The 142122-nt window shown below is 42.9% G+C and overlaps 7 protein-coding genes across 11 annotated transcripts in view; 4 read left to right on the top strand and 3 right to left on the bottom strand.

The window, feature by feature from the left end:
* fam135a (family with sequence similarity 135 member A) overlaps nucleotides 1-15260 on the top strand; it is a 19099-nt gene extending 3839 nt beyond the window's left edge. The window contains exons 3-21 of the mRNA XM_041947337.1: nucleotide 1; nucleotides 873-1012; nucleotides 1735-1805; nucleotides 1923-2096; nucleotides 2330-2456; nucleotides 3393-3546; nucleotides 4093-4170; nucleotides 4586-4635; nucleotides 5873-6031; nucleotides 6181-6254; nucleotides 6412-6566; nucleotides 6699-8652; nucleotides 8773-8933; nucleotides 9018-9109; nucleotides 9231-9328; nucleotides 9632-9783; nucleotides 9946-10056; nucleotides 10154-10267; nucleotides 14084-15260. The exon at nucleotide 1 is cut by the window's left edge and continues 79 nt beyond it. Coding sequence (XP_041803271.1) covers nucleotide 1; nucleotides 873-1012; nucleotides 1735-1805; nucleotides 1923-2096; nucleotides 2330-2456; nucleotides 3393-3546; nucleotides 4093-4170; nucleotides 4586-4635; nucleotides 5873-6031; nucleotides 6181-6254; nucleotides 6412-6566; nucleotides 6699-8652; nucleotides 8773-8933; nucleotides 9018-9109; nucleotides 9231-9328; nucleotides 9632-9783; nucleotides 9946-10056; nucleotides 10154-10267; nucleotides 14084-14289 — 4071 coding nt within the window. The 3' untranslated portion in view covers nucleotides 14290-15260. The remainder of the gene's footprint in view (nucleotides 2-872; nucleotides 1013-1734; nucleotides 1806-1922; nucleotides 2097-2329; nucleotides 2457-3392; nucleotides 3547-4092; nucleotides 4171-4585; nucleotides 4636-5872; nucleotides 6032-6180; nucleotides 6255-6411; nucleotides 6567-6698; nucleotides 8653-8772; nucleotides 8934-9017; nucleotides 9110-9230; nucleotides 9329-9631; nucleotides 9784-9945; nucleotides 10057-10153; nucleotides 10268-14083) is intronic.
* A 1402-nt stretch (nucleotides 15261-16662) lies between these two features.
* zgc:172136 (uncharacterized protein LOC566376 homolog) lies at nucleotides 16663-27201 on the top strand. 2 transcript variants are annotated; one of them, XM_041947388.1, is made up of 14 exons: nucleotides 16663-16828; nucleotides 19869-20059; nucleotides 20164-20254; nucleotides 21607-21686; nucleotides 21910-21986; nucleotides 22132-22327; nucleotides 22464-22619; nucleotides 23134-23199; nucleotides 23677-23745; nucleotides 23854-24028; nucleotides 24395-24679; nucleotides 25108-25248; nucleotides 25670-25740; nucleotides 25836-27201. In XM_041947388.1, the coding sequence occupies exons 2-14, from the start codon at nucleotides 19982-19984 to the stop codon at nucleotides 26124-26126; spliced, it is 1776 nt and encodes a 591-aa protein (XP_041803322.1). In that variant the 5' UTR covers nucleotides 16663-16828; nucleotides 19869-19981; the 3' UTR covers nucleotides 26127-27201. The 2 variants fall into 2 exon arrangements, with proteins under 2 accessions (XP_041803322.1, XP_041803323.1); XM_041947389.1 differs by lacking the exons at nucleotides 16663-16828; nucleotides 19869-20059 and having other exon boundaries at nucleotides 21910-21973.
* Nucleotides 27202-27460: 259 nt separating this feature from the next.
* Nucleotides 27461-39595, top strand: tarbp1 (TAR (HIV-1) RNA binding protein 1). Its single transcript, XM_041948078.1, is given in 30 exon segments — nucleotides 27461-28402; nucleotides 28495-28592; nucleotides 28694-28763; nucleotides 29249-29403; nucleotides 29498-29550; nucleotides 29657-29754; nucleotides 29847-29982; nucleotides 30067-30163; nucleotides 30703-30792; nucleotides 30902-31031; nucleotides 31127-31393; nucleotides 31767-31864; nucleotides 31963-32121; nucleotides 32214-32440; nucleotides 32528-32771; nucleotides 32920-33108; nucleotides 33218-33417; nucleotides 33498-33569; nucleotides 33682-33802; nucleotides 34272-34382; nucleotides 34463-34612; nucleotides 34707-34793; nucleotides 34890-35095; nucleotides 35189-35270; nucleotides 35373-35544; nucleotides 35646-35831; nucleotides 36456-36580; nucleotides 37262-37398; nucleotides 39381-39537; nucleotides 39539-39595. Coding segments are annotated over 30 exon segments (4899 nt in total). The 5' UTR covers nucleotides 27461-27477.
* A 7302-nt stretch (nucleotides 39596-46897) lies between these two features.
* On the bottom strand, nucleotides 46898-92262 carry slc35f3b (solute carrier family 35 member F3b). 2 transcript variants are annotated; one of them, XM_041947905.1, is made up of 8 exons: nucleotides 92162-92262; nucleotides 91019-91233; nucleotides 55349-55691; nucleotides 51235-51454; nucleotides 48341-48466; nucleotides 47674-47866; nucleotides 47435-47524; nucleotides 46898-47139 (listed from the first exon to the last, which is right to left on the bottom strand). In XM_041947905.1, the coding sequence occupies exons 1-8, from the start codon at nucleotides 92260-92262 to the stop codon at nucleotides 46898-46900; spliced, it is 1530 nt and encodes a 509-aa protein (XP_041803839.1). The 2 variants fall into 2 exon arrangements, with proteins under 2 accessions (XP_041803839.1, XP_041803840.1); XM_041947906.1 differs by lacking the exons at nucleotides 91019-91233; nucleotides 92162-92262 and adding an exon at nucleotides 65673-65748.
* An 8168-nt stretch (nucleotides 92263-100430) lies between these two features.
* On the bottom strand, nucleotides 100431-108645 carry kcnk1b (potassium channel, subfamily K, member 1b). Its single transcript, XM_041948166.1, has 3 exons — nucleotides 108134-108645; nucleotides 105908-106303; nucleotides 100431-103577 (listed from the first exon to the last, which is right to left on the bottom strand). Exons 1-3 carry the CDS (start codon nucleotides 108486-108488, stop codon nucleotides 103321-103323), a joined length of 1008 nt encoding a protein of 335 aa, XP_041804100.1. The 5' UTR covers nucleotides 108489-108645; the 3' UTR covers nucleotides 100431-103320.
* A 2704-nt stretch (nucleotides 108646-111349) lies between these two features.
* map3k4 (mitogen-activated protein kinase kinase kinase 4) lies at nucleotides 111350-130621 on the top strand. Of its 3 annotated transcripts, none has more exons than XM_041947031.1 (27): nucleotides 111350-111545; nucleotides 117020-117210; nucleotides 117327-118744; nucleotides 120521-120781; nucleotides 121148-121300; nucleotides 121462-121619; nucleotides 121842-121958; nucleotides 122053-122152; nucleotides 122307-122390; nucleotides 122488-122757; nucleotides 122854-123003; nucleotides 123354-123515; nucleotides 123769-123902; nucleotides 124829-124907; nucleotides 125021-125099; nucleotides 125722-125815; nucleotides 126098-126220; nucleotides 127670-127770; nucleotides 127866-127946; nucleotides 128057-128248; nucleotides 128339-128409; nucleotides 128507-128623; nucleotides 128711-128870; nucleotides 128987-129109; nucleotides 129516-129622; nucleotides 129820-129999; nucleotides 130212-130621. In XM_041947031.1, exons 1-27 carry the CDS (start codon nucleotides 111514-111516, stop codon nucleotides 130230-130232), a joined length of 4758 nt encoding a protein of 1585 aa, XP_041802965.1. In that variant the 5' UTR covers nucleotides 111350-111513; the 3' UTR covers nucleotides 130233-130621. The 3 variants fall into 3 exon arrangements, with proteins under 3 accessions (XP_041802965.1, XP_041802967.1, XP_041802966.1); XM_041947032.1 differs by lacking the exon at nucleotides 111350-111545 and adding an exon at nucleotides 111690-111827; XM_041947033.1 differs by lacking the exon at nucleotides 126098-126220.
* A 2379-nt stretch (nucleotides 130622-133000) lies between these two features.
* On the bottom strand, nucleotides 133001-137357 carry agpat4 (1-acylglycerol-3-phosphate O-acyltransferase 4 (lysophosphatidic acid acyltransferase, delta)). The gene is made up of 9 exons (XM_041947526.1): nucleotides 137007-137357; nucleotides 136114-136295; nucleotides 135782-135951; nucleotides 135531-135692; nucleotides 135253-135406; nucleotides 135014-135116; nucleotides 134845-134920; nucleotides 134156-134354; nucleotides 133001-133497 (listed from the first exon to the last, which is right to left on the bottom strand). The coding sequence occupies exons 2-9, from the start codon at nucleotides 136289-136291 to the stop codon at nucleotides 133406-133408; spliced, it is 1134 nt and encodes a 377-aa protein (XP_041803460.1). The 5' UTR covers nucleotides 136292-136295; nucleotides 137007-137357; the 3' UTR covers nucleotides 133001-133405.
* Nucleotides 137358-142122: the final 4765 nt, after the last annotated feature.

The following is a 142122-nucleotide window of genomic DNA, read 5'->3' as shown; positions in this document are numbered from 1 at the left end:
GGTGAATACATTTTTGAAGATGTGTATCATATAAACAGTTTTTTTCCTGCACATGTTTGTATCTACATGCAACACTACGCTTTTCAGTACTTGGTACCATTTTTGGTTCCGGTTGGTCAAACCTTAAGCCCCCTTCCCCTCAATTCTCCAATTGTAGCCATTAAAGTAATCTTTTTCTAATTAGGGCCTGGTTGCTTCCCTGTGAATGCAGGTAGCACTAATTAAATCATAGTAATACTTGAGATAGACTGGCATGTCTTTTTGAATTCCATGTAAGCTCTCGGAGATTGGCATTGTTTCAGGGAAAATAGTTGCTGCTGTTGTGGCAGATTTGGTTTACTTATTGTTGTGCTGGCAGCCAGCTCACATGCCACTTCTTGTTCTTTGTATTTCTCCCAGGCTTTATGCCTGTGCCTCACCCCCTTGCTTGGAGACCTACAGTGCTCCTTTCACATGAAGCACTCAGTTCTTTGTGTCATCAATAAACAGGATTGTGAAGGGAGTGTATAGTTACAGTGCTTAAATGTTTTCTTTTCAATTTTTATGACTTTGTGAACCTTGTTTAATAGTGTAAATGGGAAACAGCTACACTTTCATCTTCAAGACAGATATAATAAGATATACTTTGTCAGATAATTCTTGGCCAGGTTGCAAGAATTTCATTAACTGTGGGTTGGCTCATGTACAATTTTATTTAGATTTGGATCTGAAAAATATATCTTTGAACTGTCAGCCATGTGTAACAACATCTAACATACCAGTGGTCCTGTGCCTGGTCGTAGCACCAGATCACGTGTTTCTAAAGGTCGGCTATAATCACTTTCTTGTTATCTGTCATAAACAGACTGTTAATCATGGTGGTGTTTGTCTAGGCTCTGATCTGGCGTTTCCTGCTTCGGTCCAAGATGATGTCATTTGCAGCAAAACTTTCCAAATCCTATACAAGAATGAAGAGGTTGTGGTCAACGATGTCCTACTCTTCAAAGTGATGATGCTGCTGGATGAGAAGAAGGTGAGTTTAAGAAACAGAGGTGTTTTTGCTAGGGATGTGTTGTTTGCCCGTGGGCCCAGTCCAAAATATTTAGTATTATGTATTTGCCCGTCTTTCATTTTTCCATATGAAGCCACTTCTCTCTGCCCACTTGAGTTTGTTTAACAGTTGAATATAGCCGACATCATGGGTTGTTTGCAGAAGTTTTCTGTAGTGTTTTCTCTTCTGTCCTATAGTGTTTAGTGTAAAATCAATAGAGAAAGAAATTGGTGTGGACCTTTTTGTTGCAGAAATATTGAACACAATTTGGAAGTTCAGATGCTGTCTTCAACCAAGCACACAAGAAGTACGATGCACCTGCAAAATATAACTGAAACAGAGATAAAGTGATTTTTTTTTTATGAACCCAAGGCAGCGCAGCTGTCATGAATAATATCCTCATCGAAATTCTTTCTACTTGCCGCTTCTTCGTTTGCCCGCTTGAGAAGCCTAGTGTTATGAATGAGGAGGTTCGACTATTCTGAAAGGGTGAATTGGAGTGTTTTTGACAGCTGGTGCGTCCTCAGGGCCACGGAATACAACAACCAAAGGCTTCAAAATGTATCAGGTTGATTAGAGCTGATCCATCAAATAAAAGACACCTTGATTGCTGTAATACAGGTCTTGCAGATCAACTTGGGATATCACTTGATTTTACACAGCCTCTAAATTTGACTGTCTTCACTGTTTTCCAATATCATCAGGTGGAAGAGTCCCTCAATGACATGGATTTCCAGCTCTTCTTGGATTTATATTTCACAGATGGTGATTACACGTAGGTGTTGCAACATTTTAGCAGCTAGTCATGTTTGCAAATTTGATATGTGCATCTCCTGTACAAACAAGGCAATCATAGGGTCCTTTGTATCTTCGTTTTTTTTAATTTCCACAGGCCAGAGGATCCAAGCTCACTACAGAATATCAGTGGCCGCACACTTCGTTTGCACTTTAGCCTTCAGCGAGGCATCCACCAACATGTCAATGTCATGTTCGACTACTTCCACCTGTCTGTCATCTCTGTAGCCATCCATGCCTCCCTTGTGGCGCTACATCAGCCCCTTATCAGGTCAGACTGCTACCTAACCCAAGAACATGGACACGCACAGAAGAGGGCCATTTCTTGCACTGAATGTACAATAAAAGTTAACATTACAGTTGAAGTAAACAACATAGCTGGTGAATTTTAACTTGACATTCATGTCCAGCAGCAATTGAGAAGTAGTGCAAACCTGATTAGAAGTGTCCCATTAAATCCTTGTGGTGAATAGCTGAGTTTGATTTCACTCTCTGTGTGCTTAGTTTGCCTCGACCAGTGAAAACCACATGGCTTAACCGCAACGCTCCAGCACAGAGCAAAGACTCAGTCATCCCACCTCTGGAGAATGTGGTGTTCGGCAACAGTTACGTCAAGCAAGTATCACCAGATGTAAGTGAACCCTCTTTATAGCTAGGGCAATGTCTAATTTTTGAAAGATGCCACCATAGTATCATCATTTAACAAGTTCTGCTGTATTACAGAGGGTACTTATTAAGTACAAAATAAATGACCTAATAGTGACTCCATATATACTAGACTTTGGCTGTCTTCCTTTTGTGAGAGAGAAATAAAACTGAAAGGATAAAAAGAGCCGGGCATATCTACTGTTTAAGCAAGGCTGGACACGGCTGTGGACTGTGGATTTGACAGTTGCACACCTCAGGTAGAATGGTGTGTTCCATTCATTGCATTTGAAGCACGGGGAGATACTTCAGGCTGTTGGCAGGTAGAGCAGAGGAAGAGGAAACTCAGACCACTGTCACATTTGGCCGGGAGTAATCAGCCTCTCCTGACAGAAAGGTGGCCATCCAGGCTGAACAGAGGCAGTGCCCCTCATCCTGCCTTGGATGCATCACTAATGGGCAGTATGGAATAACAACCCGTCGACTATTTGTTTTTACTACAGGGATCTGTGCAGCAACTGCTTTGAAGCATTTTTATGCAGACATTGCACACAGAATAAAAAGGGCTGTAGTGGTCACTCTAATACCAGAGTAGTGAGACACACAGTGTGCAGGCGCATACATTTTTCAACCACTTCCTCCTTTTATGTCTTTTTTTTTTTTTTTTTAAATATACCTGATGTTGATACACTACAAAAAAATAATTTTGTTCTAAATTCTGTGTGTGACCACTGACTATGTAGATTTAATACAGAACATGTCATTAAAAAAATCTAAATTTAAATTTGCAAACCTAAACGGATATTTGGTTAGTGGCTACAAATCATGTTTACAACTACTTATAATGTTCAGAACAGCAGAAATAATGTTTACAGAATGAAATCATCTAATGCCTCTGCTCTGCATCCCTTGTGATCCTCAGGGCAGGACATTCCTGGTATCTGACCACTGTCTGCAGCATGCCTTCAGTCTGCACCATAGCCTTTGCTCCAGTCTCCTCCTAGCCTACCAGGGCCTCTTTGGCTACTTCACCTCTATTACGAAGGACCTGCCCTCCTCCCATCGTATGGAACTAGGTATACTGCACTGTGTCTTCACATCAACTTGGGTTGCAATGAAATTGTAAATCCCAGACTTAAAATATGGCTTTGCACACATCTTTTTTGACTCACAAGCACTGACAAAGAAGCAAATATTCTCAAAGTTATACAATACTCTTATTCTTTTTTTTGCTTTTGATGGATGTTCATTGTTTCGTCTTTTCAGCAGTGGTGTTTTGTTGCATATTGCAAGTTTGTTGTGTTCTCATTTCATTTCAACTGATCCCTGCACCATAACATAATTTATCCTTTAAACAGACTACACAACCGGCAACTCACTAAGTTAATTTAGGGATCTAGCTGTGGTTAACTCATCACTGCACTGACAAAATCTTAATTGCATTCAGTTGATAAGTTTGTTAACCAGTAGACTAAAGCCAGATTGTAACAACTCCCAAACACAACTCATCGTTGTAACTATGGGTCACCAAACCTTATCCACACACGTGGACAGATACTAATCCATCCCAGAGCACCAAATAATAAAAAGGTTAAATATACCTATATGTGCAATCTTACTAGCCAAGCCCAGCATGCAAGTCCTATATGAGAGAGTACTCAGAAGACCCTATCCCAGAAGTCAAAGGCACGTCTACATAGGTATGTCCTGACCCTTACAGTACCTCAAATCAGCCTGCCTCTCTATCCACTTTCCTCTTCACTCCAGTTTCCTTCTCGTAGAAACCATCGTCTTCTCTATGTCCCACTTTCCAGAGACAATACACTTCCTGCTGTCATGTCATTTTTCCACTCTTGTATATACTGTATGCTCAGTCTTTCTTTCCACCTTTTTAACTAGGCCTTGGCCAAAGAGTGTTGTAACACAATGGTTCTGTTGAATTTGTATTAAATAAATTGAATTTGACTGTCTCTGGTCATAAAAATAAGTTATTTCTGACAGCACTTCTGTATTCAGCCTGTATTCACAGTTCTTCTTAAAACCTTCTGTATTATTAAATTATTAAAAAAAGTTATGAAAGTGAATCTTAGTAACACTGTTCTTCTGCCTCCTCAGAACAACTCGACTTAGAGGCTCGTCTGGCTGAGTTGTGTGAACAAGTCAAGGTAAGTTAAGTGCTGCAATTTTCTGTCCTGCAGAAGGCAATGATGCAAAACATTATAGAAGGTGACAAGCCCAGTGCATCATCAAATTGGTGCTTAGTTTATGTGCACGAAAGGATAGCTGGAAATCTGGCAGAGGGCCTTATTGAAGTTGTTGGAAAAGTGAAAAAACGTATGCAATCATCTTTCACTTTATAAATAATGAAAATATTAGTGAGAATGGCCCATATGCATCCTAGCCAATCAGTAATCTTTGTTTGATTTTGGACTGTTTGTTTTAGTAGGTAATGCTGAACATGGGCTGGAAGCAAATGGTACCATACATACAAACTGTGTCTGTTGCACAGACGTATGCTGTTATATGTTGTATGCTGCATACATAGAGGAAGCAAAACATTATTAGGCAGACTGGGCTCGCAGTCCTCTAATGCCAGAAGGGAATGAAGTTTGCATTGTATGTTTGTTTTTATTCCATCAAGGCATTATTGAAGTATTGTTGGATATTGAAGCAGTATTTTGATTACTAAGCAATATTGAATGGCACAGAAAGCTTAAGTGGAGTCAGTGGTGAGAGTCCTTTGTAGTTGCCAGGCCACTCAAGGTTTTTCAGCAAATTGTAGAGAAGAGATAAATCTGAATTTGTTAGCAGACTGGCAACCATCCTGATATTGCTTCACAATTGGTAAAATTGGAGTTGAAAAACTTGTCTCTAAAAGCATTTTGTGTAGGTGAGATAACCTGTCTTTAGTGGTTAGATCCTTGAGTCCTGGTAGGTTGGCACTCTTTAGATCAGGAGTGATAGAGAACGTTTTGAAGAGCTGTGGAATGCTAGGAATTTATGCAGATGATTGTGGCACATGAAGTAGATCAAGTGCCTTTTCCATGTTTCAGGGCCATTGCACCTTCCAAATATTACATATTACGTATCCAATAACAATGGTTTAGACACACACAGGAAAGGAAATAGATTAACTCTGTTGTAGAGACTTCATATGGAATTCAAGCAGCTTTATATGAAACAGGTTTCTCTGACCATTTTGGCCTAATAAGAATTGCTGAACAATAATATGTGCCAAATCAATCAGTTGACTATCAATAAACGATCTGTTTTACAGTATTTCACTTCTTGTAAAGCAGAATCCTCTTGTATAAAACTTCATTCCATTGTTCTTATGCTGATGTTAGGGAAATATTCTCACTTGAGCCCTCTGGTGGGTGACTTGTGTCTTTGTACTTTTAGCATAAAGCAGAGTCTCCTGATGAGTTGGCAGAACTGGTAAATATGAACCTGGCTCAGCTCTGCTCTCTGCTCATGGCACTCTGGGGACAATTCCTAGAGGTGGTGTCCCTGCAGGAGCATGTCGCTGCCCTACTAGCTATGGAGCATCATACACTAAGAGTGAGTCCCAACTTCTTAAATCATCTACAAATTTAATTGTCTGACTGGTTATTTTTGAATGACGATAATCCTTTTTTTGATCTCCAAAACTTTACTCAACCCTCTAAACAATACTGATGTTGGCTGTATATAATGTGGTCGTATAACAGGTAAGGCGGTTTGCTGAGGCTTTCTTTTGTCTCGAACATCCAAGGCAGTCTGCACTGGCCTATCAGGAACTACAGTAAGTTGCAGTGGCATGTTTGTCTTGATTGTGAAATATAGTGTTGCTGTTGCCAAGCCTGTGCCAGTACATACTTGTCTGAAATACTAAAGTATGGAAACCCTGACTCTTTTTTTTTTTTTCTCTGTCTGACTCTTACTGTCTCCCCCGCAATCAGTGCTCACAGTCACCAGCAGATGACTAATGCTATCAAAAGCTCCAGCTATTTCCTCTCTTTGCCTCCACTTCCAGTGGAATGTGCAGACCTGGATGGTGATGTTAGCTCCCTGCCAATCATCTTTGAGGATAGATACCTGGATTCAATCACTGAAGGTGAGTAACACATTATTGCTGCTCAGCTATACATACAGTCAGTAGGCTCAGTGACTTATTTTTTCAACTGAACATGTTTTTATTTGTTTATTTATTTATTTTATTTATGTTGCCCCTGGTTTGATTCTGAAGATCGAGATGGACCCTGGCTGGGCATGCACAATACAAGGACTGGCTCAGTTTCCAGCAAAGCAGACAAGGCTAACTCCAAGGACTGCAGTGCAGCAGCTAGCCCCATACCCGAGTCTCGGTGTGCCCCTATGGACAACACCTGGCCAGACAGCTATGATCCACCGCCTAAGTCCAAAGGCAAGTCAGTCAAGCTCAAGAAAAATTCAAAGACTGAGAACTCCAAGAAGCTGATAAGACAGGGCTCCAAGGACTCTGTAGTTCTGGTGGGCTATAAGAACCTTAAAGCTCCTTATGGAGACACCAGCACAAAGTACAAGGAAGGGGAAGCTCCCCTAAACCAAGATGAGGAACGTGATACCTTGCAGGGGGGCTCAAGTAGTTATTTAAGGACTAATGCCAATTCTGTTTTTGACTCTGGTGCCACATCAGCACATTTTGGAAGTGGTGCTGTTGATTCCGTTGCAGATGACGATACAACTGCTGCTGGTTGTCAAAAAGGTTTTTTCAAAATTCCTACAGACTTGGACGCACAGAATAAGCCTCAGGCAGGTACTGGGGCTATTGCTACATGCAACCAACCACTTTACAAAGATGAGCAAGTTGACCACAGTGGCCAAAAGCTGCCACAGTGGTCTTCTGGGCTGAAGCAGATTGAGGTGAAACCAAGTAACAAGGACCCATATAAAGGGGACAAAGTAACGGTTCTTCTACCATGTCGGACTGATGCAACTCTAAGCAGTAATATTCCTGAGATCACCCAGACAGATCCCTGTGACTCAAAACAAAAGTCTGTGGTGGACTCTGTGTTTGAAAGACCAGGTAAAGAGGCAGCACAGCGGAGCCAGTCCTGTCTGGTCTCAGTACAGATAAAGAGTGATTGTATCAGGCTGCCAGATGGAGCAGCCCCCAGTGCCTCGTCTCGCCTCTCAGACTCGGGCATTGAAAGTGAGCCCAGCTCCTTTGCCACTCAGCTTGTTCCAGGACCACACACTTGTGCAGGGTTAGGCATTGCTGATTCAGGTGTGGGTGCCCCACAGCCTGACAGGCCCCTCCTGAGTCCTGCACCACGGCCTGTTCAGCATAGCTTGGTGCAAAAACCCAGTGGGGCAGCAGAGATTCTATACCCAGAAAATACCAGTGCTGTCAGTGGAGTCCAGTCCTCCCTCACTTCCATCAACTCCTTGCCTTCAGATGATGAGGGCGAAGGTTCCTCCAGGGGCTCCAGTGGAGCAGAAGTCCGAGGCAGGAAGTCCAGTGTCTTAGTGCAGGAGCAGAGTGTCGTCTTTTCTGGGGACATCACTAACAGACCTGCCATTGATGTGGCCTGCACCTCTGACACTGCTGCCGCGGATTCCCAACTTATAAACCCTGATTTGGAAGCACACCCCAAAGTATCAGGTATTTCTGAATTTGGACTAGAGGGAGCAGGTGGTTCTGGGACTGTTAAAGAATCCCGTAGTGAACCCCATACTGCCTGCCCCTCCAGTAACTCTGCCACCAGTAGCACTGACCTGGTAAAACGTGGGATGGTGGAGAACTACTTTGGCTCATGCTCTAGCACGGATGTGTCTGAGATCAGCCCTGTAGAAACATCTGCTATCACACTGGGAATCCAGACCGGACCACAGGTTGAGGAGGATGAGGACGAGACTGAGCATGAGATGATCGAGAACGGTTACTACGAGGAAGGCGATGGCTATGCTTTTTTGAACGGTGTTGCTGATGAGGAGCAAAGTGCAGTTGGTGATGCAGCGGTTCAAGAGACAAGTCTTCTGTTTGAACAACTTGGCATTGGCTACCTCCATGAAACAAAGGATTTATCAAAAGCTCCTATCTGCTCCAACCTAGCCTCCAGCAGTGTTGGCCATAGCTTGGGAAGACCACCCTGTCCCTCCATGTCTCTTTCCTCTAGCCTGCAGTGGTATGAATGTGCACCCACACCACAGATGAAAGCGTGAGTCATCTTGCACAGTTTTTCTCATATCCCACTTACTTTTGTAATTTATGTAGATATTTGTCCTGTCTCGCACATTATGAATTCATATTCATCAACTATGTATTCATAATTATGCAGGTTCATTAAGGCCAAGGAAGAAATGAAACAGCTAAGGCTGCCTGGCTTCTTATATAGTGAGGTACCTGAGCTGGCATCCACTGTGCCCTACTTCAGCTTGGAGGAAGATGAAAGCTGTGAAGAAGGCATCCATCTCATAGTCTGCGTCCATGGTCTGGATGGTAGGAAACCTTATCTTCCAGAATAAATTTGCTCCTTTAGAGTCTTTTTTTTGTATTAAATAAAACCACACTGATATCTTTTAGGTAACAGTGCAGACCTGAGACTGGTTAAGACTTACCTCGAGCTTGGACTGCCTGGTGCTCGTATTGACTTCCTAATGTCTGAGAGGAACCAGGTGAGTGGATAAGCACACAGACACTAATCAGTAGTCACTGTTAATGAGCTGTAACACAACTAAGTGAATCAAACACACCAAAACATCTTTTCTTTTCCTTTGATACTCTTTCCATCCACAGAATGACACTTTTGCTGACTTTGAGTCGATGACAGACCGATTGCTGGACGAAATAGTCCAGTACATTCAGATATACAACCTCACAGTGTCAAAAATAAGGTAAAATGGTCTTTTCTTCACAAAAAAGCCACTTGATGCCGTTGCACTCAGCTCTTCACTCCAGTTTATGTGTTCTCAAAGGTCATGGTAGATAAATATGGAAAAAGAAAAGTAAAAAAAAAACAAAAACATGTTATGTTAGCATGTTAGGTAGTTCCATTTTTCAGTTCCATTTTCACCTTATCACTCAGATGACTGAGGCGAAACATCCTGCTATTAAATATCATTTTGCACTGTACAAGTGTAATAGAGGTGCATATAAATATGGTATCTTTATGCTCTCTAAGTATTCTTCATTTGCAGCTTTGTAGGTCATTCCTTGGGGAACCTCATCGTTCGCTCAGTGCTAACGAGGCCTAGGTTTAAATGTTACCTGAGCAGGCTGCACACCTTCCTGTCTCTCTCTGGACCTCACCTGGGCACATTGTATAACAGCTCTGCTCTGGTCAACACAGGCAAGTCTCAAAACATTTTGCTGATAAATAGCCCTTCTTATCATTTTCAGATATTTCACAACGCTCCTTCAGTCAGCTAATTGGTAGTTGCTATGTTTTTGGTCTCTCTACTCTGTCATTGTGGTGAAGCCTGTTGAATAACTGTCAGCCTTTTGTTCTTAGGCCTTTGGTTCATGCAGAAGTGGAAAAAGTCAGGATCACTCCTGCAGCTGACATGCCGTGATCACTCTGATCCTCGCCAAACTTTCCTCTACAAGCTCAGCAAGAAATCTGGTTAGCTTTGCTGTTTGTTTTTCACTAAAGACATTTTAGGCTGTGTATGTGCAATATGAGCTGTAGACATAACTTTTGCATTGATCTGCTTTTGAAGGCCTGCAATTTTTCAAGAATGTGGTGCTGGTGGGGTCACTGCAGGATCGCTATGTCCCCTATCATTCTGCTCGAATAGAAATGTGCAAAACTGCATTAAAGGACAAACAAACAGGTGAGTTGGAGCACGTTCTTTAGTGGCCACACAGCTGTAATGACTTGCCAGGACAAGATGTGTTTGGTAAATACAGGTGTTCAAAACTGGAAAGCAAGCGAGCAGAACAAGCCCAGTCCTATGTGATCTGACATACCAAGCAACAGTTTTAATGCAGTTCTCCTTAATTACTTGCAAACTCCAGTGCAATCCATATTGCTGATATAATACAACTGTACTGCAAATGCGTTATGAATGCTCATATGCTCATGACATGTTAGACAACATTTTACCAGGCAAAAAATGTTTAAAATGGGGGTTTTTTTTCAGCAATCAGTTCAAACTGCACACAAAATAGCCAGGAGAGCTGTATTCACGCCACCTGGCACTGTACAGCTGTTCTGGAAAGTAATCACAGAATTTTGATCTGTCTTCCCGGGTAGCCACATCCCATTATGCCATTCACTCTGTTTACTCAGACAGTTCAACAATCAACATGAACAATTCAAACAGTAGCTCTCTTATTGTTGGCCTCATTATCACCAAGAAAACTATCCTCATGAACTGGAGATCAAGGAACACCAAACACATCGCAGACTGGAAAAACTTAATGAAGTTAACTTGACACCGGTTTAAACATTTCGCTCAGTGTACATGGTGGGAAAAAAAAAACACATGACACTCAATGAGGACAAAAAGACAGAAAACACAAAAGATAAGTTAAGAAGTGCAAAAATCTAAAACTAAACAATATATACAACGAATGATGAGGCAATTAAGAATATATACAATGAATTTTAAGTGTAGAGCTTTATGTGGCAGGGGCAGTGAGTGATGAATGTACATGTTTAAAACTGCATTATTGGACGAAAAATGGTCAGTCAGTAGATGTTTTCAGTGGACATGAAGGGTATGATAAATTGTAATCTGAAAAGTAGCTGTAGCTAAAGCTGTCAGGCAAATGTAGTGGAGCAAAAGGTACAATATTTGCAGTACATTACAAATGGTGGTCTTCCATTTTTTTTTCCCTGTATATCTTTAAGCATAGAGGCAGATACATGCATTTATACATACATATACATACATTTATTTTTAATTGTTCAGTTATTTGTTTATTTTTGATTATTAATTCATTTGATTTTGAGTGAGGCCTAATTGATTGTTGTGTTTTGTATTGTGGGAGGAAACCTGAACCCACACAGCACACACACTGAAACAAATTGGAGGTCTGTCTGTGTGCTGTCCTTAAAGGGAAATTGATTAGAGGTTGGGAAGGGGGGAGAGGGAGGAGGTTTGGACGGGGGGTGAGGGGTGGAGAGAGGGAGGGGTGATGGAGATGGCGGGGAGGGTGGAGGGAGGGCGGAGAGGTGACGGGGGAGGAAGAGGGAGCTGCAGTTATCTGACCTGAGCCAAACAACCAGCAGCCTCCTCCACCCTGTTGTCAGTCACACAACTCTGCCACCAGCTCAAAGAAGCCTTATTTGTCTTCTCCTCCATTTTCTTCTTCTTCTCCTACTTTTCCTTCTTCTTCTCCTCCTTCTTGTCTCCTTCACTTTTGTTGTTCCCCTACGTTTTCTGTCCAGTCTTGAAGAACCTGAAGCGACCCTTCTTCTTATCCTCCTTTAGGCAGCGGTCTTCTCATCCTCCATCTGTTTGAGTTTGGTCCTCAAGCCTTGTTGTTTTTTGGCCAGCTCCTCTCTAAACTCCTCCTGCACAATGTTGGACGTGGTCTGCCAAGCTTCATCGCTCTGGAGAAATTCAGCCCTGGCTCTCTGGAGGTCGTTCATGGGCTGTTTCAAGTAGGGAGAGAGACTCTCCTCCTCGTCCTGTTGTTCTGTTTCCATGATTTCCTTCTTGTCCTTTTGCTTTTTGGACGCCTTTTCCTGTCCAGTCTTGTCCCACTTGATTCGAAAGAAGGGCCTCTTCTTCGTGTATGCTTTCAGACAGAGCTCCTCCAGTTGCTTCTTTTTTTCTTCCAGTTCTTTGTCTCTGGCTCCCCAGCTCCGTTCTTTCTCTGTCAGTCCTTTCTTCTCTTCTTCCAGCTCTTTGACTCTTGTCTCCCAGCTCTGTTCTTTCTTGGCCAGCTCCTCTCTGAAGTCCTCCTGCAGATCATTATATTTGGTCTGCCGAGCTTGGTCGCTCTGGAGAAGTTCAGCTTTGTTGCTGGACAGGTTGTCCAGGATTTCCTCCTCTCTCTCGTAGAGCTGATGCTCCACCCGGTTAACTGTCATCTTCAGTTCATTCTGAAGCGCGACACTCTTGTTGTTCTGCAGCTTCATCCTGAAGAGCTCAGTGCTTTGGACTTGGGCGTTCTCTGTCTTGTGTCTCATGTCTTGGATTTGAGACTTTTCTTGAGGGAGGAGATCTTAGACTCAAACTCTGTGATGATCTTGTGGATCTTCTCTTGTTCATCTTTGAACTCCCTCTCCCTGACCTCTAGAAGCTCTTCCAGTCTGCCTACTTCCAGGTTTAGGTTGTGCACCCAGTGGCAAAACTCCTCTCTTTCTTCATGCCATTCATTCATTGCCCTCCTATAGTGAATCACATCACTATTCAGATAGCAGTTTGCAAACTGATGACATTCAAGTTGATCCAGCAGACGGTGGAATTCTGTGACAGGTACTAGACGGTCCTTAAGATCAAGTTGGCCCCTCTTGGCTTGACTGCTTCTTTGGGCCACTGCGCTGTCTGTAGTAGACTGCACTTGTCTGTAGTCGACTACTGTACTTGAATAATACAAACACTTAACTTTAAATGCCTAAAGCATGTTTATTTAACCAAACAAATTGAAAATAAATAGCTCCAGAAGGGCATGGAGTTCCTAGACTCAGAAGCATCTCTTATAAAGTTGAATAAAAACTTGAATGAATAGCTACCTGAAATGTCTCCACAGTTAATAAAGTAACATTTAAATATAACTGAAATGACTTTTCTTTGTTTTAAGTTTAAACACAACAAAAGTACATGGCGTTAACAAGCTCAGCAGCAACTCTTGTAAAGTTCAATAAAAACTTCTATAATCGCTCCCAGAATTTTATACACAGTAAATAAAGTAAAATGATAACTGTAACGTAACGTTAGTAGTAGTTGTGAGATGTGGAGCACTGGGATGTTTATTACAATTTCGGGAGAGTTTTCTGCATTTACCTTCGACTCATGTGTGTGCTCTCTGGAGCTTCTCCACACGAGAAAACTTCTCGTGGAGGTACTACCAGCTAGCAAAGCTGCCGCTCGTGTGGGAAAACTTCTTGTATGGAAAAGCTCTGGGGAGCTCCCTCTCCGCCGTGTGTGAGGACAGCTTCCGCTTCAGTTTGGCTCTGCCACTTACGCATACTGTGCTTGCTTAACCTTACTTAATCAGATGGCGCCGTGGGCCAACAATGCTGGAGACAGAAGTGGCAGGAGAGAGAGAGGGGCGGCTGCATCTGAGCCGAAATAACCAAATTTTTAATTGAGTTCTTGTTATCGGCCCATTGGATTAAAAAAAGGGCGATAACGATATACGTCAAAACTCCAAATATCGGCGCCAATAATTGGCCCTGCCGATAATCAGTCGATCTCTAATTTGCACAGTGACTCTTGTCCGTCCTTTTTATTAATTTTGTTTCTTCTTTCTTACTTTACATTCCCTCCTCCTTAGTTTGTTCTTTCTTTACTTCTTCTCCCTCTTTAACTGATTTATAAAAAACGTACATAAAGCAATGTAGACTGAATTGGGATTGGCTAATAGATTTTACTATTTGCATTGTTGGCCTTGTACAATTCTGCACATAGGGGCTTACATCAAATGACCCAACTCTTGCCCCGTTCACCCTTTTTCACTCCTGTCTATTCCAGGTCCTGTATATGCTGAGATGATTGAGAACCTGCTGCTGCCAGTACTTCAGAACAAAGACTGTAATCTAGTGCGATATGATGTCATTCATGCCCTTCCCAACACAGCCAACTCCCTTATTGGCCGGGCCGCCCACATTGCCGTCCTTGATTCTGAGATCTTCCTGGAGAAGTTCTTCCTTGTTGCAGGCCTCAAGTTCTTTCAGTAGAACAGTGGCAGAATCAAACACATGGCTGGACTTGAGGAATGTGGAGCTAATACCTCACTGCATCTAAACCTTATTCTGATTGTGGTATCTGGATTTGCTCTTAGTTTTTAAATACCTACATGTATACTCACTTTTCAAGGACGCGTACGAACAAAAACACAATTTCTTTCATTTCATGTTGTTCATATTGGAATCACGGTGGATATGCTGCCATTTTTATTTTTCTACTGCCATTTTTAAAACATTGTTTTGTTTTGTTTTTTTGTGTTTCTGAAATGTTTTCCTCCATCATATGCTATATTTTCAGTGTTATTTATGTGTTATGTTTTGACTTTTAAATCTATTTCTCCAAGTTATTAAATTCATTTTAGATGCTGAACTGGAAATGTAGCTGCTACAAAAATGAAATGGCTGTTTTGGTGAGCTGGCCCAAGTCAAGTCTGCACATACTGTTCTCACCATTGCTAATGTTTTTCCACCAATTTTAAGAGACACTGCATTGATTTGCACCACAACTACATTTTACAGGCTTTTGTACTGAAAATGGTCATTTGTACAAGTTACTTTTTTATCAACAATTTTCCATCATTTTTAAAGGCAAAGATTGCATTTGAAATAGGATTGTTGCTCAGAATTTGCAGCCTTTGCTTTGGTCTTAATACTTTATGCTGTTCCTTGCCATTGGAGCACTCTGCACAACATTTACCCAACCTGGTGTTGGGAGAATTAAGCTTTGCCTACAACATAACATTTTATTACAGGGGTTTTAAGCAATTGTCATGATTCAGCAAAAGCACATGTTGGTAATATGTTTTATTGAAAGTATTTGGTTGGTATCATTTGGTGATTATTTACGTGTTTGAACTGGAAAGTATTGGTTGGAATTAAAAAAACGTTTCTTGGAAAATTGTTTATATCATCATACTCTACCATTAAATATGCATATTATGAATTTGGTTGTAAGACTTGTCTTTCATACTAGAGTTCATTCATCATCTGGAGAGTTGTGTCACCCCTGATCTCAGAGGGGCTCGGTACAAAAGTTCAAAAGTGATTTCAAATTACCTACCCATGCAATCTCAGCTGACTAATATGATTGAAAGTGGGGTTCCTCCAGTTTGTAAAGAAAAGTATGTCTCATCTTAATGATCTGAAAACGTTTAGCTGCCTTTGTTACAACAAATTTTAAGATTAAGTCCAATTTTGATTTACATTGTTATCAAGCTCTTCACTTGGCAGGTGATTATTCTGATATTCAGAGTGTTTTAGATCTTTTTGCAATGGATTAAATAGCTCTGCAGATGGCAGTGTTATCACAGAAAGATGAGTGCCGTGTTAAATACCTGCAGTAAATGTGGGAATTTTTGTGCAGTGTTTTGCTTACGTCCTGGTAAAGAGTAAAAATGTTGATTTGATTGAGTCTGAAGTGCCATAATTATCAGTAATGCATACAAAACTGAGATAACTTGAATCACTCAGTATAATTCTACATACCGTAGTCCTGTACATAATCAGAAATGTTGATTGTAGGTTTAACTTGTCATTGGCAATAATTTCCTGTATATTTTACGCCCCTTACTCAAAGGGAGTTTGACAGCAAAATCCCCAATATTGTGTCCTGGCAATGCAATGGTTTCTGGAAACGGACATCATTTCACTGATAGACAAAGATATGGAGGGTATAAGGTAGTGATGGCAAAGACAGTGAACGTTCAGGGACACAGGATTTTTTTCCTCCACAAGATAATGGAAGATGAACCACTTTCCCTTAGTCTTTACTTAAATAGTAAGACCAAAGAAATACAGCTTATATATACATAATTAAATAAATAAACAATTAAGTGAATAAGAAATGTATTTGTAATTATCTTTATTCCAACATGAAAACAATGAAAATACAGGTGGCTTAATCGGTTCCCATCCGATGAGACGCATTCACCATTTGAAAACAGACTATATTGGAAACAGAAAAGGTCTCTGATTCCGGGCCGACATACTGGTCAAAATACAAGACACACTAAGTAAGTACTAATTAATTTTCCGGGGAAATCGTCGTGCTATTCACGGTTAACAGCAGGTTCCCAAACGCTCTTATCACTGTGTTTGGACCTCTAATTAGCACGAGATCGCTGTACCAACACAAAACCCGGGGGGACATATCTGTTTAGAACCGCTTTGAAATATGATGATATTTCACGTCTTACACGCAAAAATAGATTTTTTTTTTTTTTTATCTGGAGATGATACACGTGAGATAAAAAAAGCAAATAAGTATGAACAGAAAGTGAAAGCGGCAGTTACATTTCGAACAAGAATTCAACCACAACGGTGTACCCCTACAACTGTCCGTAAAATGGTACGGCTCAATCGTTCGGGCTGGTTGAAGAAGTTACAACACGCGATGGGGAGAGGGATAAACGGCAGTACTCGTTGCGCCTGTCATGTCATTATACGGATAAAAAGACGTTTGTTTGCCTGAATAACCTCCGAGAAGACCAGTGATTGAAATTTGAGCTCCTTCGCCTCGTAAAACGTGATGGTAAGTAACTTACTGCTTCGTAGCTAGCCGAATAAGTAGCCAGAGTGTAGTGATGCACTTGTTGCGGAAGGTTGTAACTAAGTTAATGTCTCCATCCCATCCAACCAAACACACTTCCCTTAGGGGTATGTTAGCGTTACTATGATTGAGAATAACTGTTTAATTAAGCGTTGAAACGCCTGTTTACAAATGAAAACATCTGCTGCTTTATTTCTGAGTTTAGGTATCTCACTGGTGAACATGTATTAATTAACAAACAGGCTACACTGAAACTTTGACAGAACTAGCGGCTAATTTACTATCTTAACGTGAGAACGTTATGTTAAATGGCGTTATCGTCCAAATATCATAAGTAACGTATCAGGAAAGAGAGTATATTCACTATATTGTTGCCTGTAGTTTTTCTGTACTCCAGAGCCAAAGTTGTTATTCTCTAAATGAATCACTGTACCCTGATATAAATTGGCCTGCCAGGGCTCAGAATTAACCATAAGAAATGCACTAACGTTACTCCCCCAAAACGAAAAAGCTGGCTCACCCTATTGTTTGTAATTGTCTGATTGCTAATAGTGTTTCCCTGTCAATTCAGATGCCCCCTCTTTTTATTCCTTTATAGTTTTAGCTGGCATTAAGGACCCCTGACACCGTGCAGAGGGGATGTTGTTTTTCCAACAGGCAGCAGTGTGCTCAGAGGTAGGGATTATGACAGCCTTGCAGGGGAATTAAGACGTACAGATGGCTGCTCTCATGTGATGCCAGGTTTCTCCCTGGTCAGCAACAAGGGGGATGTCTCAGGATGTCAGCCAACACTTTTTGGGCTGATAGTAAACTTGTTTTGAAGATGTGATGCAGTTTGATTATATACCTGTCTGCACTGGTTTTATCTCAATCATTAACTCAGTACGTCACCAGCTGCCTTTTATATTTCAGGCATATTTTTATGTAAAATGACAGCATTGATAACCACCACTGCTTATTCTTTCAAGTATTTGTGTGTTCTGATTTTGTTTTTGCCATTTGATCTCTCATCTTGGCTCTTAAGTAAATGTATATTGCATGTAAGGAAAGTATGGTAAAAGTCCTAAACATAAACAAATCAAGCATTGCATTGCAAGCATAGTTCAGATGTCTGACAAGGCTTATACTTATTTCTTTAACAAAAGTATTTTGGGTATTCAAATGTACTGTATGAAACAGTTTTCACAGTCAAACAAATGCAGAAACAAGCAAAAAAACACCCACAAGAACCATCCAAATTCCTGTACAAACATTTTTTTCCTCTTTAGAAATCTGTCTCTATTTTCAGCCTTACTACTTCACACATAAGTTGCTCAATAAATTGCTTACAGATGTCTGCAACCTCTTCTCCCAATATTGCAGTAATCAAAAAAGCTCAATAAAGTGTACTATTACTTAGTTTTCAACAAAAATTCCGTTGGATGCTTCAGTGTGTAGTTTTATGAATACTGAATGAATACATATACATCTGTCATTAAGCCTGTTATATAAATGCAGAAGTATTTTATTTTAAGCTGTATAGCTGGCATTACAGTATATTGACAAACCACAGTATAGAGCTACAACACTCTCATGGAAGGCATAAATTATATCTAAGAAGTCAAAGCAAGAAAAAGCATATGGAGACTAAAAATAATGATTTAAGACTTATTTATGTAAATAGATTTTGGTTTGTTGAGTTATTACGCCATTTGCTACATAGTCAGTGTAAATGTAGAGTATAGATTGTCTCTGTCTCTGTCTTAGACAAGTCAAATGTTCAAGCTACTGGAATTACAGGTTTTTTGCACTGACTGTTTGCGCTGACACACAGATGTGAGTAAGGCTGTGTTTGAACATGTCCATAAATCATATTTGGTAAGACAAATGTTTTGCCCTGTGTGCCAAGCACATTCACTTTTGTAGTTCCCAAAACTTGTTTTGTACGCTGGCAACACCTTTTATAATGTTTTATTTCCTGATTTGTCTCAACACAGAAGCCTGTTGCGTCCAGTGCTTTTAAACATATGTCAACAACTTTTTTCCATAATGTGAATGCTAAACTCCTGAAGAGTTAGGTGTAAAAAGCCACAAGTGTGGTGCGTAGAAACAGAAGTTTGCGCAAGGATCCCTTACCATGCTGGTTTGTTTTTCTGCCTTATTCTTGAGGGAGATTTGTTTTTCGTTCAGTTTTTTTTAGTGGTTATCGTCCTGAGCGGGATTTAAGGGGATCAGAGTCGGCGTGCGGCAGTAATTAACCTGATTAATTGATTTTGAGACGTTAATCAGATGAGCCTCGTACCAGTTGGGGCTCCGGGTCAGCATAGTGGGGCAAGCTTCAGGTTAGCCTAGTTGCCAGTAGACTGTCCACATCCACCGTGGCTATTTGTTTTGGTATTGTAAGAATCTGCAATAATACAATTCCATTATATAATTATGTGTTGCTGTAATTGCAGGTGGAATAGAAAATGTATGCACCGGGATTGTCTGATTGGTTGTTTCCAGTTAACGACTATTCTTAGGATTAGATTATGATAAAATCTTTGAATTTGCCCAACTATTTACCTGTTTTTCAGTTACACGCTATTGTAGTGTTTGCTGATGATCCAGGTCAGGATGCTTTTCAAGGTAGACAAACTTAATTTGTAATTTATTTCAGTCTTTTTTTGGATTATCCCTCGGAAAATAATGGTGATGCTAAAACATTTGGCCTGTAAACCCTCAGAGGGGGCAAACCATGTTGAGTTAATCTTTTTTTGTGGGATAATGGGAGACATACATGTACGTCTTATGTCTGAGTCTGGCAGTTTTTTGACTGATTGGCAGTATGCTAATATCAGTGCAGAAGGTTATTTGTCACACAGCAGAACCTAGGACATTTAGGTTGTCTTATTTGTTGAATTTCTTGCAATTTGGTGTCTGACCTCAAGCATGAGTTGATAATCTGTTTTAAATTCCATTCTGCTGTCTTCATATTGAACTGTTGGATCATGTTTTCAGTTTCTTATCCCTTATTTCAGTCTGATGTCATCCATCTTTTTAGATGCAATATGGACGAGCTGCCCTGGAACAGATAAAAAGTGAAGGATAGAGGAAGCAAGAGAAGACTGACACCTTTTGACAGAAAGTACTTATCAGAGGCATACACAAGACATCATGTCCACCTCGATAAAGCAAGAGAGAAGCATTTGTGTTCTCCTCCCCAACAAAGACCAGCTGGACATCACTGTCGGGGTAGGTGTTTCGTATGTCTCTATCCATCGTCCGGTGATTATCACCAAGAGGTGAATGTGAATGTAAATTGAATATTGACTTCTTTGTCTTTTCACCTGCTCCAGCCAAAGTCCACAGGGCAGGATGTTTTTAATCATGTGACGGAGCTTCTTGGACTGAAAGAGCTGCACTTCTTTGGCCTCACAGTGGTGAAGGGTGAGTCCGCTCCTCACTGACCCCTCAGCCTCTCAACACCAGAGCACACAGCATTATTGTCAGAAGACTGAAAAATGTGATCGCGGGATAGTACGTTTTGTTGATCAGTACATGCCCATACATTACCTGTAGCACATTTCAGCTGTTTGTTAATGAAAGCATCATGTTTGGATCATGAAGAAGATTTCCTGCAGGGCTTTGCAGTGCCACTCTTTTGGTGGCACTTGTTTATGTAACATTGTAGAAAATGTTTTATGCCAAAAGGCACCAAACTAAAATAGTTGAAAAAAAAAATCATTCTGCCCTTCCAGTCTGCATAACTAAATGGTGTAATCTACTTTAGCCGGTGAGCAAAGTTCTGAACTTTCTGTTTCCTTGCGTTCCTGGCCTCTTTCTTTGTACAAATACGTTGAAATGCCTCAGTAATCTTGTGTGGCTCACCACTTGAACAAGCAGCCTTTTGTTTTTGTGGTGTTGGTTCAGCGATCACTTAGGCCTGGATTCCTGCAATATTAACTTCATTAAGCCTGGAATGCACCCTTGCATTCCTCCTCTTCACCAAGGGGTGGGATGGATTGATGATGGGAAGAAGAGGGTGGGAGTGTATGAAAAAGAGGTAGGGGGACTCGTCATGATGACACATGCCGTCTTACTCAACCCTTGCTCAAAGGCCTCAGTGAAGGATGAGAGGTGAAGGAGTTGGAATGAGTCAGAGTGGGAAAGAGACGGGCTGAAAGGAGAGATGGATGGTTAAAGGAATAAGTTGTGAAACAGCTTTGCAAGATTTGGCTTCACAAAGTTGAACAAAAGAGATAAGGTGGATCAAATAGAAAATGCCCATGTCATGACTCATCGGAGCAGACTGGGAGTGATACAATATCCTCATTCTCAGCACAGCTTGCAAACAGCTTTTCAGCCCCTCTACTGAAATAAACTTGTATTATGCTTTTTAAAAAACAGCCCTGATTTTGTACTGAAAAAGATGTCAAATTTGTTTTTGATCAAACAGCGATAATGTTGCTAAAGGGTTGCAGCATAGATAAATGACAAAATATCAAGATAAATGCTGTGTTAAATGTATCTTCCCATCTCTTGACACGTTTACAGATGGTTAAAACCAAGAAAGCCCCAGTAGCGTTTGTTCTGTGCTACCACTGCAATTAGAAAATGTATTGACATTAGCATTTTTGTCATTAGCTTCCGAGTAGCCTCATTCACAAACGGAAGAACAAGAGCTTTTTTCTTTGACCCTAATGAAGCCCATTGTTGGTCAAATTTTCCGCTTGGTTGCATTATTGTTTGTTTGCTTGCTAACTGTCTGCTTGTTTCCTGATTGTCTTTCTCCATCCCAGACAATGAGCACATATTTTTAGACATGGAGGAGAAAGTGACTAAGTACTTTCCTAAGGAATGGAAGCAAGATTCAGGAAAGGTAAGGCAGCCTGTTCAGTAAATTAATTAATTCAATAAATTGGTAGCAAATTCTGACGAGGTGAATAAGGAACATTTTGTTGTGACCCACTCCAAACTATTGCATGTGTCAGTTAATTGGGAGACACAGGTCAGTGGCCTACATGCCACAACTTTTCATTTAGCATGACAAAAAGATGCTAACACACATGGAGCTTTTCTAACATGCTTGTTTCTTCATACAGGGACTACAGAAGAGGCCGCTGCCTTCAATGCTCTGCCTCAAAGTCCAGTACTACATAGAAAACGGTAGACTAATTTGGTATGTCCTTCTGTATATGTTCCATATGCATCTTCATCAGCACTGGACGTGTTTGCATCCATCTTTGCCCTCCTTTCTGACATCTTTTTGGGTCCCTCCCTCTCACCCCCAACTTTTTTTTGTCTTCCTTTTCCTGTGGTACCAGTGAACGAAGGGCACGGCATCTTTACTATTCTGACTTGCGGGAACGGGTGCTCCGCTCTGAATGTCGTCAGCAGGAGGAGGTGTACTTCCAGCTGGCAGGTTATGCCTTGCAGGCTGACCTTGGTGATCACCCGCTGCCAAGGGAGGATATGGAAATCATGCCCTACTTTGAACCCAAACAGTACTTTCCCCCTTGGGTAGGTGAAAGGGTGTGGCAGCAGCATTTAAGAAGAATCTGACTTGATGTTAAGTTTAAAGGCTTAGCACATTTGATTTTAATGTTTTGAATTTTGCTGTGCTCTTATACATGTTTGTCCTGTCTTCCTTCTGTAGATTGTAGCTAAGCGTGGAGTAAACTATCTCCTCTGCCATGGGCCTAAGGTGCATCAGGAGCTGTGGGGCATGTCTTCACGTGACGCCATCCTGCTCTTCATCAGGGAGTCGTGTCGACTGGAGGATGTGCCCGTCACGTTTTACAGACTCCAAAAGGTCATAAGTCAATTTAGTATTTCACTGTTATAAATTGAAAGGAGTTGCTTGAATTAAGATTTTGTAGCACACATCATGCTGCAGTGTGTGTTTATTTGCTTGATTGTTTTACGTCATTAAAATAAGAAATTATGGTTATTTAGGCTGGTGAGTAATGTAATTTGTTTTCAGATCATTTTTAATCTACAGCCTTCCTTCTGACTGAAATACTGTCTTTCCCAACTCAGATATAATCAATTTGGCTTCATTTGAGCATTGCTGGACAAATGACTATGGGGCAGTTATGTAACCCATCCATCTATTCCAGTTTATTGTCCTCCCCAATACAAAATCACTCATCTACTAAGTGATATTTTGAAGGCCGGCCCATCCATTGCGTAATGTGCTCCCACATTTAATTTGTTGTTAGCAGCAGAGTTTCCTAGTGAACTAGGAGAGGGGCTCAACTGTGGAGTCGCTATCTTATCTGAACCACTCAGATGCCTCTCTGACATCTCATCATTCATTTGCCCAGGACAAAAAGGAAGAAAGAGGAACGGCATTGCTTGGTCTGACCCTGCGAGGAATGCAGGTTTATCAGGTGCGTGCATGTGTGAGTGTGTTATTAATGCACAGTAAATACGTCAACACATACGTCCATGAGGGTGAAGCTGCATTTGCTCAAAGATTGAGTCTTTGTATCTGTAGTGCTGGAAAACCTCGTGTGTGAGGAATGTGTGGGATTGCGACCAACAGCAGTGTATCAGGAGATAGGAGCTGTCTGCCATGCCCGTCAGTTGTTTGATCTGTCCATCAGGGGCCATCTGGGGGGATTAGGGCTCCAGGCCTGGCTGATTAAAGAGCCAACAGACCATGAGATACCTCGAGAAGCCCTTGGCCTCTTCGCCAAGTCCAGATGGCTCGTGCAAACAAAAAGACAATTGATTATTGATCACTAATTTAGAAGTATAACCAAGTAGATTACACATCCTGAAATCTGTGATGCTTTTTGGAACACAAAAACTCCCAAACATTTGAGCTCTTTTATGTGTGTGGGGGGTTTTTTTTGTATTCACAGGAGGTGAACAACATGCGCCAGCTGCTGTACGACTTCCCCTGGTCAAATGTGGGACGTCTCACCTTCCTGGTATGCACTTTGCTCATTTCCATTCTCTGTTAAGATCAGATGGAATGGTTGTAATTATTTAACGCGTGTTAGCTATGTACTCTACATTTAATATGCTGTCCTACTCAGGGTAAGAAATTTGAGATCCAGCCAGATGGCTTGCCATCAGCCAGGAAGCTGGTATACTACACTGGGTCGTCGTTCCGCTCTCGCCACCTCCTCCTGCACCTGAGCAGCAGCCATCGCATCTACCTCAGCCTCCAGCCTGCCCTCAAACACCTACGCCAGCTGGAGGAGAGCGAAGGTAGGGGAGGGAAAAGTTAATACAAGAACAAGATTAGGATCAGTGATAAATACAGTTTGGCTGAGGGCCATTTGTACTCACACACTTAATAAAATCAACGTAATTATTGGTCCTCGTTTGAAAAATCAGCAAATAAAGTATTCTAAATGAATGAATAAACTGTGAGAATAAAGAGTTTTCATTGATAAGCAACTCTTTATGGATTTCTAATATTATGTCCAGCATTTTAAGAGGAAGTGCTAACAGCACTTTTGTAAAATTACCATCAACTTCTGGCAGTTTCCTGCTATCCTTGTAACATCTTAACAAACACAGCTGACCTCAGTTTCTTTACATGGTTTTTGCTCTTTTTTGCTCTTTCTACAGAGAAAAAGCGCTATAGAGAGTCATATATCAGTGATGACCTGGACTTGGACCCCCCAGGCAGTGAGAGCAGCCCTGGTCTGTCCCGACACTCCACCAGCAGCTCTGGCATTGAAGCTGACGCCCGACAACACAGCATATCCACAGAGATGGCCTCAATGGAGGAGGAAGGTCAACGGCGAGCAGAGAAGTGTTTCAGCTCAGCAGCCAGCCGTGGCAGCTCCTGTACCTCTGGGTGTGAAGCAGGCAGTAAGGCGCGAATGGAAGATGAGGGGTGGCAAGAGGAAGGTGAGAGAATTTTTATCCTGAAACGTTTGTACATTTGGGAAATTTTATCTGCCTCTCTGCATAGTTTGTGGAATAAACTGATGCTGTGTTTGTTGAATGAAACTGACAGTTGGTAAACATGAAAGCAGCTGTGTGCCATGCTGATCTTGTATTTACCCTTTGCAGTTTTCAGTTCCATACAGCTGGGATAAGGGCACTGTTTCACTCAGCGCTTCCTCAAGCTATACACTATGCAGAACATGTTGCTCAGTAAATTGCATTTGATGTCATTATTCCACATGTTGTGTAACTCATATTCTTTGTATCTGTGTGAAAACTCCTTTTGTTGTTTGTTCCATTGTGCTCTTAAATGCATATACGGCCACAGCAAATTAGATTAATTATTCTTTCAGATTTTTAATAATCAGATTTGTACTTTTTTTTTCTAGAGATCAAGACCGGTGTTGGAAGTCCAAAGGAGGTTCTCGTGGATGATCCTGATGAAATGTTTCAGCTGGCTGATCTTCTTGAAGGAGTGTCAGTTGATTGTGCAGAGCTCCCTTCAGAGACTCACTCACCAGGTTCACCAGGTATAAATAATTTGATTGTGACATACAGGATATTGTGTAAACATTATTTTATTTGTTCTTATCCCTCCAGTGAAAACAAAATTTTTTTTTTGCATTCTCAGACTTTTTTTTTTCCTCTCAAGATTCAAGATTTTCTTTATTGTCACTGAGCATAACATGTCAATGAAATTTGCATTGCAACCCCCATGTTAGAAACAATAAGAAAGATAATAAAATAAAGATACTAGAATAAAATAAACTAACATGCAGATAAAAATATACCAGAAATGAAAATATACTAAGACAATAAGAATATACCAAAACAATAAAATATACTAAGAGCAGCTGAAATATGCTAAAATGTATATACTGAGTGCAAATGGCTAACCATTTAGTTAAGCGTGTGTGTACTTAAATGCAACATTTCAATCAATCTCTACAGAAAGCAAAGCGTGTCCCCCGGACAGTGATGAAGATCTTGAGAAATTCCGTAACAAGGATATGTTAAAACAGGTTTGTCACCTGTCTTCTGCCTTCTTAGCCCTTGCCTTTGCTCCCTTGTTGCATTTGTTTTTACCTTTTATGTTTAACTACTGTCTCTATTCTAGATGCTGAATTCCAGAGCACAGGTTTGCGTGGATCGGCACAGCCACAGTTTAGATGATGTACGTCTGTTGCCACCTCTGGCACCCCTGGGGACGACACTACCACCCGATTCCTCCCACAGCTATACCTTTGGGCTTCCAGATGCCTCAACAAACACAAAGACCCCAGCTGATCACAGTCATTGCCCCCTTTTACCCTGCCAAGCCAAACCTTCCTTTTATGGCCGCCGGTCTACCAACTGCCTCTCCCTGGACATGTTAGGTGATGAACAGTTCCTGGAATTCATACTTTGAGCATGTCAGGTGCTGATGTCCACAAACTGTCTGTTCTTTCCCTTTATTTACAGTGCAACTTAACTCTTAGGTTGCCAACACATGAATGTCTCGGTGTTTTCTGTGTGGTGATGATCACAATGAGGGATAAGTATGCTTCACATTGCAGAGAGGCATTATTGAAAATGACAGGACCCCTCATTCCTGTTAGAAATATTGTGGATTAAATAACAGAAATCCAATTCTGCAACATTTCAATCAGTGAACAGACCATATTTATTAATGTTGTACATTGTGTACATACTACTTGCACTATTTTATTACATTTCAGCCTCTCTGAGCAAAAACATTTCTAATGAATTTTATTGTCTTTTGTAAAGTTCACACTGTTAAACATTTTCTGAAATGTCTGAATGTTGATCAAATTTGACAGTAACAGATATTTTGAAATTTTAAGGCCATGTGCCGCATTCATAAGATGGCACTTGCTTTCCTTACCATTAGCATGTTTGCTATTGTTTTATTCAGGAGAATCTCTAGAAGCCATGGTGCTAATGTTTGTGCTCCTGTATTCTATTGTCCTCTTTTTTTTTTTAATCATATTTTATAGTATACTCTATTTTTATATAGTGTGCTCTGTCATGGTTTTTCTGTTAGTCTGCCACAGCAATGTAGCTGCCTAAGTGGAAAATTGAACCTCTTTACAGCTGGTAATTAATTCATCCAAAGCTTCCTCATTCTATACTGTCCTCCTGCTGTCGTAATTACAACAGAAAAGTATTATTTGTAAAGCACTATTTCTGTAACCAGCAAGTGTATAATGAACCTGCAGTATTTTTGTATTATGTAACCCTCAAACAAAGAGCCTTTCTGTTGGGTTTTTCTCAGATGTTATTTTCACTGATTTGTAAGTGATAATTGGTGTGCAAAAGAGCAAATGTCTTTAGCCAGTATGGACTCACTTGGAAAGATTGTCAGTCATTAAACACAGACAGACTTTCTCTTAATGCCAATAATGCATGAAAAACTTCACAATACTGAACAATTCATTTTTATCTAAAGCAATGTTTTTTATGATAGTGAAAATAAATTCTTATTGCCACTAAATAAAACCAGGTGTTCTTACTTTTTGTACTGTTTCACCAATATAATGTCAAGTTTCTGTGTACATTTGATATCCACTCAATAGGTATATTTTTGTCAACTTGCACAAAGCACGGGTACACTTCCACCTCTCGCGAGAGTTTGTGATTACGTTTGCGGAAGTTTACATACCGTTCGGAACAACGTGTTGCTCATGGCAGCCGTGAGTAAAGCCGGTGTCGGAGCATCTTTAGCTCGCTTGTTCCCAGCAGCGTAGCAGCTCTCTACAATGTATTCGGTTTTAGTTAACGCGGTGTTGTCCAGCTCTCCTGACTATGGCCTTCTGTTTGAGTCTCTGTCCTGGACGAGTGACTCGTGGCCAGGGACGGAGCGGGTGGAGGCGCTGACAGTTTTTATCGAAGGACTCAGACCACTTATGGCCGACTCGGACACGACTACGTTTTCAGATGCGACCAGAAGATCTATTAAAGATAAAATCGAGTCGGTGATCTGGACCCAGTGTCTGCCTCTCCTCTCCAGAATATCAGCAGAAGCCGGTGAAGGTATGCGATGCAGGGAGAGTACAGCTGCTCTCTCCCGGCTTGTGAGCGTCTGTGTCCCGCTGTGTGACGAGGCTGTACCGGGGCGGGTAGCTCTGTCTGTTCTGCCCTCGCTCCAGCTGTCGGAGGAGGAAGAGGTGCCCGGGCCGGGACGACTCAGCGTGGAGGTTGCCAGTGAAGTCGTGGCTGCTCTCATACCTTCTCTATCAGCGGATGAACAGCTCACTCTCACCACCCTGACATCTGCCTTGTCCTGCATCAAAACACTCCCAGATCCACTTGTCTCCAAAATCACAGTCAGGCTCCTCTTGGCCCTCCTGAACTGCTGCAGCGATGTGAGGTTAGGGAGCAGCCTCAAGCTGATCCTGGATGATCTGTGCAGCTGGCACACCACTGACCGCACACCTGTGGTTACAGAGCGGGCACTGCTGTGTTTGACCGCCATGTCAGACCACCTGCTGAAACCTCACAGTCCCCCCTCTTCCTCGTCCTCTTCCTGCGAGCCTCGCCTGTCTCTCCAGTTCTGGAGGATAGTTCAGGATGGACTGACGCACAGAGACAGCGTGTCACGTAAAAGGGCGTTGTACCTGCTGAAAAAGTGCGTGGCCCTGTCAGAGGAGGAGGGGGTGGACTGTCCTGCCTGTCCATCAGAAGGTAAAAATGCCCAGGCTTACTGACACTGTACAAACTCTCCACCCACTGGTGTTGCATTGTCTGTTTTCTTACTGTTCTTGAAATTGTTGCAGATGAGATCTTGTTCAGATGGGCCCCTCACAGGAGCAAGTTGCTTAGAGAGTTCTGGGAGGATTACGCACTGGTGATGGAGACCCTCGAGGAAAACCAGGTAGAAAATCCCACATCATGACTGTTGTTTCGCTGTCAGTTCACAGGTGGCCGTCATGATACACAGCTATGTAATGTGGCTCGTCTCTTTTTCCTCCACAGGTCCATGTCGTCCGGCCAGTTCTAAACAGAATAGACACATTGATCCAAACAACAGTGAATGATAGTCAAGGTAACACTAGCATTGGGCAAAGTAAGGAGTCGCTGTCATGTCTTTTATATGAATGTTTGACAGATTTAATTCTTTCCTGCCTCTTTTCATCAAATTAGGTTTTTATTTGTGACATTTCTGGCTCTGTTTTGGTGTAGGTTGGCCGTAGGTGTTATTAAAGCTTTGACATTTGGATAGGTTACATAAGAATACGTCCATCCCATTAGTGCTCTGTGAATCAAAAGGACTAAACTGATCATATTAACTTTTCATCAAATATTCACTATTTCATCACCGCGCTTTTGCTTGTCTTATTGCATCCACTTGTAAGGAGACTTTTCAGTTAAATAACAAAAAAAGTAAATCAGGTGATTAGTTATCCAAAATATCTGTTTTCAATTGCAAACTTCACTTGAAAATACAATAAAGATGCAAAAGTAAGTGAGTAGAAACAGTGTTGTGGTAGTTTGTGCCCGTTCTCTTTGTCAGTTCTGTCTGTGTTGCAGCTTCAGGTCAAGGCCTCTTCCACCCCTCCTGGCTGCTGTGTGTGTACCAGCGGATGTTCCACAGTGAGAATAAATCCCTGATGAGAGAGGGAGTGTGTCATCTGCTCGAGCTGCAGGTCCTGCAGCAGTCAGACTTTGCTGTGGCCTTTTCTCAGGTACACGCTCAGAAGCGATGTGTTCAGCACCTTTATGCTTATGTGTGGATAATTGGTGCCTTAAAGTTTCCTCCTCCATTGCTTTGCTCCTCAGTTCATCGTTGGCCCTTTTATGGATGTTCTGTCTGAAACTTCGCTCTTCCACAGGTGATGGTTTAAAACCAGTACACCAAGCAAAAATACTTGAGGAGTTATGATGTTATTAAGTTTTTTTGCACTGGACCTCATTAACCCACGTTCTGTCCACATGTAGGTCAGTTGGACAGAGTGTAGGAGATTGTCCTGAACTCGGTGCTAAACTCCAAGTTTTCATGGCCACCTTCTTCAGCAGCCTACCATGCGAGCATAGAGGTACAGAAGCCACAGAGCATACATGTTAACAAAGTCCTGACTCACTTCTTATACATAAAATGCCCATCCTGCTCTGCCTGTCCTGTTTGTAGGCCACATGTTGCTGCAGATGATCCAGCAGCTGTGCTCTAAGCACTGGTGTGCAGTACCCCTCCTCTTCCTCTCCCAGGCTCTGTCCAAACTCCCCCCAAGTCCACTGCTGGGAATCGAAGGGCTCACTGCTCTCAGGTACCTCATCATGCTCACAGTCAGATGGACTGTGTCGCAGTAGCTGGTTATACTATTCTCATTTGAATCTGTGGGGTTTCACAGGGAGGTGCTGCGCTGCACTATGATCACTCATCAAGTCCTGCTGAGAGGTGCTGCTCAGTGCTTCCTGCTGAACAGCGCCCTCCGTCTCACAGACGTGGTAAGACGCGTATAATGTTCATAATGCCAAAATTACACCATACAGTATATGACAGCTCTGTTGTAAACAGCATTTCATTTAAAGGTCATAATATTTGGCTTTTTTCTACGCTGTTAGATGTACCCAGTATATTAATATTTTAAGTGAATATGCAGTTATTCTTTTAGCCAGTGGTGGTGTGGGTGAACCTATGACCACAGAGGTGCTGATGCAATTGAACAGTGTAAGATTAATGCTGAAAGAATTAATTTGTTATTATTATCAAATGTAAGGATTTGCTGCATTTCCTAACATATGCCAAACAAAGGAAAAGTGACATTAACCTCCACCAGAAATGAGCAAACAACACTTTGTGGGATATTTGCTCAATAACACCACAAACTACAGCATCAGTAATAGACACCATTTAAACGAAATCCTCTGTACTGTAGGGCTGTTGTACTGCAGTGTCAGGTGTTTCTGTTATTTTGTCCAACCCCTGTGCTTTCATTCATAGCTTTAAAGTTAGTGAACTGTATAATTGAAACCTGTCATTTCAGAGCACAGTGACCCTGGATGATGTTTTTAGTTTCCTGATGGATTTTCGTGCAGACGAGTCTCTGTGTAGAGGCACACAGATCTGGAAGCAGGTATGTTCTGTTGTGGGAAGAAACCTAACCTCTTAGGTTAAAATGACACATTCTCCCAAATGTGTTGTATGACTGACTAATTGCTACCGTACTGGTGACATTGCTGCAGTTGTGTGCCTGGCTGTTGGACAATGAAGACAGTTTCAAGCCCAGGATTCTGGATGGGGATGGAAAAGAAACTGTAAGAGGCTACGTTCAAAGTGAGATATACACATATCTCCAAGTCCCAGCTAGCACAGGTATGTTTGAAGTGAGATGGTCATAGATAAATCTGCAGACACAATCATTTAGGTTACACTCAGAATTGGTTTAAGCTAGTGTCCTTGCTCCTCAGGTCACGCTGAGAGGTTGCCTGACCCAAGAGAGGCTGATAAGTTGGCCAGGGCCATTCTGCTGTGTGTGGACATGGAGAGGAATCAACTCGGGGCAGAGATCAGTGACACTCTGGAGTCATTACTGTCTCCGCTGCTGGACACCCTGAGCAGAGTCAGCACCAATGTCTACTTGCCTGTGCGTAAGAGTGACAAGAGCCTGCAGCTCGTGCTCCGACTGCTCCAGCTTGGAAGAACACCATGCTGTCAGCGTACTGCAGAGGAGCAAGGTTTGTAAGGATAACACTGATTCATTGTTACGTCAAGTCCACCCTTGTGCATTTGCAGTAGGTACAGTCAGTGGATACATGCATTAGTGCAATGAATGTTGCATTTTAGACTGAGATCTGCTGATGGAGCACCCTCTAATAATAATCCTTTGCTCCATAGATGTAGTAACTCATGGATTTACTATATTATGTTCTTATTCGGTCTGCAACACAATAATTGATTGTTTGCAGAATTTAGCCAAAATACCTTCATAACACCATTAGGTCCATTTTTCTTCATTTCTTCTTGTAGTACTGTGCTTATAGCATTCCCTGGCATTGTTAAGTGCCTCAGGAGTGTGTCACATTCAGCTCTTCTCTTCTGCTTTCACAGAGGATAACGTGATGGCGGCCATGACGAGGCTCATTTTTAAATTTGTCGATCCCGTCCAAGAGTTTATCCTAAGGCGGCTGTTTGGGGAGCTGCAGGAGGTAAGCAGCAAGTGAAGCCAGACACCATCGCTCAGTTAACATACAGTCGAGGCCCCTGATGGCTTGCTCTGACGTGTGCGTGTGCTGTTTCTTCACAGCTGTTTGATGTGGAGCGGGCAGAGCTGTATCTGTGTGTCCTGAGGCAGCTGGTGGCCATGTACAGTTCTGTACCACAGCACCACAATAAACTTCACCAGACCTATTTCCCTAAACTCATCAATCACAGCCTCAAGGTCCTGCAAGAACCAAGCCTGCAGGTACCAAGTGAAATATTCAAGCCCCAGTCATCAGGCAGGAATCACTTTGGCTGATCGATTATTCAACACTGATTGTTTTTTGTCAATTCCAGGTCCACTCTGTGGCAAACCAGGTGGCTTCAGCAGTTGCTATGGCATCCCTGGCTACAGTCTGTGGTCTTGTGGAGCAGGATGTGATTGACATGCGGTCAGACACCGTTTCTGTCCTGAGATCACTGAATGACTACTTCTACAATCCAGTGTCATCCTCCCAATGTTTGCCCTCTCTGGGAAACTTCAATCAGCGTCTGCAAAGACCACAGACAGGAGATGGTTCAAGGTCTGTGAAAATCTATGTAGAGTACTCAGTGAGCTTTAAATGCGTAGTAAATAAAAAACTGCATTGATGACCTTTTTTTGTCTCTAGTGATGTAGGAGTGCAGGGTCCTCTGGTGCAGGACTGGGGACGCATCGCTGCTAATTTCATGCGGGACCAGTGGATTTGTCTGAGCTTCCTGATTAAGGCCTTTGGGATTCCCGAGTCTGTAGAGATTTCCAGAGCGTCCGAGACCCTCAAGGCTGCTCTGGGCTGCAGTGTGGAGGCCCTGGCTCTGCTGCCCAGTGACCTGGTGCTGCCTGTGCTCACCTTTATGGAGACAGTGCTGCCACAAGTAAGTCTCATCAATTTAGGTCAAATTTAAGCAATTGAAATGAGATGTTACAAGTATTAATATGCAGAATTTCTTACAAACACTACTGTAATATCTGATGAAGTGTGTTTCTGATGGAGAATCTGGTTTGGTCATGTTTTGGTCCCAGTTGCTGCTTTCTGAGGAGGCCCTCTGTGTAGAGGCTCTGACTCTGAGCTGGCAGCTGGTGCAGGGGCTGAGCACTAATGCTCACGACTTCTGGCTCGCCCTGAAAGGTTTCATCTCCATGGCCTTCCACCATAAACTGCTCCAGCTGACAGACCCTCAAGCTCCGACACTTGTCTCCACCCTGAATCAGGTGATTAAAATCAGGCCGGGTGACTTGGAAAAAAAGTTTATGTTACTCATTCAGCATACATTTTCTATAATATATGCATGTATATATGTGGTGGTGTGATTGTTTTCAGATTGCCACTGAGTTGATGGAGCTGTCTCAGTCAAAGAGCGGAGTGTTCGGCGTGCTGCTTCAACACTGCTGTCAGACGTGGCTGCCTGCAGACCGAGGCGGCGGCAACACGGCCAACGCCGTGTTTTCTAGTGTTTTTAGCCACGTCAACATACTCTCTGAGGCTTGTGTGTATGGGCCAGTGTTCAGGAGAGATCAACGGTACCTCTCAGCAGCAGTGCTCAGATTTGTCCAGTTGATTCTCAGGGCTGTTTGAGCTGTTTTATGCTGTTCTTTCACAGGCTCATCCAGGACGTCCAAACGTATGTGGAGCAACTTGGCGAAGAGTGTGCCGCCAACGTCGCAGTCACAAGGTGAGCTGCAGCTCTTTGTTGTGGTATCTCACTCCTTCATGGCTGCGGTTTAAAATAATGCCACAAGAGGTCTCTCCTGCTGTGCAGTTCAACCACTGCTTTTGTTTTCCAGTGATAACAGAGACGATCAGTTTCCTCGCACATGTGTACTGGCTTTCCTCAGCCGCCTGGATTGCTCTAATCTGCAGCATCAAAGACTGATAGAGGAGCTAGTCATGGATTTGTTGAAAAAGGTAGGCTGCACATTAGTTTGGGCTGTGTGATACAGTTTCAAATTAATGAGGATATTTTGTCAATATTAAAATATAGTATGCTATGCCAAATCACACATAGCAGCTCCACACACAAACAAAAAAGAAAGCCTCAACAGTATAAAAAGTTATTTTTTATGTTACGTCAAAAAACAAGAAAAGCCCAGAGATCAGTTTTCCTTTTGTTGATTTTTGAGAATTTAAGTTTACAGATATGCTGATCGTGACATTTCATACAGCAACCTACAGAACATCTTAAAATATTATGTCATTTGTTTGTACATTGCTTACTTGTGATTACAAATTTGTTTGGCTTTATGATATTCTGCATTGCACTTGGCATGAAGGGCATTTGTCATTAAGATAATAAGTTCAGCATCAGTTGCATCTTAACAATACTTGACACTATTTTCTATTATCTCCTTCCACCGCCACCACCCAATGTCTCCAGGATAATGACATATCGAAGTCAAAAGTGCGTTACTATAGCAACTCCCTGCAACATCGTGTCAAAAACAGAGTATGGCAAACACTGCTGCTGCTGCTCCCCAAACTCAGAGAGGTAAGACGACTGCACACACTGAACGACCACACAGGAGAGAACCACGCAGAGAGTAACGGTGTTTGTGTGCGTCTGTGCAGGAGTTTGTCGCCAGGTTGCTGAACCGTGTGTTTGAAGCTGGATTCTGCAGTAACCAGGCCTCAGTCAAGTACCTGATCGAGTGGATGATGATTCTGATCCTCATCCACTACCCGGAACACATGGACAGCTTTTTGGCCTGCTTCAACATGGTGGGCTCCCACTCCGGACACCCGTCTGTTCGAAAGCACCAAGATACGAGTGAAATGGTTAATTTATTGACCAGCATCTGTGTTTTCTGCACAGGATCATGAAAAGACCAAGACGAGCAGCTGCACCTTCCTGTCTGTCCTGGTACATTTCAATGTCATCATTCCTAATCTTAAGGATGAGGTAAAGCCTTTGATGTTTTTCCTCCACCCAAACCCCACCCTTCTTGCAGCGCCTGTCAGCATGTATGAGATCTCTCTCCCCCTTTGTGTTTTGAAGGCTGTGCAGTTGCGTAAAGCGCTGGACATCATCCTGCAGTGGTGTTTCAACCATAACTTCAGTGTGCGCCTGTATGCCTTGCTGGCCCTAAAGAGGGTGTGGAGCTTGGCCGAGGTCCGGGCCGAGGAAGGGGCCGACGGTTTGGGAGGGCTGTCGACTGTGATCAAGGCCTGTCTGAACCAGGCGGAGGCCATGCAGAGCACCGGGTGAGAGCAAAACTGCTGCAGCAATTGCAAAAAGCTAGTTCAAGTATGATTAATGTATTTATGTGAGTTTGCATTTGCTGTCTCGCCATTTAGAAATGCCAACAAGAATTGGATGAAGATTCAGGAGCACTTCTTCTTTGGTGCCTTTCATCCTATCAGGGATTACAGTGTTGAGGTGTGCCAGTATGTTACTGCTAAACAGATGAAACCTGCTAAAATTCAGTCACACTGTGTGACAACGAATATATAACGGATATTCTTTATTTTTCTTTCCTAGACCATATTCTATACTTTTCCCAGTCTGTCAGAGTTGGCTGATGATGAGTGGATTCCACTCTGGAAGTTTGAGAAGCTGTCCTTTTTCTCTGAGGGTCCATCTCTCCCTTTGAGGAATCCTGCTCCCGAGCTGAGACAGCTCCAGCCTGGAGACTGGATCCAGCAAGACAAAGGTACAGCAGCACCTACCACAAGCAGCGGGACTGCTTGATGCACCACGCCATAATCTTCCCTCACCTCTGACTCAGTGAACACATGGTGTCGTATCTCCCAGGTGAGCAGAATAAGGAGGACCGCTGGGCGGAGGTGCAGAAGAAGATCACTCCATGGAGGCTGGGGATCCAGGAGCAGGAACCCGAACTTCAGCTGGTTCCACAACAGAGGGCCGCTCGACTGGGCAAACTGCACGGCTCCCTGCTGGTGGTGGCCTCGCTTATTGACAAGCCCACTAATTTAGGAGGTTGGGAGCAGCACGATAAATTACATTACTTCACTACTTTGTCAGGAAAAAACAGGAAAATGTCAGCAAGTTTCTCCTCGATTTATGTAACATTACAGGCTTTTGTTTAGATTCACAATGATGATCTGGGCGAAGAGGTCAAACACAGCTGCCACTGAAACCAGTCACTTATCAGAGTTTAGACAGGGAATGTTCATCTTTCACCACAGACACTCCTGTTTTCTGTCCTGCGTAAGTGCACTCCGATGCTTTTGTCTGCGATGATAAGCCACCGAATCAATCAGAATTTGTTTATAGAGGAAAAGACCCATTTTCAAAACCAATATTGATACTGGATGGTGTAAGCAAGAGCGCTGGCCGCTCTGTAAATGTTTTACCTGAAATCACCTGCTGAATAGCCATTTCAGGTGTAGCTTTTTATATCTGTCTGTTCCCATGATGATAGACTGGTAGCCATTCTATGCTGAGTCATGGCAGCCACAGATTATGTAAAAAATAAAGAAAGAAAAGTCCCCCCCCCTCCTCCTTATAGATGTCATGGGGCTTTTTTAAAAAACATCGGCTGATATTGCAATACAAAGATGTCACATGTCACTTTGAAGGCTTTCTCCTCGCCCGTTTTAGGTCTGTGCAGGACCTGTGAGATCTTTGGTGCCAGCGCTCTGGTTCTGGACAGCCTCCGCCACATCAGCGACAAACACTTTCAGTCCCTGAGCGTCTCGTCCGAGCTGTGGCTTCCACTTTTAGAGGTGAAATGCACCGAACAAACGCACATTTCACTCCAGTGATCAGGTGGTTTACTCCGTCTTATAGATGGTTTGTCCCAGTTGGCTAGTGTCCAGGGAAATGTGTGAGCTTAAGGTCAAAAAGACCTCAGTCAAGATCAACATCGAGAGCGCGTAGCAGCCGACACAGCAGTAAACTGTGGTTCTCCTAATGGCTTTCTGTTCTGCTGTGACCAAGAAAACTGTCAACATCTTTCCTGAAATTGCAAGAAAATCTTTTTTCTATATGATGGTTTCAATAACTCAACTGATTGATTTAGAAATTCTCTAGCCTCTCAGTCTTGTGCTTGTGCAGTTGCTAAATGCTCATTCCACCAGAGCTTCACCCAAACTCCTCCTTTTTTTTCCCCTCAGTTTAGAGATTTCTTGCTCTAGTCTAGAAACTGCTGAAATGGAAAGGGGCCATAAACCAAAGTCCAAGCTTCAAAAATGAAGATTCTAGGGAGACAATAAAAGGTCTTAAGAAGTCTGAAACCTGCTTATATCTTGGCTCCAAGTGTGGAGCATCTTTGCATCCACTATATGGAGCAGAAAGAGTGACCACATCTGTCGCTGATGTTACAATGTGACAGCCTGTCCTTTGAAATGCCAATCTTCTGTCTCATCACGATTGTTTCTACATCGTCTCTATAATCTGTCCATCAGGTGAAGCCTGCGGAGCTCACTGACTTCCTGCAGGTGAAGAAGAGTGAAGGCTACTGTATCGTTGGAGTGGAGCAGACAGCCAACAGCCAGAGCCTCCAGGACTACCAGTTCCCCGAGAAGACCCTGCTCCTTCTGGGGTATGACAGCATTAAAAGCTCGATCTTCCAGTCCAGTGAAGTGAAAGCAGGTCAACGCCTTAACCTCCACACGGCCAGTTGCGTATAAATGGATGCAAGCTTCTCGTCCTCCCTTGTGACTCTCGCACAGATAAAGGCGTGAGCTGACGGGGCTGTTTAATGTTATCTCACCGGTTTAGTGTGTTTCCCTGCGGGGCTGCGCCTCTCCTCTCCATGGTGTACGTGTCGGGGCATGCCGGCCTGTAATTGGCTCTCCCCGAGGAGGAGCGCACAGGAAATCAATTACACAAACCAATGCGAGCAGCGTGACGACAGCAGCAGAAAAACCTTTTTCGTCAAGTGTGAGTTGAGTCGTGATGCTGCCCCGTGGCTTTCTTGGTTTGGGTCCACGGGACAGAAAAAGTCGTTTTATTAAACCGTTTGCAGCTGCTAAGGAGTGTAATTACACACGTGTACAGTTTGCGACTGGTTGCGTGATTCACTCTCCTCCCTAAACTGCAGTTGTGCGGCCGGCCCGGCAGCGAGGGAGAGGTGATATTTATCACGGCGCCCGTGTGGGTGTCGTGTTTTGTTTTACCCTGCTCACTCACAGAGGTGCGAACAGCGCGTTAGCTCAAACACCCGCCGTGTTAGTCGACTCCCGAGTGCTTTCACAGCTGCGAACTCCCCAGCACAGCACGGCCCGGCTCTAATCTCTCATCAGGTCGCTATTATCTCAGCCAGTTGCACTCATGATAAGTGTAGCTCATCAAATCACGCTTTCTTACTGCGCGGCACCCTCTGCAGACTCATTGAAGGCCAGACTCATTACGTCTTTATGTTTGCTTTGCATGGCCCATATTGCTGGAGCTCAGTATATACTCAGTTGATTACAGTTTAAATTGCTCTTGGACTTGAGTTCATGAGTCATCTGTGTAAAAACCTCAATCCTCATAACTGTAAGGACTTGAGGAATAAGAGGTATTAACCCGGCCGCTCATGGTAAGGGTTCGCAAATTAAATCATCTGGATCGCATCATTCAGCCAAAAGAAAGCAGAAATTAAAAACATCCAGTTACAAAAAAAATATTGACTGTGGTGTGTATGATACACATCAGGATTAGACTGAGGGAAAACAAACACACAACGATGGTCTCTCAGCTCTCAGTGTTGCCTTTTTCCTGACATGATGCACATTCCAATGCAAATCCTGCGGTGGGATTTATTTTCCAGACCTTTTAGATACAGTTCTTGCTTCTGTAAATTAATTTACAAAACAGAGAAGAATAAAAGAAGACAGGATGAGTAACCCTCTGTCGAGCTCAGTCTGGATTTTTATGCCCCTGTGAGTGCTTCTTAGTCTCTGACCAGAATAAAAATTTGAGGTAAAAAATCAATTCCATACTCGGCATGAAAATGGTTTTCAAATTTAAGGATTCCATTTAATGTTTTGGAAAATAGTGGGAACAGCTAGCTCTGTCCAAAGTACGCCTACCAGCACCTTTAAGGCTCTCTAATTAACATGTTAACATATCTTGTTTATTTAAGCCATACAAACACCAAAGTGTAAAAACAAAGGTTTTACTGCCAAGCTGAGCCGAGCTCACCAGCTGCTGGCTCCAGCAGCTCCAATTTTTATTATACACACACGAGAGTGGCATCAATCTTCTCGTCTAAATCTCGGCAGGAAAGCGCATAAGATAATTCTATGAAAGATATCTATCAGCAACAAAGGTTGATTGGTAACAGGTAATAGCATTATGATTGGGTATGAAAGGGGCATCCTGGAAAGGCTCAGTCGTTCACAAGTGAGGATGGAGCGAGGTTCACTACTTTGTGAACACATGATTGTATAAAGGACACTTTTGTTGAAAAACACAGTTCATTTGCAAATGATTCTGTTTTTATTTACCTTTTACCCAATTTTTTGGACTAGTAAACTTGATGATTTTGCTGTTACTTGTCCCACTCACAAGTTGTTTGTTCTCTTTACCTTCTTATAGCAATGAGCGAGAAGGTATTCCTGCCAATCTGCTGCAGATGTTTGACGTGTGTGTGGAGATTCCTCAACAAGGGGTCATCCGTTCTCTCAACGTGCACGTGAGCGCCGCCTTGCTGATTTGGGAGTATACACGGCAACACCTCGCCTCCGGCTCATCTGAAGCCAACTCAAAACGCAGCTGACGAACAAACCGGCACTGCAGCCCTCTGGGCATGACCTCTGACCTCCACATGCTGACCTTTCTTACTCCTCTTTGGTAGCAAGCCTTAAATGTAGACTTCAGCCACTGTACATGACGGTGCTCCATGGAGTTCATGTCAGGACCCTGAAGGATCGCCATGTTCTGTCTGTCTGTCCTGTCTGGTTTTAACTGTTCTTGTGCCTTAATGAGAGCCACGAATAGAGATGGGTTATTACACCTAAATATTCCACTGGGTATGCTGTTATATTAATGGAGGCAATCTCTGAGTTGGTGGAGCAGAAGCATAAATGGAAATTTTTCCCTTTGAGGAGGAATGTCTGGTTTATTTGAGCAATTAGTTTTTGCCACAGAGCTCCAGGACTGGATTATAATGTACATACCCAGGAAAGTATTACACAGCTGTGTGCAAACTTTGGCTCAAAATTTCTGTTACTGTGAATAGTGAAGGGAGTAACAGATTACCTGATTTCCAAACAGCATATACATGGCTTCTCGTTATGTGAGATTCTTGGGCCGTCTTACATGCACAGCTCTTTTGAGGTCTATCCACAGACTTTCGATGGTGTTTTCTTGGTCTTCCAGACCTCAGCTTGTTCTGCACTGCTGTTCCTGTTAACTGCTGTTTCTTAATTACATTGCAAACTGAGGAAATGGCTCTCTGAAAACACTTTGCCATCTTCCTAGTAGCCTTTTCCTGCTTTGTGGGCATCAATTATTTAAATTTTCAGAGTGCCGGGCAGCTGCTTAGAGGAACCCATGGCTGCTGATTGTTGGGACAAGGTTTGAGGAGTCACAGTATTTATAAAGCTTTGAAATATTCATCACCTGGCCTAACGATGATCATGAACAAGTCATAGATTTTACAAATGTGTATCTTGCTCCTTTCTTTTTTCACTTTAAAACTGTACAAATCAAAAATAATGTAATAATGTCTTCTTCCACTCACTTAACCATTCACAGTAGCAGAAATTCTGCTCAAACCTTTTCATGCCACTGTACATGATATATAACTGCTGCTTTTGTTGAGAGGCATATCATCTTCCTCATTCACAGTGTTTTTATTGCAGTGTGTGATTTTAAATTTGAAACTTTAAAAAAAAAAAATTAAATAAATAAAACTTTGGCTTTATTTTTATTTCTTGTCGGATATTGCATCATCACAGGGAGCAGTGAAGGGTTAAACAAGGTGCAGGAGGTGTTCGTGCGTCCTCCTCCTCCTCCCGTGTAAAGACAGAAGCAGCTGGTTCACCTGGAGACGTCCCTCCACCGGTGGGGGGGGGCAGATGGTCTCCATCTGATCGCGCTGGTTTCTTTTGCCGTCCTGTGCGTGTCTCAGCATGTGAGGACGGCGGTCGGCGGAGCGGGACATGGGTGACCCGGGCGGCTCCCGGTCGCCTCTGCAGGCGGCTGCAGCGGTCAATGCGAGCTGGACGGAGGACGCCGGGCTCGGCGTGTCCGGGCGGGCCCAGCTGGTCCTAGAGATCCTCATGGTGCTGATGTGTTTGGGCGCTGTGACAGGTACACCATCACCTGTTTCTGTTGTTCGTTCGTTTGTTTAAAGCATCCCACAAATCTTCTACTGATTAAAATTTTGATAGATTTTCGAAAAGGAGCTGATATCCACGTTGTTAAGCAAAGGCACATCAATTCTGCATCATGTTTCCTTGTTCCGCCACCTCCGTGACAGGACGCACTTTTTATGATTGCTTCTCTGAAATGTGTATTGTAAAATAATTGATCCATGCTGTGTAGATCAGTCATTCATCCCAATGATAAGAACAATCCCTTTGGTTGGTCTTTGTCCTCCTCCTGCATGATGTTTGCAGTAACTTTTCCTTTTATTTTATTTCAGCTCTTTAGTTGATCTGAAACCTCTGATCTTATGGAACAGAGCTTTAGAGCATCTGGACCGAAATGAATTCATTAACAACAAGTTAACACATAACAGCAAGCTTGATGAAATGTTGTAAAACCACTTTTACCAGAGGTTTATTTCACATTTGAAATTGCGTGGTTTATTTGAAGCTTGGACCCATTTCACTTAATAACTCACTGACATTAATGAGTGCAGGCTCGTGATTCAAAAGTCAAAAACTCATGACTTTATTCTTAAAACCAGCCACAAACCTTTAATATTTAATAGAAAAAACAGGCTGAGGATGATAAGTACTGGAGACACTGTTTGTGGAAGTGAATGAAGAAAGAAATGTAATTCATCAGTGCTTTTAGCACCACCAACAACATTCCACTCACCTCTGTTTTATTCTGGTGGTGGTAAAAGTATTAGATATCATTACCTGAACAAAGACAGACAGATACTTCATTTGTCTGCATGAGGAAACTGGTTTGCAGCACTATAAAAAGGCATTTCATCACAACATCACAGAGGTCACCACTCTACATACACACACCTTGCCCTTTGCAACAAATTAGATGTAAGGAAAAAGAAGAAAAGAAAGTGTGGACCTAGAGAAAGAGATGGAGGCAATATTGTCCCCCAGATGGCCACAGAGGTGCCTCTGGGCTTTCTACAATGTTTTCCCTCTCCATCGCTCTATCTCTGTAGCTGCACTCCACCTTTGGTGACATAGTCCCGAGCAGCCTGGCTGCTGTTACAGTTTTCCTCAGTGTTTTTCTGAGCCTCAGTGGCATCACCAAACCAGCAGATGATGAAGGTTAACACACTTTCTTTAAAAGCACAGTAAAGCGTTTTTGTTGTCGTCATTAAGGATAGAAATTTTTTTAACAAGTACATTCTTTGTTGTTGATGTTGTTTCCCAGCTATTCAGAACAATTTTAATCGAATCCACACTGTCCACACACACAATGTTCTGCATTCAGTTTTAAAATCGCAGGTTTACTGCTGTGTGGATTTTTGCCTCTATTGCTGGGCTACAGATGAAAAAGATAATCCTAAAATCCAGCCAGTCTGACCTGCGTGTGTGTGTTTCTGTGTAGGTAATATTCTCGTCATTGCTATTGTGGCTGCCACCAAGACTTTCCACTCGGTGACGTCAGTGCTGATCATGAACCTGGCCATCAGTGACCTCCTGGTGGGCATCGGCGTGATGCCTTTTGTTGCTCTGTCCATCATGGACCGTGGATGGGTGGACTGTACTGTACGTCACCTCTGCCCAGCACTATGCAATGCTTTGCAGTCATGTAACCTCACAGCAACCTCAACCTTTAGTGCCTGACATGATTCCCTCTGATCCAGTGAGCGTGCATGTGATGAGATTCTGTCTCTCTCCTGTTTGGCAGGACCTCTGTTCATACGTGGGCTACACCTCCTCTGTGTACTGTACAGCATCTGTTCTGACATTAGCTGCCATCGCCCTCGACCGCTACCACTCCATCATGGACTGCCTGCGCTACAGCTCCCGCTGCACCCTGTGGAGGACCTGCGCCGTGGTCCTGTGGATCTGGCTGCAGGCTCTGGCCACCAGTTGCCCTCCCCTAATGGGCTGGAGCTCCGTCAGCTATGTGGTTCCCATGTACAGCTGTGCAGTCAACTGGGCCAGCAGTCCCAGCTACACAGCGTTCATGGCTGCTCTCTCCTACCTCATACCAGCAGTGGTCATCCTCTTCTGCTACGTGAACATCGTCAAGGTGGCCCGCAGCCATGCCAGGAGGATCCACACACTGGAGGACTCCGTGCAGCGCAGCAGGAGTCCAAACTCTGATTCGTCTCACCAGCACTGTGGGAGCCTCCACGCCCCCTCGAGGTTGATCTATCATGTAAGTGGACAGTTTGTTTCTGATGTCAGAAGAGAAGAAGGGAGTTATATCAGTCGTGCTGTCCCTGATTCTACCACAGAGCAGAATAACCCTTCACCCAGACGCTTGTTCTCCTTCCTGGCTCAGAGCGCCTCGCAGCCGCCCCTGCAGAACTCCCAGCAGCACCTGAACCACCATGGAGTGGTGCGTCTCTTCCTGGTCATCTCAGCCTTCTTCTTCTGCTGGACACCTTACATCGGTGTGGCCCTGGTTCAGGCCACAGAAACTGCAATCTCAGGCCAATCCAGCCTGGTCCCACCCTCTGCTGTTACCTTCTCGTACTGGCTGGTCTTGCTGAACTCTGACATCAATCCGCTGCTGTACGCTCTGCTTAGCAAGCGTTTCCAGGGCGCTCTTCAGGGACTGAGGCAAAAAATAAGAGCACGCCTGGGGAGTGTGGTGGGCAGGGGAGCGGAGGTCAGGGCAGAGGGCGAGGACGGCAGGACCAGCGACCCCTCCACTGTGACCACCGCCCATCCTGGTCCGCCCTCGAGCACCGACACTTCAACCTGTGATGACTCCAAGTATTCCTCCTCCATTTTTGCTGCTGATCTATGCAAAGCGTGTCACCATGAAAGTGCTCCTCCATCCTGCGCCGTGTGGCAAGAAGCTGCTGGCGGGGACTGCCTGCACGTTCCCTCTCGACCACAAGAGGGCAGCAGATTACCTTTCTCTGCTCTGACCAAGGAGCGTCAGGCCACCTTCTTCTACGGCCAGATCACAGTGAGAGTGGAGCATGATGTTTGTTAGCCTGATTTCTGCAGATGCTTGTTGCAGGAAAATGATCACCTGTGGCATTCAGACTAGAACGGCAACTAACAACTATTTTCACTGTTGATTATTTTCTCAATTAACGGATTTCTAACTTTCTGGCAGGGGATTAATAAAGTCATATCTTATCTTATTAATATTTTTTGTAATACAATGTCAGAAGATATTATAATGGTCTATTCATCCTGCTTGTTTTGTCAGACCAGTGATCCCAAACCCAAATATATTCACGTTTCAGAAAATGGAATTAGTGAATTTTTGGCATTTTTTGCTAATAGCAAAGACTTAAATGATCAATGAATTATGAAAATAAATGCTGATTAACTAATTGATTCCTCAATCATTTCAGATGTAAAAACAAATGTGGCATATTCAAATGTCTGTCGTCGTCCAACAAGCATTCCAAAATATTGATTTTGCTCTCGTAGAAGGCAAAGAAAAACTGCAAATCCTCACATGTGATGAGCTGAAACTCAACAGCAAATGTTTGCATTTTTGCCTGAAATATGACTAAAACAATTCAAAGATTAAGTTTGTATTGGTGGATTTACTAATCATTTCAGCTCTGGCTGGGATAACCTTCAGTGATCAGTAATTGCAAATCACAGAACTACAACACTGAGGAAAAAACAAACCTGGACAAAGAAATGTATTGAAAAGAAATCTTTTATATAGTACATGTGATTACACTTGAAGACACCCAACAGTAGCAGATCTAATAAACCCGTCATTATTCACGCTCTAAATATTTCTTCCTCAAATGTGATAATCATATGTTGCATCTTAGTGTAAAAATCATCATTCCTTACAAAGGTTTACATTTATGTCTAGCAATAATTCCAGAGGAATACAATATTATTATTTATTGTCATAGAGAATGACAATGGGAAACAGTGCTATGTACTCTATTGCAAAACAAAGAAAAGGCAGTGGAGTGGACTCGTCAGCTGTATCTGCTCATACAGTATGTGCATGCTCGCCCTGCAGAAGTCGCTCACTGTCCCCTCAAAGGTTAGTAAGCAACCAAATGCAAAAATATAAAAAAGTCCTGTACGATGCGTCAAGAGTTTGTTCCAAAAAAATGCAACTCGGTCAGATGAGTACAAGAAGGACAGTATTAAAGAGTCTCTCTGCAGCAGTCTGTGGTGGCACTGTAAAAAACAGATAGCACATTTAGCGAGCATGTGTGGTCGAGTGATGTTCATACATTCACAACAAGGCAGAGTTTCCACCAGTCGCTTTACAAGGCGCGCGCCTCATTCGCTCTCCGGTTCATCTCGGTTGTTAACTTGCCTCAGAAATGTGATTCATGAAAACAGACACGGTAAGACTTTTCGTTTTTTTGTTGACAAAGAGCAGAGGTGGACAGATGTCAGCCATTCTCATGTCTCCTCAAGCCACAGTGGGACAGTTTTCACCTACTGTCTGTTGTTTCCTCCAGGAAAAAAAAAAACACCCCAACAATTGAACTGATAATTGACGCGGATTAGTTTGTTTGCAAACGAGTGAGAAAGTGAAATGTGATAGGATTTCAAAGGGAGGCTCAGTGATAGCTATGGTCATTGTTAAAAGTTATTAAAGGGGTTTTCATGAAGCCTGTCTGTCTTATAATGAGCTGTTAGTGCTTTAAGTGCATCCAAAGATTGAGTTACCTGAAGCATTCATTGTGAAAGTATGCTACGTAACAGTTTGAACAGCGAAGGGAAAAAAAAAGACATTTAATATAGTTTGAATGGCAATATGTGTATTACCTGTATTGATTGGTTAATAAAAATATTAGTACTGTTTGCTGCCAGGCAACAGAAAATGTGAGGCAAACACTGTTTAGATGGACTGAAAGCACTCGCACTTCTTGACAAGCAAATCTGAATCATCTCATGCATTGAAAACTTATGCAACAGAGATACTGGTTTTAGATCTCTCGTGACTAAAGTGTGGGCCTGAGCGACGGGTGTCTGCATCGACGGCGAGGGAGTTTAGCCCCAGGAAAGCACATCACCACGGGGAGCCAATCAGTGTGGTCCAAAAGGACCTGACCTCCTCTCTCAGGACGAACAGAGTGTGAAAGCTTCACATTGATCCTCAGATGTCCGGACAGGCCCCCTCTCACCAGATGAGCCGAATGCGTCCGCAGCTCCAGGACATCCAAGGTGTGAAACACAGCTATGTACAGTGCATGAAAGGCAGGTATTCGTCATTAAGTTTACACCTGAGGGACGCCGCTGCGGGCCTCCCTTTCGTTTTCAGGCATTCAGCATTTTAGGCATTCTTCTTTGGATCTTAAAGGTGTGTAAATGTGTACATGTTGAAGACGGCAAGTCCACAAGGTGCTAGGCCTGCCTCCAAAAGTGTCGTGTTTCTCACAGCTGAAAAATATCAGGCAAGTTGGCGAGTCTTCTCAGGCGCAAGGATGTCGTGAATGGAATGATTAAGAGGTAAAGCAAAACTTAATACATGACTCAGTCACTAATACCTGATCATTTTTTTGGGGTAAGAAGGATTACAACTGATATGAGTCCATGCACCAACTCGGAGAGCTTCTGAGTGGAATGGACGCCAAATGAACAATACACAGTCTGTGCCTCCTGCATCTCCCTGATTGGTTGAGATGCTGCAAATCAGAGGGCAGTCTGAAATACCTTTTTTCACTCTGGGAGCTGTGTGAAAGACAGGGCGGGTCACCAGGCAGGTCAAATGTCCTAACATCGACACTAAGGTGTGTCTCCCTCCCTGTGTCCGTGTGAGTGTGTTTCTATGGTAGCACGGAGTCAATGTGCAAATGTTGACATGGAGGTCCTGGCTCTCCCTCTCCAGTTGAGCCCTGTGGTGGCGCCCGCCTCTCCGCTGCCCTCTGCTGGCTCGTCACGTTTGCGCAGCTTCGTGCTGAGCTGGATGATGCACTGGTCCCAGTCCTCTGGTAACAGCAGCATGAGGAAACCCAGGCAGATGATGAACACGGCGATGAGGCGCACCGTGTTGAAATGAATTTCACATGTGTAGAGGTCCACCACTGTAAAATTATCGGGATGCATTAGTCCGAGCATATGAAGGAATTTCCAAGTAATTAACAAACAAACATTTATAGGATTAATGTAAACGATCAATATGCAAAGTGATATGTAAATCACCATGAATAATAATGTCATGCAAGATACACACAGTAAGAAAGAAATCAATTTCAAATTTAAATTCTATTCTTCATCAAAAAAAGATCATACATTTTGGAGGGATTTCAACACCATCAAATATTTAATGGTAACAGGATGTAAAAAGTTAGATCTGGGGGGAAAAGCCAAGAAACTTACTGGCATTTACAGGAACACTTAGGACGATGCCAAGGGAGATTAATGTTGGGTATGTTATCGCAATGCCAAAGTTCACCAGGACGTTGAAAGCTGTGGGAAGAAGCAATGTCAGAGCAGCGGCAGACAACACAATGAGGGTGTCAAACCCCAAAAACCTGCTAAATGATATTCATGGGCTGCACAATCATTACAACGTCAGGTCCGTGCACAGCGATGCTTCATATGTCCACTTTCCATACCAAAAAGCAGGCCTGCAACCCCGCAGAGGTAGGCCCAGGGGATGTCTTCAGGTGAGCCAATGTACTCCACATGTGTAAAATACAGGATGACCGGCACAAAGCTGATGAAAACAAAGTTGGCGCTTCCGACGATGCTCAGAAACAGCGCAGCCTCTCCGAATTTGGCGCTGCCCAGGACCATCTTGAAGAGCACCTGAGGATAAGCAGCGAGTCAGGGTCGTGAGTGCACAGAATCTGCCCCCTAAAGGGGCAGAGGGAGATTGCAGAGCGTGCACCTGCCAAGCACCTGTCATGTCTCTGGCACAGGGCCGCTGCTGTCTGTTTTATCACATTAGGCAGCACAGACAGCAGGGCAGAGGAGACCGGAGTGCCGTCAAAATATAGCTATCTGTCCCACAACCTCCGTGATCAGGGCATCACAGCCTGGGGCCAGCAAGCGCTCACATATCACACGCTTCTGTCAGCTGAGTCTCACATTTCATAATCTCCTCCTGTCTTCTGCCACCTGGTTATATAAGCAGAAGGGAGCTACTCCAGGATTTCTTATATAAGGCAAAACTATTCATACATACGTTTGAGCTATTTTTACACTTCTGCTGCATATGAAGGCGTCACCACACAAGAGGTTCACGGAAGTGATCATTTTAGCTCGAATGCAAAAAGATACCTTGTAAAGCGCTGACATCGAAGCAGAGGCCACCACAAAAGTAATGCCGATGACCGAGTGGCTGTGGAACCCGTCAGCGTAGGTCATCATCACAATGCCTGCTATGGCCAAGATGGCAGCTACGATCTGTGGAGAGAGAGAAGGAGGACCATCGGTGAGTGATGGATGGACGACAGGCCGCTCGCAGCGTGGTGATGAAGAGGCCTGAGCCTTTACTGCTGCGCGGGGACACAGCAGGCAACACATGGCCTCCGCTTAGTTATTCACTGCAGAAATCACAAGCCTCGCAGGACCGGGCTCGTAATGGTGTAATTAATAAGTGGGTTTTATTTTATTGTCAGCAGACTGCTCATTTGGAGGCCTTGTTTCCTCACATGCAGCACTCACAAACCAAAACTGCCTCCAACACGGGACAGGCAGCTCCTTCAGTGCTGGCTCCATTGTCTGACGTTGATTTTCATTACACTGCCTTCATGTTTACAAACCAAACGCCCCCCCTCCGAGCTCCATCCAACAACCCCCACCTCTGACGCCCACTCCCACTCCATGCATCTGCGATTATCACAGCTTCAAAAAAGGCACCAAACCATCTGTTTCATCCTGCTCGCAACTTAGCCCTCGAGAAGCACAGCCCAAATCAGCCATCTATGTCTTGCATTTACGACATTCGTCTTTGCTCTACATACGTTTGAGTGCATAACTGCACGTGCAGCTGCTGCTGTGGGCTGAAGAACAGCGACGGGGACAGGGTGCAGCCCAGCTGAGTGGATTAGCTCCGCATTAAGGAGGTGTCAGGAAGATAAATGAGCCGTGTGTTTTTGCTCGGCCGAAGCCCCCGGGCACCTTCGGCCAAACGGCTCTTTCTGCACCACAGGCTGCCTGCCACTCACAGGCACACCTTGCATTTCGCATGAGCGGCTGCTCGCTTGTGAGGTCAGCGACCCCGCGCGTGTTGGTGTTTTTACTTCCCCGAGACGTTTCAGCACAATGTGAGGGTGAGAGGAGGGGAAGGATCGTGACACCTGCTCATTGAGCAGCTTACGTGATTGCAGTTACCACCACAGCATGTGGACTGAGCTGTGTCTAACCCCCTTTAACGGCTGCTGAATCCAAACACACAAACCAATCAGAGGGCTGCTCGCATTTATAAGCTTCTCACCTGTAAAATAAAGCAGAGCCGCGTTTTTATGCAAACAACATCACCGAAACAACGTTTAACAAGGATGATTTGTCATCCTTCCTCTCCCACTTTCATGACAAACTCGTCCAAGATCCCCTGCATTGCTGCAGACATTCAAAAGCTGCAATCCCCCCCACCCCGAGAGAGGGAGGCTGTGGGTGTAAAAGAGAGAGAAGCTGGATTATTACAGTATGGGTCTCTTACCGAGGCCTTTCATCGCAGATAATGGCGGTGGGGAGTGGGGGCATGCACGAGGGAGGCTGGTGGTGAGAGTGTGAGAGGAAAAAAAAAGGGGGGGGTGGTCCATTCTGCAGGACGGCTGTGCAGTGGGAGGAGAGCGGGAGATACCTCAGATCACAATGCTCTTCCACTCTGCTCGCCTCTCCTTGCACGGAGGAAATCAGTGACAGACATACAAGCACGCACATGCACACACACACACACATACACACACACACACACACACACACAGGTGGCGCATTCGAATACCGCGGTGATCACCGGTGGGAAGCACTGCTGTCACGCAGGTAACATGCTCACAACACACAAGACACATGACATCGACAGAAATATCCCTGCCTGGGGGTCGTGACCCCGTCAAGGGGATCACAAATCAACCAAATGCTTTACAGGACAGGAAAGAACATAGAACATAGTTCTGCACACAAAATGAGACTTTTTTCCTGACATGTCTGCAATCTTGATTTAGTTCTAGTGAAAAACGGCTCTTTAGGGCTCTGAACTCGATCAAATTGCATCAATCTGGGAGGAAAAAAAATCACTCTTTGATGGAACCACTCGTGAATCAGATAAACATGTGACAAGATTTGCATGATTTCTTTTTCCCTCCTAAATGTTGGAATCGGCCTCAAAAGTCGAGGGGGTCAAGGTCTAATCTAAACTGAACGTACAGTATATGTTCAATTAAAAGATAAAATCACCTCATTTTGTAGTTTCCAAAAACCAAAGGCTCCATTGATAAAATGTAACTTTACAAAAGCAGACGTAACAGCATATATAGCTTTGGTAGAAAGTAATTAAGTACATTTACTTAAGATGTGCTTTAGTAGAATTTTCAGGTACTTGTACTTAACTTTGTCCTTTGAGTATTTCAGCTTTGTTTTCTAATCTAATAATGTCAGATAGAGTCATTTATCAGTCACAGGAAACATTTTACTGCAGAAGAAGTATTTTTACTGCTGATACTTCTGTACTACTTTTTTTCTGTAATATTTTTAGGATGTTGTATTACTAAAGGATCTGAGCACTTCTCTGCTACTGAGTAATGGTAATGTCTTGTTATTGTGTCAGTGCATTTTTGAGGCAGATGCTGATATTGATATTTGGGAGTCAATAACAACATATCAGCTGATTTTAACACATAACATTTAAAAATATCGATATGGATCCCTCACTTGGTTTGTTTTTTCTATGACAAGGACCATTTTTCTGCAGAATTGGGAACTTTTACTGTTGATACTTTAAGTACATTTTGATGGTTATACTTATACTGTGGTTGTACCTTAACTACGGTTTTGAATGCAGGGCTTTTATTTGTACTGGAGTTTCTTTCATGATGCGGAATTAATACTTTCACTGAGGCGATCTGATCTGAATATTTACATATGGACACAAGTGTTGCAAAATGTCATCAATGAGAATTTTATATATTATTATTTTATATGAAAGCAGGCACACAGGCACATGGACTCACCCTGACCCCCATGAAGCGGTCTCTGAGTACAATCCAAGACAGCAGGAAGACGAAGGCCTTGTTACAACAGAAGAGCGCTGACACGTCTGTTGTGTTGATCTTCCTGAGGGCCTGCAGGTACAGGTAGTTGGTGAGGATCCACAGCAGGCCAAAGGGAGCTACCTTGGTGAAGAACACCTTGGGTGTCAGCCCGTCGTCCCCGAAAAACCTACAGCACTCCCTGTGTAGAGGCACAATGCAGAGCACAGTGTTGGCAGATTTATAAATGTGGGATAATTAATTAAAGGTTGCAAAATATTATCATGGTCTGGGACTTCAATCAATATTTATGAACATAAACAGCTCAGTCTGAAAATACCAGATAGACCAGACAGAGCAATGAGTGTGCAAAGTGGTTCCCATTTTAACGGTTACATCTAAATGAACATTGCATCGCAATGCATGTGGGACCAACGGCAGTCTGCTGTAGAAATAACTAAATATTTACTAATACAATCAGATCCACCACAAGGCATTCACTTAAATATTTCTGAGCTGTCTTCATTAATGAAACTAAGCTACTTATCTCCTCCTCAGATGTTTTACATGATTTGTTGATGATTTCTGGCTATGCTTTAGAGTTCAAGTACGGGTCATTGAAATAGCAAAGCAGATGCAATGCAGAAGAAATGAAGCTGAAACAATGCATTAAACACTGTGCTAAATAGTTAAGATTTATAGTTTTTACTGCAATAAGAGGAAGAAGTTTGTTAAGTAGACTGAAAAAAGGCTTCTTTTGTCTTCCTCCTTCGTCAGTGTTAACTCTCAGAGTTCAGCTTCTGGTTCCATCTGCGTGCAAGGCTGGAGGCTCCAACATGTCAATATTTTATAAACACACCAGGGACGTGCACAAATGACTGCTTCTGCTACTGTGCATATGTCAAATATCTGTGGCAAGGTTGTGATGACTCAGTATTATAGGACTCACGGTCTGCTTGGTCACACCTTTACTACATTTTGTTAAGTGATTCATCTTCAAGGACCGAGCATACTGTGGAGCATTCTGGCTAAAGTCTGGTCTTGAGCCCTGTCTGGAAAAGCTTTGAACCGCACACCACAAGCCAAGAGAGGCGATCTGTGACATTATGTATCAAGTATCAGAGTACTTGATTGGGATTCTGTCACTATGTTTTGAAATGTTATACTCAATAAGACGAGATGTTGCATCACTCTGCAGTGGTGCCATTAAAATATTTACTCTTTTCTCAAACTACACCACTCCCTTTCCCATGAGTCAAAATATAACATTACTGGCGATGTGACTGCTACCGTTTACATTGCTCTTGAGTTACGCAGTTTATCCAGAAAGCATCTGGCTCTGTGAAAGCGATGAAGCAGCAATAAATGAAGAGTGGCAGGTAGCGTTTGTCCTGCAGGATACTGAGGAGCGGCCTTGTTCTGAATCAGCTCCAGAGAGCTGAGTCAGCACTAAAAATACACTGCCAACACCCCCTTTATAAACACGACACCAATTCACTGACAATCACATTAAAGGCGATCATCATTTCATTCCTGTGGAAGCACCACCTTCAGATATGCGCTGGTTTTTAGAAAGACTTCCAGCTCCCTAGCTGCGCCGAGGACGGTGATGTGGAAGCATGTTTTTATTACCTTTTCATTTCGATTTGGTTTCTTCGGTGTCGAGCAAAGCGAAATCAGACGCAGAAGTTTTGAATGCAGTAACACTCATGAAGGTTTAAAACAAATTCCAAGCTCAGCTCTACTTATTGGCTTTTTTCCAAGCTTTCAAACACATGTGGTGGTCTTCCTCAGCAGTCTTCCTTGCTCAGTTAAGAAGCCTAACTCTAGTCAGTGGAAAAGTAAAACCTAGTAACCTGGAACTTGAGTTATTATTATTATTATTATTATTATTATTATTATTATCATTATACAAACTACCGTTTCCAAATTTGAGAATTAAATTTAATGCACAGCTCATTAAGCATTTTTAATTAAGTTAATTAAGTTAAGTTAATTCACCATCATACAAAGGTGATGAGCAGCTGTAATAAAGAGTTAAATAGAGATAAATAAGAGATAAATCTGCCTCTCCTCTCCACTCATATCCATGAGAGGACACAGCTAATACCAGTGTCAGCTCTTTTGCTTCTACTTTGGCCACCGTTTTATATAAAGAGACAGAACAGGTATTACAAATGTCAACTCTTGGTCTCCTTTCTCTGCATTGTTTGAGCTTCACCTGCAGATGCAATTTAAATAAACACAAAGAAAGCAGAGCGCTTCGTATGCGGAGCACGGCAGCTCCGGGGGCGAGGGGCGGGAGCCCCAGATCCTCGTGTAAGCCCTCAAAAAGGAAGAATTACCTCACGGAGATGCAGCAGGACTACAGAGCCGATCCCTCCACCGCACCACCCTCTTTGTCTCTCTGTGCTGAAGTAGCACAGCAGGTATCAGAGATAAGGCCGTGATTCTAAAGACCGTGATTGATGGACTTTCAACTGTGAAAGCACTTCTAAGACAGTTGGGATTACTTTCTCTCTGTTTGCTGCAGCAGCATAACTAAAGATAGCAGGCAACCCGATATTCCAAATTAAGCAAGAGGTGGGCTTTTTCTGGATATCAAATATGAACAGACAGTGGCTGTGCATAACTAACCAGCAAACATGGAAGGTAAACAACTCTTGCTCCTTTAGCGAAATTAGCAACAGGCCTACATTATGAGCGCGCTACTCTAGTTGTAAGTTGTCCAAACAGATGAAACAGAAGGTGTGCGTTTCCTCAGACAGACAGAGCGTGGTCGTGGTTATAGAGTGTGTTTGCTATTTAAAGCAAAATACCCCCATGGACACACTGCTGCACTGCTAAATATCACAGACTGTGTCTTTGATGTTTTATGTTGCTTTGTGGTTAAACTGACGTCTTTTTTGTGCCTAGCATTAATGGATTTGTTCATATCATGAAACAGGCAAAGATTAAGGCAAAGTCTTGGAAAAAAGCAACATTTTGTGTAAAATAAATGTTTTTTGTGTGCTTCCTGTCCTGTTAGTCGTCTGATGACCCTTGTCTCGCGACCCCTCCTGCAGATCTCGACCTCAGACGAGGAAGAACTGCGTTCGTCTATTTCCCACAAGGCTTTTCAGCAATCTCCACAGAGCGTGGACTGTGCCACAGCGTTTCTGCTGTTTGTTTTATCTGTATGAAGAAGAACACTGAGACTATTTGTTATCAGCAGAGAAACAACTTTCCACAAAATGATTTCTAATGACTGCATTGCATTCTGGTCTACCCAGGCTGCTGCTGATGGGGAAATTGCTTTCTATGATGTGAAATTGTATGGTTGTTCAGGCCTGTGCATCGCCCGTGATTGCAGGGAAAACTACTCTCTTTGACTACAGCTCACTTGACATTTACGGCTGCTCTTTTTCTCTTGGTCATTTCTGTTGGAGAAATGTTTTGACTCCACATTGTGGTGTGTGGATTTGGCTCATTGGCCATGACATCAAGACGAAACAAACACACTTTAGTAATTAAATAAACCAAAGAATTAAAGCAACATCACCATTACATCCTTTTTACTGGCATTTACTGTACATGTCTCGGGGTAGACACAGTGCACTGTTAAGTTGACCTCTACGCACTGAAATTCATGTTACGCTCCCCCCTAATTATGATACATTGATGGATTGTCAGCATAACTACAACACAAAGTTGTTCGGGTCACTGAGATTCAGTTGTGTTTGATTGCTTTTGAGCTGCGTATGAAATCTCTGTTTCAGTTCAGCTTTTTCCAACAAAAGCTGAGGCTTTCTAACAAAAACTAAACCTATGTTGCACATTACCCCAGAGTTAGCTGCTGTCCACTGGCCCCCTGTGAGTTTGAAATACAGGGGATTACATGTTCAGGAGGTGTTGTGACCACTGAGTACTGGCAGGAGCCTCCACATCTTCAGAGCAGGGACCTGTTCCAAGGTCAAGGAAGGTGTTTTCCCTGTTTATTATTCACCTACATTCCTTTTCATCTCCCTGTAAAGCATTCTCTAACTTCTGTTTTAAAAGGTGTTATGTAAATCTTGTTTGTTTGCTTGCTTGCTTGCAGTGTTGTGATGCTCCTCACCTGAATCTCTGTCTGGGCGTCTGCCTCTCTGGACTCTTGCACAGGTGGCCGATGTAATAGAGAGGGAAGAAGAGGCAGTTCCAGGTGGTGGCGAACCAGGTGAGGGTGAAGGGGGCGTCAAACTGCTTGAAGGTCAGCTTGGCCAGCTGGGTGGAGCCCGCCCAGGACGAGCACACGCACATCACCATGGCGACTCCCCACAGGGCCTTGCGCACCTGTACGGTAGTTACTCTGATGCAGCAGTGGAGCCTCCGTCTGCTGGAGCCGGACTCTGCTCCCGCAGCACCACCAGCTGACTGTACGTCTGTGGTGCCCACCACATTCTCCCTGGTGCGGTCTTCTCCTGCAGACAGACAGACAGACACACGTTATCTTGACAGCTTAACACACCAACACTGCAAATTTGTCGTTTGGTGGGATTTTTGTTTTTCAATATTCCACTGAGGGAATTTTACTCTCTTTTCAATGGCATTAAGATTCAAGCACATGTTTAACTAAAACATAAATATCTTATTTATCTAGTCTTGATGCTGTTTAGAAAATATAATTTATCATTGTGCATCTGCATCTAAATGACTGAATTATCTGTTGCAGTAAATCTGGACTGAGAGCTTCTACAGGATTCTCTCCTATGTGTGACTATGAGTGACTTCAGGTCAGCCATGCCTTGACACCCTTTTCCGGATAAAAATAGCTGCTTTCTCAGTTTAATTGAACTTGAAGGTAATCAATCAGACATCTGAGTTCAAAATGTGGTGATCAAGTGTGACAGGCTGCAGCCTAACAGAGGACAAAAGGGGGCAGATCTGATATCCTATCCAAGACGACCTCGTCCCCACCTCACGAGTTACAATGACGCGCGAGTGTGTGTGTGTGTGTGTGTGTGTGTGTGTGTGTGTGTGTGTGTGTGTGTGTGTGGCCTTGTCTTGCTACATCTGTGGGATCCAGGACGACCAGGAGCCCACTCACAGTGTGGGGTCCAATGACTTCATGGGGACATGGTAAGCAGTGGTTAGGGTTAGGTTAAGTCTCCAGTAAATGGATGTTAAGTCAATGTTAAGTCCCCGCAAGTGAAGCTCTGTGTGTGTGTGCATTTGTGTGTATGTGTGTTTGCAAAGGCACACATAGCAACACTTAACTTTCCTATTGCTCCTGTCAAAACCTGATAGCCACCATACTTCTTCCGTAATGTGTGAGTTAAAGCGAAGTGTTGACATGCTGCTTTCTGTCCCACTCACACCCACTCTGCTTCAAACCTGATGCATTTACCAAGGTCGCTTTGTTCCCTTGAGCCATTCAATTTACTTACGGATACCTTGTCCATTGTCCCTCAAAACAAGTCAGTTACAGCTCAACGACCACGCGAGAAAGTCCAAAAGTTAATAAAAACTTAAAAGCAACATTCCAGATAATCGCCCACTTACTCAAGTCCTCTATGTGGGCGTTCATTCTGCAGAACAATGGATACAGTATCCTTCAAACGGATTATCTGCCTTCCTTCGTCTCTCAGTCACATTGTGTGTCAATGATACATGAACACCAACACCATCGTCATCAGTAAAGTCCTAATAAATCAGACCTGTAGCTATACCTCCACCACAGAGAGCAAAACTGCAAGACCACAACGGATCCAGATCATCTCTTTCTCGCAGCAGCTGCATAATATGCGCCATGCATCGTCTGTGGCTTCCTGCCTTTCAACAGGATAAAAATGAGGGACCTCCCTAATGGGGTCTCCAGAGGCGATGATGTGCCGCAGGGAGCCTTTTGCCGATTCATCTGCACTGTACTCGGCTGACTAGAATACAGAACGCACTTCAAAAAGGCCTCCGAGAGACAAGAATAAATCTTAAGTTGGAGTTGCACTGTGAAAATTATCACTATATTCCACGAACAGGACTCTGAGCTCGCTGCCTATTTCAGTTGCCCTGTGTCAGTTTATTGCCACGTACCTAGCACTGATGGACCACCGTCTGCCTTCATGTTAATGTGATCTATGTTATCAACGGGACACCTATCGCCTGATGTAGGCGGCTTGCTACGTATTTCACAAAAGAGCTGTATAAGAGGTGTCCATCATGCCCAATGAGGCGACTCGTTCTTCCTGGGAGAGCTGCCTCTGACCTTGCCAGGTGGTCTCATCATATCACAGATTAACTTCCTTGATGACTATCGCCTCCCATGCTAATGCCCCTGGCTTCCCCAGGCGCTGTGAAGGCACAAGAGATTCTTATTTCTGTTTATCAACTGCTGGGAAAAAAATGAATACGTGATGCAATTAAGATGAAATTATGCAGCATTATTTGGGCATCCTGAACAATGCTCCCTGCCGGCTACACAAGCACTCGACAGCTCTGGGAGGCCTGAGGAAAATTTGGCAGGAATGAAAGATGATTCAAGATCATTGTCTGTAACTGCAATGATGAATCAGCAAAGCCCAGAAAAAGAAACAGACACGCGTGGATGTCTGTCAAAGTTTGTGCACAAGGGTGAGAATTAAGTTTCTCTATTCTGAGCTCCGAGCCTCTTTGTCTTGTTCTGAAGGTCATCTCTTGTTTACGCTGCTCAGCTTTTGTCCTTCCTGGGCCTCCGTCCCACATCCCGTGGCCCTGGCCGCTGCTCCATACTGCAGCACAGTTTAATCTTCCAAATGCAGTGATGGGCCGAGCCAATCAGCCCCCAGAGAGGCGCTGGGGCCCAGCTTGCCATTTCCAGCTCTGGCACATGTGAACACACACTTACTGAAGTGTCATGACAACACTGAGGGGCGATATTCCTGTCACACAGCCCGCACTCGTCAATGAAGCTGTTGCCAGGCTCAGAACGTAATGTATTCTCTCTCAGACTAAAGGAAACACAATTAGAGGAATTATTAATTAAGGCTTCTGCGATCACATGCTTGGGAATCAATGCAGATTCATGTGTCACCCACTGAAGCACTCAATTAATTAAAGGTAACGCACTTTTCTTTTTTACATTCAGCCTGGCGATGACTGATGATGCTGTATCAGCCTTGACTGCCGCTGATGAACAATGTGGAGGTCCGCTGAACTCATCAGAGTGAAAGAGTTGGGACAGTAGAGTGGCTGTGCGAGGCAGAGGGGCTCCCCTGCTAATGACATTGGAAGCCATTATTACCATGACTCAAACAACGAGAAAGAGTCTCCTTCTAAACTAATTGCTAAATGATTAACTGGAAGCTCTTCACCTTATCAGTTCGTCATCAAATGTCAGCTGTCAAGGTCAGGCCCAGGCGCCAAGACGACTGCGGCAAAAGTCCTGCAACGCCATCTTTGGTTTTGATTTAATTCAGTTCTTTTTTAATAACATTTCATAATTAACTTCAGCCTTTTTCGCGCTAAAACAGATGTAGATTAGGTCTGACTGCAGATTAACTCTAGATGAAAAAATCGCCTCTCACTGAACACATTCATTGTCCAAACGTGAATCTAACAGGAATCTGTGAAATCACTGGTGGCGGGTAGGTACTGTTTGGCATCCTCGAAGGACCTGCTTTGGGTCCACTCTGACAGCCGTCTGTGGCTTCTCCATGTTGCCTGCTCAGATCTATCTATCCCATCCACTCGGCTGGATGAAGGTATATTAACACCGTGGGATTCAATATGCACAGGCAAAGGGGGCAGAAATTATAGTATTTTAGCTCTGCTGGGTCTTTATCACAGTGAACCATGTGACACTTGTCTCCTTTACGAACATCTAAGGATAAAAATCCACTTGTTTGGGGTGACACCTCTCCTCCTGTGTGAAAATCTATAAATGAATCTTAACCTCTTAACCACTAAAGGCACAGCGAATCAATCTTTATCGTATATGCTCATTTGTCTGCCTCTAGTGTTTTAGTACACTGAGCACCTCGCAGGCTGGGTATTGAATATACATCCTACTCTCAGTAGGGTCGAAGCACCCCGACTGTGTGCTGAGATTTATCTGGCCACTAAGCAGCCAGTTTTCCAGTTTTTCCTCCATCTCAGTCCACGCTTCCCTGCTTCCCGACCAGCCTCCTTCCCACTCCCGCTCTCCTCCCTCCCCCTGCAGACTCTGCAGTGCAGATCTCTCCTGCTGATAGCTGCAAATCCCAAACGTGCCAGCAGAGCCCTGCCTCGACTGCCTTGCTCTCGCACTTCACAGAACCTGGCCATGACAGGCCGAGAAAGCGGCTCTAACGTCCTTCTGCAGCTCCCCGAGCGGGCCGCCGCCCACGCAATCCACCACTGCCACATCCCGGAGTAAGAAAGAATATCCTAGCAGGCAGCAGCGGCAATAGCGTCGGGCTAGGGTTGGTTTGCCAGGGTGGCCACACAAGAGCCGGGAGTGTTTCACTGGATCCTCGACGCTGGGGTAAGAGAGGCTTGTCTGTTTGGCGACACCTCTGTGGGAGTGAGAGTGCACTGCAGCGCTCTGCCTCAGTGATTCAAGTGGATAAACAGATCAATCACCAATATACACTTCAGGGGAACTCTTCCCCTTGTCTTACTGTCTGCTGGGTCTCCGCTTGATGATGAATATGAATTGACTGGGACGACTTACTCATTCTGTCATGCTCGTATTCAGACGTTACAGTGTGACGTCCTCGATGCACAGTTTATATCAAACACCTTTCATACCTGAAGTTCACCTTTAGGGGAAATAATCTACATTTTAAAACATGATGAAACATGAAAGAGCTTGTATGCACAAGTGTAAGACAAAGTCATCTTTGGCTGTCACATAACATCGATCACTGCATCAGTACTGTCAATAAAAATAAATCCTTCAATCCCATGTTGACTTATGCAGTTTGTCATTTCTGACATGTAAGTCTGAGCGTTACAGTCTGTACTTGTTTAAAAAGTATTTTGAGTAATTTCTAGGAATTTACTCTTTACTATAAACTATGAATGTCACATGGCAGCGGGGTGCTAGTTTTATCGTGGCAGCAGTCACTGTCTTTGTAATCTGTGTGTCTGACAGACAGTAGGAGACTGTGATACTTGGCTGTGACAGCTCGGTCAGGCCAAGCCGTCAGTCAGGGGCCTTTCAACACGCCAGAGCAGGCTCATCTGACAAGCCTGTCTTGCTCAATAACGCAACAGAGAGACGGGCGGAAAACACACCCTGCTGCGTCAACCAGCTGATAGGTGGGACCACATGGGCTGAGGGGACAAAGGCCCAGGAGGGCAGACAAGGGCGGGACAACTGTTACTGATCCTGCTCTACTTAATTCCCGACCGGTTTCTCCTTCAACCTCAAAGGATAGCGGGGCAACTTCATCTGCGAGCGGCGAACTTGTTGTTTGTCACCGCCCCGACCTGCCCAGCTGCTTCAACAGATGCTCGCGATACAGGTCAGCGCTGCGGCCCTCTGATGCTTCATTGGTTAGTGACACGACAAAACACTGGTGCAGGCCGGTGTTTTTGTGTGTGTCCGTGCGCTGCATGTTACAGCAGGGCAATAGCAATTACTCATATTTTGCACCGGGTACACTGGGTACAGTCCATCCTCCAGTCCAGAAGCATCCCTCCCTCTCTCTTGCAGTCCCTTACAACAGTGAATATAGCGTGATGGACCTGCAGTTTAACAGACTGGCAAGGGTCCCAGCACTTTCCGCGACAAATCAATATTTAAAAGATTGGCCACAGTGTCCCTGTTAAAGTAATGGATAGGCAACCACTGCAGGTGTACAATCTCGAGTGTTGGCCCAAACAGCGGTTTTACTCCCCCCGAGCACTCCAAGGCCACTAATAACGCAGGGGCTCTATGAGACTTACACAAACCTGACTGATGGCTTCACTGTCGTCAGATACATCTTAATCTTCCTGTTACATCACTAGAATGAAATGACTCTTAAAGTCTAGTGGCTGATTAGTTCTTTATTGCATTAAGAAGAAAAGAGAAGTTTATCAAGTCAGATTTAGATGGAGTGAATTGCCAACTCAGTCATTTTCACAGATGAAATTAAACCAGGCACACAGCACACATTTCTGCTGACACAACTCCCGGGCTGGTCACAACAACTACAACTGCTGTAGGGATGCTAGAAATATTTTGTTATTTCAGCTTTGTAATAATTAGCCTTTAAGGCTCACCACAACTGTACATCTGGTCTGCTGGCTACGTTAGACATTTGGAGAAGACAGACAGACCTTCCTGCGCCCCGAAGGAAGCTTTCAGATCAGCTCTCTCCATTTAGGATTAGAGTTTAGAGCTTGCTCTCGACACGTTTTTGCAGGTGATTTTGCTCAAAGTTGCAACACTACTTCACTGTTCAGGGGGCATTTTCTTAAATGAAATCCAAATGAAATTTGCAGCAAGGAAGGCATGGCAGCAAACCTCTGGTGAACTTATGCAATGAATCAATTTGGAACTAAACATCAATCCATCCATTCAAATCTCATTCATTACAGTGGAACTGATGGCTTTCTCTGCACACAGACTTGGCCTCTGACTACAGTAAAAGCCCTGTCATTGTGTATTCATTGCACACTTATCAAGCGAAAAAGGCCTGTTTCACTTGCTTTTAAAATGAATTTAGACTGAAGGAGGAGCCTCATTTTTACTCCTCTGACTGCCTTCAAAGTCAATTACAGTCAAAGGATGAAAGCAAGACGTAACATTATAAAAGAGCTCAGACGTGAAAACTCCAAAATGAATGTCATCACTGCCTCTGGTGATCCCTGATGAGGCTGAAATGTACATGGGTATGTTTGACCTTTCCTTTGGCAGATGTGGCCTCATCTCTATGCTGAGGTTGTCGCTCTTCACACAAACCTGAATGAGCATTTACATACAAATAAGACGCATGCAAACAAGCGCAAGATGTGGGTTCTATTTACGTGCCTTCCGAGTGTGCTTGAAGTAAACAAGTCGTGTTATTTTCGCGTTTAACGTCGACAACGCTTCAGGTTTTTGTGTTCCGCACCTCAAACTGACAAAATGATTCATGTTTTAAAGTTATAATCTGACTAATTTTCTCATTTCTTGCTCAGAGGTAAATGCTGCTGCTTTTTTGTTAAATGCACAATTTATTGAGATGAAGATGACACTCAAGTACAACCCACCTCAAGTAATATCCACGCATCGCATTAATCTACCACATCTTCCTTTCTGCATTTCTAGAACCACCTCTGAAATCTCAAAGCAGACAGAACAGAGAATAAAGGCAAACTGGACAGTCCACAATAAACTGACAAATCTTGCTGTAAATCCACCTCACTGGGAAGCACTTTGTCACTTAAGATCCAATACTACGTTAAATGAGTTCATCATCTGTACTCTTTGACCTACAGCTGCACAGTTACAGTTTGCCATCATTTGTTTGATATACAGCCATCTGTGGTCAAGACGCTGGGAGCTCTGGGGAAAGGTTCAGCGCGCCCATTATAGCAGCTGGTGAAATATGACCGGCATCCTGAGGGACGTTCGTACGCTCAATCCCTTTTAAAAGACTCCCGTTCTGTTTCAAAGCGTGCGATGAAATTACAGGGATTAAAGGGACTTTTATGAACTTCTTTCCCCATGACGACACAGAAACAATGCAGACAATCCCCAGAAGACATCATCACTGGAAAATCATTTGAAGAGAAATCAATAATTATCCACTGTGGGCTGCCGGTTGGGTGAATTTGTCATGAGAACCGAGGAAAAAGGTAGAGACTCCAGATGAAGACAGTGAATCAAACCTGTGGCTGTAGGCAGAAGATACCACTGGCTTTTGTCATAAAATGAAATCAAGAAACGTTAAGGGAACATAAGATGATTCTGGGATGTGCTGCCTGATGATAGATTGCTGTGTTACAAGCCTCAAGGTGATGATTTTACAGCTAAGCCTGATGTCAAAATTGATTGGTGGCACTTCCACCTTCGCCTCAAAGCTCAAATCATGACTGTGTGTGACTTGATATTTGCTGAAGAAATTTGGGGGATCTAGTGACGGTAATCAAATGTAGGAAACCCAGAATTTCATGTTCAAATCTGAAAACACTCAATTAGACTTCTGAATTGTTTGGCAGAGCTTGAATATGTCACAGCATGTCCTCAGTGCCGCTCATGTTGTTTAAAGACTGCGTTGCCACACTGACACTGTGTGGAACAGCAGATGTTCATTGGAGACAACAAAAGAAGGAAACAAGGAAACCAACTGAAGATGCCAAACTAAGAAAAAAAAAAAAAAAACAACTCTGGTGCAGGTTGTTAGTGAGGAGAACAGAGGTTTAGGAGCTGGTGTTACATAAGCAGCAGAGACTCTGAAAAGCTGCGTGTTGATCCTCTGTGGACCCCTGTGATTCCCTCCTCCTTCAAAGCAGCTGCTGAAACTGGGAGCTGAACATCATAAACTCCACAGCTTTGACTCCCTTCAACAATTTACAGTGCTGTATCACCACCGGCAGACACACACAGGCACATTCACAACCCTTTCTCCATCGACGGCCTCTTGTCACAGCACCGCTTTTGTTAATGCCGCATTACAGAAGCTTGTCAAATAACAGCCCGCCACCTCGGTTATTCTGGAAATAAAATATTTTGAGCCGACGTTCGCGCTAATGAGCTTAAAATCTTTGGCAACCCAGCAGCGGCGGTTATTCTGAGGTTATCCAGAACGCCGTGCAGTGACTGAATATATGCTACACAGTTTAAACAGCTTCAGCATCTCAATTTGATAGTTTACTGCAGTGTCTGCACAAAGCTGCATGCAAACTCCTCATTCACATTCGAGCAGCTGGTCCGGTCATTAATTATGAATAATAAAGTATTTTCAGATATTTTCACATTAATATCGCAGACTGTTGCGAACTCCCAAACAACATGAGCACAGATAGAGTTAAGCTTCACTGTCGGGTCCTTGTCAGTAAGCTCTGTAGCTCCAGTTTGGACTCTACTAACTACTTTAACAGAGACTTAGGCATAAATAATTTCTGTTATTGTCTTTATAATAAACTTTTGCTTATAAAACAGCTTTTTTTTAAAGGCTACATGACATTTTGGTAAATTAGCTCCACTTACTGTGGTTCCAGCTCATCAGTGGGCATGATTATTTTAGCACTTCCTTACTGCACCACACAAAGCAGCCACCAGCCACCTTCTAACATAACATCAATCTGTAAATCATGACAACCATGACATGTGTTTTAATCTTGCAGCAATGAATAACATAATAAAGCTATAGAATCAAGTGCATGCTAGAATTCAAGTTTGTATGCGCAAATCATTGATTAATTCAACTTAATCCCTTTTTTTTTTCTTCAGGATGCCCAAGAGATGCAAATGTGTGAGGGATTACTTCAGATGCAAGGTGCCGGAAAAAAAAAAAAACCTTGTGAGATCAGCAGCCAATTCAGTGTCGTTTGTGCCAAACACTGAGACATTCAGTATAGTCCTCTGTGCTGAGGCGTGGATTAAAAAATGCATAACACCGCTCCTTAGCGCAAGCATGAGGCTTCGGGGAACATGAGAGGAGGCGCACTGTACAGTCAGGAGGAGAGCCGTGACAGTGTACATGGTGAAGACATCAGGGCAGATGTGTTGGGAGTGATGCAGCAACACACACACACAAACACACACACACACAGGTAGTCAGAGAGGAGCTGTCCCTTCAAGATGAGAGCAGGAAATGTCAGAATCAGTGGGACCCCCAGACAAGGCAGGGAGACCCAGTATGAGACTAATTCACGGTGAAGCCCGACAGGGGCCACTAACATGTTCACTGCTGAGGTTCATGTCCCAGCTGCCCTGAAGTGATGCTCTGGTATTTTAGCCGTGAGTCTGGTGGCCGGTGATGGGTGGAGGATGGTGGATGGAGAGTGAGAGGGGAATCCCTGCTGCAATAACAACTTGAGATCCTCCCCATGGACCAGTGAAACAGTGTTCAGTCACACCGATTCCAAAATTAAACAAACACCAATGCGTCAATTCCACAGAAATTGGACCGCGCGCGTCTATCTGGGGTTTCATTTTGTTTTTTTTCTTTTTTTAGCGACATCACACGATGACAGAAAAGACTGAACAGATGATGCGTTTAAATTCGGTGGCACTTCCATGCAGACAGTTGATCAGCATGCTGTCCGATGTTTGCATGGATGTTGCATCGCAGATTTAATGGCAAGTTGCGCGCTCGATTGATTCCCGTCATTTCTAAAGTTGATCCGCGGCTTAAGTGAGATACGTGAGTCGCCTTTACAGGAATATTTCAGCTGAAATCCTCCATCGGGTCAGCTGAGGGAAGCCTCTAAATTTAGAGTATTCTGTGGCGAACCGTGACGGGCTGCCCGGCAGACAGCGACGGTTTACGGGGACGCAGGCGGTCTGGATGGATGCGAACTCTCCCTACCTTCCACTTTGGTGAGGGTGAGCACCGGACTGTTGCAGGCGGACAGCGGGGCGACCCTGGCGGAGTGCTTCTTCATGATGATGAGCTCGGATGGGCTGAGCTCTAAACCGCTTCGACTACATCCCTGAAGCTGATTTGGTGCAGACACCAGACCTCTTGATGGGACCCTTGATGTTTCTAGAGCCGCTCTCCTGCTCTCTGTCCCCGCGCATCCATCCAACTCCCCTGTTGGTGTTTTATTTTTTTCTACCTCTGTCGTGTCCCCCCACCCCCTTCCTCCACTTGCCTCCCCTCCTCAAATCTGCCGTATCCAGTGCGCCCTGGCTGGTCTCTCCTCACGTACAGTTTGGCAATTGCTGCAATTCGCCAACGTCACACATCCATCACTCCAACCCCCCCTCCTACAGCATCACATCCACCTCCTGTCCCGAGGCAGGCGTGCCCGGCCGTCTTCCACTACCGCCCGTGGTCGTGGTCCCTCCGGAGCAAAGGGAGCTCTGGGTGGACCGAGTGGACTGACCTGGGCTCTGAATGACAGACATGATGGGACCAGTGCAGCTCAGGTGGGAGGGCAGACTGTTTAGTCAATAGACACTCTAATTAGAGTTGCTTCTAGTGAATTGAATTATAATGAAATTAACTAATCCTTATTTTTATCAGGAGACCACGTGGAATAACCCCAATTAAGGCTCAGTGAAGGTCCCCAGACCCCAAATTGCATGACAAAAGCCCATCGATTGGCTTTTGGAGAATTCTTTCCTGTTTATGCTCTTGAATTTTGATTTATGGCTTCAGTAAGATTTTCACTTATCTGCCTTTAAGGTTTTTCCACTTAATCTGAAATTAGCCAAACATGATGAAGAATAACCAAAGTGCTGGTTGTGCAATTAATGATTGAAGATGTTTCCTGAACATATTTACATTTACAGTGTGTTCAGGAGTTTTATTTGCAGTGTAAAGTTCACTTAAGATCTTTCTGAAAACCTAATTTAGCATAGGAATTTTTAATTTCTGGTTTTCTGCTACTGATGAGAATATATGCAATTCGCGATACTCTTCATAAGTAGCTCAATAAGTTCAAGAAGTAGCTGCAGATTTAAAATGAGTGTTGAAATACAAAAAAAGGACTAAAATTGAAATAAAGCTCTGTATAGGGAGATTTTAAAAAATGTATTTTTCAAGAATTATGCAAACTCACATTAAAGTCCATTAATATTGAACAGTTATGTCACAATATTGTTCTTCCATCATTTTGTCAGCATAATAGAAGGTGAAACATTTCAGATCAACGTGACAGATTGATTTATTGTACACTTGCTCTGTGTTTGTGGTCTAATTGTCAGGGTTAGTAATCTAATGCAAACTGTATTGAACTGACACACAAAGATTAGGGATGGACCGCTCTAGTTTTTTCTGTCCTGACACAGACTCCTGTGCCTGGACTCGGGTACTGATAGAGTCCCTTCTTTTCCCAATGGAAGGTCACATGAGTTGAATGAATTAATGCAAATTACAGCAGAAAAATAAACAAAAACTGCTTTAAATGTCTGTTAATGAGTTTATCTGTACCAATACTGATGTGATGTATATGATCAGTGCATCCCTAACAAAAATGCTGCACAGCCTCATAATGACTCTGCAAATCTATCTCCAACTATTTTAATTCGCTATTGGAGAAATGTCTAAATCCATTGCCATGAGCAGACACCTGTACCTCGCTGTTAGCCTCCTGTCAGCTGTGTTGTACTGAGTGATTGAGACGTAAATTCCAGCTGACTGACTGACCGGGGTTACAGTCCTGATAGCTTTCACTTTCACATCACCCCTTACGTGCCCTGTCTTTGACTTTGCTGAAGCCATCGCAGTTCAAATTGCACCGACAGAGGCGTTGAAGTGGGTCACGTTTTCAGGCTCATCCACAAGGAAAGGGTGATGAAAACGCCGCAGAGTGTCTTGTGACTCTGGTCTGTTAGGCCTTTCTGCCAGAAATTGGTTTTGAAGCCTGAAGTGACAATCCAGAGCGCCACATAACACTTTTAAAACTGAGAGCTGTACCGCTCCATCTGTAGTGGCAGCTGGCCAGCAGAAACTGTGCCCGATAACCTTTCCGCATATCTTTATCATGCCATTCTACACGCGTTTCCTGAGGAGCCATCACACGCAAACAGATAATACATCAGAGGGACGCAGATTGCTGTCAGTGGTACAAGTTGAATTGCTCTGTATTGATCTGTGAATGCCTCTGCTGTCCCTGCGACCCTGTATTAATGTCTCTAAAGACAGTGGCTCTGCATGTGTGTGTGTGTGTGTGTGTGTGTGTGTGAAAGCTGTGGAGTGCGAGCATACCAAAAGGAAGCTGCACTGAATAATTCACTGCTCATACTCCACCTCACTCAAGCAAGAATCCCCTGCCCTGCCTAACTAGGACAGAGAGCTCTAAAAACACTCTGCCCGGACCCATTCTGATGTTCCTCGGCAACCAAATCCACTGGATCCTTTCACTTCCATCGCTTCCCATGCCTGTGTTTGGGTTTGAAAATGGGATGTGTCAGGAACAGTGCATGGGAGTTAATGGATGAGGTGCAAGAGCTCACAGCGAACAAACTAAAAGTGCAGCACAGGATGTCGCATGGATAAACATTATAAACATGTCACCTATGAATTATATTGTTGTGTGTCACGGTGAAAGAGTCCCATTTGGGGCTCTGCAGCTGCCAGCTGTCTTCGGAAGCTAATGTTGTCAATTTTCAGCAGCCTCTATGGTGAGAACAAGACGATGCAGTCATAGTGCACATGCTATTATTGATAGAAAAGACAGGGAGGTGGAAATAGGTGGAGCGGGTGAAATCATTAAAAGATCCCAGTCAGTGACTCATAGACTTTTATGTGCCAACACGGAGGAGGATCAAACCAGTCCATGCTCTGAGACGCCACATGACAACCCTCTCTCTCTCTCTCTCTCTCTCTGGCACACATTCACATACAGTATATGAATAGGGATAAGTGTGTATGAGCAATAAAGAAGTGTAAAAGGGCTCCTGCATCAGCTCAGCATTTTGAATCCCCGAGACTGACAGAAGCAGATCCGGGATGAGAGGCGATTATTCTTCCGCGTACAGTGGAATGTACTTGTGTGCTCCGAAGAGATGCTTGTACTTTCCTTGAATGTTTATTCATGCTGAATAATGAGGGAAGCTGCACGAGCCATTTTCCAGGTCAAACAATCTTTAACTGCACCAATCGGCGCTGCTATAATGTTCCTACTAATGGTCAAAACAACCAAACGTGGAAATAAAAAGCTGCACATAAAGCCTGTGCAACTATTAAATACATTATTCCATATGGGCCAGGGGTGGCTTAGAGGGGAAACTTAGTTGGCTATACAAGACAGACACAGATACCTCTCAACAAATTTTCCCTGTAGCCAGCCAAAAAAAAAAAAAAAAAAGCTTTAACAGGAAATTACTGTGAAGCGTGTCCTCCAGGGAAAGAGTAATAACTTGATATTGCTCTGGAAATGTATTTGATGGAAAACTTGACCTGTCTTTTGAGAGTTGAAGGAAATATTTTTGTTAGAAATTGGGGTTATGGACCATTTATGTGAAACCAGAAGCAAAATGAACATATCAGTTTAATAACAGGAAATGTGAACGTGTAAGTTTGTGTGTTTGTTTGTTTGTTTTGCTGTCTTTGTGCCATTGTCACATGTTGTTTACTCGATCCATCATGTATTCCGCACGTTCACAATTACAAATCAGCTGTTTACTGTAATCCTACTGAGCAGGATGGGAAGGAGGAAAACGAGGTGCTCTGAAATCTATGCTATTGATTATGCATAAAAGTGCTTTAGCTGCAAACAGACTGCACAGGGCACTTGAAAGTGGAAGATGATGGACTTGGAGCATTAAAAGGTGTGTGTAAGAGTAAATGATTTCTCGCCGCACGATCTAAATTAACCAATAGTGCAAATGTGAGTAAAATGGGCCTGGCTTAATTTGTGTAGCCGACAGCAGCTGTTTGGTGCAGACTGTCAGAGCTGCCTCTTTGCTGAAACATTTACAGACTTGTTATTGGCATTTCCTATTCAATTACACTGCTAATCCTGATTTAAGATAAATCAATTCCTTGTCTAACACGGACAACAACGACTTAATGTGGGTCTTACTCAGCTGAAATTAAGAAAGCTTGGAGACGCTTAAGCAGTTTCCCAGGGAGTTCCACATATCATAAGTCAGATTTCTTTACCTCAAATTTGTGTTTAAAACCAGGAGAAACAAAAATGAATCACAATAACAGTGGTTATGCTTTATGTTTATGTTAGATGAATGAAAATGAGCACAATTTTAACTATGAAGCAGCTTGTTAGCAGTTAGACATGTCAGATTTACATGACTAGTTAGACAAAGAAGACGTTTAAAAACTATTGGGTGGATTGCAATGAAATTAGGTGCAGACATTCATGGTCCCCAGAGGATGAAATCCACTACTGACATTGGTGATCCCCAAACTTTTCCTCTTGTGCCACCAGTGATCATGTTGACATTCATACAGTTTCGACTGCCATCGAATTGAAACCTGGTACAGATATAGGCCCCCAGAGGCTTGGAGCTCACCTGACTTTTCGTCTAGTGCCACCAGCCAACATCTACCTATGACCTGGCACAAACGTTAATTCATGGCATCCAGATGATAGATCATGGCAACTTTGGTGATCTCCTGACTTTTCCTCAAGTACAAACACAAGGTTGGTTGGAGTGTGATGTCTGTTATTGTGGACTACCTATTGGGTGTCCTGCCATGTTTTTACCAACGCAATCACAAGAATAAATGTTGGCATTGCATTCCTTCTGCAAACCACAGGTGCACAAACTTCATATTTCTTCATGTTCTTTACTTTTCAGTTTCCAGTTTTATGTTGTGACAGGGATGTAGTTAAGGTCTGGTTAAGCACAGGCACAAAATCCACTTGGTAACTGGTGGGAAAAGATTATGTTTAGTCGCTACAACACAACTGAAAAATATCCTGATATCTCATTAAAATTACCCCGTTTAGTCGCTACAGACCCCACTGGAAAATGTCCCAATGTCACGTTAAAAAGGTCCCGATTACGTTGCCTCAAACACAGATCGCACAGTACTCTGCTGCTTGGCAGACGTCCTGCTGGCTGTCATCCCCTCCACCTCCTGACGAGAAAAACTCAGCTCATATACAGAATCTGTAATCTGAACGTGTCCAAACACACAATGGCAACATTTTACTCTGTTAACTCTGCTGTATGTGCACACATTCACATTGCCTTCAGGATGAATTGTACTAATCCCCAGATTTTTAATTTAGTGGCATCATTATTCATCATAAAGCTTATTAGCAAATATTAGCATTGTAACACACTAAAGACAGATGGTGAACAGGGTAAACATTATTCCTGCTAAACATCAGCATGATGTCATTGTGAGGATGTTAGCATGCTAAAGTTAGCATTCACTCACGCACGGTTAGTCCTGTTGTGCATTGGCATTTTGACTAATGAAAAGTTTTTGCAAACTTTTCCCAGCTTTAAAATAATCAGACATAATCAAGTTTTGCAGTATGAGCAGAGCAGATGATTATGTACACAAAAATAAAATAGAATTCATTTTAATTTTACTATGAATATTAATGCTGCAGTGATTCATATTCATATCAAATATTGGCAGTGCTCTCTTTTAAGCAAACTGCAGAGAAAGCCTCAGTGTTTTCCTCTCGGTGGAGGAATTAGGTGAATTTCTTATCTTCTGTGAACCATCTCTCCCTCCTCTGCTCCAGTCCAGGTCACTCCTGGCTCCTGCTTAGCATGGAGGGCAGGTAGCGGAGCAGTAAACACGAGAGCTAAGAGTTCATTACAGAACTCAAGAGCAGTCTGAATAACATGAAGTCCCAAATAACAGCTTGTTTCAAGTACCAGAAAGGTCAAGTCAAATTAACTTTCCCTTTTCTTGGGGCCCAGTACATCTTCAGAGCAGACAAAGCTCATCTGCGGAGGCAAGCGGCTGTCAAGGTACTGCAACCAACAGCAGTTTATTGGATTAATGGCCTCAGCGGGTTCCCCTGGGCTGCGGCGTAGGAGGGAGAGAACACTTGCCAAAACACATCCATTTTAGTTACATTACAGAGAGACGTGGTGGCCCACACTTACATTGGCCTGACTGTATATAAATACCTGCAAAACCTTGCACTAAAAAATGCTGTGTCACATACCGTCGGTGATGTGTTTGGGAGAGAAATTCCACACGAAATAGACTCATTGGCATGATTTTTAATTAGCCTTTTGCAAATCAACCTCCCATGGTTGATTGTCTGGGGGTAAATTAATACCTGCGTGCATTATTGTAATAAAACATTCCATGATGAGTGCAGAATGAAAATACATGTGAAGATATAAACATTGAGTTCACACCATGGGACTTGCTACAGTCTGCTGATGTTGCTATCAGAGATTACTGTGTGTGTGTGTGTGTGTGTGTGTGTGTGTGTGTGTGTGTGTGTGTGTGTGTGTGTGTGTGTATACAGTCCGAAACCCAAAGATATTCAGTCTACTATCATAAAGGGGCCAACAAACACAGTAAAACTATTGCGATGCAGTTAAGCTATTATTGTTTAATCGACTAATTGCTTCAGTCTAGATGACATACACACAACCCTCCACATATGCTGGCTAAGACAAACACACATAAACAGTCTGACTGGGAGCTCTTTAAAGAGAAGAGTCTATGGTTCAGAGAGCTTATAACCTCCCATTCCACACACAGAGCAGTCTAGGAGGAAGACAGAGACAGCCAGACTGGCTGCCTCTTTAAAATAAAATAATGTAGGACTTCCCTTTAATTACAACCACAGCTAATAAAGTCCAGCAGCATCTATTAAACGCCGTCAAGTTGTAATACCTAGTGATAGCCCTTATAATCACACTTTACCCCGGTGGCCCACGTTTAATCAGGAAGAGTGGGTCTCCATTAAATTTACATCCCACTGGGGGAATCAGACCCCAGCAGCACATTTCTCCTTTCCAATTAAGGTTGTTTCAGCGCTACAACATGTGATGTCTAACAGTTTGACTTGTGATGCAAATGTGCAGGCAGGTCCAGAGACCGTGGTCCAGTGTAGGGCCCTGCCTGTAGTGGGACACGTGGGCAGAGACACTTTAAACGATGATTCTGACCAGTGCATTACACAGTGATGGCAAACAAGAGGGCTATTAAATTGGACTTGACACCTAGTTGGGCAAATTGGAGACAGCTGGTAAGCCTTATCTGTAGGAAGTGTCCTAGAAGCCCTCCTTCATAGGGAACAGATCTCCTCCTATTTGCATATGCTGTAGATCACAGTAAATGCAGTTAAACATAATGCAGCCAAAATGAACATGTACTCATTTTGTACTTATATGATTTCTGTAGTGAAGTTCCTTTGTGTGTCTCTGTTTATGGCAGCTAAGCCACACAGAAATAGTCTGATCTGAGATCAAGGACAGGTTGAAGGGGACACAGCACATCTTTTGCCAACAAGACAAGTATACATATATATTTTTTTAACATTTTGGTTTGTTTAAGGAAGTTTTAATTGGAGCTAGGCTCTCTTTTTCAAAAACACCTTGATTACTCACACAGTTACATACACATTCACAAGTGTGTAAATGGAAGTGGCTGTTCCATCTTCAGTATATTAATACTGGTCCAATTATCCTCGAGGAGGCTGTTTAACTCCTACTCAATGAGCAGAGAAAGTCATCTTTGCACCTCAGCTGCTGGTTGAGTTTCATTTGGAGTGGCGCTGGCTCCCTCTGTTGTCAAGATACAGTATTACTATTTTTAATCCTCTTTTATTTTTTTAAACTGGGCAGGCAGTATAGCCAGAATTTAGGATATATGCAGTGTACATAGTAAACTTGATTTTCATTTTGTACCTGTCCAGTGTTTAAATCAAATTTCATTTATGACATTCAGAGCTGTCTGTGGAGCTGAAACAGGAAAAAACCTCCCAACTCTTTCTGCTGAAGCGGCCCCTCTTTAAACTGCTCTTACCTTGCTGTGTTTAGCATTATTCAAATTGTTCTCAATTGCTGTAATTATGGGACACCATTTCCAAAAGCTTCTCTCCACCACCCGCATTTACAGCAGGCTATTAACTGAGCCTAAAATGGGAGGGCATGAAGTTCCAACACTGCATTACGCTCTGTAATGTTTTCCATTCCACTGGTTTTTATGAAAATAAAATATGCAGTTTGTTCCAGTTATGACAAGCACTTACTTGTCAGAACAAGTAATATATACACGCAGCCCAAAAACATAGCACATTTTATATATCAGATTGCTGTATTTGGAGAACAAAAGAAAAGGAAGAAAGAAAATGAACATATAAAGTAGTCAGTTATATGTGCTGTCTTGACCGGCCACCTTAAGTACAATATCCTGACACTGCAGAGCCTCCATTGAGCCTGTAGGGGGCACTCTGACCACATGTATGCAAGGATGAAAATTTCACATAAAGACACCTGCTCAGGGTGTCTTTATGGGTGGCTTTATGGGAAGGGTGTCCTTCTGTCCTCCTGCTCAGGGTTTGGATGAAAAATGACCGAGAAATCAAACTGCAGCCCAGCAGTGGAGCAAAAAGTGGAACAGCAGAAATGGAAGGTGATGATGTGACCCACATACACACCTACACAGTTCACTTAAATGAAACCAGATACAAAGGATACACAACCATACTAAGATACTCAGACGAACACACCACTACAACATGCACGCACACACAAACACACACACACACATACACACACAACAATGCAGCTCTTTCTGATCACTTCTCACTTTCTCCTCTCCTCTCTATCCTTTCTAAGGACATTGTTAGAGCTCTGTCTCACTGTGAAGCACTCACTCCCATTTTTGACTTGAGATTTTTTTCTAAGGGACATTCTTTAAAGTGAGGTGACAAAAGGCTACAGCGAGTCCACAGTGACCTGAAAGAGCCCTGAAAACTCTATTAGCAGCCATTTATATTCGGTTTCCAGAAAAGGAAAGAATTCATGGAAAAGAATTTTAGCTTTAGCTTACGGAAAACACTGCTGCAAATCTGGGCAATATTACGCTGAATGCATGAACAATCTTATTAAAAGCGTAAAACCAGCAATGTGTTCATCCATCTCTTAGTGCTTGTCCTTTTCCGTAGTTTTTATCAAATGTTACACAAACAGGAGTAAATAATGCATTTGCTGGGGACTACTTTCAGACATGGGTTAATACACATTTGAGTATTAAACCGTGAGTATTCACAGCAGTAGGACAGTGGACATGGGATTTTTTAATGTTTTTAGTGTTTTTGGACAACGATAGAGCTCTATGGCACAGAGAAATAAGGCTTTGGTTACACAGACAATATTTGTTAGTAGTATAAATTCATTGTTGGTTGTGGACTCTTCACCATTTAGGTTGTTTTAAAATATATGTACTAAATATTTCCAACTTTATTCTTCTTTTATAAATATTAACTTCTATAAATGCAAATTCCAACAAAGCAACAAGGACATGATGGAAATATATGCAAGGGGTACAACATACCGTGTTTTTGCCTGAGACATACACAGACATATAAATATCTACATTACTGCATTGCAGGATATTTTACATCTAGGCAGTTCACAAAGGTTAATTAACAACCGGCAACATGAATATCAACAACACGCCACAGAATTTCTTTTTTCCTGAATTTCTGATTTATTTTTATTGATCCCTCCAGCAGGAAATCTTCTTTTCCCCCGTTCTGGTTGGGAGGCGGCACTGAAAACTCACTAATTAAAAGGGCTGCAGCAGGTGTAAGGAGTTATTTGTGCTGTTTAAGGATGCTTCAATACGTTTGGCCACACGGGATCAAACCTCTAACATTCTGTTCGGAGACACTTGCTAACTGTCAGACCAATCATGCAGCTTTCAGGAAGTTCATTAAATCACCTAGACAACAAATGGAAAGAACATTATCTGAGCCTGAGCGGTGACCAGCCCAGAATCCTGCTGTGGATATTGGAATCAGGGGACCTGTTGCCACCTTTCATTAGACCCCCTCCTGCAGAAACAGCCTACCTGTCCCCCTGCCAGCGACAAGGGAGCTTAAACGAGGGATTCAACTCATCTCAGTCTTTGTTACAGATGGTGCCATAGAGACAGAACTGTGCACATCCTGAGCACAAATGAGACCGGTGAATAACAGTAAAACATTACACCTGAGACTCTGCACATGAATTATGCAGAGATTTGGTGATATGAATCAATTTGTTTGAACGTAATTGAGGCTGGCAGACTGACAAAAATTGGGCTTAGGACTCTGCGTTTTGTGGTGAATAATTCAAAGCTAGGGAATAGATTCAAACACCAGGAAAGGGACTAGTGGTTAAATACAGCTGGCAGTTCCAGCAGTAACAATGTGAAAGTATTTCTCACAGAGGGGTGGGTTAACCCAGCCCTGTATTATCACATTATCATTAAGCTTCAGATCGATATTAGTTTTTGTGTTTGAAGTGTTCAGATTGGAAGCCAGGTCGCCATCAACACTGATCAAACTGCTTTCTGATCACTTGCGAACCATCTTTCCACCCACAACAGCAGCAGGTGTTTGGAGGCCCTTCAAAAGACCTGGGGCAGGTGTGTGTGATCCGTCATTAGTACAAAACTCACACTCGTACACTCCCACTGCTCAGTCCAGCCTCAAACAGTGAGAGCAACCAGGCAAATAGTGAGCAGCCCGTGTTGGACAAAAATAGATTATGATGCCTTTGCGTTCCCAGAGCGGTAAATGCACAGCTTTGTGCGCTTGTTATAGGGTTTGTGGAAGAGTTGCTTTCTTTATCGGCTGGTGATGGAATTGACAAAAATGAGGCAATTCATCATAGCAATGAGACTTCTTCTCATTAGAGGGATGTCTCCTCATTGCAAGTGTGGTGTAAGTAACATGGGTGACAAATGTTACCTAAATTAATGCTCCATTCTCCACAGTGATTACCCTGAATTCACGCTGAGGAAAAGGAGAGAGGTGCTCTACATCTGATGGTTGTGTTTCAGACCATTTACACCATTTGGAGAGCCTATAAAATTCACCTTCAAAAGCCATGTGCATAAAGAAACAGCATAATTCACTCAATAACCTCTTATAAACAGCTCTTATAAAAAGCTTTTCCCTAATTAATTATACTAATATACTTATTGTAGTATATTCTCATTGTGACCATATTTATTTTTGGGCAAAAGACAGCAGAAGTACTTCAAAACTGCATATTTTTGGCATCCGCTGGAGATAAGATACAGTAATCAAAGCTTTTAAATGCTTGATACAATTTTCAGTCATAAACAGTTCCGTCAGAGTACTGTGAAGCATGGAGAGACTGTGCATAGTAAGTGCTTGGGCAAATGGAGGCCTGTGCATTGGTTTGATTTGAATAAGCATTGTGATTAAGTGGTTGTTCTGTACATGTAGTGGGCTGAGGGATGTGAACCAGTCAGCTCCCTGAGGGGGAGAGGAGGTTCAAGCCTCCCTGGCTCCTTCTGCACTCCCCCATTGGCTGTCGGCTCTCATCCATGTCCACAGTTCCCTTAATTGCCTGATTTCCTGACCCCACGTTGAATACTTTGTACGCTGGGGGCTGGGGGTTATAATAATGACTTATAGTGACATGCATGGGGAAGAGTCGCTCCCTTGGCTATCACAACTCTCACCGACTGACTGTAGCCCCATCACAGACCTCTTGATTTAATACTTAAATTAAATCCTCATGTTAGGCCGTACAAGAGAGTCTCTCACAGAAAATATGGCAGCAGAACTTTCAGATGAAAGCAATGAAGAGGGATTTTATAACAACAATAAAGAAACGCAGGTGGAAAACAAAACTTTGCATAAAACTAAGGAGTGTTGCACAAGAACAGAGCTATGGATAAAGCCATTATCACAACAATGATTAATATTTTAACTGCTGAAATAATTAGTCTATTTAGTCTATTACACCATTTTTAATGAATCTATTGCAGAAAGAATTTGCAATAAAAAAGATTTTGATAACCCATTACTTGTTGTTTTACATAAGTTGTTTTACAAAAAGAATCATTCCCTTGTTGCAGCTTCTTCGGTGTGAAGATTTGCTTGCTGCTGTATGATAGTAAACTGACTCATGTTAGCTGCAGACTACAGATAGCAATGTTGGGCAGTTGATTTTGTCCAGTACTTTGGTTTATGGCTACATAAGTGCAAAACTGCTTAAGTGCTAATTGGAAAATGTTTGCACACTAACAAGCTAGACCAACACATGAACATGCTAAACATCACCATGGGAGCATTATTATTAAGCATTGCATAGCATAGCACGCCGATGTGAGCATAGCTCAAGTGCTACCTCACAGAGCCGCTAGCATGGCTGTAGACTATTCGACATTTGAAGATGTCACTTCAGGCATTTTTTCTTATACACTCTCACATTTTAAAGACCAAACAATTAATCAGTCAATCAAGAAAATGGCTGTAACTGTAAATAAGAGGCAGTTCTAGCATGTGTTGAGTGAGTAACTGGTGAATCTGACTCTTATTTCTCATATCTCTTCATGTCACAGAGAATTGTTAAGAAATATTCTTTTCATCAGTAATCAAAGTATTTGATGGCTAAGAAATTGCGAAGATGTTGGTATGTCTAATTAAGTGTTTTTGGCTATTTGCTTCAGTCTTTTATTTTCTAAATTGTAAATTGAATATGTTGGAGCCTTGGACTGACTGTTTGGACTGATTTAGACTTTGATCAGACAACAACAGCAGATCGAGATGTGATTATACTGTAAGGTGATAAAACGTTCAATTACTGTCCAGCTCTTCTTTGACGTAGAATCTTTCAAACCATAAAACCCTAAAATGCACTCTGACTTTTTGTGCTGATGTTCCTAAAGGCGAAGCAGGCGACATCTTGCTCAGAAATGTATCCCTGACAGTTGCTGAGCTTTGAAAGAGTGCATGACAGGGGGAACATGAAATATCTTTTAAGTCGTGTCCTGCTCATCATGTTGAACAGTTTGTAAAATGCTTCATAGAGACTTTAAAGCACTTTAGATCTACGACAGCGAGGACTCATGAAAACTCGTCATCTGGGGAGTTCTCTGAGCTCACACTGCGCTATTGTTCACTATTCATGAAATCTCCAAGCAGTGAGGAACCAGAGATGGTCGGATGCGCTTGCTCATGGCTTTTGCATTTCAAAGGAAATCAACTGCTTACACTCACACAGTCATTAGTGATACTCCTGCAAGCACACCAATAATCTATGAGATGGAATGAGAGATAGAGAGACTGGGCTAGACAACAGTGTACAATTGTGATTCTGATGTGAAATCAAGAGTAAACAAGTCACATTTCAATCTGCCTGCGTAACCATATATATTTCAATTTACCACCTCCTTCTTTATGATTTGAACTTGAACACTTATCAGTTGGTCGTAGTCCAAAATTCTGTCTATGCTAATTCAATCTCAGTCCAACCAGCCCATAAAAACAAAAGATAATTTTCCAAATAGATTAAAGTTGGAGCGCACAGAGTCTTCAAAATGAATTATTCCTCTTTGAACAGTTTCAGACAAAAGGGATCAACTGTCAAACATTCACCAATGATCATTTTTCCAATGCAGAGACGTCACGTAGCTGGTCTATCACAGCTGTACACACTGCAGAGGCAGTATGAGGGTCTCTGTAATCTATAAATAGATTAATCCAGTTGATATTTTGTTGTTGTTCCTCTGAGCTTCATCTTCTTTCTCTAACCGATCGGTTCAGACTTTGTGTGGCTCTCACACGTTTATAGTAGGCTGTGCGTAAACCATCAGCATCCTACTGGGAAACTCATCACCTACCTAAAGGTCCAGTGTGTTGGATTTAGGGGATTCATTGGCAGAACATGGCAGAAATGGAAAATAACATTCACCTAATCAATCACCTAAAGATTAGAGCTATGTCCTACAGAGGGAGCGTGTCCTTTTCCACTGAGTTTGCCCTGTTGCACCACCATGTCTCTACAGTAGCCCTGAATGGACAAACCAGACACTGGCTGTGCAGAGGTTCTCCTACATGCTTGGAAAGTGAGGTGTGAGGCGAAGAGCATTCAGTTGGTTGCAATGTGCAACCTAACACTTGATGCCACTAAACCCTACACATTGGATTTTTAATGGAATAGTTCAACATTTTGGGAAATAGCTTATTTGCCAGCAGCCGGTTAGCCTTTCTTAGCATAAAGACTGGGAACGGGAAAATCTCCCTACCGTCACCTCTAAAGTATGAAAGCTTGGTGAGAGAATATATCTGATCCTCCAATGGTAACAGGAAGCACAGCATCCTGGTGGCTTAACTGTACTCTTTCCCCCCTGCTGGTTTGCCCCAGGCAACAACCCACCATCACAACCCCCACCCTTCCTCCACCAGAGACTAAACCAAGACATGAGAAAACAGCACTGCTTCTATATGATTGCAAGGCCCATCTAAGGGCGATCCAATTGTGAAAAATGCTGCTCCCAGCACAGTGTGAACCAACATGCCTAAAGCACCATATTAAACAATGGGCTGAAAATAAGCTCAGGTTTCCAGTACCTTCCAAATTTACATAATTAATGCTTAGTACTTATTTTTTAAGTAAGCAAACACTGGATCACATTATAATGACAGGAGAAGCAACACATGGAAAATTTTGTGAAAAAAGATCATCACAATAGCATCATCAACTTTTTGTTTATTTTCCCTCCATAAATCATATTCATTCAACTAAATTTCAGTGGCTCTATGCCCAATCTCCCTCCATCCCCCATGCCTACCCCCAGAGTTTGAGAACCACTGCCTTAGACAACAGAAACCCTCTCCAAATGAATCTCAAGCATCACATGCTGAGTTTGTTTGATTTTTGCTGCAGTGGTGGCAGAATTGGCTTCAACACACTTCTCTCTTAGATGACTCTGCCTGCTTTTTACCTTGAAACGGAAAGCTACCAAGACAAAGAGTAGGAGTAAACAAGGACAGGGGGGATGAGACTGGAGAATTAGGAGAAGGTGAAGGTGAAGGAGCAGATGGATTGATCAATGAGAGTGTAGTTTTCACTCTGTTGCCAACATTCAGTCACACATACATTATATAAGAAACGCCTGTCAGAGAAATTAAAACAAAGAGTGAACAAATAAGTAGGTGGCCTGAACGGATGTTGTATGACTGTGCAGGGCAGAAAGGGGGATTATAATTATATAGTGCATCACCAAGAAGGATCCTCGGAGAGAATCAGACAAATCAAAACTTTTCATTTTAATCTACTTTTTCCATAACATTTCTGTGGAAATCATGCACACAGGACACCTGAGTCATCAGTTGCAGACCAAAGAGAGCTGCTGAAGGGTCAAATATGAGTGACTGTGGCTTTGCGCATGTTTGCTACCAGCAAAGTCTTGTATCTGGACCGTATGTAATCCTGGCACGTACTGTAATTCCTGCTGGTACAGTAAAGTGATGCTGTGTGGTGCAACACAGCAGTCAATGTTAGTGAGTCAATGCTTAGGTTGTTTGTTATTTCTAAAGTATAATCTACAATCTAAGTATGAGAGCCAAAAATGTGAACAGCTTTGACGCAAATAAGGTAATCAAATCTCTCTTAATCTTATTTTTGACTGAAGGGTGAAAATGGCTTTGCCTTTTCCTTGTTGTCCAGTTGTCATGAACAGGGAAACTAACTACAGAGAACATAAAAATGTATGTTTTTGTACCAGGCTGTATTTCTGGTGTAAAGTTGGGCATTTTGATATGGGGGTCTATGGGAGTTTGCACACTTTTGTCTCAAGTGGCCACTTGAGGAACTGCAGTTTATGACACTTGAGCGTTGGCTTCATTTTTCAGCCCTGGAGGTTGCTGCCTGGGACAAAGTATCAGGTTCAAAACAAACATGTATTAACACTTAAAGGATTCGTCATCAGCTCTTCAGTGAGCCTCTGGACAACATGAGTCACTAATGCTGATGAGAAGAGCGACCCTGGAGAAAGACAGACTGTGCGCCACACATTCACTCACAGTTAACAGCTTACTGTGCTGTGTTCTGAATTGTTGGTGAAGAAGTGATTCATTTTGGTCACTAGTAAGCCATTCTGATTATGTGACAGACTGTACAATGATTTATGTATTGTACAATGAATATTTGATCTCTTCCGTCAAATAAGTACTAAATTAGGCGGCTATTTTTGGCCAATTTGGGGCACAAGATGTTCTTATGACAGGTTTTCACTTTATAAATTTTTCTGATGAACATGTTAGCAAACATTTTCCTATTTATAGACACAGAGCAACATTATCAGTTGGGGCGAGAGCTAGCCTCCTGACACATTTTTGGCTCATGTCTACCCTCCTCTTAGCTCTGGTTTGGTCTCCACCAACTCCCGAGTGAAGTATCTGTCTCTTTAACAGCACTAGCGTGGTGCTAACTGTGGCTGTCTGCCGTTTGGGGCTGGGCAGGTAGAGTTTTTTCATTGAAAATGAGGCTGATGAGGGCAATGAGAATGAAGTTGTTCGCTGTAAAAAACAAAAACAAAAGTGAAAGAAGCCAAAAGGCTCTGCAGAGCCGAGGGTGACGGCTGTCTTTGGATTCATCAATACAAGCACCCCATTGACACACAAGTAGTCATGTGATCCATTATCAATCAAGTATAGTTATGAAGTGGTTATAAATAAAATATAAGTGTACTCTGACAGCACACTGGCCATTAAAAACAACACTGATACACTCCACAACATGTGTGTCCATCTACTGCCCAGTGTTTACTTGCTGCTGCTGTACGTCTCTAATTAAAACGTTTCTTAATCAGCAGCGTGACTAACGCCTGCAGGTTATACTGAATTCTATAGCATCTCAGGGGTGCGCACCAATCCTGCATGTTGCTCTGGGAAAACAGATTATGAAAGGCAATATCAGCACAGGAGCTTTGTATGCAAAACCGGTAGGAAAGGTTAAGGAAGCTTATATCTTTCTGAGAATTTAACATAATTGACAATTTCAAATGGAGATGGGTAAGAAACAGCAGAGGCACAGGGATATGATGGCTATGCCCAATGTTTTAGAACTAGGTCAGTGGATACAACACTTTTCTTCCAAACCAATGCTAAATCTACAGGATTGAGCTATAGATAGAGCCGACTTTTGTTTCTTTTTTTACTCTTCCACACTTTCACTCTTGACAAGTGTCAAGAATGCAGTCTCATCTCTTTTTTTGCACCATTTCCTTCTGTTCTATTAATGATGTCTGCACTCGCTGTTCTGCCACCATGAGCAGAACAAGTGGACACAACAATTATGTTTAAAGTCTCACACTCGAGCAAGATTAAATTAGTTAACAGCAGCTATCGAAGGCTTGTGCGACAAGCTGCCATCAATACTCATCCCCTCCCAGATGCCCATCTAAGCCTCCTACAGTAATAACTTGTACAAGCCCATTTACACGTTGCTCTCACTGCTGCTGAGCACTGCTGCTCTTCTGTGGCAATACACAGACAATGATGTGCTGCGTATGGCCACAGCAGACCCTGGATTAATTACGCAGAGGTGGGAGTCATCACTTCACAACTTCTAATTAACTGCAGATAAAAGGAGTGAGGAGGAGAAAGGGATGACGGCAGGGCAGGTTTTGGCATTAAACTGGCAGGATTTCCATTACAAGGGCTAGTGAGCACTGCAGCTATAATTCATTAACGCTGTTGTGTTCAGGATTTATTCTGAGAACCACGAGAAGTAACGATACCAAACGGGGGCGAGCAGTCATCACAGTCATTACATAAGGCATACAGATGCTGCACAAGTCCATGCATGCAAAATATTTATGCTTTCACTCAATTAAAGTGTCTCCGTTAAAGAAATGCCAAAGAGCATTTAGAGTCTTCTAAGAAATATCAAGCTCTGAAATTAGACTCAATCGTTTCCACAGTGCTGTTGCAAGCCCACTGAACTCCTCTGCTCCTCTGCCTCTGCCCCCCCTTCCGTGGTCATCTTCATCGCTTTGGATGGAGCAAAGACGAGCAGCTGACAGTGACAAGGTTGGAGGTTTTCCTCTTCAAAGTGGTATAGCAGATTTGCAGCTCCTCCAGTCAGCTGGGCACAAGCGGGACTTCAGGAGCAGGTGTGTGATGATCTATGCATCCTTCTTAATTATAGATGTGATGTTACGCAACAGAAGCTGTTTCTACTGTACTGGAGATGCAAAAAAAAGCCTAAAATACACTTGTTCAGGGAAGCCTTGCTTGCACCACTTGGACAGAACATGAAACTTGAATTGTTCGGCTCAAAGAGTGTTTTTTTAAACTGATTTCAGGACCGGTTGGAGTCAGAAAGTCCTATTGATTGGGGTGCCACTGCAGTGGTGACTTTTCTGACATGGCAGCACAAACCTTATACAGGTGTAACAATGCTCCCAAAAACATCAGTGAACATGTTGAGTCAAATTCCTGCTGGTCCTTGAGTGAATCTATATATACTTTAAGCCCTAAAGACAGCATCAGAAATGTCTCTTGCACTGAATTGTGTACTTGCTCCTATCATTGCTGACTCTCCGGTCCCTTTGGTCGACTGAGAGCGAGAGCTGAAGCAGGATAATTTGCTGTTCAGTACTCGTACTCCTGCAGAGACGACGCCTCAGCTCCTCTGGTGATGGGTAAGACGCCACAGTTATTGATACATAAATACTCACAAGTGGAAAAGGACTGTATGTCTGAATAATCCTGTTCAGACAACATGTTGGATGTTGGCAGGAGCACCATATGGATTTGGTATCTACCCAGAAACTCATAAATATGTGTCCCACTGTCACATAACCCACTTACATAAAATATTAAATAGATCATGACGATCCAGTCCTCTGGGCATAAGATTTTTTTAGGATGTTGTATATTATGCGTATCACTAAAACATGGAGCAGTGTTTTAAAAATGTATGCATAAAGAAAGAAGAACATTATAGAGATGAAACTCTGCAGGGCTATGGACTGTTTACCTCAATGCTGTACTGTTATTGTCTCCATTTGCTCCAGCTCTTTGTGGATGACTTTGCATGTGAGCATTTGCAAATCTAAGCGAAACGGTGACTCTGTTTGCACACGTATGAGATCTTGCCCCTTGACTGAACATGGGCCGTGATAAGACCAGTGTGCGCCTGGTCTGTGCATGTATAAGGGCTACAGATGTGGAGAAAGTAGATCGAGGTAGGAGAGAACGCACCTCAAACAGAGAACAAACGGATAAAGAAAATTAATAAATGAATTTATGTCTGCGTGGCTGTGGCAAGTAAACAACTGAAATGCCAGCACTGTTGTCTTTTGCACCACCTGTGTGCCCGTCCTTCACAGTGCAACGCCTTGTGGCTGCCCTGCATTTTGGTCTATTGATATTTTTGTTGATGAAAAAACTGCCACTTTTCTCTTATCAATAGTTGATCACTGGTGTAAGTTACACAAAAACAGGTGGGTCAAAATTCTTAAGATAAGATAAGATCGACTTTATGGAGAAGAGATAACATGATGTCTTGAGTCACAAAAAAGTTTGAGGTTGCTTGCTTATTTACAAAAACAGTGAAGAAGCAAAAACTTGGGTGTCCACAGCAACAACAAATATATATATATATATCATAAATACAACTCATTCTAGGCATCACCGCTTCCCAATTAAATACCTTCAATAAACCCCTAAACTTTCACACATTGTCCTCAATAAGGTAACATCACCTATTATCCAATTAAACATGGTATCTTCCAGCATCAGCACACCTGTGTGTGACCGCTGTAGTCTCTATCGAATATGGCACTGTGCATTGGCCCTGTTCTGAACCCTGGCACTGTGGAGAGAGCATCGGATCTGCGAACACCTCGACAAAACACTTCCTTGTAAGATGAGTATGAATAAACTGATCTGAGTTCATTAAACGGTGACGTAGTGTCTTTTTTTCCCCATGCTGATTGTCAGAATGACCGATTGCAAGCATATTACTGACTGTCTTCATCGCAGTGTAAAACTGAGATTCTAGGAAATCACTCTTGTTCTTTGACTTTGAGGAGTTGGTAGCCTGCATGCAACTTGGATTTAGAACCGAGTGGGTTTCTGCATAACTACTCCCCCCTTCCTGCTCAGCTCCAGCTGAGTTGAAAGCAGCCGTTCCCGTCGTCAGTCAGCCGGCCCACACCTCGCCCGTCCCTTCCAGCTGTCCTGTTGCTGACAGCAGTGAATGTGTGCATGCACACTATACAGCAGGTTGCTCTCTACAACCGGCTCCACTGTTGCATCTCGCCACGTTCAAACCCTGAGCTCAAAATAGAGCCCAGCCTCATTTCATGCCTTGTGAAGCTCTTAATTTGCACCAGAGGGGACGTTACATTTGTGATAGAATAGTGTGAGTAAATTAGGAAAGGAACAAAGTCTGTTTGTCTGACAAATGCTTCAGTTCTCGGTGGAACTTGACAGGCCTGAAGGGACAATTCTGCAGGCAGAGGAAAAGCCTAATCTTAAAACTTTCTAGCCTGAACTAACTTAACTCTGGGCCTGCTATAAGCATACTGTCTACCTCGCTTTTGGATCCACAGAGGAAGTCTAAACACTAAATGTGTTTTTTCATGTCGCTACTGTGTGAGGAAAAAACCTCTTCTGAATATATTCTGTTAAATGAACGCAAAAGAAACAAAAGCAATCAAAAACAGACCTGTGAGATAACAAAAGAAGAGAAAATGAAACTACTAAACTAAACTAAACTCAACGAGATCAAAGATGATATTAAGTGGTATTGCTTCAGCCAAAAGGCGTTTTTTTCTGTCTTGTGTCCTGTGGACAGCAGGGGAAATGATGACACCCTCAATTTAAAAAGAGGTTTTTACTTCCATTTTTCCTGCATGTGAAAATAATTCCCCTGCATACTGAAGACTTAACCTGCAGCAGCAATATCAAATTCAATTTCTGTCCGAGCGTAATTCTAATGAGTCCACGAAAAGGACGTTCATTCATGTTTTATTAGTCCTGGCGTGTGTAGGTCTGATAAGATAACGTTTTGTTCAAATTCAGCAGAAGCAATCCCCCATGGTGGATGGACATGAATGAGATGTCAGAATTTTTGCAGCACTGGTACTACCATCTGCATCAAAGATAACTGGTGGATGTGTGAGTGTGTTTGCTTTAATCAGCTGCTTCTTTGATTGAATCCAGAAAGTACGAATCATTAGCCATAAGTTTTACATGTCCCATGCAGAAAGAAAAAAAACACACAGAAGAATGCTAAATCTTAAAGACAAAAGCAGTGAGAAGTTGTTGTTTTTTACAGTATATAGATACTGCAGCTCAATATATTCTCTCCAGTAACCTTTCACCAGTCACCAGTGACCTTTTCTTTGATAGAGACATCAATCCACCCGTCTACGGCCATTTTCAAAGTGCAGTAACAGTGTTTTTCTCTCAGGTAGGGCTTGTGTGATGATTTGTTGATCTGCACTGAGAGGAGAATTGATTGCTGGAATTTTGGCTGCATCTGTGTGTTTATCAATCTGTGGCAGCAGATAAAGATAAAGCCACACAAGTGTGGGATAAAAATCAAATAGGAGATATTACAGGTATGTAGCATGCGGCCAGCTGAGCGCATACATCCTGGGAGAAAAGGGACAGACCTGCCATGTAATTCACTTATATCTACTCCATCAAAAGCAAACTTTTTTCCTAAGTCTGCTTTGAGCCTGCATGTGCACCACTCGAGGGAACGTGGCTGACATGCAGGTTTGATAAATGAGCCATGTTTTCATGTTCTATTTGGCTGTGGTACACATGCGGACAGTTATGCTCAGGGGGATATCACAGCATCCTGCATGCTTGTGATCCCAGCAGGCTCACATTCAGGATGCTTAGATGATCCATTAATTCGCACAGAAAAGCTGAGTCACACAGCCACCTTTCATCCTCAGCCCGAGTCGTTGCTTACTACCAGCTCCGCTGTGCCTCTCACTCTGCTCACTCCTGTGTGAAAAAACACATGTGCCGGTTTGGAGAGGTTGGTGGTAAATGAAACAAACAGGCATCTCTTTGCACTCCACTGACAAGTATTCAGCCTCCCACCTCTCCCGAAATTGGCTGCCTTCAGCGTCAGCCCTCCACTCTCCAGCCACTAGCCGCTGCTTTCTAGTTGCCAGTGAGGAGTCAGGTCGTGTACTGGAGGGAGCCGTGGGCTGATTCTGTTCAACGCATGGCATGCAACTGTGTGCAATGTGTGACAAGTAGGACTTCTGTCCCCACGAAGCACAGCTGCAACTACTGTAGACGGTCCAGAAGGAACTGAGAACTGTGTGGAAGTGGAAATGACCTATTTTTCTTGATTATTTTACACTAGCTTTGGTTTGTTACAAACAAAATGCAACATCAGCTAATTGAGAAGCGACATTTCCCCTGATTGCCATGCAGAAAACTGTCTGATGCAACAGTGCAGCTCATCACAAAATATGAAATTATTCATTCACAATGTGACTGCAGTCCACAAAGTACAATTATATGGGACAGACAATGATATGGAGTGGCATGCAAAAGTCTGGTCAAAATGTGTTAAGTAAAATGTGAGTTAAGAAAGTAGAAGATGGCCTGATCTCCAAAAGTTCTAAAGTTAAAGATGAAACATCCTCTTCCACATTTTAAGATCAGAGCACTATTTTTGTTTTGTAAAAGAAATTTGAGCTTTCAGATTCACTTTTACTCTCTGACCATAGTTTGATAGAGCTATGGCTTGTTCACAGTCATCAATAGGAAAGGCCATGTGACGCACATGTCAAAGCTCAAAGCAGCTGAAGAGGAAAACAGGATGGCTTCTACAACAGGATAGTGATCTCAAACTTCAAAATCCACGATGGACTACTTCAAGAGGCACAAGCTGAAGGCTAAACATCATTGAAAATCTGTAGATAGACCTCAAAGGGGCAGTGCATACAAGATAGCCCAAGAATCTCACTGAACTAGAGGCCTTAAAGCCTCTAGCTGGCTACAAAAAGCCTTTACAAGCTGTGATACTTGCCAAAAGGGGCCAAAGTACTGAGCATGCAGGGTGTCCAAACCTTTGCTTTTGGCCATTTTCTCTTTTTCTAACAGACATTTTGAGCAGGGGTTGCCCAAACGTTTGCAGCTTATAACTCAAATAGTGGCTGTTACGTTCAGGCGGACATTTCTTTTCTCAGCATGGACACGGTGTTTTGGAATTGTACTCACCATTTATCTCGTTTAACATGAAGTGTCTGAGTGCTTTTGGGAAAATGGACCCTTGTGTCCTAACTCTCATTTAGCTCCATATAAACACAAACACTCTCGAGAGGAAGACCAACAGCTGTGACAATTAAGTGATTACATGGAAAATTAACTGTTATGTAGAAGATGATGAGCTGCTTGAATCAGTTTGAAACTGCTTGAATTTCTTCAGGAATTGTGTGAATATCCTTGAACATAAAAAAGATGATTTCAGACTGGGGTATAGGTAAATGGTGCAAATGCTTATTACACTCTGAAGTATTGTGATTTTTTCTTAGAATTTAAATAAATATGCATATCTTCAATATATATGTGTGTGTGTGTGTGTGTGTGTGTGTGTGTATATATTTCAATCATGATAAATGGTCCAACTGTAGTGGAATATTCCTCTGTACTTCACTTTGCCGTCCCTTGTCACAGCAGCAGCAGTAGCACGAAAAGAAGCAAAGACAAATTCAGATCTGAACAGCAGCTGTTCTGTGAAGTCTGAAGTGTTCACATATTATGTATAGGCTTATGAATTTTGAAGCAGCCTTGCAGCAGTTTAATATTGCAGTCCCTCCTATGAAATTTACAAAATTTTCCACCAGCTACCAGCTAAAGGCCAGCAAACTCCCACTGACTGTATCCACACCAGAGCAGCAAAAACAAACAAATGAACAAAGGATTGACAGTTATGATTGATGACTGTTTGACAGTTAGGCTGCGGTTTGTCCTGACACCACCACGGCGGAGACAGAGCTCTGAGATGAAGCCGCAGACCAAGTGAGGCAGGACTGTCATCCATCATCCAGCCAGGATCACTTGCAGCTACACAGCTCAGACATTTAATGCTGTGCAAATGTGCAAATGTGCAGCAGCATTAAAGTGACGGAGAGAAAGAAAGTGACGTGGAGAAAGAAATTCAAAAGAGGGAAATAAAAGCTGCGTTGACAACTTTTTTCTTCAAAGAGCCGACTGCTCCAAGCACTGTCTGACTCTGAGCTCAACAAGCTCCCGTGAAGCAAACATTAGCTCCACTGTCTGCTGCAACCAACAGCAACACTGACGCTTCTGCAGCTAATTGTCAGAGTGAAGCAAGGCGCTAATTTAGATTCAGTGAAAATCAAAATGAGTGACACCATGTGTGTATCAATGTTTACCTACTCTGCTTCTCTTCTTGTTCTGTCTGTGGAGCAGCAGCTCTTGTGCCTTTGCTTGAACACTAAATTCAGGTAAATGTAAGGGATGAGGATGGGAGGATGGGTAGAAAGAAGTGTTGTGAGTGCTGGGATTCAAGCGGGGGCACATCATGTAGCCTTAAATCCAGGGGCCCAAAATGTCTAAATGTGCCTGTGGTTGGTAAAAGTGCTACAGAGTGATCTCCATGATCCTGTGAACTCCCACAGTAACAACGAGAAACCTGCAAATGCTTGCACATAAGCGAGAGAGACAAGAGTAAGTGCATTTACTCGAATCCTGTACTTAAGTACAGCTTTGAGGTACTTTTACTTATTATTTACTTAGTATTTCCATTTCATGCTGCTTTATACGTCTACTCCTAATTACTATATTATACTTCTAATTCACTTTTTACTCCACTACATTTATTTGATACATTTAGTTACAGGTTACATTGATCTTTTGGAGAAATTCACTACCCAGGAGTATATATAGTAAAACAAAATTCACACTGCCTTTACCAGCTGAACATTAATGTAATGTACATATTAAAGCATCAATAATTATAATTAAACAATATAATATTTTTCACTATAAAATGGGCCATCTTTTAGCTTTTATACTTTATATTGTAGTATATTTTGATGCTGTTACAGAGTATTTCTGCACTGTGGTATTACTACTTTTACTTTTTTATAAATTATCCGAGTACTTCTGCTGCACATAGGTTAGTGCTTATTAACACACATTATACTCTCACATGCAGTTATTCTAGCCAGTGTTCCCAGTCCTCTTGCTCCATCCACCCACATGAAACATGTTAACCACGTCAGTCAGAGCACACCATCAAGCTGCAGCTGCATGTATGGAAACTCACTATTGTAGCTGGCACTCCAAGGCTGGTATCCATAATAGCCGGTGATTCTCAGTATCCGCTCCTCTATGGACGCGCTGTTGATGTCCTCGACTGAGCGGGAGGACTTGAGGTCCTCTTTGATGGCCTCGTCCACCACCAGGTACTTGAGCTGTCTGAGCTGAGGGCTGATGTCCGAAAGCCTTCTGGGGCTCACGTCGGGCGACTTGCGCATCCCGCTGGGAAGAGAGAACAAGGGGCGGCTGTTTTTATAAGACAAAGAGAGACCGCTTGGCAAAGAAAAAGGGGAGCCTGTAAACCTCGTGCACTCCTGGACAAGACAGGAGTCCTTCTTGGCTAAACCAGGAAAGTCAGTGCTGTATGTTCCGCAGAGACCGGCGTGAAGGGCCCCTGCAGCGCCTCTCTTGTACAGTACAGAAATCATCATCCTTCACTGGCCCTGCGTCCGCACCACAGCAGCGGGCAAGACACTAAGCGAAAGTGACTGGTCCTGCAACTGTTGTATACTATGCACTGTGCAACTCCTATTATAGCCTTATAGGAATTTGAAACTAATGAATCGATCATGAGTGGTTTATGGAGACGGAGAGGGAGCACTTGTGACAGCTTCATGTATAGGCAGTGGAGCACACAGCCTACCACACAGCATCCAAGAGCCCATCAAAATATCACTGTAGCATGCAGAGGAGATGAATGCTGGTCACTGTGAGTCCAGCAGGTGAGATCAAACGAAAAATATATCCTTTAATATTGCACAAATAAAGTTCTGCAGAAGGCTGTACCTGACACAGCAGCGCAGTGGTGACCTGACAGCCTCTGAGCTCTTATGAAAGCGTCAACATGTGAAAGCCAATCATGATTTACTGACCCAATCAGAGCATATCGGCGCGTAAAATCCTCCCTGCGCTGCCATATCCCAATCATAGCCCGTAATGTTTTGCGATCTGGCTCAAAACAATTACCGTTAGGCAATAACCTCCAGTTAAATTTAAAACAGAGAATCACACTTGGACTTCACAGCCAGACGGAATATTTTAACGCTTCCACTCTGTAAAGTCAATTTACTTCATCATCACCTGTGAAACCAAGTGCGCAACAGGTGCGGCCTGTCGCTTGTCGGCATTTGTAAAAGTTTAAATGTCTTACATCATCGGCATCAAAGTAGTAGGAGGTCCAAGGTAGCACATGCAGTCCCGGTGGGGCCGTCCGACCCGGTCCCACACGGTGCCCTCTCCATCACCGTACATCCTCAAGGCCACTAAGCAGGGCAGCGACTGGAAATACTCTAAATCCTCATCTAAGCTGACGGGGAGACAAGTTGCATGGTCCGACTCCTTCTCACCACCACAAACATATGCCTGCCCGTTACTGTGCACGCTGTTCTACGATAAAAAGGATGCGCTCAGCTCTGGATGCTGATGCCTCCTGGAGGCACTGCAAGAGCGCCATCTACCGGAGTCACCGGGGTTATCTGCACGGCTGAATACAGAGGATGAACTGTAGCAGCTGTAGCCCTTTTCAACTCGGAGTAGCTGCATCAGCACCCCAGACCCTTGGTCCAAACATTGTATGCAAGGTCAGGCAAATATATACACGACACAAGCCAATAGTTATTCTCTCTTCTATGGTGAAATATAAGATAAAACTGAATTTGCTGTCCCACAAGGACCCCTGGTGGCCCCTGACTCTCAATCTGCACCTCTACTGACTCAGCTCTCTCCCTTCTAGCTGATTTAAAATGTCTGAAAACTTATTTTTCAGTGGCTCTTTGGCTCAAATAGTCAGATCAGTAATTTGTAAAGCTCCCGCCTATCAGCAGTGGTCATATTTTCCAATGAGCTCTCTCTGGTCCTTTTTCCCTCCAACTGTCGCATTCAGACAGGCGCAGCAAGTCTCCCTGGCTCAAGATGAAAAAAAAAAACCCCACCATATACGTAACCCAACTTTGAAGTGTGAAGCAGGTGTTTCATTTTTAATTTGACAGTGCCAATTATCTGTGGCTCTGAACAGTATCGGGTGTTCTGGGTGGTTTTCAAAAGACTATCAAGCGGAAAAAGTGGATGGGAACGTGAGGCAGAGGCACACAGAACCGCACAAATGTCTGGATGATATTAGCATCCGTCAAACAACAAAGCCGTCTGCACATGTCGTGTGAAATCATTACATTTCAAAGCATTCATGTCAATGCATCAATCACAGTCCTTAAGGGACAGACAGAAACATTGTTTTTTCTGGTAATTCCGTTGTTGATACTTTTCATTTATCTGTGCCGTGTGGGTGTGACAGAATGATTCTCCGCTTTTATCCTGCACAATATGAGAAATACCGACAGTCTGGGCTGTTAGCAGACAACTTTTTGCAGCAATTACCACCATAGATTTTTCAACAATTCACAGGCCACTGGGGTCTCCTTTGGTAATTTTTCCACTCATCAGCATTTCAAGATGACGGCAAAGCTTGTATTTCACATGTCTGGGTGAGCAAAGGTAGAAATGATGCAGTAGAAATTGTTGTTTCTATTCGATACCACAGAGTCAAAGACAATTACAGGGATTTGATTACATCCAATCAGAGTATTGCCTCCGGTAATGGTGTAATTATGTTCACTGGTGGTGATTATACCTACTTGGAAATTAAAATCAAGTAACTGTCTTTGTCTCTTGTGTTCAGAAGTGTGAGATGTGCAACAATAAAAGTATAAGTAGGAGATTTCCCATGCTCTCAAAGGTTAAAAAATCAATCCTGACTGTCAATAATTCAAGTGAGTGTGAATTTTGTTGCATGAGAAAATTCCCCCTAACACTTGAATCTGAAGGAGATACATTTCATGCTCATTGTGTATTAAGTTTGGCAAAGTTTAGATGAAATCTCGACTTCCGTGCAGAGATAAACCTGAGCAGTGCATGCAGTTCCAACTATGAGGATGACTGGAGCTGTACCTTGTTTGGATGGGGTAATGTCGGCCATAGGTCCCAGGTCTGTGGTCCACTCGCTGCATTGCGTCGGCATTCTGTGAGCTCCTGCTGACTGCGGAGAGCAGCAAAAATACACTGACTGTTTTTTGAAGACAGGTTTTTGCATCGATCAATGACCAGCCACAGCGCACAAGTCCACACAATTGAGGGGCCGGGGGGGCGGAGTAGGGACCTGTGCTTACTTGAGCAAAAAAGTGGAGTCTAGTCATCAATAAGCGGGTCAACACCTCCCATCGACAGTCTTAGGGAGGAGAGGATCAGGTTCATCTTGCATAATGCACCTCTCAACTTCACAGCTCAGCCAAAGCCAAATCAATTCTCACTGTTCGACCTTCTGCTTTGCCAAAACCGAAAGAATGTGGACACCTTTCCCACGAGACACAGCCCATAAATATCAGAGCAGCTGATATAAAAAGGAGTGCTGATATATTCAAGTCGTCCGCTGCCATCCAGTTCACCATCTTCCACATCAGCAGTCCTCTAATAGCCGTTTAATTGGTGGCCCAATCTACAGGGCGCTGCACTCCTTTCTAAATATGGATCAGTGATGAAGTGGGAGCCAAAGCTCAAGGCCAAGATAAAACGAATACAGTGAGAATGATCCAAATGTTGCTTCACACGCGAGAAGCTGACAAAGATGATACTGGCCAGTTATTGAAGTATTCTAATGATCAATTCATTGCTATGAAATGGAGCTTTTTCACAGCAGGCATTTTCACTTGTAACATGAAAAGGTTAACAATGACTCCTCTCCATTTCATCATTCCAGCAAAACAGCATGCACCGTACCTGGGTCCTGGAACTGACTTACCTCAATAGAATGCAGCCATCATTGAGTTGCACCTGTGCTTTTACTGTGAAAACTGCTGTTAGGAAAAAGGTCTGTAGACTTTTCTCACAGCAGAAATGTTGGCTTGTGAAACCCAGGCGTAACTAACAGTAATATGTTAGGGCGCCGGTATTGGGCATGCTGACTCACTGACATTGCTTAAATGGTACGTAGCCATCATTAATGTTGTCAGTCACACCTGCGCTTTCCCCGTCATGAGAAAGTCACCAAGAGAAAGGTGGCAGACATATGTCAGGTTATGTGGCAAGTTTAGTATTTCTCCAATTACTAGTGCTCTGACAAACATTCATTATTTTGTTGAGTTTATTTTACTTGACACAGACATAACAATAGCATTGGGACTGCATATGCAATAGTGTGACAGTCAGCCGGCATGCACAGTATAAGGACCCTGAAACTGAAGCAGCTAGAAGAATTGCTCATTTTAATATTCATACGTGCCTTTTTTTCTGTGACATGACAAAAAATGGCCAATTCACATAAGGCACGTCTGTCAAGTGAGCATGACTTTTAATACTGTGAAATACAAAAAATCTTGTTGTTTTTCCCTAAACATATGATAGCCCACAAACCTCTAGAGCGTGGTGGTGTTTTAAAGGGAGAGGGCTTCAGGTAGTCATGGTGAAACACTGGGTTGAGGATTTCACTCTACCTCATCATCACCACGCCTTCAGCTCTTCTCTGTGTGCCTCAGTGCTTAGTCAGAAACAAAAGCCAGAATATTTCTCATATCCACTTGTGTCCAGTTGCATTTAATTTAAAAAAGTATGATGTAAATCCTCCCTCTTCTCACCATCAATATTTAATGCATCTCTCAGCCTGGAAACAGTGTGACAGACTTCTGCTGATTGGTGGAGAGGTGAAACTCTGAGCCAGTAAAAAAAGGTCACATTCATCTCTGTGCATTTAAGTACTCAGAGGTTTTGCAAACATTTAATTTCTCATTATTCAGCGTTTAATTAGTGCCTTTTGCATTTGCATTTGCCACCTTGAGGAGCAATTTATTGTTAAAATCCAGAGAGAGACATCTATTATCCTGTTGCAGAAGAGGGCGTTATCTGTTGAAATGCTATTTCAGCCAGGAGGAAACATAACCTTTATGGAATCGGCACCCTGCAGTCCCAAGAGCCACCATGATTTCTTCAGGGTATATTTGCTATTCAGCTGCCATTATTGGTAAAGTTGACACACAGCTGGAGAGTGGCCAGAATCTCTGTGGATGAGTGGGCCTGCTGATGCTATTATGTGTCAACACCATGAACCAGTTAGCTGCTGAGGCGAACAGCTCCAGTGGGGAGAAAAGATTGGCATCTCCTGTCTGCTTTTCCGGCCAGCCGGAGCTGCCCTGATTTCCATTCTTGGATAATCCCTTTTTTAGTTTTGCTGACAAATAAAACAAGACAGAAATGTTTGATGGTAGTCCTGGAAGTATCCTTGCACTGTCCTTTCTCTGCTGTGCTGCTATTAATATGAAAAGACACCTCGGAAGGAGCAGATAAATGGAAATTCACAGGTGGTTTTCAGATGAAGTCTTCAGTTCACAGTTAACACATAGATGATCAACTCTGCTGTGCTTAGAGCCATCAAATAAATGTACAGGGCCCCCCCCCCCACCACTTTTGACACAGTCATATTGTTATTATAAATATAATATGCTGTTATGCATTGTGCAGCTCTTATCTTCTTTCCCACACACATATTTGCATGCCATATTAAAGCATTAGTCCTGAACTAGATTGAAGGTCAGTCCGCTGCTCTTTGCATGTAAATCGTCTTTAGACAATGTGCGCCTCCACAGCCCATGAATGTCTGTTTTGCATTTTAGTTGCTCCTTTTGCCATAAGGGACTTGGAGTAATTGGTCACCCCATGTTGGCGGTCCGGGTCCTGAAGGTTGCTCGACATTCACCACTTGAAACAACCGATTGCTTCTTTTGAATATTTATAACCAATTATTTTCGCTGAGTTGTGGGGTGGGAAGACACAGCGAGGACAAGATGTCGCAAATCAGGGCCTTTTTGAGGTTACTGTAATGGCAGTCTGATAGTGTTAGATAACTGATATGGCTATTAAACTAGCCAGTATTGTTCCTTTCATAGAAACTGCGTTGGTCATAGACACGTAGCAATTTGCCTTTTGTCATCCAATTAGTGGCCACAACATTTTTCTCAGTGTTTTCACATGCTTGCTGAGCTGAATATCATACTCAGATCTGACTAACCCGACTGTCAGCTTTAGTGGGATGACAGAGGCAGAAAAATGTGCGCTGTGCTGTTGCATTCCCAAGAGCTGCTTCATATATTTCAGCCTGATGATGTTTCAACCTGTGATGGCTTTCGTCAGAAGCCTGAACTCTCGGGAAAACAACAGCACAATGCAGTTTTTTTTTTTCTGTTTTTTCTTTTCGTGCATTCACGCATTTGTTATCCAAGCACCTAATAAATGTGCAGCATGTGCGTTCATTGTATGAAACATGACAGCTGTGAGTCTTGATGTTCTCAAAACATCACACACTGCAGAAATGGAGGTTTCATTGCAGAGCAGGAGAGAGAATGCCCATGGCTGTGGCATCCTTCCACCCTTCTTTCCCTTCTCTCCTCTTTTCTTCTGGTCCTGTCAGTTTGTCTCACTGCTTATACATCTATGACAGTTAACCGTGTGTATCCTGCAAGTGTTTGCTACGTGCATGTCGGTACATATATATATATGTACAGACATATATATATATATATGTACAGACATATATATATATATATATATATATATATATATATATATATATATATATATATATATATATATATATATATATATGGTGTTTATGCCAGGACAGTAGGACTGCCATACACAACCACAATCCGAAATGCGTAATCCCATATCTCATTTTTCTAATTTCTTGGGTGCATCAATAAAAGTCAATCTGTGTTATGATTCAGAAAATAGAATCAACACTGCGTTTACACCAGCAAAATGAAAGCGTCATGTTTGCAGCAACAAATGAGAGCAGTTAGACAGCTGGCAGTGGGGAATGTTTGTGCTTGAGGCCTCATGCATTCCCATAGTCCCAGTGTGTGTGTCAGGATATAAATAGAGCTGCACCACCACCAGAAAGCGGTGCTATAGGGTAGATGTCAGTCGTTGCCTCAGTTCAGCCCAGCCCACCCCCTGCCCTGGATGACCCCAGAGTCCTTGGACCACTGGTGCATGAGGAGCCAAAGTTGCAACAATGGACTTGTTGTAAAACCTGACTGATGAAATGTCAAGCATTGCACACTATTCTCCTGGGCGACTCCGCAGTGTATGGTACTCTTGGGCTTTGCTGCAGTGACTGTCTCGCATTATTTGTACAGTAATGCAAGTAAAGACATATCTGGATTCCTTAAGAAAAGCTTTATATTCAGTGTAATGATGCATTTCTCACTTTCAGCACGTAGATAAGAATAACTCCGGATGCAGGATTAAAAATAAAGCTGATTTTTTTTTTTCATCTTCACAGCTCAGGCTCAGGTAGTTTCCTGTGTGCATATGAATGAAGCAAAAAGATCAAATAGCAATATTAATGACGGGAAGCGGTTAGTGCATTTCAGTCCGGTGTGTAGCGATTGGGCCTGCAGGGGATAGTCCTGTTCTGCCCTGGTACACTCCTGACTGACAGCCTGGCTGCGTCTACTGACAGTTGGACTGCATGTACACGTACGTGTGTGTGTGTGTGTTGGTACAAATTAAAAGTAACTAAAGCAGAGAAAGTGTGGGGCAGTGGAAGATGTGATGTCCCACAGTGTAGGTGTGCTTTAGCTGGCCACGTGCCAAAGTTGGAGGGTACTTTGGTAGAGTCTCTTGAGTCAGCAAACACAGTCTCATTCTGCTGTAAGCACAAACCTTGCTTGTGCATGCAGAGCGTTTAATTTCCAGCCAAAGCGTGCCATCTACTCTTTTCATTCAGCTTTATATATGTAGTATATAGTATATGTAGTATATATGTGTGTGTGTACAGGCATGCACTCACTGAAACCCATAATGTCAGAGCCACCACCTACAGGCAAAATAATTAATTACTGTGATGATTTTACACTGCCACCTGCAGGCAATGAATGACATAGCTGCATTTTTTTATAACTGCTGTTCATTTGTTTGGTGTCATTCGTTATTTATAGTTTAAGGTCCAGTGTGTAGGATTTAGAGGGATCTATTGGCAAAGATGGATAACAAAATGTATAAGTGTGTTTTCATTCTTGTATAATTACCTGAGAATAACACTTGTGTTTTCCTTACCTCAGAATCTGCTCTTTATAGCTACAGAGAGCGCGGTTTCGCTTCCACACAGGATGCAGGACTAAAAATAAAGCTGTTTTTTATATATACTTCTTTGCATATTATATACTTTAAAGCAAATTTTATGACAGTGATTTGTCATTATGTAAATGAACAGACACGATAGTTATTCAATGCTGATGCTGAATATGGCGAAATTGTACTGCATCAAACAGGCTGACATCCGCAACAGTTATTTTCAATTACTGTGCACCCACAGGTAATTGTGTTGGCACAATGTGCATCCAATAAACACTTTGCCGGGAGCTGCCTTCCCCTCATCTATATTCACACGGTTAAACTTGGTAACGTGGATGGCAGCTCAGCGGCTCTGCAATGAGAGGTGCCTGCATGTCAGAGGTAATTACACTTATGTTCAATGACAAATAACAGTCGCTGAATAAACAAGTGTTATTATAGTGCATTTCTTTCAGCAACAGAAACATACACAATTAAATTCACCTTCCTCAAAGAGACACGCAGTAGGCAGCCCGTGGCTATGAAATACAATATATTCTGTAGTAATGGGATGAACGCTGAGGTTGCCAGGAATCAGATAATCACTTACAAATTTCAAATGCAGACTTTTACACAGATTTCTTCGTACAACATATTGTACAGAGAAACCAAAGTCACTCATAAATAGCGCAAATTCTACAGCTTTCTTGCTCTTCACAGGTTCTCATCATAATTCAGTGTCTTTCAACAGCTAACAATGTCCTCTCTTTTATGAAGCACCACATCTAATGAGTCTGATGTGCAAATCATTGCTTCGTATGCTCAAATAAGAAAGCATGTGCTGTTAATCACTGGCTGGGATCTCTGTGACCCTGCTGTTCACCTCCAACTTCAATTACTGCTCCTCCGTGATGGAGACAAAGATGTGCTAAACATCAGAGTCCACGCCCACGTTTCATATTCAAAGATGAGAAGAACGACTAAAATAAAAGTATTCAAGTACCAACAATTCAAGTGTTCCTTTAAAAATGCTGCCCGAGACCCTGCAAATAATCACATTCATTTCCATTTGTTTTGCTCTTCTTTCCGATTTGCCCGAGTGGCTTTGTGTGTTAAAAAGCCTGGCAACAGCATCCACAACTCTCACCCTCACATGTATTCATTTGAAGTGCACTTATATGGTAAATACATGTTATATAATCACACGTGTTGGTGCAGGGTGACAGCTGAAATCACTGTGAGTGCACAATACCAATGACCTCTCACAGAATTAGCTAGTTTCAACAGCATTTGATTGAATAATTCCCAAGAGTCAGATTAAGTAATAATAAACCCACAACTTTATTTAAGACACACTGATATCTTACAGTTCATGGATTCACTTACGTTGAAATTTCTTTTACATGAAACCTTGGTGTTCCAAGGCAATCCTGTATTACACTATTGTTACTGTAACGCTAAAATACTCAACGGTGCATATGAATCCACAGCACACACCAAAACAACTGAAGACATATGTACAGAAATCAATTGCTCCAAATATTCCAAATGTGTTACTTCTGTCAGCGTAAATAAATAATGTCAGTGTGCTTCCATTTGTAATCCTTGACACAATGTTTACTCCCTGAACAGAACTAGAACTACTTCACCTGACAGCTCTCACCTTCAAGACAAACTGCATGTGCCTGACAAGCACAGCCGGAAACATTAACGCTGAAGGGTCGAAGCCTTGACATCAGTCTGTTTTATGTATCTACGAAACGGTGAAACATCTCACAGTAAAAGAGAAACCCAAGCTTGGCAAAATTCAAGTGCTCCCTTTTTCTCAGCAGACAATATGAACAGTATCAATGCTTCACAGTTTACATGAAGGCCTAGAGCGGCGGGAAAAACATGAAATACGATCTACACTGGTCTATTAAATACAATATAGAAGATCAGTGAGTAACTCAGATGATGACACAGCCAAAGCTCATTTTTGCATACGGTCATGACACTTTGCCACAGCTCACCTGTACACAGGTATCAAATGGACTTGTTGCTGCTAAACTAACCAGCAGAGCAGCTAGGCAGCACTGGGGTCAGGCCTCGAATCTCACTGCAGCAAACAGCATTAAAAAACATTACATTCAAGACTTCATAAAAGGCTGCGACTGTGTCTTGATGTGGCGATGTAGCAGAGAAAGATGAGGTCACAACTTCATACAGAGAACGAGACAAAGTTAAATTATTTTAAATGCACTAAAAAGTATAAATGACGAACAAGTCTGCATTACAGCAGTATGCTACACTGTATGTGTGGTCGTCTATTAGTGCCAAACAGAATATTCGAGGACGGATAACAACAAGAAATGAGTAATTCTGTTATAGCGATTTTTTTCTCCAGATACAAGAACCCCCAAAAAAGACACAGAGGAGTGCTGTCATACAAACTTGCAAGTGCATATCGACCGGTTTAAATTCCATTCATGGAAAGTTATCAATGGCTGATGAGCAGATTAAAAACGGATGTGGCAAGTACGGGGACGTTTTAGCTGCACTCCTGCTGCTTTTGAAGTTTCCCTAATGTACCATTTCTAGTATAGAATTAAGTCCATTAATTACTAAGAAAATTTTGTAAACCTTCCTTCCATATTGAAAAATATACATTTCTACATTCAAATGATGTAAATACAGTAAAGTAGTTTCTGTTCAACATCTTGCTCTTTTCTTCCTTAGAGCAATTATCAAGCCTTTACAGATCATCCACAATAAAAGTATTATTTCTCCATTAAAAATATCTGGTGTTTTGAAATCTTTGATGAAATGTTTCTCTTTCAGATAAAAAAACTGTACTTTTTCTGTACTACTGCCCGGCGCCAGTACATGTGCAAACTGAGCTCTCTGTATTGACAGTAAAATGCAACGGGCCGGCCCTCTGTGGTTCCCTTTTTAAGCTAGGCTAACCTCACTTCCCTTTTCACACAGTCCAGCACACATTAAGCCATTCAGACAAATCAATAAGTTATTGTGCTTTTCATCACACATGGACAATTTGAAATACCACTGCAACATGTTAAGAAAATACACACATCTGCACACAAATATGCCCTCACAATGAAATATGAAGATGTGGAGTGCAACCAGAATACTTATGACCTTTATAAAGATGAGCCAACGATGCTACAAAACATAGACTGTGAAACTGTGTTGTTACATGTAGAGTAAATAGTCTCTCCTTGGCAGTTTCTTAAACAATGCCTGTTGTTTTGCAAACTTTCATGGTCTTCTGAGCTCATCCCACCTGTTGTTCATGAAATGTATTGTCTCAGGATCTGAAAACTGAAACCTCTCTCTCAGTCAACCCACATGACCCGCATTAGAAATGGAAAAACAGGCCCCTGAAACTTTCAAAAACATTTTTAAAAAATCAATACGAGCCGGTCCAATTGAAAAGAATCCAATGAAGCGTTTCAGAGTACCCACCAACAAACTTTGTTCAGTGTGCAACAAGCACTGCCAGAAAGCTCGTCATGGTGCATTACAAAACTTCCTGTCAAAGCTCCATCCAAAAAAAAAAAAATGATGTAAGCCAGCTCTGAACTAAAATAATGATAATTACTTGAGTTGTTTTTATGTTTTGGCTCCACTTTGGCTCATCTTTAATAGGTGTGTTCATTCTAGATGGCACTATACTGTACATCTTAAAACATTTACCTGATTATGTACATTCCACGTACCTGTCAAGCATCTCTATTTAAGATAAGATACATACGTGTACTGTATATGTACTATTTTGTGACAGACGACAGAAAATTGTCCTATATTTCAGCTAGATCAGCAAGAGGCCAATTACTTTCTAAAATGTTCCTAAATATGCAATAAATAATCCAGCTCATAAAGGAGCTTAGCTCCTGTGAGTCATAAATACAGCAGAAGGCTTTGTCTTTATGGTCACTGTTAAAACATTAATTTTCTCTCTTATTAATGAACATAAACTGAATCTCTGCTGAATAGCACTATATTAATAGGATTGTGGTTTGGTAAACAAGATTGTTTGCTTGATCTGAATAGTTCCAACTATTTTAACTCTTAAAATTTGCAGGGTTGAGCTTTGCAGAATGCCTACAGCTGAGACTTAAGATCTACTCATCCTACCTATTTATAGTCTTGCGTGCATTAACCCCTACTTTCACATTTTCATCCTTCAATAGGTGTTTGCTCCGTCGGTCTTTACTGGATCATGGGGTCATCGTTGGGAGAGACCAGCGTTGAGACACTGACAAACGGATGGGTTTTGTCCTCATTGTGGGCGGTGGCTCTTTTGGACACAGTAGTGAAGGACAGGTGGTCGTGCTCCAAAATGGCGAGGCGGTCCTGCGGCTTCTCCTTCTTCAGGTAGAACATCTTCCTCAGCTGCTTCAGTTGCTGCAGCTCGCAGAAGGTCTCCAGCACCACCAGCATGACTATCAGACCCAGGATCAGGTAGACTGACGAGCCAAACACACAGAGAGAGGGATTACAAGAGGTAATTATCTGCAGTGAGTGGATTGTTAAACATCACCATGTCCAAAACAAACCATGGCCATGCTCCTACAACCCTGACAAGAAATTGCTTTAACATTCATCTAGATTTAAGTATGTTTTTAGAATTTAATAGTGAGTTTTTTAACAGACAAAATTTATGTTATTTGATGTCTTGGTGTATTACTTGAGAATTCTACCTGGTGTTATTTTCTTTTAATTCTATCAATTGCGGATGAAATTTTCTTTCTGTAAGTTATATTAATAGAAAATCACAAATAGTGCATTTCCTCTCTATTGTCCCGAAGCCTGTTGTTTATAAGCACGGACACAAGAGGGCGATGGAGTGTGCACTTTGCTGAATGGTGAGGCAGGAGGAGAGAAACAGAGGAACAGTTTCAGACAGTGCTGGAAATCCCCCGTAAATGTCCGTTGATCGGTGGCAGCAGCACGCTAACTGTTTCACTGACTTGCCTTCACTTCCACTTTTCAGCATCTGTCGCAGCATGAAAAACCCCTGCGAAACCTGCTAGAAACCAAAGGTGCGTCTAGACAGGTGTAGTGGGAGTATTACAGCCCTATCAGGGGTGTGTTGAGTCTGTTGCGTCTAAATTAGGAACTGAATTAGCAAAATGCATTTGAAACCCCTTTTGCCAACAAAACGATAGTCTAGCATTTACAGGAAGTCACATGTTTCACTGCATATTTGCAGTTAAGACATACTGTGTATGTATATACACACAGAGGAGAACTATGACTTAAATGCATATAAAAGCAGTGACAGTAAATCACCAAGGGCAATGGCAAACACTTGACACAAATTGTTCGTTATCTTAGGCAAACTGTGTTTAGCTTTTCTGTTTGAGCGCTATAAATGTAACGCAGATAGTGGTTATGTCACTTCCGATACCAAAGTGTCGTTTTTCGAGGAGGAAGCTGAGCAAATGTGTCTGGTGTTATTCATGCAAACAAACACACTCCGTCACGGCCTTCTCTCCTCCTACAGACGGACCCATTGTGCCTACTGAATGACGTCTCTCTGGCGGGCGCGTACCACACACCCACACACACATGCAGGTGACAGCTCACTGCAGTGGGAGTTTGGCGTTCATGCATGCCCGCAGCTTAAATTTGACTTTATAAGGAAAAGGGGAAAAAAAAAGAAAAAAGTCCCCATTAGCCCTGGCAGTGCTGCTGACAGCAAGCAGCACAATCACCCAGAAAATGCAATCAATGCCTTGCTGCTCTCCATTAGGCCGTGGCTCAATTTTTCTCCTGCACCACGCTGTGTTGTCTTACCTGACAGATTAACAGGCCTTTAAAACATGTAGGAAAAAGCACCCTGCTCTCTGTCAGCACACAGCAGCTTGGAAATGGCCAAAAGTGTGTAAAGCTACCCTAACACTCCATGTGAATAGGGCCACTAGTGTTAATACTAAGAGCATTATTGATCACTTTTTATCTATAGAGGTGATTCTACCTGTGTCTGACAGGGCAGTAAAGCTATAAATCTCATCTCATTTGGTCTATTACACAAGGCTGCATTGTGTGGATTATAAATTAAAGGGCAATAACTCATTTCTGATTTGATCGTGACCGAGGTTGAGATAAAGCCACTACTGCCAGATAGTATATAACAAGCTAGAGCTGAACAGGTTTGTAGCTGTAAATCATGGTTAAGCTACTTATTCTCCATTCATCTATGGAAATATTACGTTGCTCTCAGGAGGAACCAAGAATAACTGAATCCTATCTGTGTCTTTTATAGACCCAGCTGATTCTGTCACACCTCGGAAGGTCAAAGTTCTCCATCGTAAAACCTGCTATGTGTGATATTCTTACACCAGTAAATCATTACATTACCTTAATTCTGAGACATTGGGACTACTTAACTTAAATTGAGACCATCACTGTAGTACTTGTTATATAGTGCAGCACAATGTCACATATATAGGATTTTTTTTTTTTTACTGTATTGTTTTATAGCTCAACTAATGTTTCCAGTGCAAACAAAGCAAGCAGTAACATCCTCTTTGCAGCAGGAAGCATTTGAGCTTATGAGAAATGTGGTTCCTACTATTAGAAACACAGGCACTAACAAAAGCACTGCTGTGTGCCAGTTGTCTCGTCCATAATATCTTTTGGCAACTGTAACTTGACCATATATATGCTGTTTACAATGCTTCATACAGAAGCATGGCAAACACCTCAATAAAAATTAAAATGGAGAGTAAGCTGAATTAATTTGAGAGCTTACAGCTGCCATTTCCAAATATGACGAATCATCAGCACTCACCAGTGATGCCCAATTTGTAGAGCTCCCTGAACTTCTGATTCACAGCCTCTCCAGGTACGTAGTCTCCAAGGCCAATGGTGCTGAGGGAAATGAAGCAGAAGTAAAAGGACTCCAGGAAGTTCCAGTTCTCTTCCAGTGCTGAGAAGATGGCGGCGGGGATGAGAAAGAAGCACGAGACGGCCAACATGGCGAGCAGAGTGGCGTGAATGATGGCCACCAGCGGCTTGGACAGACCCCAGTGCATGTGGATGTACATGATCGGCCTCCGTGTGCTGAACACCATGATCCTTTGCACCACAGCGGTGAGGAAGAGGAGGGTGAAGGGGATGCCGATCACCGAGTAGATAATGCAGAAGGCCTTCCCGCCATCGGAGAGCGGCGCTGTGTGACCATATCCTGCAGGACAACAATCAGGACAGAAAGTATTTCAATTACAATGAAGAAAACTGCGGCTGGAACGACTTTCAATGAGAACAAAACTTTTCGATTGAACATTTCAATCATCTTACACACAGTAGGACAGAATTTTGGTAAATAGTATCCTATAAAAGTGTGTATTTTATGTAGGACATTAACCTTAATTGTATTTAATGGAAAGAAAAATGTTCTCTGTGAAGAAAACAAAATATTTTTGGGCAAAAAATTTGCATTATCACAGCACTTACTAGAACACAACTACTACTACTACTACTTTGCTTGTCTTTATGCAACCTGTTTCTGGCTTACCCTGCAGGGTATGTTGGCTGAGCATACATGCTCATTGAAAGTAATGCCCTGTTAACACTTTCACCGAGAAATAAAACAACAGGAACAGAGTCATTAATTAAATACGAGACACAGTCTCAATTAAAGCCGGTCAGGTAGAAGACGATCACTGAGAGTCGCCTTGAAGTTATGTTGATGTGAAAGAGGTAGTGCTGTAAGTAAGAAGGTGGGGGTTAACCTTACATGTGTGTGTGAAGTGGACCTAACGAGAATTCAAAAATACCATAACTCACTAGCAAGAGCGTGCAAATGAGGAAATAGCAAGAGGTTTGCTAGTGATATGTTGTCAAAAATGCCAAACAACTCACTTTTAGCTTCTGCTTGGACATACAATGCTTCTTCTACAGTAAAGTCAATGTATGGCTGCACAGTGAGAATCGAAAGTACTGCCATCATAGCTCTATTTTGTAACCGGTCCGTCTGTTGTAACTGCTGAGTAGCAAGGTTACAGAATATATCCAACTACAATTGACTGCAGGTGTTTGATTTATCGTGTTTAATAGGGAAAAAATGAGGGTTGCAGTGCCATTGTGATTAGCAAAAGCAAATAGTGTGAGACTAAAAACAGAAAATTGCAAAGAGTCAGATCTCTATCTGATCTAGATGTCTGTCAAGCCTCTGTTTAACCAGCAAATGCTTTTTTTTTTAGACTTAAACAAAAGGTGTTTCCTGCAGCCAGTCAGCCACAGCTGTACACGCTGTGTTGAAATCTCACAGATAACTGCTGCCTTGCAGTCAGACTAAAGTTCTCCAGGTATCCTGTCTGACAAGCATCTGCAAGCCATGTTGCTTTGTGCAATGTCAGATAACAGAAAATGACTATTCACAGTGTCATGCAAACCCGTCCAAATGCCTTCAGACAAAATGTACACAGTTACTTGTTCAAAGGGTTTGCCTAAATTAGAATATGCAACTGCCTGGGAGGGAAGGAGGGTCATGATATTGATATATAGATGCTGTTTGAAGTTTCTGAGCTTCTGTCACTGACACTTTTGCTTCTGTCTGGAAAACAGCTGCACACTCTGCAAAAGGGCTGCTTTAGTTTCTGTACCTGAATAATAAGAGATAACATAAAGGATAAAAGCATGTGAACTCTTTTTTATTTCGTATCCCTGATTTGAACCCTGGAATAGGAAGTATTTAGTATCAACGTGATGAAGGAAGGGACGTTAAATAAGCCTTTGGTACCCACATTCTGCATGACACATCTTAGTTTCCACTACCTGCCCGGTTACATTCTGTAGGCCACACTAACCTGTGGCCTAGAAGCGGCTAACCCTGCAAGTCAGACAGAAGGATGTTGTGTTTTTCACAGCAGAGGCCAAAACAAGGCCCACTTAAGGCTAAAGCTAGCTGAAAATACATATGTACACACACTGATCTTTTGCTGTGCACCTGGTCTGCTGCAGCATCACCTGCCCCGCACCGTCCAGCCTGAGCCCCGGTGACCTGCACGCTTACCTGTGGTGGACAGCACGGTGCTCGCAAAAAACAGCGCGGAGGTGAAGTCCCAGTTCCAGTTAGCCGAGGCGTTATTGAGGATGGAAACCCCGTAATTACTGGCCTCCAGGGCTTTCTTTAGAAAGCGCTCGAGACGCTCCTCGGACAGACATTCGTTTTCCTGGAGGAACTGCTTCTTCACGGCCCGCAGCTCCTGGCGCAGGAGGTCTTCGTAAGGCAGCTCGACCGAAGAGAAGACAACAGCCCCGAACACGAGATACAGGAGGTACCCCAACACCAGAGATGCAAAATACCACGTCGATTTGTGACTCTGTATCAACCGCACACACGAATTGCTGGCTAGAGACTGAAGCATTTTCAATATATCTACTCGGTACTGTTATATTAATAGCGCTAATACGATACCGTTAGCAATGTTACCGCCGCAGGTGTTATGTTGCGGACATACAAGCTACGGAAAGGAATGTTGTTACAGACAAAGCTCAAATGAGGACTCTCTTCCCCCTCCGCCAAACCTGCTGTGGCGCTTGAGGCTTTCACGTGTAGTCGGAAATGTCATAATTATACGATGAGCGGAGCAATGTTTTGGCTAAAGGAGCCGTGATCCGAGGCTACTTGCGAAGTTGTAGCCCAGTTAGTAGAAACTTCCTGGGTAGATAAGTAGGTTACTGGTGTGAGAAAACTCAAAAATTATTTTAACTTCATAGAAGAGCATACAACTCTGCCTTAAGCTCCTCACACGCTATTTTAGCCGAAAAATTAGCACATTAGGACATGATTTCTAAAAATGATACGACTACGCAACTTTGCTTTCCTATCATTTCCTTTGTGATGTTATTTCAGGAAATGTTATTTAAAGTTAAAGGCTCCTGAATATGTAGCTCCCATATTTCCGAGCTTCAAATGGCACGCGAAGGCAGCAGGTGATGTGGCTGCGACAAAGGCCGTGTGACGTGAGAATTTCTCTCCTCCCAGGTGTGTTTCAGTTTCAAGTCAGGACCATCGAAAGACGTCGGAAAGTCTTTGTTCCCGCTTGTCGCTCCACTGTAAAGGTCGCGATTGGGAAGAAGGAAGTTGAAATGGCTCGATTCACACAATATGAAGCAGGTTGAATGCAGGGGAAAGCTGGGGCGTGGAGAGACGGGTGGCCTCAGGAAGAACAGGCCAATCAGGCTGCACACGAAAAACGCTTCAATACAAACTTTGAGAATAGCGCGTGAAATAGCCTGAATCCTGCGGATATCTGGCAGCCTCCACACATTTAACATTCAGCAGTTTTGTTGCAACTGCAGCTAATAGCAGCTTTGATGTGTTTGAGTTGATCCAGAAGATTAATAAGGAAATCAATATGCCGGTATGGTAAAGCCCTAACAGTTTAAATGTGTGTGTGTGTGTGTGTGTGTGTGTGTGTGTGTGTGTGTGTGTGTGTGTGTGTGTGTTTTAATATGCAGTTATGACCGGCACTAATTCTTGTATTTGTTCGTTATGACTGCAGTGGCTCATTTTGTTATCACCATATGTGATACATATGGTAATAACAAACAAATACATTTTATCAGTGTAATCTAGGTGCACTGATGATAGAAATAACACCACTCCAGTTGAAGAAAAGCATCTTTCATAGTAAATCACAAATTGGCACACTGTCATCTCATGCCCAAAGTCATGTCTTGGAACATCAGAATTTAATTTTTGTAATTATTTTACCGTTGCATTTAAAATTAAATCAGAACAATGCCAGTGGACTAAGACTGACCTTATTGTACTTTGTGAACATATTTCTCTGCTCCTCTTGAAGTCTACAATTAATAAAAGCTTGACCCTCGATTTTGCGATTGCTTTTGCCTAAGGTTGCCTAAATTTGTCACATGCTGTGATGTAGACTGTCGTCTAGACTAGAGTAAGCCTTATATATATATAGGATTATATTAATTTGAGTAGTTCAGTCAGACACACATTATGAGCTCACATTGTTTCAGGATGAGTCAAATAATTAATTAGAATAAAGACGTTTCAAGGATGGATGAGTGGAATATGGCAATTGGCATATCTCTTTTTAATCAAGCTCATTCTCCAATTATGAATATGTCTTTATTCACTTTTTTAAAGCATTTTTGTGTGCTTGCACATGATGTTAAGTACATTTCAGTACACAAAATGTATGTACTGCACAGACATGTAAACACTGTTGCAACTGCCCCAAGACCCAAGACCACCAGGGGCCCCCAGAGCCCCACAATATCAAGTGACATGTTAACAGCCATATGGTATGCCTGATTTATCACCTGGCCTCAAGGTCATGTCTTGAAGAGTAGCCCTGTGTCGAGGTCAGTGTCAAGATCGTAATTTCAGATGAAATTGTGCACACACTGTGTACTTCCCTAACTTAATTTGTGTTTAATCACATTACCACACAGCAAACCAGGTTTCATGTAATGTTACAGCATGGACTATTGCATCCAATTTACAGAAAGGTAAAAATGAAGGGGGGTTCATAAGGTACCAGCAGCTCATGTTTTGCCCTGCCTTCCTGTAGGTTAATCTGGCAATTGGCTACTTTTTGCATTCACTCTTAAGAAAATCCTCATTCATCATACAATAGACAGTGTTTCTGGGCCCCATCATGTTGGCCCGCCCTGGGCTCTGCCAAACCGTCAACTGCCTGGAGCGCTGACTATGTGGCAGCCCCCTCACCCCTCTCAGGCATATTATAGGTCCAGTATATGTGCATATGTGTGTAGTTCAGGCCTTTCTGTGTAAATATCCACAGTAGGGTGTAAAAAATGAATTTTTATTGAGCAGGATTAGTAAAGTGCTAAATTTAATTTAATATCAATTGTGCCCCTAGTGGTGTCGTGCTGTTTTCACTATAGTACTCTCTGATGGTGAAGGACCATCTGCAATTAGTCCCCGTGCTCTCCCACTGACAACTACAAACCAGGTTGTCATGAATAATTAACTGAAATGTTCCCAAGCAGTCATTTGTAGCAGATTGGCTTTTCCACTTCACGATAGAACAAATGATTTAAAGTGTGACAATTCGTCATATCGGTCAAGAGGCTACCATATGATAACTGATTCACTGTGACTGTACTCTCAGGATAAAACCAGCACTAGGGATTTGCACAGTAATGGCCGTAGATGACCTATCCGGGTTGCCGTAGTAATGCAAGACTGTGGCACTCCTCCTCAATGAACGTTGGAAAGATGGCGACGGCATACGCACAAGCGAGAGTCAACTGTGCCGGCGGATAGAAAGTGCTTTAAAGAGACACAAATTCGTCTCTCTTGCAAAGATTTAAAGGTGCAAAGTCTGTCTGATATCGCTTAGACATGGTTTGGTCCATGCACGGCTAGGATCAAGAAGCCACTGCTTTGCTATGGAGCCTCCGGATCGTAACAAGCCCAGCAGGTATGCGAATTTGTTCAACAGACTCTACACCATCAGGACCTCGCATTTGCCAAATAGGGAGCTGAACGTGACACTGCAGTCGGCTCTATGGGAGCACTCGCGCATCCCTTAGAAATCGACTTCCTGTCAAATAGTGGTCCGCGTCCAGTTTGCAACATTTGCAACACTGGAGTTGCAAACTTTTTGGAGCAACATTTTCAGGCGCAGTTCGCTGCAGATATCAGCTTCTCATCTGATTCTCGGTTGCTAGAGAGAGAGTCAAAATGCTCGCCAAATGATAAGGTAACATTACGAACAATTATCAACCGCTGTTAACAGTGCGGCATGTCAGGGAACGAGCTAGCTAACATCTACTGCTAGCTGTCGCTTGTCACTTTATTGTTCACCCGCAAGTTCACTCACAGACATTGACCGAGCTGAAGCCCGATAAGTTTGGCAATGTGGGTTCATAAGCTGGACTTGAAAGTGTGTTATTTATTATTTGTTGGTGCCAGACGGTGCATTTCACCACAACACCGAAGCACAAACTTCGCTGGCTTTAGCTAGCATGTTGCTCCACTGTTATTGTTAATCCTCCAGCTAGACTTGGCGCTCGTGTTGTTGTTGTCTCGCTCTCCACTGCTGAATCATGATGTGGGCTCGTTGATTGTGAACAGTTTAACCCTTATGCATGTTTTTGGTTCATTATTGTGCCTCGTAAATTCCTGTAACTTAGTCGACAATCTCTTGCAAATGTACGTGCAGCAACAAATGCTTCATCATACAGTATGTGTTCGCAGTGCTCAGATGACAGGGTTAATGGACGTTACATTTCTGCAGTCTCGCAGGGAAATGCATTCAAACAGACACTCATGAGATGTTTTTGTCATATGTGCGCATCTCCTAATCGAAATTCCGCAGTGTTTGCCCCTGACCGCCGGCAGACAAACCCTCAGGAATCTGCTGTTATGTCTTCCCCTCTCCTCCCTTCTCCTCACAGGCAGTTGAGTGCCTGCAGAGCGAGTGACTTTGGTGGTATTTATCACGTTGGATCAGCTCTGTCATCTGCAATAATCCTGTTTTTTAGCAAGTGGCTTTTTTTTTGTTTGTTTGTCGGCTATTTCAGTAATGATTGAGCACCAGTCAGTTGTTATTCTCTTGTGGCCACTCATCTCGCATGATTGTGCAATGCTGGCCCTGGTAACTGTAATTGCTGTCCGGCATTGTTGCAGAAAGAAAAACACTGAAGCATTAATCATGATATTTCTGGAAGTGTGTCAGTGTCACAAATCAACGTGATTACAAGAGATTAATTTGGGGTGGAAGGTAAGGCATGTTCAAGAGAGCTCAAATATATACCATTGTAAATGGATCTGCAGTGTTTTTATTAGTTGGCATATAGTAATAATATAGTCTAAATTTTGCTCTGCTGGAGAGTTTACTGGAGTTACCATTTTTCTATTAATGGGATTAGAACATACAAAGCTTGGACCATTGTAAACAGTAAAGGTTACATGGCCAGTGCTTCGTAGCGTTGTGGAACACCTTTGCTGTGTTCAGACTGCATAGCTCTGTGATTTAATTCAAACATCAGGCTGAAACAGGCCTCATAGCACGCAAAATGTAATGTCAGTATATGCTTAAACACAAAATGCAAGGTTAGTTCAAACTGGCACGTATTTTGAGAAAGATGAGTTATGTGCTTGCTTGGCAATTGGGGCCGTCACTATCGTTGCAAGTACAGAGGTCCTTTGTCAATAATGTCTCATTCTCAAAGTCAGTGTGAAGACATTGTGGCTCACAAGCATTCCAGAGATTTCAGGATGTGGTGTACTGTGCGCAGTGGATAGCTGCCTGGAGCCTGGAGACGCTCTTGGGTAGAACTCATTAATGGCTGCATTTGCCAGGAGCACAGGCTGCAGAATACAGATGGACCGTCCTGTAGCATTTCCTATCTGCATCCTGTCTCTTCCCACACCTGCTTTAGAGAAATTAGTGCTGCTCTCACATTCTGTAACTCCCATCTGTCATTTCCTTTTAAACAATAGAACCTTTGTAACTACTAAAACTATTGATGCAACTGATATGCTTCAAGAGTAAGATCATGTAGGATAATAAACAACAGAGATGGAAAGGAAAGACACTTTAGTTCTGCAGAATAATGTGTGTGTCTGTTTGACATTTTTGACATGCACAACTGCAAGAAATTGAAATGCAGGTTGAAACTGACAAAGGTGTTACTTCTGATTCTACAGTTTCAGATTACATTTCCAAGGTGGAGCAGACTGCTGCCTGCACTGCATTTATGATGCAAGTGGCATAAGGTGAAAAACATGTAATTATGCCATTTACCTCATGCTGCATCCCGCAGTCTGCAAGCAGTGTCTGCATTTAGATACATTGCAATCATGTGACTTGTTAATGGCGTGAGTTTCCACTGGTACAGTAAGGTCTGTCTTTTCTTAGACTGACATGGTTCCCTGGTGTCAAGTAATTTATAAGCCCTGATAGTAAACACAGAAGTGTTTTAGAGAGCACTGATTTTTTGATTTGTATGAATTAAAGTAGCTGTTTGCACATATAGCATGCTGTCTTACAGAGGCAAACGCCTCTGTTGTGCATGCACAGTGTGCTTTGCACAGTTGCATGTAGGAAAGCTTGGGAGGTCCACTCTTGGCAATGTCGCACTGTTCCAGAGAAGGGTGGGGTAAGTATGAAGTGTACATTGTTCCTGAATTCTGTCAGGCTATGGCACAAATAGTGATCACTTAATCAGCTCTGCCTGTTTATTAGGGATTGACGGGTCAGAGACTCTTGTATACTGTTGTGGACATGAGCTTCACTTCCATTGAGATTTCGGTGCATGTGTACAAATAGGTTTTATATTCTCATTGCCTCAGCAGTTAACCCTATACTAAAATTTGCAGCCAGCAGACAAATCCTTTTTACAGTGGGGGATAATGAAAATCTGAATTTAACCCCCTGAGCATCAGTTATGCCAGCATGTGTGCTCTTACAAAAGCCCAGCCACCTTCTCCTCCTTTTCCTCTATGTCTTAAAAAAAATCCCCTTTAGTTTGGGTATTGTGAGCAAGCGTGCTCACTAACCAGCTGTGAGCTATTCAGCTGTGGGCCTCACGGGCCACGTGTCACAACTATACAATAGAGTGCCCCTTCCTGGTACAATAGTGTGGATGGTTGGTGTCAAAGGTCAGGCCCCCCTGACTCTGGCAGCCCTTGGTATCACTGCTTCAATCTACAGAAAAGACTCTCGATTTTGTGCTGTTTATTATGCACTCAGTGTTTCTGCCTAGGGGCTGTAGCATTCCACTAGCCTTTATTGGAGCCCCAATGAGCCATCAGATGAGCCATTGAGACCAGCCAGACACCATCTGCAGTGATAATTCACTACCAGCAGCCAGGCAGGGACAGCTTGAAGACTATAGTGCGGCTATGGTTAACTGCAGGGCATGCACGCCAGTAACTTTTGCAGTGTGGCCTGCACATAGGTTTCGGAGAAAAAACAAGAATTCAGAAGAGGAATTTGCGCAGTCTGTACTGCAGCAGCACAATCTGTGCTTCAAGTATCTCATGGCAACCAAACAAACAACCGGCAGTGATGGCGTCATTGGTTCCGCTGTCATTCCTGAGTGATTTAGTCATGCTGTTCTGCATAGAGGATTGTCTTTTTAAAACTTGGTCTCACATGCATGTACTATTTCTGTCCTCAGATACCACACACCCGTGCACGTTTTGGAATGTTTACAAATGTGCACACAATCTGATCTTACTCGTGATGGGTGCATTTACTGGGAATTCATCTGTTGTCTTTATGCAGTTTTTCTCATACCTGTTTTGATTTATGCATTGCAAAAGCACAAGGATTTGTGCATTGTTGTTGTGCTAAATGCCTTACTTTAACACACAAGATTGCTTACTGTGCCTTCTTGTGCCTGCATACTGAAAAGATCACTGTCGTGTCCTGCTCCTGCAGAACAAGCCCCTTCACAATTTCCCATACAATACACTCATAAAGGGACCAGTGTTCTTTCATGCGAGAGTTATTCTGTAATTTCAGGACTGCCATGCTTAAAATGCTTGTGCTGTTGACATTTTTCTTCCAAAATGTTTCATTCACGAAGTCTTGATTGCATCTGGAGTCTTATAAAGTTGCAGGATTTGCAGCAGGTGTCTGTCTGCTTTGCACGCAGTTCCACAGCTGCTCCCGGGGGACTGTGTGTGTGTGTGCGTGTGCGCGTGTGTGTGCGCGTGTGTGTGCGCGTGTGTGTGTGCGTGTGTGTGTGCGTGTGTGTGGAGATTCTGCAGAGGGGCAGATGGGCAATAGAAGTCTGGACTCTCCTTTTCTCTCTGTGGCTCCTTGAAAAGCTTAAGCAAGTGATTTCCCGATTACTCCCCTTAACACACACACTCACCCAGTGAAAATGTGCCCTTTTCAACTCTGTCTGCACACACGCTAAGAGGCGCGTGTTGGGGAATGCCTCTCAGTCAGATGATCGATGGAGGGACACATGGCGACCAGCATATAGAACGCCTGTTTCATGCCCCTCCTTTTCTTTCTCTTTTTGTTTTTGTTGGCGGGGTCAGACCTTCCAACCTTTTTCTCTAATCCTATTAAAAAACCCTCAGAAAAGCATTAGGGACTAAAGCTCTGACATTGTAATCTGGAAAGGCGTGCTGCCTGCACTCTCAGCACGCCCCCCCAAGGGGAAGTGTTTCAAGTGATTATAGTGTTTCCTCTCTGCAGAACTTGATGCAACATACTCTGCTGTGGCCTTCTGTTATCTGAAATATCGCACTCAGAATTTTAAGCAACCATGATGTTCACATCATTATTGCTGCTCAATCTGTACTATAATCACATCAGAGTTACATGTTGTTTTGCAGTAGCACTGCATTTGCACACTGCTTAATAACCTCTACAAACTTTTGGTGAGTGAGTCTCAGTGTTTCAAGAAATCTTGACTTTTCCAGTATGCTTGATGACTTAGGAGACACATTTAATGAGGGTTACTATTTCTCCATCTCTGGTTGAGCCATGTTTACCTAGACCAAGAGAGGGTGCCAGTAGAGAACCCACAGCTTATTATCCTGCGTCTGGAGGGCTGTGGTCATGCACAGAGCATTGCTGCTGCACATTTGGGAGGCAGCCAGTCAGGCTCCAGAGGACAGACAACTCGTCAGTCTGCTGTAGGTAGCAGCAGACATTCAGTCTAGTTGCAGTTTAGCAACCTGTTTGCCGTGGCATTAGAGGAGATTTGCTGCACACCCTGTTATGGGTACAAACAATCCAGCTCTGTTTGACCTTGCATACACATTTCTTTGGTGTGCTTTTGATATGACTGACATTTGTTTCATAACGTCAGAGCATTGGCTTGCTGTTAACATCACTTCCAGGTGACAGTGCCCATTATAAAGATGCAGATGTTCATAGTTTTTTTTGTCTGTTTTTGCCACAATGTCATTAAATGTTGACAGGCGGGCCAAGCCAGTGGAAGATGCATCCCAACAGAACTCTGAGGTGGGTGAGTCCTGGGACTCTCCCAGCGAGGAAGAGGAAACTCTGTATGGCACATCACCTCCTTATACCCCCCGTCAGATGAAACGCATGTCTGGCAAACATCAAAGGAACAGCCAGGCGAAGAGTGCTGGTCGGTCTCCCAACAAGGGTAAGATAATAAATCTTTTTGACTGAAGCATATATAGAAATAATTTTGTAATAATGTTTTACATTTTTACATGCATTACACTGACTGGGAGTGTGTATTTTCTTTGTTTATTCCAGCGGATCTTAGCCCATCAGGCCTGCGGGAGAGTCCCAGGCCAGTGGAGACCCCTGAGGAGCACAGCTACAAGCAGGGCAAGAAGCAGAGGGCCACACTGCGTTCCACCGAGAGAGACCACAAGAAGACCTTCGAAGGCTCCTTCATGCTGGATCCACTCTCAAAGTCGAGCCCTTTCGGTGCCCTCAACATGGATCCCAGGAAACATTACTTGAGCTTAGGCTGCAGCAGTTGCAAGCTTCCTGTGTCTATGCCTCATATTGCCCGGACTCACCGCCAGACCTCTAGGACAGACTGCCCTGCCGACCGCCTCAAGTTCTTTGAAACTTTGCGGCTCCTGCTCAAGCTCACGTCTATGTCCTCCAAGAGGAAGGAGAAGGAGCAGAGAGGCCTGGAGAACATGGCCTTCATGGGTCACAACAATGAGGTCATTTGGTTGGAGCTGCAGGCTTGGCATGCACGACGCTCCACTGGTGACCAAGACCTTTTTCTTTTCACTGCCCGCCAGGCCATACCTGACATCATCAATGAGGTGCTGCACTTTAAAGTCAACTATGCCAGCCTGAGAGGGGCCCAGTGTTCTCAAACAATCGAGGGGGACTATCAAAGTGTCCCAGATCTAGTCTGTGGAGAGGAGAGGGAGCCTCCTGCAGCAGAGACCAACCACTGTGGAGTAGATCCCTGGGGCTTTAGCGCCTTCCCCTCATCAGCAATGAATGCAGCAGAACCTCTGGGCTCTGGCGCTGATTGCAGGGAGCACCTTCAGCGCCAGCGGTTGGCATTTGAGCAGGTGAAGCGTGTTATGGAGTTGCTGGAGTCGGTGGAAGCTTTGTACCCATCTTTGCAGGCCCTGCAGAAGGACTATGACAAGTATGCAGCACGAGACTTCCAGGGCAGGGTGCAGGCGCTCTGTCTGTGGCTCAATATCACCCAGGACCTCAACCAGAAGCTGCGTGTTATGGCCACTGTGCTGGGCCTTCATGATCTATCTCGAATCGGGTGGCCTGTCTTTGAGATCCCTTCACCTCGCTGCTCCCGTGGCAATGAAGAAGAAGATAACGAGGAAGATGAGGAGAATGACTCAACAGCTACTTTTACAGCTGAAAGCGATGGAGAGGACAGGGACGCTGAGGAGGTGGGATTAGGACATGTAGCAGAGGGCGAATTGTCTCCCTCCCTGACTCCTAAATTTGCCCGATTGTTGTCTGAAGATGAATTTCTCCCAACTGCTAATTTAGTAAGTGCAGAAGTGATTGTGGGAGGGGGAGTATTCTGCCCCACAGCCATCTACAGACCGTTTGTGGATAAAGCTCTGAAACAGATGGGACTTCGTAAACTGATCCTCAGACTGCACAAGCTGATGGACCGCTCTCTGCAGAGATCCAGAGCAGCACTGCTCCGCCACACTCCTGCACTGGAGGTAAGGCTATCTAACTACACTATATAACAAAGGTGTTCTGGAGTCTTGTGCTTGCACACTTGTGCAAACACTTGATAAACAAATGAATGTGTCTAAAATTATGTGTCAGTATTATTATGTTATATTAGATCACTTATAGATGGACAATTAGTTCAATGGCAATAAAGGTAATGTGAAAAAGCAATAAATTCTTCTGGAAATTAAATCAGCCTAATATGAATTAATAATAAAAAACACAAATACATACAACTATTAAGAAAAAATTAGGTAAAAAAATAAGGATCAAGTATACATAAAAATGCAGCCTGTTGAGTAGTGCTGAAATAATTGATGAACTATTTTACCAGCTCAACTAATAGAAAAGTCATTGATTAATTTTGATAAGCCAGTAATCTTTGGATTTTAAACTGTAGGTCAGACAAAACAAGCAGTTTAAACATGTCATCTTTGGGACATTGTGTTGGAAATTTTCACAGTTTCCAGCATTTTATTGACGAAATAATAAAAAAAAAAATCAACATATCGATCAATAACTGGTTGCAGCTCTACTTTACATTTTTGCCATACAATATGAATTGTATGCCTGTTTATAGATGACCACAAATGGGTTTTGTACAAAAATGACTTTGTTCTGTTGTATCATTCAGGTTGATGCAGGCTGAAGCATGCTGTGGTGCCTAACAAACTAAATTTAGTATTCTTCACTCAATTTAAATGGACATACTGTAAAAGAAGAGTAAAAGTGTATTTAAAGGCAAATTCATATTGTAAATAGTCACTGATATGTCAATCAAGAATTCAAGGTTTCAGAGGTTTATTTATCATATACAGTTTGTATATGTATGTGTGGTGAAATGTAATGTGATGTGCTCCCAAGCTTGTGCCAATTTATGTTGAAAACATACATGCCTTTCAGTACGTGTCATCTTCCAGTTATAATGGTACTATACGTGGTGCACTGGTTCAAAGCCAAGTCATGTCTGCAGTCTGGGATTGTTGCAAAAATAGGAGCAAAGCAGTTGAACAACTAATTGTAATGTTTGCGGTGCAAATATTAATCACTTAATTAGGCACTTTAGGAAACTGCGTCTGGAAGAAGAGGTCTGTATCCAGGCTATGAACAATAAGGGATGTTTTGACAAATTGAGAAAGCTAATAAAAGAAAAAAAGAGCAGGAAAGAGGAGAAGATTGTTATGGATACTCAGTTCATCTTTGTGTTGGAAATCGTGAGCTTTGACGATTTCATGGAGCATTTTGTTGTTGTTGTTTTTTTCATTTTTGCACATTTTCTTCATATAACGGGAGACATACCACTTCATAATTCCAACATAAACATATAAAGATCTACATACCTACACATTCCAAACTAAATAAAGTAATTTCCGATGCTGTGTTGAATTACTTTATCTTGACTGGACCTGCATTGAATTTTCAATCAATGAAAGTGACCAACTGATGCCAGTCCACATGTATTGTGTAGAAGCGTCAAACGTTTTCAGTTGTTTTTTGATTTTTTGGAATATATATTTGAATTTAGAATATTACTTGACAGCCCATTAAGCAGGGATGCAGCTTCATAGAATCTTTGCAGATGTCTGTCTGAGACTGGGCAGCCATGATGGATTAAAGCACTGTTTGAATACTATTTATTAAATAGCAAAATAAAATGTAAAGCAACTCTGATATTATTATGAAGTCAAGTGTTGACTGTTAATATAACGGTTAGTCATGATTCTCTATAAGACTTGCTGATTTAACTTCACTTCCACCTGCAGTTTGCAGACTTCCCAGACCCCATGCTGTACAGTGATTACCTGCCAGAGCTGTCGCGCCATGAGTCCTGCAGCGGTCCAGCACATCCGGAGCTCGGGGCAGACCAGGTTTCCTGGGAGGATTTGCTGGACATGGACCTCCCATCCTTCCGGCCAGCGTTCCTCGTGCTGTGCAGAGTCCTTCTCAACGTCATTCACGAATGCCTTAAACTGCGACTTGAACAGAGGCCTGCTGGAGAGCCTTCACTGCTCAGCATCAAACAGGCAAGCAGCACTTGATACTCTCACTCAAGTGGTAGAATTTCAGTAACCCCTCTTTAGATGCTGCACCCCTCGTGCTGAATGACTGAATGCTTTTTGCGTCTAACTAACATATGTCTTAGTTGTTGCATGCTTTCTGTCTCAAATAAAAAAGACACAAGTCATACAGTATGGTATGGCCTGCGAACATATACACAGTTGGTAGAACCAATTTCACCAACTTTGATCGGTTAAGTCTTGAAGAAAGGTGTGTAATTCCTATTGTTACCATTATACTGGCCTGCACTATACTTGAAGACAGTAATACATGGCAGGTATGTTCTATACAAGTTCTAATCTGCATTTTTCCATTTTGTTTGTGCCCTGCAGTTGGTGCGTGAGTGTAAGGAGGTTCTTAAAGGTGGTCTCCTGATGAAGCAGTATTATCAGTTCATGCTGCGAGGCGTGGTGACTGATGCTCAGGGCTTGCAAACAAATGCCAACATTGATGAGTTTGAAGAGGACCTTCACAAGATGCTGGTGGTAAGAGTCATAACCTGTCTCCCTGCTCTACTTAGAGTCACAGAGTTTTAATAGCCAGATTTATCTTGAGTAGAAATGCTTGTAAATTTCTGAATTATTGAAATGCAAGTTGTGCATAAAAGATCCTGTGGTTATCTTAATGTCTGTCACTGTTTTTGTAGGTCTACTTTGACTACATGCACAGTTGGATCCAGATGTTGCAGCAGCTGCCTCAGGCCTCTCACAGCTTAAAGAACCTGCTAGAGGAGGAGTGGCACTTCACCAAGGTCATCACTCCTTACATCCGAGGAGGGGAGGCCCAGTCTGGGAAGCTTTTCTGGTCAGTCACTTACATGCAAACCAAAATGATTTATGTGGATTTTGTCCCCCATCACTTGCATTGAGATTGTTTTTGGGATGGACTTTAAAGTAAACATGAGGAATGATTACAACAAGCAGTGCCTTCTAAACTTCAAAAATAAATAAATAAATAAATAAATCTGTTAAGACAATTTAGTTTATGACAATTGACTTGAAACTAGGACTATTCTGCTCTTTGCAGTGATATTGCTGGGATGCTGCTTAAATCCACTGGAGAGTTCCTTGATGCCGGCCTGCAGAAGAGCGGTAATGAATTCTGGGAAAGTGCAGATGATAGCACCGCCTCAGATGAGATCAGGTAAGGGATAACATGAATATTAGATTTCTCAGTGTTCACATTTTTTTTTATCTCAGGGGAGGTGTTTTAACTTTTAACCTTCTGACTCTTTGAGGCGGTCGGTCATCGAGACTAGTCGGTCACTTAAAGAGCTGTTCCACGAGGCCAGGGAGCGAGCGTCCAAGGCTCTGGGCTTTGCCAAAATGCTTCGCAAGGTGAGAGACAGTAGTAAAGACTTGTCACTCCCTTGAAACAGAAAGCCACAACAGTGCTGACTTTGCAGACTGTCTGTGACCCTGTTTTCTCTGCTCACCAAAGAACTGGGACTGTGTGTCCTGACACACACTTTGTTTGCTTCCCTCTCTGCAGGACCTAGAAGTTGCTGCAGATTTCAGTATCACAAATGGGGTGACTTGTCTCCTCTTGGCACTGAAGAAGAGAAACTATGTCAAGGTGCATTTGCCTTTCTGTTAATTTTGAATGTTTCTGATCTTTCCTTTCTGTCCTCAAGTCATTCATGTGCCTGCTAACCTCCTCCTTTCATATCCAGGTTCAGATTCCAGGCTTGGAGGAGCTGCAAGTTTTTGTCCCCTGTGGCTTGATGGATCAGCGGCCTCTCATCCTGCAGCTTCTCAATGCTGCTGCTGGCAAAGACTGCTCCAAAGAGCCTGATGAAATTGCAGAGGATGAGGCCTACCTGCTCATGAGTAAACACGGAGCTGGGGACTCTGCTACTGACTCTGGCTGGGCTCAGTGGGACGGAGAGCTGCTCAAACTGGTCCCCCAGATGGAAACTGTTGACACTTTAAGGGCCATGAAGGTACGTGGTGTGACGTGACGTGACGTGACGTGATGTGACATTTGTGTGGGTCCATCAAGTGTTTACAAGCTTGTCTCTTGTCCAATGTGCTTTTAGGTGGAGAACGTGCTCTTGATCGTGATGCAGTCAGCTCACCTGGTGGCCCAGAGAAAGTCCTTTCAGCAGTCCATGGAAGATGTGCTCACTCTTAGCCGGGAGCAAACATCTAGTCAGCCTCTCATAGCCAGTGCTCTGGAGGAACTGAAGGTACTTGCACAACCACAGCTGACTTTTTTCTGTTAAAACGCACGTTTACTTTGCGTTGTTGTGAAGACAGGTGCATGTTGGTGTCCCACTTTCAGATCTGTTTTCCACTGTAACTGCTATCAGCTACCCTGAATATCTGCAACATAACCTAAAAAAAAGCCACTGTGCTACTATCAGGCCAGATTGTAGAAGTGATTCTCAAAGTCAGTCAGTCAGTCACTGAACATCCATATCCATTACATTCACAGCCACAATACCACATGTAATTTCTTGCATGGATGTTGTATGTTTCGTAAGATAAAAATTTAACTCTTGTCTCTCTTTCTCCTTCCTCCTGTCTCCTACCACAGGATGAGGCACTACAGCTATGCATTAAGATCAGCACTGCCATTGACCGAGTGGAGTACATGTTCACCACAGAGTTTGAGGCAGAGGTGGAGGAGTCCGAGTCAGCCACTCTACATCAGTACTACAGGGAGGCAATGATACAGGGCTACAACTTTGCCTTTGAGGTAACTGTAACTGTATATTCTTAAAGAAGCGCATGATTTAGATGCTACACATCTAGTCTTTCCCTTCTGCTGCTCACGTTTTTCTTGGTCAGAGCTCGTGACACAGCGTTGCATGTGTGTAGTGTGTAGTGATTGGTTATATTTTGCAAAGGGACCATAAAACTACATAAGGGCTGAAGTCATCAGATGAGTTGAATTTGAGGCAGTAATCCTAAATATACTTCTGTTTGCTTTTTTTTTTTTTTTTTTGCAGTACCACAAGGAGGTGGTGCGCCTGATGTCGGGGGAGTTCAGGCAGAGGATCGGTGAGCGCTACATAGCTTTTGCCCGCAAATGGATGACCTATGTCCTGACCAAATGTGAGAGTGGCAGGGGCACCAAGCCCAGGTAAGGCCGAACTTTCACTTTTAAGTAATTCAGTTATATCTTCTTGGTTGGTGCAGGGTCTGCTAGCTATTGTGGTGTTCCTGAGGGAGCATTTAGTGGTTGAAGTATGTTGCTCACTCAAGGATGTTTTAGCCAAGCCCTCTGGTGGGCCATTAACCATCCTATTATTACAATTAATCTTGTGCCAAAAGTTTACAATGTTCCCTTTCACCTTAAACAAACTGCACTTGTACTGCAATAAACAAAACAAGCTTTTTATTGGTCTCAGTTCATAGTAGTTGCTGGGATTTGTTTTTGTGATAAATTTGCCGTTCTGTTTGTTAGAACTATTATTAATTGTACAAGCAGATATATTTATCTCATGTGTAAGAGCCTCAGTCTTGAAATCCATTTATTTTAGCCCTCTTTGTCAAGAGCTTTCGCTTTGAGCCATGACAAGCTACCATGGCAACATTGTACTCTGATAATAGAAATAACCTAAAGGCCTCACAGGTTATTTCATGAAATACAACTGCAGCAGTAGCATGACATTTTGAAGATGTAGCAGAGACCTTTTTTATAAATATGACAAATATGCAAACAAAAATAGGCAAACTTAACAGTGAAGTCATCGTGCAGTTGTACAGAGAACACGGATGGAGGAAGGATATGAAGATACTGCAGTCTATTCCATGATTTATCACAGTTATTATATGTGTGCTCAGTAGAACACAATCAACTGATGCTTCTCAGAAAAAGCATAAATGAATTGTAAAACCAGTTCTTGATAATGTCATGTTTGTGTCAGCTTTCAAGATGTTTTCTTAAATAAACCTGCACATTTTATTGTGATTAACTCACTAATGGTAAAGAGGGAGAGAACGAAATGAGCTGCAGCCGAAAGTTTTGGGACACACTGATTGACTGCCATGTTTTTTCACCTCTAGGTGGGCGACTCAGGGTTTTGATTTTCTTCAAGCTATCGAACCTGCCTTTATATCAGCATTGCCAGAGGATGACTTCCTGGTAAAATGTTCTGTTTTCTTCTTTGTCCTTGTCTACAAAGTGTACACAAGCATGCTTGAAACATGACATATTTATTATCTTTTCACCGTGAAGTTCTTCATGTCTTTCTGCAGAATTTACAAGCTTTGATGAATGAATGTATCGGACATGTGATTGGAAAACCTCATAGCCCAGTCACTGGCCTGTACATTGGTAAGCTGCTCCTCTGTGATATGAACTGTTGATGTTGATGACTATCCGGATTTAACTCAGCGTGTTCATTCTTTTGCAAGTTTATGACCTGGGAGTTATGCCGACACAAAGGCAGTAAAATAGCAAATCAGTTCCCGTAGAGTAGCAGAGAAGCATATATTTGACTGGGAGTTTGTTAGTTTGAATAACTCAGACTCCTTGGCTTTGAGCAACTTTATGCTGCTTTTCAGTGGCTCAGAGTAGAAAACTTTAGTTGCCCAGGAAAAAAGAAAATAACCAGGCCAACTGCAGAATGTCACAGCCTCAATTTATGCCAGTAAACACGATACAAAATTCGTGTGGATAGAAAAATAATGCTACAAAAAGTGACCACCAGATGTGGCCAAAATAATTTCTTGATGCAACACTTCGTGCAAACCAAAAGACAGACTGCAGTTGGAACAGCTGTGCACTAAACTAAATGTTGCAACATGTCTTTCTTTGACTTGGCTGGTGTAGAGCAACACAATACACAGTGGACAGTGGATTTCTGTGTTGTTACTTCATTGTAGATTTTTTCCAAAACAAGTTTTCTTTTGTAGGTGGCATGACTAAATCATGCTTTGGGTGTTTTTCTTTTCAGCTCCCAGGAATAGTCCTCGCCCTGTAAAGGTCCCTCGCTGCCATAGTGACCCACCAAACCCCAACCTATTCATCCCTAATGCTGAGGGATTCAGGTAGGCAATTACAGTTCAAGTTTTGACATTATGTGTGCCTAACGTGTTTTACTGGTAGTACTCTTTCCTGCATGGCTCGTTTCCTTTGCTTTTTATGCCTAATGATTTTGGCTCTGTAGTTGTTCAGCTTGTGTGTGATGTGAGCTGCGTGAGAGAGTGAGCGTGTGTGTCCGTCCCTCAACCAGCCACCCGGTCGCCCCCTTGAACACATCTATTCACATCCCACGCAAGCCACCTCACCTCCCAAGGCAGAGCTCCTCAGTTTGCTTTTTCACCACACAGCTCTCGAAGTCTCCCCTGCGACCTCCGGAACCAGCTGTTCCCCAACGGCCCTCGCCCTGTCCCTCAGGGCCCGGGGGAACACAGCCACACCAAAGCGCCCAGCAGCAGCCCCAATGACGTCAGGTAGCCATGTCCCCAAGTCACCTGCTCGAAATGCTGTCAAAACATGGCCTCAGATACAAAAATGGTCATCACAATAGGATAGCACTCTCATAGAAGAATATAGTTTAAACTATACTTTTTGTAGCTTTAAGCCATTAGTTCCATTGTTAGATTACTGATTTCCTGCTTTTAGGCCTCTGATTGCATCTAAACAAACACTATAATTTTGGATGCTTTGACAGATATCTGATTAACTACTGCATCCACAAAGTCAGTCTCCCATTTTTGTAATAAAGCATTTCCAGGCTCTACTATGGTGCATCACAGATTTAAATCTAGAATCCGTCTTTTGTAGATTTAGAGAACTTTTAGCTTGTGTTTGTACATGTTTGTTAGATTGTTGGACAACAGGAACATTTTTTTAAATTGCAGTTTTTAATGCATGATGCCGTGTGTACTACATGGCTGTTCAGACATGATCATTTTAAAAAATGTAGATTTGCTACAAATGAAGTTCTAGAGGATGCATCTAAATAGCACGCATGGCATTGATGTAGGCTGCAAAAAGGTATTTTAGAATTGGAAAAAAAAAAAAAAAAAGAATGGCAGTTTTTCCAGCCTTAGAAGTGTTAATGTAGCTTTTACAAGCCCTGCAAGCTGTCACCAAATCAGAATAAATGGCCTTTCGCAAGTCTGGTCAATGGAGGAGACTGTGATGGTTGTGCATGGTGTGAAAATGGAACAAAAACACTCTACCTCATTGAAAGAGTGGCCATGATATTCTGCTTTTAGTGCTATTAATGTCAGTCTTGCTTTGATGCTGGTGATTCACCGCCATTAGATTTTTGGCTTATTTGTGTGTCCTTTTGAAGTTAGAACCTGCACTCGAGATCTAACCTTCAGATGTGCTTGTATAATGACTCTGATGCATGCTGAACTGCTAATGAGTTTCAAAAGGCATACTGAGAAGCTTTCTTCCTCTTGAAGGTCATTTGTTTTGTTTTGTTTTTTCCAGTTTTCTATATTATCATGAAACTGGCAGTTCAGCATAGAATTGTGTGGTGTTTGATAGGCTGCAGTATTTCTTGTTTATGGTATTTATGTCTTTTTAATTTTAACCACAAGTCTGGGAACATTTTCATCTCTAGTTAATGATGATCTCTATCCCTTTGCACGTTAATGGGTCTCATTTTAAAAATGCTTTTAGGAAGGAGTGTCCTGTACTGTTTAATTTTCCACAGTTAATTAAACATAAAGGAACTACTTAGTGCGTGAAATTTTATCAAGAGCATACTCAGGCATTTTGAGAGCATAAAAATAAAGTGCAACCCTGGCAGAAGAGACTGCACGCTGTGTTGATCCTTAATTTGGCCATTAACAGAGAAAACCCCCAGACTGAAACAAATCAGCTGAATCAGTAGTTTCTGACTGAACCACAGTGTTTCATCTGTTTCTTACATGCCCCTGCAGGGGATCCAGTTTCCATGAGAATGACCGTCTGTCGTCGGTTGCAGCAGAGTTGCATTTCAAATCTCTGAGCCGCCACTCCAGCCCCACAGAGGACAGAGAAGGTGGGCGCATTCAGGGATCTGCATGCTTTGATCCGTACTGTGCAGATTAATCGTTCTGATTGACTGAGTTTTCTCATGTGATTGCTTTTCTCCAGAACCCTCCTATCCTAAGGGAGACCCTAACAGTGCTGCACGTCGAAGCTGGGAGCTCCGCACCTTTATCAGCCAGTCCAAGGGTGAGATTGTGGAGTGATGAGGCATTTTGGATTGACTAAAACATATAACCGGGAATGTTTTTGTTGCTGTTGTCGTTGTAATAAGTCCTGTTTCCTGTCTCTCATCTCAGACACAGCAGCAAGGCAAAGCCCCATGGAGGCCGTGCGTCGCTCCATTCGCAAGTTTGAGGACAAACGTTACGCTGTGATGAAGCAGCGCAACATCATCGGGCAAGTGTGTCACACACCCAAGTCCTATGACAACGTCATGCACGTCGGGCTGAGGAAGGTGACCTTCAAGTGGCAGAGGGGCAATAAGATAGGTACGGCTGCCTCCTGACTGCTTTTGTTAAGATGTGGGTTATTTAACGCACGTACAGGCAGTGATGTTATGTTTGTGTGTGTGAGAACAGGTGAGGGCCAGTATGGGAAAGTGTACACCTGCATCAATGTTGACACTGGAGAACTTATGGCCATGAAGGAGGTATGTGCTCCAACAAGAGTTCAGTTCAGTGATTTTCAAAATAATCACATGATCGGCAGGTAGCAGTAACACGTTTTTTTGTTTGGTGTTCAACCAGATCCGATTCCAGCCGAATGATCACAAAACAATCAAGGAGACTGCAGATGAGCTGAAAATATTTGAAGGCATTAAACACCCAAACCTGGTGCGATACTTTGGAGTCGAGCTCCATCGGGTAAGTGGCCTACGTTAATATCAGTTCAGGCATCATGTGGTGCATAATGAAGCAGTTTGGTGTAAATGTCTGTGCACCCACCTGCAGGAGGAGATGTACATCTTCATGGAGTACTGTGATGAGGGCACACTGGAGGAGGTGTCCAGACTGGGGCTGCAGGAACACGTCATCAGGCTCTATAGTAAACAGATCACTACAGCCATCAATGTCCTCCATGAACACGGCATTGTCCACCGGGACATCAAGGGTCAGTGTCACAAGCTCTTCTCATATTTTTTTTCTTTTCCTCATCAGAAGTACAGAAAGCTCTGACTGAACTCAGCGTCCATTTACCAACTTTTGATTCTGTCCTTGTTTTTTCAGGCGCCAACATCTTTTTGACATCGTCAGGCCTGATTAAGCTGGGTGACTTTGGCTGTTCAGTCAAGTTGAGGAACAACACTCACACCATGCCAGGGGAGGTGAACAGCACGCTGGGAACAGCAGGTAAGAAATTCTGTCTTGTGTTCTAGGTTGCATGCCACCACCAGGGGTCACTGTGGCCTCTTATTTCATTTTCTTTCCCCTTTCACCAGATGTCCACCCGCGTGCTCTGACGTCTTACAAAAGTGTGTCATGTGTGATCATGATGATGAGCATGTGACGCAAATGATGGATATTTTATATATGTATTTAATATGAAACTTCATGTTTCTGTACTTGTTGTATCAGAAACAACAAACTTCATTTTCTTTTACATTTTTCATTTGATTTTTCATCAAAAATATCTCCCATTGCTTACATGCACAAATAAATTTCTTGAGCCTGCATGCTTCATGCATTATGATATATTTTATTGTATCACTGCTCACTAAATTCTAGTGTTGTAACTGACATTTTCTGTCTTAATCAGCATACATGGCACCTGAAGTAATCACCAGAGCAAAGGGTGAAGGTCATGGACGAGCAGCAGACATCTGGAGTTTGGGCTGCGTTCTCATTGAGATGGTGACGGGAAAAGTAAGGAGTGACAGAGAAGATCTTTAATAAAATTTCACATAATATTTATATTAAGTAAAGTTTCCATTCCATTCCAGTTTTTTTGAATTGCTGTCTGAAACTAACAAAACTTACAACACAAAAGTCCCCACACAAAAATCAGGAGTTAAAACCACATGAAAATGATGATACGTTCTTACTTTCATCTCAACCTGCAGAGGCCCTGGCACGAGTATGAGCACAACTTCCAGATCATGTACAAAGTGGGAATGGGCCATAAACCGCCCATCCCGGAGAAGCTCAGCACGGAGGGGAAGGACTTCCTCGGTCACTGTTTGGAGAGCGAACCCAAACGCCGCTGGACAGCTAGCATGCTGCTAGACCACCCGTTTGTCAAGGTGAGACCCTGCAGGTTGAAGCAGTCCTGTTTTTCTTATCGTCATGGTAATCAGCAGACTAAAACCCCACGTGATCACAAAACATCTCACGGCTGAACTATTTCAAGGTTTGGCCTGAAAACGCTTCAGATTTTAGAAATATTTTTTAACAAATGGTTTAACTGGTCATCCAACAAGTTCCCACTGCAGCTGCTGTCTCTTGTCTGTTTCAGGTTTGTACGGATGAAGAGTGAATGGGACCTCTGTGGCTTTTAAGTTTACAAATTAAAGCACTACTGTACATGCTTTTGGCAAAAGAAAAAAGAACTGTGGACGTGGAGAAGAGGAGAAGTTATGGCTGAAGGCACATGGAGTTAAACTGAGGAACTAATACAATATCATTTCAGAGGACAACTGGACCTATGGAGTATAGGGTTGTTGTGTCTTTATGTACCCGTGGACTGGGGGGAGGAGGGGCTGGGGCGGGACTGTACATACTGTAAGAATAGGATTGGCTTTAATTCTTGTATAAACAATATTGTAAAGTTAAAGTAACTATTGCCACATGTGTTGTTCTCACTGGTGAAGAGACCTCTGAAAAGGCATTGAGGAATACCTTTTTTTCTTTCTTTTTTTTAACAAATGGGAGGGGGCGGGTGGGAGGGGGGCAAAATCTATGGCACTTTTAAACTGTTTACCCAAGGGGCAGTTGAGGAGAGGAGGAGGAATCTTATTTCAGTCGCCCTTTGAGGCTGAGAAAGGTGTGGTAAGCCTCACTGAGTGGACAGAGACTCTGGTTTACCTTTATGAAATGAACACCATACAAATATCAAATTAATTTATCACTTGTCAGCTGGCAGCGCGGGCACTAGGAAGGATTTTTGTTCATGTATTTTTCTTTGCCTTTGCTGAGAAGTAAATGTCAAGTCGGAGCAACGTTCAAGTCTACTGGTCGCCGGTGAAGAGCTGTTCATGTGACTGGAGCGTAGCCAACTGAGAGGAGAAACGGGGCCTGCTCTCCCTCCCTGCTGCTGAACACGAGACATCCACACAACCAAACACACACACTGACACACACCACAACTTCTGGTCCTCTGCTGCTCTTACAGTGTTTGCTATGTACAAACAATATTAATAAACCAATCGTTTTTTTAATGAAATGTGTATTTTCTTCCACTTTTCTTGACATATTGTGCACCTGAAGGAACATTCATCAGTGCAGTGTTGACTCTTCACTCGTCACTGCTTCATGTTGACTGGTTAATAATTCCACCTCGTGCACACAACAGAATCCGGCAGCAAAATGTCACCCAGCCCCCATAGACTGAGGTATCACCTGTGCAGCGCAGAGTAAGATCAGTACTTAGGGCTACTGATGCAGAAGCCCAGTCTGATGTTGATCCTGCAGGCCGGCTGCTTACTGACCAGCCACAGAGGTAAAGGACAGAGCTGCAGCAGGCTGATAATGACCAGGATCATGCAGCAGAGAACAGGGATTTCAGCAGCTGCAGGAGGCCCATTGTATAAAGGTCGCACAACTCAAAACATTACAACACAACCACGTCATCATGTCACACACCTTTAAGGTCAAGCCAAGTGTTGTCATAGGGTGTGACCTTACAGCAGTCCTCTGACAATAAAGATCAACTCTGAAGAGGTTGAAACTCCAGCAAAGCTGGAATATAAAGAACAACTTTACTGTCAGCTAAGACACTTGCAATGTGTGTATAAACAGCACTAAGTGTTTTTTTTTTATGAGTACTCAACACTACAGGCACATTTTGGGTAGAGCTCCTCTATATCAGCTTAAGCAAAACCCTTTAGATGCATTACTCATGTTTATGGGCCGAATAATGATGTTTTATAACTCACAAAAGCACTTTGAGCTGCATTTATGGTTTGAAAGGTACTATACAAATAAAGTCTGTTATTATTATTATTACGATGCAGGCCAAAGAGGTGTTGGTCTGTCACAGTGTTGCTGGAGTTCTGATCTCTTAAGACTTTTGTGCCAAAAAACTATTCTGCTTACCTTTCATAGCCCGACACATAACTCTGCTAAAAGTTCTGTGAGTCATCAGTGTATACATGTGTTATGGTGTGAAAACGGAAAACCACATCACCTTGAAAAATGGAGCCATAAAGCTATTTATTGCTATTAACATCACTCCTGCTGGTGAGTCACTTCCATTAGATTTCTGGTGAATCTGTGTGTGCTTTTGAGATCAGTACATGCACTCTAGAGATGTAACCCTCAAATGTGTTTGAACTGTAAAATGATTCTGATGTGTGCTTAACTGTTAATGGATTTCAACAGGCGCACTGGGAATAATTAAATTTTTTTTTCCCTTGAAAGGGCAGATGACGGTTTACTTAGTTTTTATATCCTATTTTACCCTCTTTTCCTGCACTGAAATATACACACACGTACATATGTGTGTATATATACGTGGTGTACTGCACAATTAAAAAATAAATAAAATAAAAGAAAGTGAATTTAAATATATTTTGGGTTAGTGTCTTTAATAAATGAATTGTTCTTCAGCACGCCTTGACTTTACCACATCAAAACCAAATTAGATCATAGCCCTGATCCAGGATTGCTGCTCTGTGTATCACAATCAACGGCCACAGACTGACTCAATAGATTACTACAGCCGCTGATGTCCTCCATGAACACAGTCCAGCGTATATATATCAGGGGTCGGTGTCACCATCGTCCTCCTAACAGTGTGACTCACTTGTCTTTCATAGATAATTATGAAATATCTCAGTCTTTGGGATGTCATCTTTCTCTTTGATAGGCCAACAACATTGTAGCATCACCACCAGGGGTCACTAGAGCTGGAGGTTTCCATTTTTCATGTTTTTCCCAGTAAATGTCTTTAAAACTGAGGTATGGTCTTGTGTTACTGATGTGATGCGGAATCGAATGTATCTACACTGACACACACCCCAACTTCTGCTCCTCTAACAGTGTTTGCTGTGCAGTAATACTATTAAAGCAATGTGTGTTTTTAAAAAGTTTATTTTCTTCCACCAAGAAAAAGCCATTTATAGTTTATGTTACATTGACAGAGGTAGTCCATTTTTCACCTGGTTGAATTTCAGTTACCAGTGAAAATATTACATTATTATATTTACACTTTGATTTGAGGAGAATGTAGTAAAGCCATATTTCTAATGCCACACGTTCTTATCGCACGTTTCCCAAGGGAAGCTGCCCACCACGGCCCAGTTTCATGGTCTTACATCTGGAGCTTCTTCAGCATACCGCTTAGACTGGGTGTCTGCAGTATGCTTTAAATCAGGTCTGTGCTTGTCAGGCCAGCAGATCCTGTCAGACTGGTGTTTGCACGTTGTACTGCTGGCAGTCTTGCATATTAGTGGCTGTGCAAAGAAGCAGCTGTGAGGAGGTCGGGAGGCTTTAGTTGTTGTTCAGAGGAACCTCCTTATTGCCATAGGCTGAGCCTCTGTCAATCTCAGTCTGGCCAATCATCCAGCGAACTCCCAGCGAAGCTGTGAAGGAAAGATGCAGAAAGTGTTGCAGTTAGAATATTATTTAAGCAAGTCACACAGAACAAAGTGGAGACAGGTTTTGAGATCCTGCGCAGGACGTGGTTATTTCCTCAGTAAATTCTCTTTTTGATTTAGTGAATTTCTGCTGAAAGTACGAAGACTTTTCAGGATCAGAATTTAGTGCTGTGATTCAATTTGTCACTTTGGGTGTGGAAGCTAAGGGTTAAGTCTGGAAACAGCCAGTGCCTGGAGAAAATCCAAAACTTTGTACCAATTTAACTGACACTTTTTAATAAATGCCTAAGACTGAACTGGTCCTCTTCAAGAGAAAAGAATGTCTCATTTGAACCTCAACCACAAACATGGGCACTTATTTATTGTGGAAACTGTGACATGCTGTTAGAAAACTCATCTCTCCATTTCATATCTATGTGAAACTACTCAGATGGGTGAATGTTTAACTTTGCTGAATAAGCACATGCCTGAGTGCTGTTAAAAACATGCTCCCAAGACTGATAAATCAGATTTTCCAAAAAAGGGGGGACTTACATTTCAGCGGTCAAATCTGCTGCTTTATGGAACGTTTGGACAAAAAGGAGCTGGTTAAATTGAGGGAAGGACTGGTGAACCCTTCTGGGCATGAATGCATGAAACCAACCTGCAGAGCAGAGAGCCACGGACACTAAGATGGTCAGCACTGATCCAGAGCTGATCAGCTCAGAGAAAAGCAGGCCTAGCGGGTAGAGGAGCAAGCAGGCCCAGAAGAGCCAGTTGATCAAAGACCAGGGTCGGCGGGGAGGGCTCACTACAGGGCTGGGGAAACGCCCTGTCTGTGCGTAGTGCTCCTGAAAGCCGTCCTGTTGGCACATCAATGCAAACACACCTCAATACCAAAGTCCTTCACAGAAAAAAACAGCTTAAGTTTGTTCTCAGCCATGTTGCTGTCAATGTCTTTAGAAAGTGGCAGGAACTGAAATGTAACCGCCTCTGTGTAATATTTAACATCAGCCAGTTCAGATTAATGAGCTGCATGAAGTGTGAGAAAAGTGATGAGAGAAGTCTCGAGTAATGGGACTTGAACCAAATCCACCAAAAACCGGTTATAGTTCAGAATCCCACAGTGTTTTACAGGTTGGTAAAAGTTGCTAGAATCCGACTTTACAGCACATCTTTCCAACTTTAAGAAATAAAAGGGGAAAGAGCTGGAGCGATCTTTCACACAGGCAATGCTACATGAGCATGAGTATACTGTTTAGGCCATCGAGATTTTAGTGGTTACAGCTTTAAACAGTCCCCTTTGGGAGACCTTGTATCTCTCAGAAACGCCCACCTTTCGAACACACCAACCTTTTCCTGGTAGAGCTTGTGGAGCCAGGCAGCACACTCTGCTTCATCCTCTGGGATCAGCTCTAGAGGGATCCTCCTGCAAGTCAGAGAGGAAGTCAAATCTCTCTGATGAAGAGAGAAAATGAGAAATGAAATGTGGCAATCCGCTGAGCAAAACATTTCTCTGTACCTCACATACAGGTCCGCGTGATATTTCTTCCCGTTGAGAATGCCGAGCAGGTTCGGTGATTCGTTGTCTCTGAAGTTCAGCGTGGAATCATAAACAGCTGCAGCTGCTCAAGGCAAAGCACACAGCAGCAGTTAACTGTGCAGCTCATTTGATTTGCAAACGCCTGCAGCCTTTCCCACTCACAGACACACAGCTCGCATCTACTGGTGGCCGTATTTGACCACTTCATGGACACTCACCGGTTCCTCTGAGGTTCTGGACAGTCACCCAGAATCCTTTGGTCCGGGGCAGGAGATGATGCTTCAGCTTGGGTAAACCTTTGCTCTCAGCCACCTGCATGCTGATCTGGTGCTTCTTCGGTGTCAAGCGTGTGCCTTCACAGTAAAGCAAAAACTAGCCCCAGGAAAGTAGATTGTTTATTAAAAGCATTAGGACAAATCCAAAATGATCTCTGTGTCACGCAACAGCTAAGCTTCCACTTTCAGTCACACTGATTTTACAACGAACTGAAACGTACCCAGAAGTGTTCTGGGTAATCGTGCAGGTTCTGAAGACTCTCAGCCACCGTCCTTCGGTCTTCCTCCCACTTCCTCTTGCAGAAAACGTTCTCCAGGAAGTACCACATCCAGCCAATAATAGGTATATAACTCAGCTCTTTTTTGGCTAACGCCTTTGAGCTCTGGAAAAAGATTGAAATTGAAAGTTTGTTAAGCAAATGAATGACAGCACCACAATGCAAACCCCCCTTAAGGCCCCCGGGACACTTACCCCAAGAACTCCGAACCTCTCGCAGAAGGTCCAGCCACACAGGAAGTCTATCTCAAAACTGTGGTTGAGAACTACAATGGCGTTCTCATTTCCATACAGTGGATAACTCTTTGGGTCTGTGTATAGCGTGCATTCTGTTCCAGACCACCACTCCAGGGCAGCTACCATCTCTGACGATCATTAGGACACAAAAAGAGTAGTCTGATTGCATTTACAGAGCAGTCTTATGCTTCATGCAGAGTTTAAATGTTTGATCCCGTTCGTTGCAAGAAAGTTACCACTGAAATGTCAGGTTTCTTCCTTCCAGCAGCAAAACAAACACAAGCACTTACGGCTGCTGATGCAGTAGCCCAGTCTGATGTTGATCCTGCGGGCCAGCTGCTTGTTGACCAGCCACAGCGGTAAAGTACAGATCTGCAGCAGGTTGATGATGATGCCGCTGACCAGGAACACGTAGCAGATGATCAGGTGGCACAAGAACTGGGATTTCAGCAGCTGCAGGAGACCCATTGCTCTGCAAAAGTTGCACAACTTAAAGCATTAAAACTCCTCGTGTCGCGCACAACACACACACACCCAACATGAGACGTGTGTCACCACCCAGCTATGAGCACAGCTATCAGCTCGAGTCGCCCTGGGCTGTGAAAGCGAGTAACTGTCACTCCAGCCCAGTGACATAAAGGTTTTCTTTGACTGGACTCATCTGCTGAATGCAGCCTTTGAGAAAGAAACAGCCAATCCCGTTTGCTCCTGACAACACACGTGACTTCTTCAGGGACAGGGACCCTGAGCCATCATCTGGTCCATCCTAACCCATACTTATGTTGCAGTTTAGTCGAGGTAATATCAGTGTATATGCATGCTCTGTGTTATTGGATCAGTGCGCTCTGAAACATTTGGACAGTCTCACTGTAGTGCAGCAGCTGATAAGAAGGTTGCATTTCCCATTTTCAGCTGCTCCTCATACCTGTTGCTTACAACCTGTTTCTGGTGGTTAAACACAAGCCTGAAAGTCTGCAAAGTAAGTGGCAGCAAACCTGTTTGAACTCATCTGAAACCTTCGAGCAGTATACCATTTAGGCGGTGAGATGAGAAAGAAACGAGGCTGAACAAACAATCCAAATGTCAGCAGACCAGGTTTGACAAAGGTCAAGCTGTTACTCACCTGTCACGAACATTAAACAGAACACACACCTCACGTTCATCTGAAACACGTGACATTTACCTTGATCCGAGAGAGCTGACACCTTCAACCTTTCACAGATGCCAAATAATAAGACAGAAAATAATTACAATAATAATAAGAATGATAAAAGCAGTCTTCACTATATGTCCATGCCACTTGGAGTTACAGTCCCTCTCGGGTTGCCGTCACGATTCATTCAACATGCAGTACAGTCACAGATGAAGTCAACTTCCTACGCGAGGCACCACACCCATCGGCAAGCCCCGCCTGGAGCCGAGGGTGGATGGAGGCGCGCGACAGCTCCGCTTCCTTCTAGAAACTCTGGAGCCAGAGTGGCTGCACAGATCGCTGGTGTGATTTGCGGAGCAAATCAAAACACAGTGGCTGCAGGACTGCACGCAATGCACGAACACCATAACCACCAGAGCCGCTCTGGTACCACGGTCACCCATATGACTCCGGAATAACATTACGGTCACAAAGACGTCCGTTTAATAAGACATGCATTCAGTTTGTGGTTCATCGTTTGTAAGATATTTTAACAGCCATAATCTCGCAACATTTCCTGATGCTGATGCCATTACACGTTGTTGATGTCTGGCGCCACAAACTGTGACCGAGTGAGACCTCTTGCGGTTTCTCTCCTCTCTGCCCTGCTTTGCAACAGGAAAGGCACGAAGATGTCAAACTAGGTGTGGGACGCATGCGCGGTGGTCTTTTCTGACCAAATAATACAAAGTATCAGGAAGTCGGTGAAAGTATTAGCGGCGTGTTTGCATCAAAGTCACCTCTGTTTTTCCATTTTGACTGAATTTGAGTCATAGCCACGGGTACAGAGTGATTTCGCAATGTTTAATGTGTGGCCATGATGTCAGGGAATTTTACAGAAAACTGGCAAACAGTGCTGCTTCTTGGTGGACAGCACCCCCTGCTGGTAATGCGGCGTATGTGCATAAAAAGGGCAAATTTCGTTAAAATGCAGTCAATGCCTAAAATCACTGCAGGGACTTCTTAGCAAACAGTAAGGTTGGAGTGTAACTGATATTAAACACACAAGCTCTACCATTAAATCACTCTTTTAAACTGTTACTTCAGCTTCAAATGAAAATATTTTAGATGTCTGCATTATTTGTTACACATTTCCTTCAACTTTAGGCTGTCAAAGACCTGTGAAACTTTTGGATTTTGTAGGTCAGAGCCAGGAAAGCTTTCCCTCTCATGTTACGTTATTATAGGAAACTCCTTTTCTGGATAAAAAGTCAAGTTTGATGAATGCTAGACCAATCCACTGACTGCAACATGAATAACCCACATCCCAAAATTAAAGGTTCTCCAAGAGGCATAACAACAGTCGCATTAAAGTGAGTCAAGCGCTCGGGCATCAATCAGGTTTTTCACAGTTAATAATTACATCTGTATGAGTTGGCCCATGGAAACACTGTGTTAAACAGACGTTGTCCACTCTTTGAAAACAATATCATTCCTCAGCTAAAAGTAAGATAGAGCTGAAGTGGAAACACAGCTCCAGCCATTACTTTTCCTGACTGACGTTAAACCCAAGACTTTCGCTTTCAATAAAAGACTATCTCAGACAGTTTCGCCTTGCCAACCCGAGAGGGAAGTAAAGATGCACTGAGCACAGCTGTTCGATGAGAAAAAACTCCAAAATCTGTTTCTATAGTATGTGCAACAGGGAATAATAAAGCTGTTTGACTTTTTACTGCATGCACATATTTCCTGTTTTCTCTGCAAAAGAAAAGTTATGTTATCTATATGCAGCGTCTGTGCCAAACCAAACAGTATTTGATTATTTTTCTTTGCAAGCCAGAGACCCCTAAAAGGAGGTCAATGAGGTCTTGTGACCATTCCTCCTTCAGGTTGCTGGAAGTGTTTCCGAGCTCTCTCTGTGTATTTTACAGGTCCCATAATGTTTCAGCCCTCATGTACTTTATGACTGAATAACCTTGAAGAGAGGACATGCCTGTCTTAAGAGGTCCAAACATACAGTAAAGTAGCTCAGGAAGCCCTTTGTGTTCAAATACCACAGACAGTGTGAGGGGGCTCAAGGGAATAATGTTCAGTAAGTGTGTGCAAGTCGCTTTGTAGCTGTGGAAGTGATGAAGCACAGCAGGTTTTACACTGTTAACTGAAGAGAGGAACAATCACAGAGTGCGAATACATGTGTTAGCTATTTTAAACCCCACAGCTCCTTTACAAAGAAGCCAAAGTCAACAATGATGTATACCAAACTCACCGTTTGTCGAATATCTAACAGACTGATTTAGATTAGTCAACCGTAATATAATGATATATTACATAATATAATAAAAAGTGAATTAATTAATGCAAGGAGTTTTCCCTGAGCCCATGTAGTAACAGCCTTTATCCAATCATGTGTTTCACAAAGTGGTGAACCTCGATCCGTCCTCACTTGTGAATGACTGAGCCTTTCCAGGATGCTCCTTTCAAACCCAATCATGATACTATCAGCTGTTACCAATCAACCTGTTTACCTGTGGAATGATCCAAACAGGTGTTTTTGGAGCGTTCCACAACTTTCCCAGTCTTTTGTTGCTCCGGTCCCAACTTGTTTAAAATGTGTTGCTGCATCAAATTCAGAATAATCATATATTTAAAAAAATCAATGAAGCTCATGAGGTCAAACAATAAATACATTGCCTTTGCACTGTTTTCAATTGAGGATATGTCAAAAAAAAAAAGATTAGCAGATTATCACATTCTGTTTTATTTATGTTTTATACAACTTTACACCAACTTTTTTGGGATCAGGGTTGTACAATACAGTCTACTGTAAGAGTTGCTGTTATACATTAAGGAAACCGTTTCTATTTAGTTTATTCAAGCAGCATCTTAATGTTGTGGTCTCCTTTAAAAAAAACAGTTAATAATGAAGGTAGGATGGCAGACATCACATACAGTAGATGGTGAATGCATGCACTTAAAAGTAATAATTCATTATTTGTACAGTTTATCTGCTGCTTTATTGTCTGTTATGTGAAGTAAAGCTGTCTTTAGAAGCAGGGGATAATTTGTGCAGTATCATGTAGCCTAAGTACTGATTTAATTACTATAAAATGAAAGTATGATGCTAAAGATCCCCTAGAGACAAGTTTGAAGATATATAAAAATAATCTTCTTGCAATAAAAATGTGTCTTATATGGTTAAATTTAATAAACTACTAATAATATATTAAAAGCACACCTTCTCATTTTCCCTCATTAAAAAACCCAAATCTATTAAAGTTTAACTGCTGGATGCAAGATGCTTTTCTACTTCACTCAAACGTCCATTCTCAGCATGCGTCAGGTTTCAACTTTCCACATCACACAAGTTGCAATATTGGATGATGACTGGTTTCCAAACAGTTTGTGATGTCACAAAATCCTGCTTGAACGTATAGTGTTCAGCGCAGGTTTAACGTGAGTTTCTTCATTCAGTGGATGAATGTGAATACAGCCTTCTAGTATCAAACTTAGGTGAAGGTCAAACAGGCAAAAACAGTGTATGTCTCAGACCCTCGCTTTCAACGAGCCATGTTATTGCACAAAAAATTAGAATAAACTGAAATAACCCTTCATTCATCTGCCTGTATTATAGACGCACTCTAAGAAGCTGCAACACTGCAGGACATAGCCAAAGCCCAACTATGCAAGAGGCAAGTACGTGAGAACGACTGTTCGATAGAAAACATAAATCACAGTGAAAACATTCATCCTGAAATTGGTTGTTAAACTGAAAGACTAGTTATCAGCATGCCTCCTCCCCAAAGTGTGTAGCCAGGAAGGAGAGTGTGTCATTCACATTGCAGTGACTCTACAGTGGAAAAGTGCAGTTGATATGAGGTTACTGGTTCTACAGACGTGTTGGGAGGGGGGCACCTCACCACGAGAAAATACCCTGTTCCAAGAAATGTCAGCTTTCATTAAATGAGTTATGTTTTTCTGTTCAAGTTGCCCTTCTAGGGCCCTCCTTTGGTACAGCAGGCAACTGGATACCATATAAGAGTAATGTCGTGAGTTTGAGCGCAGCTCTTGACATTTGTTGCATGACATCCCCCTACTCTTATTTATTGTTCGCTGTTAAATCAAGCGGAGGGGCTATAAAAATAATTTAAAAAAGCTTCCTTGCTAGATCAAACTAAAGACCAGATGTAATGAAGCTGGACTACATGCTTCTTTGACATGTGGCAAAGCCGGCCAACTCAGCACCAAAACATTTGCTTTAATCTTGAAAATGTCTCTGTTGTCACCCTATTAGGAGTGCGGAACAACTTTTTAACAGCTGATTCTTGTTCCTTTATTCATTTATTTATAGAAATTAATTGCTTACCCTTATAAAAATCAGTGGCCGCAGCTGACATTTTTCAGTGAAGACTGAATCAGGTTGATGCGGTGGGCCAAAGCCAACAGCTTTCTGCCAGGAAGAAGTATACTTTTGGCTCAGCAACACAGGGGTGATTTGGATGAGCACGCTGTATGAAGAATGCGCAGAGGATTAAGTGAAATCACTGGATAAGTTTGATTTATGAGCCATTCTGCGTCAATAGACTGTGACTGGCTTTCGTTCCTTTTACCCGAATCAAATTAACACTCATTCAATCCCTCTGCATAACTCTTGAAAGTAAGTCGGCAGACGTTTCTCAACATTCGCTCTGAGGTTTGTGGGTTTCGCTGTGAGGAAGTCTATGTGCGCACCCAGTGGCCAATTTATTAGGCACACCTGTGAAATCTAATGCAACCTAGTACACCTGTTCAGCCACACATTTCCCTTTTATAAAGATAATAAACGTATAATTGGATTAACCTCTCAGAATAAAAACTGGCCATCAAAAGCTTCATTAAGGTCAAACATGTGGCAGAGCTGTTGCACTGGATTGCATTAGAATCTACAGGCGTACCTAATAATGTGGCCAGGGAGCGTATGTTCCTATAATGCAGAGAGTCTATTCATTATAGCACAACGTGTGGCTCAGTAACAGATTTGCAGGTGATAGCACAAACTGCTTAATAAGTGTGAGGAGAAGAGAATATCCGTGCAGCTGCAAGACAAGTCTGATGCAAATGATTTGAGCAGACAGCACAGTCAGCTGCATTAGTTGGTATTCATGACTGGAAAACTGTGACTGACTGCATT

Source organism: Chelmon rostratus, chromosome 11 (assembly GCF_017976325.1).
Source record: "Chelmon rostratus isolate fCheRos1 chromosome 11, fCheRos1.pri, whole genome shotgun sequence".
Taxonomy (NCBI): Eukaryota; Metazoa; Chordata; class Actinopteri; order Chaetodontiformes; family Chaetodontidae; genus Chelmon; species Chelmon rostratus.
Note: the sequence above shows the minus strand (reverse complement) of the source record. Positions and strands in the feature narration are given on the sequence as shown.

Bases quoted from the DNA above. Each gene is read 5' to 3' on its own strand.
- agpat4 (XM_041947526.1), bottom strand. From the start codon at position 136,291: ATGGGTCTCCTGCAGCTGCTGAAATCCCAGTTCTTGTGCCACCTGATC. The intron at 135,117-135,252 runs GTGAGTGTCCAT...TGCCTTGAGCAG, and splicing joins CCAGAACCTCAGAGGAACCG to CTGCAGCTGTTTATGATTCC. The intron at 134,921-135,013 runs GTACAGAGAAAT...TCTGACTTGCAG, and splicing joins CACGCGGACCTGTATGTGAG to GAGGATCCCTCTAGAGCTGA.
- slc35f3b (XM_041947905.1), bottom strand. From the start codon at position 92,262: ATGTACGGTGATGGAGAGGGCACCGTGTGGGACCGGGTCGGACGGCCC. The intron at 48,467-51,234 runs GTGAGTCCATGT...CTCTCTCCACAG, and splicing joins ACCGCTTCATGGGGGTCAGG to ATCGTAGCTGCCATCTTGGC. The intron at 47,525-47,673 runs GTATGGAAAGTG...TTCTTCCCACAG, and splicing joins GGTTGCAGGCCTGCTTTTTG to CTTTCAACGTCCTGGTGAAC.
- map3k4 (XM_041947031.1), top strand. From the start codon at position 111,514: ATGGAGCCTCCGGATCGTAACAAGCCCAGCAG. The intron at 122,153-122,306 runs GTGAGAGACAGT...CCCTCTCTGCAG, and splicing joins TTGCCAAAATGCTTCGCAAG to GACCTAGAAGTTGCTGCAGA. The intron at 129,110-129,515 runs GTAAGAAATTCT...TGTCTTAATCAG, and splicing joins CAGCACGCTGGGAACAGCAG to CATACATGGCACCTGAAGTA.
- zgc:172136 (XM_041947388.1), top strand. From the start codon at position 19,982: ATGTCCACCTCGATAAAGCAAGAGAGAAGCATTTGTGTTCTCCTCCCC. The intron at 22,620-23,133 runs GTCATAAGTCAA...TCATTTGCCCAG, and splicing joins CGTTTTACAGACTCCAAAAG to GACAAAAAGGAAGAAAGAGG. The intron at 24,029-24,394 runs GTAGGGGAGGGA...CTCTTTCTACAG, and splicing joins CCAGCTGGAGGAGAGCGAAG to AGAAAAAGCGCTATAGAGAG.
- kcnk1b (XM_041948166.1), bottom strand. From the start codon at position 108,488: ATGCTTCAGTCTCTAGCCAGCAATTCGTGTGTGCGGTTGATACAGAGT. The intron at 106,304-108,133 runs GTAAGCGTGCAG...GTTGTCCTGCAG, and splicing joins CACCGTGCTGTCCACCACAG to GATATGGTCACACAGCGCCG. The intron at 103,578-105,907 runs GTGAGTGCTGAT...TTGGCTCGTCAG, and splicing joins CTACAAATTGGGCATCACTG to TCTACCTGATCCTGGGTCTG.